The following is a 144,179-nucleotide window of genomic DNA, read 5'->3' on the forward strand; positions in this document are numbered from 1 at the left end:
TTCTCGATGTACTCCATCAATACTATCTGGTAAGGATCCCACACCGCGCAACAGTAATCTAACAGAGGACGCACAAGCGTAGTGCAGGCAGCCTCTTTAGTAGATCCGTTCCATTATATACACTCCTGGAAATTGAAATAAGAACACCGTGAATTCATTGTCCCAGGAAGGGGAAACTTTATTGACACATTCCTGGGGTCAGATACATCACATGATCACACTGACAGAACCACAGGCACATAGACACAGGCAACAGAGCATGCACAATGTCGGCACTAGTACAGTGTATATCCACCTTTCGCAGCAATGCAGGCTGCTATTCTCCCATGGAGACGATCGTAGAGATGCTGGATGTAGTCCTGTGGAACGGCTTGCCATGCCATTTCCACCTGGCGCCTCGGTTGGACCAGCGTTCGTGCTGGACGTGCAGACCGCGTGAGACGACGCTTCATCCAGTCCCAAACATGCTCAATGGGGGACAGATCCGGAGATCTTGCTGGCCAGGATAGTTGACTTACACCTTCTAGAGCACGTTGGGTGGCACGGGATACATGCGGACGTGCATTGTCCTGTTGGAACAGCAAGTTCCCTTGCCGATCTAGGAATGGAAGAACGATGGGTTCGATGACGGTTTGTATGTACCGTGCACTATTCAGTGTCCCCTCGACGATCACCAGTGGTGTACGGCCAGTGTAGGAGATTGCTTCTCACACCATGATGCCGGGTGTTGGCCCTGTGTGCCTCGGTCGTATGCAGTCCTGATTGTGGCGCTCACCTGAACGGCGTCAAACACGCATACGACCATTATTGGCACAAAGGCAGAAGCGACTCTCATCGCTGAAGACGACACGTCTCCATTCGTCCCTCCATTCACGCCTGTCGCGACACCACTGGAGGCGGGCTGCACGATGTTGGGGCGTGAGCGGAAGACGGCCTAACGGTGTGCGGGACCGTAGCCCAGCTTCATGGAGACGGTTGCGAATGGTCCTCGCCGATACCCCAGGAGCAACAGTGTCCCTAATTTGCTGGGAAGTGGCGGTGCGGTCCGCTACGGCCCTGCGTAGGATCCTACGGTCTTGGCGTGCATCCGTGCGTCGCTGCGGTCCGGTCCCAGGTCGACGGGCACGTGCACCTTCCGCCGACCACTGGCGACAACATCGATGTACTGTGGAGACCTCACGCCCCACGTGTTGAGCAATTCGGCGGTACGTCCACCCGGCCTCCCGCATGCCCACTATACGCCCTCGCTCAAAGTCCGTCAACTGCACATACGGTTCACGTCCACGCTGTCGCGGCATGCTACCAGTGTTAAAGACTGCGATGGAGCTCCGTATGCCACGGCAAACTGGCTGACACTGACGGCGGCGGTGCACAAATGCTGCGCAGCTAGCGCCATTCGACGGCCAACACCGCGGTTCCTGGTGTGTCCGCTGTGCCGTGCGTGTGATCATTGCTTGTACAGCCCTCTCGCAGTGTCCGGAGCAAGTATGGTGGGTCTGACACACCGGTGTCAATGTGTTCTTTTTTCCATTTCCAGGAGTGTATATTGGACGGGGCAGTGATTGTTCCTAGAATACTGAATTACGTGAACAGACCTGTTTGAAAGATAAAAGCGTGTATTGTCGAACGATCTGTGTTGTGTGATTACAGGTATAAACTGTAGCCGTCACGCCATCATATGAGGGCGTGCTGCAAAGTAATGTCTCTGACTTTCAATACGAAAACTCCTAAAACTTTTTAAGTGAAACGAACATTCTACGCCCTTATTCTCCATGTCTACATATTTATTTCACAACATAGGCGCCCTGGCGACGAACGCATTGCTTTCAACCAGAATCCGGGCTGCTGATGCCGTCACTGCAGAAGGACGGACTCTGTTGACGGAGCCACAACCTCCTCTCTGCTCGCACAGCTTCATCACTGTCAAAGTCAAGTTTTCGGAGGTGTTCTCTAGTTTTCGTAGGTCATCCACTCCGAGCACTGTCACACGTGTCGAGGTTAGCACCACAGTTTTCATTACGACCACGAACAACCCCTGCATCGCACATCACTATTGTTGATACAACCATCACCGTACACAGATCACAGATTTACTTCTTCTATGGATTACAGTTCGAAGTGCTTTTTGTGTTAGAAACTTGATTATAGCGTTTTTCACGCATCGACATAATTCCGTTACACACCGACACGTTACTCCTTTGTTTCGAAGCGCTTTACCGGCGCAGAGTTCCAAATTGCGTCAGCGATGCGGGAAAACAAACACACACACACACACACACACACACACACACACACACACACACACACACACACACACACACAGAGAGAGAGAGAGAGAGAGAGAGAGAGAGAGAGAGAGAGAGAGAGAGAGAGAGAGAGATTTTTCCAATGATGTGACTCCTTCCACCTATTCATATAGAGAAATGTAAAACATTGCTTGGTAATAGATAAAACATAAATAATAGAAACAAAACAAAAATCTCTTAACAGCAACTGCTCTGAGAACAATACAAAGTTGGATAAAGAAATCCAGTTTACGTAGGCTCGTGAGTGGCGGCAGTGTGGAACACCGGCGTATTACGTACAATCCAGTGAGACACGTAGGAGGTGATCTTAAGTTTTCTTCAAGAATTTAGTTAGGGAACAAAATATCGACACGTTTAACAGTTTTTCAAAAAAAAAAATAATTCCATGAGATTAACGTCGATATAACTTCACCGGGGACCATATTAAAACATCCCGGCAGATTAAAGCTGTGTACCAGACCGAGGCTCGAACTCGGGGTCTTTACCTTTTATGGGCAAGTGCTCTACCAACTGAGCTACCCAAGAACGACTCACGTGGAGCTTGGAAGTACGAAACGATTACTGGGGGAAGTAAGGTTGTGAGGACGGGTCGTGAGTCGTGCTTGGGTAGTTCAGTTGGTAGAACGTCTGCCCGTAAAAGGTAAAGACCCCGAGTTCGAGCCTCGGTCTGGTACACAGTTTTGATCTGCCAGGAAATTTCATATCAGCGCACACCTTGCTGCAGAGTGAAAATTTCATTCTAGAACCACATTGTTTGTCGATCGTTGGGCGGAAAATTTGCAATACCGGGACGAGGTCCGCTCCACGCGGGACCGTTAGGAGCAGGTATGCCGTTAACATGCGGAGAGGTCGGCATTCCGAGAAACGATTCGCAACGGTGCGGCCTGCGACTCCCATTGCGAACTGAACAATTGCCGCTTCCGGAGGTGACCTGTTTGTGCCGACTGGCAGCGATACCTTTTTTAAGTGGAGCAGCCAGTGAGTGGAGCTCTCTGGGGGTGGTCCACCCGGCGGGGGCGGGGGCGGGCGCTGCCGTGTCGCCACTTTGTCCCGCGAGCAGACCGCCCTTCCCGACAGGTGGCGTTCCTACCGCCGCACCTCGGCCTACCCCCTGGGGCTGGGGGGTGGCCGAGGGGAAGCGGGCCCGCCAACGTGGGCTGCGACGCCCCTTCTACACCATCGACTTGCTCGTCTCAATCAGGTACTCGAGGCAAGTGTGTCTGCTGCAGCGCCCCTGCCGTTTTATTCCCCTTGCTGAGTCTTGTCTGTTTTCAGTGGTAATTTTTGTTCACACGTCAGAGCCAAAATTGACGGTGTTGTGAGAGATGTCTGTGGTGCAGTTTCGCATCTGAATGGTGAAAGTGAGGTTAATGAGGGACTACTACTTTTACAGAAGAATCGAAATCATTAACAAAATGTGGGAACGAACAATGACAGTAGAGCTTATTTATCACCAAAGCAGAATTCAAAATGGAAGTTCTTGGCAAAGGTCGTGTGGTAAATTTTCTACACTCCTGAGAACTGAAAGTACAGGAAAAGTGTCCTCCAAATATTTCTGAACATATACATTTATCTGCTCGAGATGATACATACTTGCAAACACGTCAGATCATAAGTAGAACGCAGTCAATAGCGCCCTTTCGCTCTATCCTCTCTATCTTGTTTTCTTGTCAAGTGTCAAATAACGAAAATTATTTTCCTCGTCCAATAATTCTGACTTTTTCACTGATGAAATAATTTTCAGTAAAAAGTATTTATTTACGTTCTTATTTATGAGTAGTGTAGGTTTTTTCCTCTGTAAAACGTAAGTACCTTTTGCTTTCTCATATTTCGTCTCTCTTGTAGGAGAAAACTACTAGGTAGGAAAAAATATCTGCACCTTGGGTAACTTCACAGTGTGCCAAGAAAACAAAACGAACAACATAAGAAAGACTAAGACGAGACGATTGAGAGTGAGCTCGATCAGAACACTCAACAGACGCCGCCGTAGCACCTTCTCTGAGCATGAGCAGCGCGCAACACACTCGCAAATTTACAACTCCGCACTCAGCACAATCTATCACTGACGTCATACACATACTCGCGTCGCGGTTGGTTGCTGATTCACACGAGGGCATCAAAGGCTCACGCACTTAGAGCAGTCGATTTCGACCAGAAAGTCTCTCGAGTTAAACGGGACTAATAGACGTGACTGCTCTTTGCACTCCATACCAGTCACGTGTTTTATCTTGTACGTTGTTCATTTTGTTAAGCAATGTGACACTGGTACAACCAGCGAGCAAATACGTATAGTCTATCATAATTAATATCGAAAGCTGCCACTCGCGAAAATACAAGATAATAGAAGCGCGAACTTTGCAGTAAACGTGGGTCCGCATGTGAGCCGTTTGCGAAATTATTGCGAATGTTTGGCTACTAGCTGTCGCTGTCGCGAGTGTCAAGTATTGTCGCAGGTAGCTCAGATATTTCTGAAATGTGAATATTTCGATTAAGTTCTCGTCTAATAGGGCTCGAGTTTCACCCACGGTCCACCTTAACAAGAGCTACAATACTGCTTCAGCACGTAGCACGTAAAGGGGCCCCGTAGACAGCCAATGATATTCTGCGGTATTATTGACGTTCTCTCTAGACTACTCAATAATATTATCAATTATTTTGCAATAATACTGTGGTTCGAAATGTTGGACGATAAAGACATCGGTGCTCTGATAGTTATTGTACTTTGTTACAAGCAGAGCACTCGCTCGCCCTGGAGGGGGGTGAAGGGGTGGGATTTGTTCCTGGTCGGCTGCTTGCGTTAACGTTTCCTTTAAGGTGTGTGTCTGTTATTATTTTCGACAAGATTCCAGCTGTCCTGCGCGCTACACCGGACTGCGGTAGTAACTCAGCAAAAGATTTCAAGCTATTGCAATTTCTAAGAGAAGAAAATCAGAACGCGAAATGGTTGCAAAAATTGTTGGAGAGAGAAATGGAAATGTACTATACATTTCAAGTTCTGTGAGGTAAGTGGATCATAGGCACTTTTCCATGAAGGTGTCGACCATCTGTCTCACAGGGGGATAAATGTATCAACAGTTATGACTATTACTTTTGAAATAATAAACAATTTTTTCCCATCTCTGTCATATTTATTTGACTACGCCTTATAAGTTGAAAGGGTTACCTGCCAAAATATAGGACGATGCTTCGAACCCGCCTCTGGCCATCCTGGTTTAGGTTTTCCGTGATTTCCCTAAATCGCTCCAGGCAACTTTCGGGATGGTTGTTTTGAAAGGGCACGGCCGACTTCGTTTCCCATCCTTCTCTGAACCGATGGGACCGATGATTTCGCTGTTTGGTACCCTCCCTCAAATCAGCCAGCCAGCCTGCGAGCCAGCCAAAATATACGAGAAGTAACGAAAAATGTTGCACAATGTAAAAAAGTTTTCCATTCTCAAAACTTGTGATAGCAAACGGGTAAGTAAGAAGCGAAGTTGGTGGCTTGCGCGTCCCGCAGAGTGTGGTAGCAGCCTGAACTACTGTTTACACTTGTTCCCACTAGAGTTCAGCAGAGTGCAGAGGCAAGCGACCAGGCGTCCACTGTAGTGTGGACAGGGGTTCAGTCTAGGGCGCTCTCCTCCACTGCATTTAATCGCCAACAGCCACGTGGCCTCGACTTTCGAGTAAAAGCCTATTCCACACACATTACGACCTTCAAAACCCATAAATTTCCTCCTAAATTTTGTTAGAATATTATTTATCCAGCTTCCATAAGACTTTACCTTACGGCTTGGAATACAGTAAACAACTGCCTCAGTTCATTTACTATCTGTTCCATTAGCCACATGTCCCTCCCATTGCGTTCCTTCGCCGCACATATAATTGCTGTTCTCCTGTGCATTTATCTATTTTCTTGTCTCTTCCGGTAACTTCAAACATGTATCTCCGTGAAGCTCATTGAAAGCCCCCTTAGCTGTCGAGTGAATGATGTTTATCATCCGTCATTGCTATTAAGACATAACTGGTTGGACCCACTAATAGCAGACGTTCGCAGAAAACCCATAGGAAAAATTCCATACACGTACATACGATATTTAAAGAGAACAATCGTAGCAAAAACAGCAGTCGGTCGTGATTTATTCTACTGAAATGCCTCCCTCCCTCCCTCGAGGTGGTTTTAAAGCTCGACAGCCACAACTGTATGCAGGAATTTAGACAACGTTAAATTGTAAATCACGTTCAGATCCTAGTTGTTTTACTGCTACAAACATATCCTGTTGACGTAACATACGCACGAGAAATTTTGGAACAGGATTCTTACTACTACGTAACACCTAAATAATAATGAACCACACCGTATTTATTCGTATTTACTTTTACTTTGATAGCAGATTCATCCAACTGCACCAGGTTTTTTGGTTTTTACCGGCGCTACAGCAGAGATCTGCATATGACTTGCGATGCAAATTCCTGTGTATTCTGTTACATGACTAAAAGGCTGCTGACTCTTGAAAACTACTTTCGGAAAAGTAAATATTTCAAGCTGATTACTGTTTATGCTAGAATTACTTTATGAAGTCACATAATGTTAATTATTATGCTATACATTTCAGAATTACTTTCCCTACTTCGGGAGTTTCCATATAAGTATAAATCCACAGCGACCTGTAATTAACATTCGTAGTTAGTGACTAAAAGTAAGATAATAATACTGAATAGGAAACACTTCCTAAGGCTCTGCAAATCTATATTTGCTCACGAACCGGCTTTTGGCTTCTAATGTCATTGACGAATGTCACCTGACCAAGGATCAAAAAGCCGGTTCGTGAGCAAATACATATAAATTTGCAGAACATTATGAAGTATTTCCTATTTGTTATTGTATTCTACCAAGTATCTACGGAAAATTCATTTAATTTTAATAAAATTGATTTGTCTGCCATACGCCCTTACCACTTCTGAGTGGCTAAACTCATTTAGATAGCGTGCATTCATATTTTACAGTCCCTATCTTGATATTACATGTAAAATAGGCCACAAGAAAATCTCACGTGGCTTTACAAAAGGCAAGGTGCAAAATTTGTAGGAAGCACACATCTGAACCTTTATTAATCATGGCTAGACCGTGATTAACTTGCCAGCTACTGACAGCGTACGCAGATGTGTATGAAATGTTTCCTTACGTTCAACGGCACTGAGTAAACAGATTCCTAACACAGAACAACTGGGGTACGTTAAGTGTTCTTTTTTTTTTTTTTTTGCCGCTTTGTTTCACAAACGCCAAGCGTGTCACACTCGATGAAATCAGAGATGATATTTTTTATAATGAAAAGCGTGCCCCCTGATGGTGATCATGATAACCTACAAATTATTTACTTCCGTCTGTTTAAAAAATTGTCCATTGTTATTCCAGGAGCCGGCCGGTGTGGCCGAGCGGTTCTAGGCGCTTCAGTCTGGATCCGCGCGACCGCTACGGTCGCAGGTTCGAATCCTGCCTCGGGCATGGATGTGTGTGACGTCCTTGGGTTAGTTAGGTTTAAGTAGTTCTAAGTTCCAGGGGACTGATGACCTCAGCAGTTAAGTCCCATAGTGCTCAGAGCCATTTGAACCATTTTTGTTATTCCAGAAAAATACTCGAAAGCAACACATTTGACCTTATTTTCTGGTGATGAGAGTCTTCGGCAAACATTTTGGGATAAACTGAAATGTGAACATACTGTAGTAAATGTGTTATAATCCAGGTTAAATTAAGTCATTATCAGAATTTCAGGTAGAAAGACAGTACATAACACTGCACGTGATTAAAAATATCCGTCCGTAATTGTAGGAGAGATTATTTCTTACACACAGTACTTTAAATTAAACACACTTCTTGCGTTTTGACATAATTGTCTGTGATTTTTAAATTGAAAAAGTTAATTTGCTTACTAAGAAACACACTTGTCTGTTAGCGTCACGCCCGCATCTCGTGGTCGTGCGGTAGCGTTCTCGCTTCCCACGCCCGGGTTCCCGGGTTCGATTCCCGGCGGGGTCAGGGATTTTCTCTGCCTCGTGATGGCTGGGTGTTGTGTGCTGTCCTTAGGTTAGTTAGGTTTAAGTAGTTCTAAGTTCTAGGGGACTGATGACCATAGATGTTAAGTCCCATGGTGCTCAGAGCCATTTGAACCATTTGTTAGCGTCACGGAAAAGCACGGTGGAAAGCATCATAAATTCTGTTAGATTACGCTGAAAACGTGCAAAACAGTTCTTTAGTATTGGAATTTTAGTATGGCGTTTTTTTTTACTGTTTGTGCGCTGTTGTTAAAATTCCAAATGAAAAATTTCCGTCTTCAAAACACCATATAAAAATATTTTGGAACATATCCTTTATCCTATATTGCTGTTTCTCTTAAATATTACTTAATTCGTCATCGTAATGGAGATTTTATATCATGGATCAGAGCAATATAGCCAACGGATTTCTATACTAAAAGTGTATGCAGTTTTGAAACTCCTATTTAACGATATAAAATTCGTTAACATCTCGTTTGAAATTCTGGATGTCATACCGCCTTTTCCTGGTAACGTGAAGCACCGTTTCGCCCCTAGAAGATCGAACAAACTGCATTTTCTTGAAAAATCTTTGACGCACTGGTTATCAAGTTGCGTAGCTTCAGCCAGTGTAACCAGCGCTTGAATCAAGCAGCCGGTGTTTCTGCATTCAAACAGGTGACTAGTTGGCCACGTGAGGCTACACAGACCCGTGGCTGTTCTCCTTGTAAGATGCAGGCAGGCACTGCTGTGACTTGGCGTTCACCGCGCGGTACCTGTCATGTCATCCGCTGAACCTCATAAATGGTAAACCACCGCCGAAAGTGAAACAGTCGGCGAGAGCATTTTCATGAGTATTTAGAAAGGACGTGAAACGTGGAATTGTAGGGGAAACTCGCACTTAGTTAGAATTAAGGCATATTTTGAAAAATGCCACTGATTTGTAACGGAAAACGAAAAGTAATGGTTCATTAAAATAGTAGTGTGTATGTAACAATCATAAACAGACACAAATGATTATCACTTTACCTGTGACGAGAAAGAAATAGAGATGTAGCAAAAAAGTCACAGTACTACACGCGATAAAGCCAGACGTCAGGACAGTTCTGCATACGTTTATATTTTGAGAGATCCTCTATTCCGTCGAAGCGTATTATACTCGATTGTGAGGGAGTACACTCTAGCTCCATTACTTTTGCGAGTTCTAGGAAGGAAATGTCATCATCTGTGTGTCTCCACGTGTCTTCAGATATTACCTTTTCTGGTAAATGGCAGAACAATTCTTTCATAGATCTTCCCGTCTATTAAGAGTAACGTTTCCCCTCATGAAATCGTCAACTGTACTTACTCATAAAATCGTCGAGCGGCTATTGCAGCTTGCATGAAATGAAATGTTTCCCCGTTCAGAATATGACCTACACTGGGACAGAGTCCACAAAAAGTTTAAATTAGTTCTCTGTAATTAGGATACATGAACAAATATCGCTTTGATTTTTGCTCATTTAGTCCATAATTAATTTCTTCGTGTTTAGAACCACGGTTCGAAAATAACTCGTGTAACAGATGGCCGACACATGACGTCGCAGTCTGACAATAGTCATACCGGTAGGAGACATTTAGAACTGTTACAGTTTAATCGGATTGGAGAACAGCTTTTGAAATCCGTCTCAGAGCAGTCTGGAATATCTCGACATTTAACGATTGAACACAACGTGAATCTGCATTGCTTCATCGAGATAATGACACGTGATCACGAGAAAGTGCTTAGGCACGGCGCTCATTAACGATTTCCTCTTCAGCTGATACAAGATAGTAGTATCTACAACAACTGTTAAGGATAATTTCTTTCATCTTACATCTTAGTAAGAGTTGGTAGAATGGTCAGATAGTTGGAGGGGCGGAGATAACAGTACGTAATTTTTAATGAAACTCCCGATTCCCACAGCAAATCCGTTATCTTATTGTTGGGTCAAGCGTCTCTAAGCCTTCCGCTCTCGAGATCAAGTTCATCATAAGTATCCCCTAATCTCGGTACCCGGTCTGGGATTCAACCCATGCTTAATAGCAATGGAACTTACCTATGATGTTTCGACATCTATCCGCTCATAAACATAAAACAGACTAGCGAAGCCGGTCTAATGTAAACATATTATCAACCTGATGCAACCAAAAGTATTTTTTAAAAAGTTATTAGAAATGGAATTTCTCCCAGAAAAATGATAGGCTCTGAATGTGCCAATAGTACTGTCCTGAGCGAAAGCATGATTGCTATATTCAGTTAAAATGGTGATTGTACCTTATAGAATGGTTTGCTTTTCCAGATTTCACTTCTCCACGAATTGCATACTGGAAGATAGTAAGTGGAAAGTATGTATATAAGATCTTTGAAGTAAGCAATCGCGGCAAATGTGAAGTGTGTTATATAAATACAGTTTATAGCTTACCGTTCTGTAGAGGCGGTCATTTGATGGGCACATAAACTTCAGACACGATTACGACAGGTAGCAAAAAAAATGGTTCAAATGGCTCTGAGCACTATGCGACTTAACTTCTGAGGTCATCAGTCGCCTATAACTTAGAACTAATTAAACCTAACTAACCTAAGGACATCACACACATCCATGCCCGAGGCAGGATTCGAACCTGCGACCGTAGCGGTCGCTCGGTTCCAGGCTGTAGCGCCTAGAACCGCACGGCCACTCCGGCCGGCGATACGTAGCCTGTGACCATGAACATCTGATGGTTAGGAAATATTTGTATTTTCACCTGTGAACTAAACTCCACACATAAGAAATGGAACCAAGTGAATAATATGAATTTTCGAGCGATTTGCGAAAGTAATTTTATTTTCCTGTTATACTCCCAAAAGAGTGGAAACGTTTGCCGGAAAACACAGAAAACTTAACATCTATTGTACGTTAATTTTTAAATAAATCAGGCTGATAAAGTGCGATTCTTCGAAACACAGAGTAGGTGTAGGTTCGTAAAGTACTTAAGTGTGTGTGTGTGTGTGTGTGTGTGTGTGTGTGTGTGTGTGTGTGTGTGTGTGTGTGTGTGTGAAGTCATACAGCGAAATTCTTTAAATATCTAGTAGTACGCATAGAGAGCGATTTAAAGTGGAGCAATCAATTGCAAGCCGGCCGGGGTGGCTGTGCGGTTCTAGGCGCTCCAGTCCGGAGCCGCGCTGCTGCTACGGTCGCAGTTTCGAATCCTGCCTCGGTCATGGATGTGTGTGATGTCCTTAGGTTAGTTAGGTTTAAGTAGTTCTAAGTTCTAGGGGACTGATTACCTCAGAAGTTGAGTCCCGTAGTGCTCAGAGCCATTTGAACCAATTAATTGCAAGACAGTCTGATGCGAGACTGAGATTCATTAGAAGAAACCTTGGAAAGTACAGTCCACCCACGGAGGATGTATATTAGGAAACCGTCGTTCAGCCACATTCTCGAATGTGGAAGAAACAGATTTACAAGTTCGTTCAACAAATGCGGCAGTGTCACACAGATGTTCGTGCAACTCACTGGCAGACGTCACAAGAGTGGCTTTCGGGAAAACCGGCTTTTCCTTAATTTTTTTCTCATTGGAAGGTATTTCTAATCTTGCCTCATTGAACTCCGTGCTGTTAGCCGGCTCCTCCCGTGGGCTGAGGAACCGCGCGCGCACTCGGTGCTGGCAGAAGGCGCAGTCGGCACGTGGCCGTGTCTTTCCCTAGCTGCACTGCCCGGCGCATTCACGCGAGGAAGGAACTGGAAAGTAAAAATGATTCCATTCCATTGTGGCACGGTGCTACAGTAAACAGTTTCGAAATATTTCAGAATAAAGGAACGAACTTACGTAATATCGGAGACGCGTTTCACCCTGTTGGGGCACCATCAGATTTTGTAAAAGTAGCTGGATGTGTACTGACCCGTCCTAAATCCGTATGAAATGGAAAATGGGCGCAGCTGTTGTGTCCACTTGATATGGCTTTATGACGGATGAGTTACACATCCAGCTGTTGTTGTTGTGGTCTTCAGTCCTGAGACTGGTTTGATGCAGCTCTCCATGCTACTCTGTCCTGTGCAAGCTTCTTCATCTCCCAGTAACTACTGCAACCTACATCCTTCTGAATCTGCTTGGTGTATTCATCTCTTGGTCTCCCCCTACGATTTTTACCCTCCACGCTGCCCTCCAATACTAAATTGGTGATCCCTTGATGCCTCAGAACATGTCCTACCAACCGATCCCTTCTTCTGGTCAAGTTGTGCCACAAACTTCTCTTCTCCCCAATCCTATTCAATACTTCCTCATTAGTTATGTGATCTACCCATCTAATCTTCAGCATTCTTCTGTAGCACCACATTTGGAAAGCTTCTATTCTCTTCTTGTCTAAACTATTTACCGTCCATGTTTCGCTTCCATACATGGCTACACTCCATACAAATACTTTCAGAAATGACTTCCTGACACTTAAATCTATACTCGATGTTAACAAATTTCTCATCTTCAGAAACGCTTTCCTTGCCATTGCCAGTCTACATTTTATATGCTCTCTACTTCGACCATCATCAGTTATTTTGCTCCCCAAATAGCAAAACTCCTTTACTACTTTAAGTGTCTCATTTCCTAATCTAATTCCCTGAGCATCACCCGACTTAATTCCACTACATTCCATTACCCTCGTTTTGCTTTTGTTGATGTTCATCTTATATCCTCCCTTCAAGATACCATCCATTCCGTTCAACTGCTCTTCCAGTCCTTTGCTGTCTCTGACAGAATTACAATGTCATCGGTGAACCTCAAAGTTTTTATTTCTTCTCCATGGATTTTAATACCTACCCCGAATTTTTCTTTTGTTTTCCTTTACTGCTTGCTCAATATACAGATTGAATAACGTGGGGGATAGGCTACAACCCTGTCTTACTCCCTTCCCCACTCCTGCTTCCCTTTCATGTCTCTCGACTCTTATAACTGCCATCTGGTTTCTGTACAAATTGTAAATAGCCTTTCGCTCCCTGTATTTTACCCCTGCCACCTTCAGAATTTGAAAGAGAGTATTCCAGTCAACATTGTGAAAAGCTTTCTCTAAGTCTACAAATGCTAGAAACGTAGTAATCCGTAGGGTCAGTATTGCCTCACGTGTTCCAGTATTTCTACGGGATCCAAACTGATCTTGCCCGAGGTCGGCTTCTACCAGTTTTTCCATTCGTCTGTAAAGAATTCGCGTTAGTATTTTGCAGCTGTGGCTTATTAAACTGATAGTTCGGTAATTTTCACATCTGTCAACACCTGCTTTCTTTGGGATTGGAATTATTATATTCTTCTTGAAGTCTGAGGGTATTTCACCTGTCTCATACATCTTGCTCACCAGATGGTAGAGTTTTGTCAGGACTGGCTCTCCCAAGGCCGTCAGTAGTTCCAATGGAATGTTGTCTACTCCGGGGGCCTTGTTTCGACCCAGGGCTTTCAGTGCTCTGTCAAACTCTTCACGCAGTATCTTATCTCCCATTTCATCTTCATCTACATTCTCTTCCATTTCCATAATATTGTCCTCAAGTACATCCAGCTACTTTTACAAAATCTGATGGTGCCCCAGCAGGGTGAATCGCGTCACTGATATTACGTAAGTTCGCAACCGAGACTGCTTTTACTCTGAAAGAACTGAAAAGTATCCTATGATGAACATAGTTGGCTTCTCAGAAAGTCAGCCGAGACATTTGGAAATTCGTGCTCGTAAAAATACACGCGCTTTCAGTAGAATATTATTTGCAGTGTGACGTCGCGAGGCTGACGGATGCCTTGTGGATCCGCTCCTGTACACAGAAGACTGTATTTGCTAGTTGTGATACGTGACACAAGAGTAGAACTGGCAATAACAACAATGGAGTCGTTTATTCTGGAACAGGACGTCATTCATCTACAGACGGGCGTCCAGCGGCGCTGACAAAGACACGTTACAGCGGCCGGTGCCCACGCTGTGGACGGGCAGCTACCTGGCGACAAGTGTAGCCCTGTTTCCCGCGCCCGAGCCACAATAGGTCGAGTGCTCCGCGGCCGGCGGCAGAGCGTGTGACTGCGAAGGGGTGCGCCGGACGCCTCGGCGCGCACAATGCGCCCTCCTAAATCACGGAGAGGGAGGGAGGGTGCAAGGGCCTGTTCTGGCCACCCCACCCCTTGCGGGTTCCTCCTGCGGCGTGCTTCCTGTCCACCGCTGGGATCCTCTGCAGTCTGCACCCGCGGCCACCACGTTCTGCTCACACTGCCTGCCGTCCACGCGCTATTCGTCTGTTTCTCTGGGTACCAGACCGACGCCCGCGGCACAAAAGTAGTTTGCACCGCGTCGTACACTGTGCACAGTCTACTCAATGTGGGTGCTGCAGTAATTGGTTCGAGATATCGAATGGAGATTTTCGGAACGAATTACTAGGTTGGTGTGTAAGGTCGTAGCGATTTTTCGTAACAGGTAAATACAGAAAGTGGTGTATCTACTGCTTTATCTGGTCTACGAAAACTATGTTACAAACTTGTAGCTTTGGAAATAAATTGTCAGTCTGAATTCTCTGAAGTACAATTTCTTCCAGAAAGGAACATTCTATGATTTTTTTCGATAGAGGGTGGAGAATGTTGAAATGTGAGGGTGTAAATGAGAAAAATGAGTGGAATTGCTACCTCAAGGCGCGTCAGAGCGCCGATTAAACCCCTCGGCAGCAATAACTGCGAGAAGTACGCTGCACCTGCTTCCTCCGACTAGTGCGTGGAGAGCGTCATTTTTTTTACGGGTGCAGACTGCCTTGACATTTCGTTAGCTCTAAGCGTATTGTTTACTTTTGTGATAACACTCGGTACTACTGACAATTTTGGATAGGAACGATCGATGTTCTGCGCGAGGCAACCAATGACGAACAAGCAAAGGTGTACGTAAGGCCACCCGTTGATGATCTTTTCATCATCGTCCTCCTCCTCCTCCTCCTCCTCCTCCTCCTCCTCCTCCTCATTGTTTTTCGTCTTCATCCTCGGAACTACTACTTAGAAAATCTTTGCTGAGCTTTACCAAGTAAACTTAAATACCTGACGATGATCAAATGGTCCATCACATCTCCTAACGTCCATTGACCTGGATCATTTTACCTCAAAACTACCCTCCCCGAGACTGTGCTTCCCCCCAATGCAATTTCGCTGTAGACGAATCAGTAGTTTACAATTGCTGCCTTCATCTCTTCATCAATCTGCAGCTATATCTTGGCGGAAATTTTAGACTTTCTATCTTGTATTTTCTATTATCCACAACATTCATCGCCCACGAATATACAAAGTACGATAGCTCAAGCACGGTACCACAAGCTCAACTGAGAAAAGAGAATTGTAAGTTTCATTCTTCACTCTTATTCTGTGTGGCAATGTGACATAGCAAAATTAACACACAAATCGTCTGTCGAAATGAATGAATGAATTATATTACATCAGTTTGTGTGAGCACGACACTCCAGAGGTAATGATAATACAGAAAAAAGAGTCAATTATTTTTTCAACAGTGTCTTAGCGATAACCTACGCTTAAGACTGCCATACTGTACGTAGAAAATTTGTAGCTTGCTGCAGGCAGTAACTGCAAGTCCTTGCTACGAAAATTTATTATAATTATATGTCATCATAAAATCAAATAAATAATTTTTTTGCTCTCTCCTGAGAGAACTGTACAGGAAAATGCAAATATCACTGTAAACTCCTATCAAACTCCATACAGTTGTTACAAAAATAGCTCAGCAAATACTCTCGTGTTGCTTGCGATCATAAACATTCAGTTAAGATGTGTAAGTCTGCACAAGGCAGAGCACTTGAGCAAGACGTAACAATGGTGATTAGTTACATTAAACAAGAAGGATTGATACTGAGAAACATAAGAGTATTCGGGCTTATTTTTTTAGTGTTTGTGGTACGTGCTACCTATGTGGAAGTTACCTGTCGCTTTCAAAAATGAAAGTAAGACTCACTGCAATAGACGATGCAACAAGATTTTCTGCCTAACATTTGCCACAGTCGTTCGAAATGAATAAACGACCGCGTCCTATGACTGGCTAAGATTTAAAACAAAAATATCTTCTCCTCGGTCATTTCCCCACTGCTTTCAGTTAACGTTTCCTGTTCCAAAAAAAAAAAAAAAATAATGAATCGTACTTCTGGCATTTGCTCCAACTAATCTACATTGCAGCTATCATAAAAGTACTAATAAATCTAATAAATCTCTACTCTGAAAAAAATGTAGTATTGTGCCAGCAGAGAAACGCATTATTGTATCTCTGAACAGGAATTATTAACAGAAACAAAACACTTCACTCCTCTTGCCAATTGATATCAAATACGTCTGTTTCACAGCGACACCAAATGGGAACTGGAGCAAACCAGACGCGGTTTTCGCTACGATCACAACTATAACAACGTACAGTTGTCTTCGCGTCCGATTTTGCCCAGTCATGCTGGAATGAAACAAGTAAAAAAAAAAAAAAGTGCTAAATGCTTGCAGAGGATAAGGCGGCTTGCATGCAGTACGTCCTAGAAGCCCAGTCGACTTAGGAAAATTAGCCGAAAAAATTGTTGTAGTGGCAAATTTTTGTGCAGTGGTACGACGAAGTGCCATTAACATATTAAAAACCCCACCCGTGGGGTATGAGCAAGGGGGTGGGGGAGGAAGGGTGGACGGACGGCGTTTCAAGATCACTTTCTACCTTTTTCCTGACTTTCTCGAAAACCGGGGCTTCTAACGAAAGTGCTTTCCAGTACAAAATCAAACTACATTAAATTTCCTGCAAAACATGTCCTATTCATTTTTCTCTGGGACTGACAGTTTCCTCGTTACAGAGAATAGAAAAATCTCAGATTGTTAAAATTAGTGTTTTAATGGTATAAGATTAACATTTGTTGTCAAATGCTTTGGTTTAAGAACAAACATTACATGTGCCTACCATGTCAAAGTGCAGTAGAGGCTTATTAAGGCGTAAATTGTGTTGTGGGGATGTAACGGGATGGAGAGGGGTTGCAGGGCAGAAGCGCGAGGGAAGGTGGGCCCCCGCGTTGCGGTCGTGCCCTCCTCTAGGCCGGCAGCAGGCGACCCCGCCTTCTGCAGGCTGTTCCACAAGGTTACACCGACCCGTGGCGCCCCTGCGTGAGTCACTGGCGACGCCGCGTCTCGATGTGCCCCGGGGAGAGGGGGAGAGGGAGGAATTATTTTCCACAAAGTGCGATCATATTAAATGGGAAACAGATATGAGTTACTGATAATACTAAAGCGAGAAGCGCATATGGATCGGATCTACGTAACTCTTTCTACACTGTTCTGCACTGGTAGAGAGGTAAGCGATTCTTAACTCTCCTGTACGGCAGCTGTAGCGTCATCCATGGAAAGGCAAGTTCTCCCACAACGACATTGTCGATTGTATACTGACAGCTTGTTACCCCTGGGACAGGCTCTTCAGTATGGTAGACTGTTGATAGCTTCACCTGTTGGGATTTTTTTTTTTTTTTACATAAGAAGTTATTGTCTGTTCTACAAGATTATGGAATAGGAGGCAAACTTTTGCAAGCAATTAAAGGTCTTTACATGGATAGTCAGGCAGCAGTTAGAGTTGACGGTAAATTGAGTTCATGGTTCAGAGTAGTTTCAGGGGTAAGACAAGGCTGCAACCAGTCTCCACTGTTGTTCATATTATTTATGGATCATATGTTGAAAACAATAGTCTGGCTGGGTGAGATTAAGATATGTGAACACAAAATAAGCAGTCTTGCATATGCGGATGACTTAGTTGTGATGGCAGATTCGATTGAAAGTTTGCAAAGTAATATTTCAGAGCTAGATCAGAAATGTAAGGACTATGGTATGAAGATTAGCATCTCCAAAACGAAAGTAATGTCAGTGGGAAAGAAATATAAACGGATTGAGTGCCAAATAGGAGGAACAAAGTTAGAACAGGTGGACGGTTTCAAGTACTTAGGATGCATATTCTCACAGGATGGCAACATAGTGAAAGAACTGGAAGCGAGGTGTAGCAAAGCTAATGCAGTGAGCGCTCAGCTACAATCTACTCTCTTCTGCAACAAGGAAGTTAGGACCAAGACTAAGTTATCTGTGCACCGTTCAATCTTTCGACCAACTTTGTCGTATGGGAGCTACAATCTACTCTCTTCTGCAACAAGGAAGTTAGGACCAAGACTAAGTTATCTGTGCACCGTTCAATCTTTCGACCAACTTTGTCGTATGGGTGGATTCAGGTTACCTTATCGACAAGGTTGAGGTTACGGATATGAAAGTAGCTAGGATGATTGCAGGTACTAGTAGATGGGAACAATGGGAGGAGGGTGTCCACAATGAGGAAATAAAAGAAAAACTGGGAATGAACTCTATAGATGTAGCAGTCAGGGCGAACAGGCTTAGATGGTGGGGTCATGTTACACGCATGGGAGAAGCAAGGTTACCCAAGAAACTCATGGATTCACCAGTAGAGGGTAGGAGGAGTCGGGGCAGACCGAGCAGAAGGTACCTGGATTCGGTTAAGAATGATTTTGAAGTAATAGGTTTAACATCAGAAGAGGCACTAATGTTAGCACTGAATAGGGGATCATGGAGGAACTGTATAAGGGGGGCTATGCTCCAGACTGAACGCTGAAAGGCATAATCATAGATGATGATGATGATGATGATGATGATGATGATGATGATGATGATGATGATAAGAACAGTAAGTATTCACTTCATAATCTGAAAATAACTCCACTATATAAGCTAGATCTCAGTGAAGTTTTTTGTCTACTCACAAAAGAGACGATTCTATGTTTACGGACTGAAGCGACAAGTGAACATCTGTACCGGGGCCGGAAATCGAAGCCGTGTCTCCTGCTTACTAGGCAGGTGCGTCAGCCAGTGAGCCGCCTGGGCACACATAAGAGAAGTGAACAGAAAATGCTGGAGAAGTGTACTCGGTCAATGCACTAAACAGCGAGCCTAAAGTGGCCTTCTCCAGAACAACTGCTTCTAGCAGTGTAGAACAGTGTACACAGCTTTACGTAAATTCTCTCCATATGCGTTTCTGTCATTAGTAATTCACATCTACAGAATCCTCGCAGTGTTAACGCACTTTGTAGAAAACAAATATCCCCCCTTACGACGATTGCTTGTGCCTCGGTTCACAGACGTGTGAAGGAGGGAAGTGATAATTATAGAACATTTGAAATAAAATCGTCATAATTTCTGAACTATTTGCGTTTGGAGGTTCCAACTAGAGATGGGGGATCCGCTCTTGAACTAATTCATAGAGTTGAATCTTTCAAAGGAGTGAACAATCAGTGATTCAGAAAAAAAGAACGCTAGCTCCAAACGTTTCCCACGGCAGAGAGAGAGAGAGAGAGAGAGAGAGAGAGAGAGAGAGAGAGAGACAGACGGAGCATATCAGCAGCGCCTCTGCTGGTCAGAGCACAGTGCACGCCACACAACACAGCCAGCGCTGGCCTCTGCCCTGCTTCTACCTTGGCTGCTGCATTGTGCAGTGCTCCATTGGATTTTGTGTTTCACATATGCCGTGCCGTCTCTGTGCGTCGTTTGCCGCGTGCAGTGTCGCACTCTGTCGGCGATCGTTTCAGTCGCACGTCCTGCCCTCTGGGCAGCTGATGCGACAACAGGACAGAGAGCCACCTAGCGGATAACATAGGAACTACTTGCAACAACCTGCTCGCAAGGGAACGGACGATTTGTCTCGGAGCGGGTGAGTTCACCGCTCCCCCCCACCCTCGGAACTCGCCCGCTCAACGCTCACCCCACCGTCTCGACTCTAGCCAGAGTGTTGAGCAAAGCGACTCGGGTGTCACTCTGGTCGCTGCGGTCTCAGCTCACGCAGTAATACAACTCGCGACTCGACCTACTCGACTCAGCGCCTCTGCATCGGAGTTCGTCCCTACTGGATATTGTTCTTCGTAGTAATACCGCTATGTATATTACATTATTATGTTATGTATACATCAATTGTTTTTATTTTATTTTTATTTGTTTAAACTGATCAGATTAGGTTCCTGATGACTCCTCCTACTATAGGATTTTTATTATGGACACTCGAATTTACGCTTTAATTACGAGCGAACCGATAAATGTATCACAAAATGTGATACACCAATATTTTCCTTGTTTTATTCTGCGTAAGGCTATATGCAGCACTTCCGTTTTACAGTCAAATTTATATTTTGCGATTTTAGGCGTCTTCGGAAGGAAACGTTCACTTTAAAAATATATGGCTTGCGATGTATTTGTATGAGGTTAATGAAATTTTAATACATTATAGCCAAATATATTGTTAATGTAAATCTCAAGTTACGAAATTTTCCGATCACCCAAAAAACCACGATAGTGCAAAATAAATCAATAATCAAAAACTTTGTCATATCGTGGAAATTTCAATAAACAATACAAAATTCTTACTCATTATCTGTGTTCAAGATCAAAATACAGGTATAGTACTGGAATAAACCAAGTTTAAAGGGCAATGTGCCTTCCATTTATTTTCTACTGTAAATGAGTGGTGAGTCATGAAAAAGAGCTAATTCATTTCAGGGAGTGAACAGTTCTGATCCAATCTCTGAAAAGAACAGTTTTGCCCATCTCTAGTTCCAACTGCACGGTTGGCCACAGGGCATGATGGGAATTAGTATGGTTTGGTTTAGCGACGAAGCCCACTTTCATTTGGATGGGTTTGTGAATAATCCAAATTGGCGCATTTGGAGGACTGAGAATCCGTATTTCGCGGTCGAGAAGTCTCTTCACCCTCAACGGGTGACCGTGTAGTGTGCGCAGTGTCCAGTCGCGGAACAATATGTGCGATATTCCTTGATGGCACGTGACTACCGAGCGACACGTGAAGGCTTTGGAAGATGATTTCATCCCCATTACGCAAATTGATCCTGATTTCGACAAGACGTGGTTCATGCAAGACGGAGCTCGGCCCCATCGAAGCAGGAGAGTGTCTGATGTCCTGGAGGAGCACGTTCTGGCTCTGGGGTATCCAGACGACACTGGCATGGCCCTCGACTGGCCGCCACATTCTCCGGATCTGAACTCATGCGACTCCTTTTTGTGAGGCTACATTGAAGACAAGGTGCACAGCAATATCCCCAGAATCATTGCTGAGCTGAAAACAGCCATTCAGGACGTCATCGACAGCATCGACGTTCCAACACTTCAGCGGATCTTGCCGAATTTCGCTATTTGTCTCCGCCACATCATCGCCAATGATGGCAGGCATATGGGTAATGCCATAGTCTAAATCCGAATATCTGTACTGACGTTTACATGTTGAATAAAGTTTGCACACACCGTAGTTTGTAACTAATTTACGTTTTTTTCATATATTCAATAACTGTCACCCTATACCTTCCATCGCATTTCTGCCCTCCTCCCACTTACACCATAGAACACAATTTGCCCCTTAACATGGTTCTACAGCTCTTAAACGCCGTACAAGCAAATAACATTATTTCTCAACTCTCTTTATTTAGCAACAGACATCAATTTCTGATCATTCCAATGCTAGATTTAATGATCTACGTCTTTTCCATTGTAAGGTGGCTATAATTTCGCACCTTACGAGCACACATCTACGTACTTTGCCGTGATTTACAACCGGAATTAGGTATCATTTGATAGGTTGTACATCGTGTATGAATATTTAAAGGAGACTAATATTGTCACGTACACCTTGTAAACAGTTGTTAACGGTTATTGCATGAAAGGCGATGGATTGTCTTTATTATCAAAACGGCATAATGAAAGATTGCCTATACTTGCAGAGGTTGGAACGCCAGTGGAAACGAAACGTCAGGTGTAACTCAGGCCCTGGGTGGAAAAGCCCGTATGGCGCATAGGTGTGTTGGTCCTCCTTAACACAGGAAGTAGCCCAAGACGGACAGTCGGGGCACCTGTGCGCTGAAGCACAATACAGCGGCGGCTGGCCGGTTATGTAGCGAGGCAGGAAGCGTAACTCGATAACACTTCAGAAAGTCTGAAAATCTTGGACGTAGCAGAGAGGAACAAGAAAGCTGGGTTATTTCAGAGTATTTTTACTCTGAGAAGCGTACCATTGTATTAATTCCTACTTAACGGGGATAGGTATTTCCTAGCAAACTTTCCTCGCTGGACGACAAAATAAAATATGGTTGGTCGGCGTTCGGAAGAATCTGTAGAGAGGGAGAATATGATTCGCCTTACGAGGGAGGGTAGCCGAGCTTTGCTGGGAAGCCAGCGGTGGGGACAAACAGGTCTTCCGTTTTGAGCGCCCGTGTTTGACGGTCGCTCGGTATCAGCTTTTGTTGGTACAGATGGACTTGCTGTCTTTCCTCTCAGGAGATTTTATAGTTAAAACGGTTAAGCACTGTAATTTTGCGAACTTATACGATTCTGGACTTCGCCTCCGGGTAGGGAGTCATCGTTGAGTAACCAATGTTCAGTGATTGAGAGTAATAGTTCAGTCTATACTCACGTTGAGACGTTATCTGAATTCCATCCTTGTGGCTGGGTGTTTGCGTTTCTTGTCTGTACAACACGGAGAGGAGAAGATAGTATTGGATTACTCTAGTCAGAGGACCACCTTCTGCCGCCCTAGTGTTTGAATGAGTTTTTTTACTTTGTGGCTGGAGTTGTTCCATCATCGCTGATGTGTATGAGAACCATCACTCCGACGCACCGGAAACACTACATACGCCGATAATGCCAACTGCTTCGGCTAAAGCTAAACATCTGTGATCACGTAAGTTTTATTTCCACTGATGTCGCACACCATTGTAGATCATCTTTGAAAGTTGTGTTTCTAGTGTTTGGTACGTAGACGATGTCAGTCATCTCGCGTTATTTATATTAGTTCTCGTAGCTATAAAAAAGGGCAGATTTGGGCAATTGATAAGTAATATTAGTTAGGAAATTCAGTTGTATCTCTTTATGACCATTGGACATTGATATATAAACAGTTGTAATATATGGGGTTTTTAATCTACAATAAATGTATAAGCAGAAAGACCATTTATCATTTTGTAGTTACAAGTTCCCTTAATCATTCATTTATGTTTATATTGTAATTTATATGTTAAAGAGCAAGAAGGATGAAATAATATCACCATTAAGAGATCCTAAGATCTGCTTCAGGCGGTAGTCAGACAGGGCCAAACCTTCATTTTCGTGTTCAGTATTTTCCGTTGCGCACATTCATTTTTACACCCGCCTGGAGTAGCATCTTGGATCATTAGCTGCAATGCGGAAATTATCAGTCCTACATAAAAAATGAATACGTCCTTTCTTATAGGGAATTTAATGCACTGAGAAACATTTTCACTAGAAATAGAGGTTTTCGAATAATTCAAGAGGAATATGAGAACATGTCTTTTGAACGTAACCCTATCCACTCGCTCACACACCACAGGTGCGGATTTTCCGTATGGTGTTCATGTCTCTCGCACTCCTACCACGGTACAAAAATTTTCGACTGCACGAATTTTTCCCCTGTTCGACCCCTCTTCGTGTTCGCTGACTGGGCTATAACTCGTTAAGCTATATTTGTGTCGCAAAGTACACGAAACTGCGTCTTGTCGGCAATCTTGCTCTTCAGTCCTTCTCTCTTTTTTGTTGCAACAAGGTTCACTGCGGCTGGGATCGATAGTCACACTTTACTTTTGGTGATCACTTCACACGGATCGTTTCAAATCAACCGCTTTTGCAAATGAAATTTTGGTCATTAGTATCATGAAAAATTTGAGTATTGTGTCTCGCTCTGAACATGGAGGAGATAAGTGAGGTAATACTCTTCTAGAGTAGTCGAAGGGCACGTACACGGTTCCATTAAAAACACTCACTTCAGTAATTCGAAGAAAAAAAATTATGTACATATATTTTTAAAACCTTTCTGAGGTTGCATTTATCGCGAATCTCTCGCCCTTTGCAAAACCCCAAATGACGAACAGAGCGCAGGTGATTCTTTTAAACGAGAGGGTTAAAAGAACACTCAAGATTACACAAAAATATCTTTAACTACGGTTTGCTGCAGAATTCTTGAGCATATTCTAAGTTCAAATATAATAAGTTTCCTTGAGACAGAAATAAGATGCTGAAAATTTGAAGCAAAATCACGCCAATGGCGGATCGGTGCCATGGCGACACGTTGCGTCTCTCCCACAAAAGACTTAAAAGTGAAACTGATAACACAACCGTAGTTAACATAAATATGTGTACTGGGATTGCAATAAAGTACTCGAACACATTTTGATTGAGAATTAGCTTAATATATTAAAAATTATTCAGAGCTACAGAGCACGTTGCTTACATAGCATATCACGAAGGGAAAACGCGGAAACGGAGACACAGGCATCTCCTAGCTGCCGTCAAAAAAAAAAAAAAAAACTGAAGGCCGCGCCCTCGCTCATTTGTACAGATAATGTAAATGTTAACATATGGACTCTTTGGTCCAGAATTGTTACACGAAACTTTACACACAAAAAATAATTTTTAGAAATGAGTATTAAAAGTTCATTTCTTGTGCTGTGGAATTATCGTCTGCATCAGTATGTTGAAGAATTAAAGGATAATTTTAGCTAGATAGACGCTTCCTGTTCTCATAACCATGTGGGAAAGCAGTAGTGAATGAACGGCGATCTCAGGTTGCACATCATATGGAAGGCAAGAAACACATAGCTGCAGTTTGGCGCCTGGTGAGGAAAAAACCTCTAATTAGCGGTCTCGTTCCAGGTTCTTCTACACGGCCTAATACATTTCAAGTTTAGTGTAAAGATTTGCTTAGGGAATTTGTGTCAGCCGACATACCTTCTTAAAAAGTAAATAATCCAGTGTTAACAAAGTTTATCTCCAAATATTGAAATGTTGACACTTAAAGAGTAAACATTGATGAAAAATACATCTTCCAAACTGTTACCAACAAACTCTACAACAAATTCGTTCTGTGTGTGCAAACGAGAAAAACTGGGCTACGTTAGATGAAACTTGGGACTTCACTGGCAGGAACGCTGAGAATGTAATTTCTGGGGTCTTAAAGAGACTGTGGAGTGATTTCGAAGAAATGTTCTCTGCTAACAAATCAAAAAATGACTACGGCGAACTATGTGACGATTGTAAGCATATTTAATGAATCAGTGCAAACTTTGTGGCCATGTGGTGTGAAATTTGAAAAAGTTTTACTGTTGATTACGGGTGCTGTAGCACGTACAGGTATGGAGAAGGCAACGACAGGTCTTGTTTTTTGTTACCCTCAAGTAATTCATGTTACATGCATTGCGCACGATTAACACAGACTATGTGAGCAAATTACAGCAGTATATACTAACGTAGACAAACTGATTTATAAGGGGGAAAGTGTTCATTAAGTCGCCGAGGAAAATTCACAGATTGGTAGCTAGAAACCCCCACGTACCACTGCCACCCACTCTAGAAGTAGCGTGTTCGTTAGATTGATTCAACATATAAAGCTGGAGTATTTTATCCATATTCAGCAATTGCAGTCATGTAAAACGAAATAATAAACAACCAGTTGCATAAAACAAATTTAATTTCTTTGTCGGTTTCGGGCACTTAGTGGCCTTCTTCAGAAGGTTACCCTTGTCGCATTGTTTGCGAGTGTCAGTAATAAAGTGCACACAGCAGAATGCCATGGTCTTAAAACATATGCAGGAGCAATAACTAATACAATAGTGAATCCATTTATATGGTAAGAGCTCTTAGATGCCTATATGTAGTTGAGTTTTACGCAGACACTGAACTATACGTGGGTATCTTAGTTTTAATGGATTCAGTTTTGCATATATTTTTTTGGACCATGACATTTTGCTGCATGCACTTCATTATTGACACTCGCTAATAATGCGATAGCTATAACCTTCTGAAGATGGTCGCAAAGTGCCCGAAACCCGTAAAAACAATAAAATTTCTTTTACATAACTTGTTGCTGATTATTTCATTATATATAAAGCTACCTTATTTCAAAAATCAAAAAAGGACTTCCAGAAATCCTTTAAATTCCTCACCGTACTCCTATTCACTGTTAATCAGGCAGAACTCTGCGATACAAGAGTCATAACGAAACCTCCTTCGTATTGTCTAAAGGATAATCTTAAATCGCGGTATAAGTCAGTGTTCCAGAAACTAGTCAAACAATATTGCCACCATTTACTTGAAAACTAAGCTAATGTTCTCTACTTTAGAAGCGCTTATTTCGCTGATGCGAGAGTAAGCGTAGCCTCACGATCTCTTAAGCCAGTGTTCCACTCGTTACCATCTCATAAAACGGTAATCGTAGATCCTTTACGCTAAGCACCGGCAGCTGCTAAGAAATGCCACCACCCACGATATGTATCACGTGGCAGAAGGGCCACTCGGATAAATATCGTTCGTGGGCGGCGGGTGACCTGCCCAGGCAGTCGTTAAGTCAGCCCGCGAGAGCGGAATGACAGATTGTGTTCACAAGCGATCCTGCCGCCGATACATGAATCTTCTTCAAATACGCTCCTAACTTGATTTGAATACTATCTTGCCACGGATCTGCAGACTTTGTCCTTACAAGAACTTCGCTCGAAAGTATATTATTTTCACTTCATCCTCGTCTTTGCCTTCGTCAGAAAGGGGAGCTTAAAAATCTACGCAAGCTTCTTTAAAAATCTATTAAGAAAGGCTTCAAATGTTTCTCTGCACGTGAGATATGTGTGCAGAAATTATATTTAATATCAAGTGTTATGTTTTTTACGCAATCAAGACAGGTAGAGGTAGATTTTGGTATCATTCGCCACAGATACCATACACAAACAATGAAAGTCTGCAATTGGAGCGGTTCGTTGATGACAAGAGTGGCGTCGTCCGCAGCTCGGTGTCGAGGCTACACAGACAAACGGAGAGCGTCAACGGAGACAATGAAATTGGAAACTACCACGTTGCAAAATAGCTGCTACCGGAGAGAAATGTTTCAAATTATATAAAACTGTCGATTTTTCTTGATATGCGTACTTGCTTTTTAATCAGCTTTTCTGTCAAGAAGAAATGTTATTTACTGCATTTTTCTATGAGCTGATTACATCAGCAGCGTCCATCAAGAATGATCTTCAGGCAATCTATTCAGTGTCACCCATCAATGTACAGTATTTTAGTATAGTTAAGATTACACAAATGAAAAAATGGTCGTTAAATTCAGATTTGATAACTCCAAAGAAACAATGTTACACCACTTGCAAACGTGTAGGGAAATACGCGGTTCTGCTATCTTTCGCGTATTAGCGAGATAACTAGATATGATAAATAATACAGCACGTCGGAACTATATAAATGGAAGGAATGGTCATGAATAATACAGATTAGCCAAAAGCTAATGGTTTCGTTTTTAATGTCTAATCCTTTTCTGCTGCTAAAAGTATGTTTATTTCTACAATTTATCTAGCCCACACCTTTCGGTAAATAGATCCAGTTGTAAGTTATCACTTTATAGCACTTTAACCGTGATGTTAGGTAGTGGTGCGTGAACAGATGTATCGTGTTGGTGATTTATCCTTAGTGAGAAAACACTATTTATTATTACTTGATGTCCCATGAGACCGCGTAAACGTGAAATAATTGCTCTTGCTGAATTTATATAATGATATTCCTTGCAACGCGCCGAGTGTAACAGAAATTAAATACACAAAAAACGTAACTATTAGCACGAAATGTGTTTTTGTTAAAATGAGTCGGTATTTTCAGCTGCGCGTTTATAAAGAATAATTAAAATTTGTGACGGATGTTTCTGAATCTAAAAATTGTTTCGTTCAGTGTTCACAGTTGAACTAGGTGCCTATCATACAAAAAAATGTTCATATAGATTTATTGTTGTCATGGTGATAATTTATACTATGTCAACGTAATATTTTTCCCCCTCATTTCTCCAAGTCATCCGAAGATTTGAAGTAAAACACAAAAAATGTTTTTAAGCAATGATATAGTTTTCGTTCACAGCATACAACTGAAAAGGAATGAAAGTGACGCAACAAAGACTGCAATGGTAAATGAGACACCCACGGGTTGCAATGAGTGGAATGTGGTACAATTTTCAAAATGGTTCGTAATCTACGAAATCTCTCTAAAATTTTGACGGAGCTTTCCCTGTTGTCAGCATTGCAAGAGAGTGGATAACTCTACGTGAGTCTTTGTTCCGTGAGTCGTTTCATACGTATGTTGTAAACAAAAACTATGCCGTCATTTTCAAACGTTTTGTGGATCGGACTGTAAATTAATAATCGTATGATAGGAAAAGCGGGAACGGGAGGGGAAGGAGAAGTAGGATAATCTTGACGGAGTTTAAATTAATCGCGATGATTTGAAATTTGTCACGAGTGAGTCCTCGGAAGGTTCTGAGGAGGAACTCCGCCAAACGGGCCGCGCTCGCAGGAGAGGCGGCGGGTGACTCACTCGTCTGCGGTGGTGCAGGCTCGGCTGCTGGGCCTGCGTCTCCGCGCCGCCGGCGGCCCACGGCGGCGCGCCTTCCGGTGTGGGAACCGCCGGCAGCTGTCTGGCGCTCGCCCGATGGGCCTTGACCTTGAGACGGCAAGCCGGCTCGTCTAGGAGGCGCAACGCGGCGCGTCTAGGCCGGGTCGGGTCGCCTCGGCTGTGCGGAGCGGGGCTGGCGTGTGAGCGGGTCCTTGTGTTCTCGCTCTCGCTCTGGAGTTCTGCTGGATACCTCGCGAGAAACGTAACCTTTCAGTATTCCACTACGAACTAAGGAGCTCCAGCCGCATGTGAGCGCAGAGGGCCATTGCTTTGTGCCACACTATTACGATTGTTTCGAAGCGCTTGGCTTACAGTAGAAACAACAGAGTGAATGTATACGAGCTACACGAAAGGGATAGAGATTGATGTGTCACAGTAGTGTGTATTTGGGTGCACATTCACCTCAGTTCGTTGCCCCGCCACGAAAAACATTTCTGCGTATCGCTTTCCGTTTGATTTATATTTCGTCTGCCATAAAAAGTGTGACGTCAACATAGATTATTGTTAGTTTCGTTTTCTTTTAGGGCGCAAAAACAACCAGGGTCATACGCGCCCGTGTCAGAACTATAGAACACGAAGACAGAGGGGATTTAAAAACGATTTCAAGTTAATCCCAATCGACGGAAGACAAGACGGCTAAAACTAAGGACGTGGAGAAAGGTCCATAAAATACACCATAGAGAAACAGAGATCCCGAACTAAAAATTAAATGGCCTTTGCCATACAGCCACGAGGGATAAAAAGTGAGATGCTGTCGACAGCCCGCGCTACTTTCGCTAAAACGGCCGATAACTCAGACGACAGACACAAACGAGAACTTAAGTGGGTAAAAAAAAAAAAACATCCCGTCAGGAAATGGCGGACAGTCAAAGGTTGAGCGCAATGACCAGAAAGTGTGCGGGAGTACCGCTTAACAAATGGCGATGGCTAAGGAGACAGTGACGGATACGCATCCTAAATTAATGATCTCGCGGCGAGAGAACCGAGAGGATGTCGTCAGAAGGCTGCATTGGCTAGGTCGTATAGCAAGAATGGCAGAGAAAAGGCTAGCTAAAGTAGCATTCGGTTCAAATGGTTCAAATGACTCTGAGCACTATGGGACTTAACATCTGTGGTCATCAGTCCCCTAGAACTTAGAACTACTTAAACCTAACTAACGTAAGGACATCACACACATTCGAACCTGCGACCGTAGCAGTCGCGAGTAGCATTCGGAAGGACGAGAGATGGAACAGATGGAAGAGCAAGGTTGGAATTGCGTGGTCAGATAAAATCCGGGAGCACGTAGCTAGGATGAGTACCACCACCGAATGGACAAACCGAAAGAACTGTAGAGGCTACAAGAGCAGGCGTATGATCGATGAGGCCTTTGCCACACGTGAAGCAAAATAAGTTCGTACTAAGATGATGATGATGATGATGATGATGATGATGATGATGATGATGATGATGATGATGATGATGATGAAATGATAAGGACAACACAATCACACAGTCCTGAACCCGGGACGCCACGATCCAGAGGCAGCAACGCTAGCCACTAGTGTACGAGCTGGGGACTAGCTCGTACTATACTTGCTGCCCGGACTTTAGCACTCGACATTACCAGCACACAAATAGGAAAACACCGTATTTTTGGCATATGTAACCTAGCAAAATACTGCATTTTATTAGTAGACGGGTAGCCACTGATGGCAGTTCTGCCGAAATATTTTTTGCCGAAGCAAATAAGTCTGCTAAACATCGTCGAAACGGTAAAGTGTACATGTTACTCTAAGCTACATACTCGGAGACTGTTTTTACAGTCGGTTGTACGTTTTAGACACCTGCAGAACGAGGCACTGTATTCGGACGGGGGACACTGGTGTCACCGTGAAAGTGGCAGGAAATTTGGCCGGGAATTTGCATGCAACAGTGCAGATGTTTGCTATCGCGCGCCGATCTGTGCCCGGGGCCCGTCGTTTGCAAGATACAGGCAGCTGCGTGCGGGCGGGACGCGGCTGATTTGCGTGGCCGCGCGGCGCTTAGCAATTTCGATGCGGCGCGGCGGCCGCGTGCGTCACGCGCCATCCCTCACTGCCTCACTCCGTGCAGCAGGTCCCCGCCGCTACGGCCGGCCGTCTGCGCGCCGTCTCGCCCGCCAGCCACGTGCGGCGAGCACGTGGTGTCTGCGATGCCTGCGAGGTCGCCCCTCGCCGCCTCACACCAGCCCTTAAGGGCTCACTTTTGTCGAGACACGACTGCTCGCTACTACATTCAGCTCTTTAAGAGGAAACACTGACAAAAGGCGTTTCTGCTGTCAAGCTTAGTAAATAAAGCGTAATGCCGGACTACGGAATATTGGCCGCGACAGCGTAACGAAATCTAGTGGCTTTCTCGGTTTGTTACATCCCGTGAAAAAGCTCAGCCGTTAAACATTAGGGAGCTCCGTTGGAAGAATGTACCAGTCGCTTTAGAGTTTCGTGGATGAGTAGAACTGGTACCAGTAGTGTTGTGGCGATTCGTGAATGAATCGTTCATTTGAACGACTCTAAATAAAGAATCGTAAGAATCGAATCGTGATACGGATGAATCGTCGTTCAAAAGAATCGTAAGAACGATTGCGTGTTTCCAAGTCGTGACGATTCCAAGTTCCAACGATTCATCAATTTCATCGATTCTTAGTACGCTATGCTTCGAAGGCAACTTACGAGCCGGCCGGAGTGGCCGTGCGGTTCTAGGCGCTACAGTCTGGAGCCGAGCGACCGCTACGGTCGCAGGTTCGAATCCTGCCTCGGGCATGGATGTGTGTGATGTCCTTAGGTTAGGTAGGTTTAATTAGTTCTAAGTTCTAGGCGACTGATGACCTCAGAAGTTAAGTCGCATAGTGCTCAGAGCCATTTGAGCAACTTACGAATCATGCCGAGTCGTGCCGAATGATTACGACCGCCAGATGGAAGTCAAGTGGAGGATGTGTGTGAATAAAGGAAGCAATTTTGCACCACCTTTCACGCAAATCGACTCCTCTTTCCTGGGATACTGAAATAAAACAATAGATGGAATCAAATCGAACGTGACCTTTCATCAATTAAAGCATTACACGTATAAATCGAGAATCACACTTGTAACGTTATATGCATGTTTACTCATAAATAAACTATTTCTGATATATCTTATCATGACACAGTTCGATTCTAACCCCATTTACAATTTCAGACATGTCCTGCCATCTGTGAATAAGATGTAGAACTTTTTGCATTCCGCAAGAACCGTGCCATCGCAGACTAGATTGAATCGTGAACGAATCGTAGGAATCGATTCGCAATGTGAGATTGAATCGTAGGAATCGAATCGGGAAAAAGAATCGTGTTGCCCAACTCTAGGTACCAGGCGGCCGTGTGCTGCCCCTACCCTCCCCTACTCACCCCCCTCCACCGCACCCCACTGCTGACGTAAGTAATGGCAGCGAATTAGCGTGTACTGTGTGTGCCTACCGGTCGTATGTAAGCAGCACGGTAAGACGGCGGGACCGGGAGACGTCACGTAATGCGGACAGAAGCTGTCGCTCTCGGACGTGCCCCCCGCAACACCGGCGTCAAGTCAGGCTGCCCTGTCCCCTGGGGTGTCCACGCGGACTGTCCGTCCTGTCTGCGAGGGTCGCTGCACGAGTCGCAACCGTGCAACGCGCCGGAAGAGCGGCGGTCCTAAAAAGACGTGCCTCTTCAGGCACGGAACGTGTAAAGAAAGATTAAGTATGTTTTCAGCAAAACGTTGTTACGAAACGTTACTGGTTACAGCGTCTGAATATTGCAAGGTCACTGGCCAAGTAGACATGAGGCAATACCAGCAAACTCAGAATCCTAGAGGAAACGGACACAGCTTTCCTCTCCTCTCCCCAGACAGTAAACAGATTTATAATCAGACTGAATGAATGATACGAGAATGGCCGCTGAGTAGGGTCGCAGCGCGCGACGACAGCGGCTTCAGAGTGAGAACAGCGAGCTTAGCTGTGCAACAGGGTACAGTTATTATTAGCGGGTCGCCTAACCGTGGAAAAGTTGTAGGACCATTTAAAGGATTTTCTAATCGAAATCAAGTCTAACAGATTTATATTTCTTCTTATTATCGGACACAATACACGAGTAGTTAACAAAGTTTTTTTTGGAAATCTCAGCAGTTGAGTTCACGAAAAATGACGCTACCACTTTAGAAGTACCAAATTATGTGGAAGACTGTATGGAAGAAACTCAAAAAGTTATAGTTATTTGGGTGGCTCGCGAATTCTACGTGAGTGACACAATATCACAAATTACACTCCTGGAAATGGAAAAAAGAACACATTGACACCGGTGTGTCAGACCCACCATACTTGCTCCGGACACTGCAAGAGGACTGTACAAGCAATCACACGCACGGCACAGCGGACACACCAGGAACCGCGGTGTTGGCCGTCGAATGGCGCTAGCTGCGCAGCATTTGTGCACCGCCGCCGTCAGTGTCGGCCAGTTTGCCGTGGCATACGGAGCTCCATCGCAGTCTTTAACACTGGTAGCATGCCGCGACAGCGTGGACGTGAACCGTATGTGCAGTTGACGGACTTTGAGCGAGGGCGTATAGTGGGCATGCGGGAGGCCGGGTGGACGTACCGCCGAATTGCTCAACACGTGGGGCGTGAGGTCTCCACAGTACATCGATGTTGTCGCCAGTGGTCGGCGGAAGGTGCACGTGCCCGTCGACCTGGGACCGAACCGCAGCGACGCACGGATGCACGCCAAGACCGTAGGATCCTACGCAGTGCCGTAGTGGACCGCACCGCCACTTCCCAGCAAATTAGGGACACTGTTGCCCCTGGGGTATCGGCGAGGACCATTCGCAACCGTCTCCATGAAGCTGGGCTACGGTCCCGCACACCGTTAGGCCGTCTTCCGCTCACGCCCCAACATCGTGCAGCCCGCCTCCAGTGGTGTCGCGACAGGCGTGAATGGAGGGACGAATGGAGACGTGTCGTCGTCAGCGATGAGAGTCGCTTCTGCCTTGGTGCCAATGATGGTCGTATGCGTGTTTGGCGCCGTGCAGGTGAGCGCCACAATCAGGACTGCATACGACCGAGGCACACAGGGCCAACACCCGGCATCATGGTGTGGGGAGCGATCTCCTACACTGGCCGTACACCACTGGTGATCGTCGAGGGGACACTGAATAGTGCACGGTACATCCAAACCGTCATCGAACCCATCGTGCTCTAGAAGGTGTAAGTCAACTACCCTGGCCAGCAAGATCTCCGGATCTGTCCCACATTGAGCATGTTTGGGACTGGATGAAGCGTCGTCTCACGCGGTCTGCACGTCCAGCACGAACGATGGTCCAACTGAGGCGCCAGGTGGAAATGGCATGGCAAGCCGTTCCACAGGACTACATCCAGCATCTCTACGATCGTCTCCATGGGAGAATAGCAGCCTGCATTGCTGCGAAAGGTGGATATACACTGTACTAGTGCCGACATTGTGCATGCTCTGTTGCCTGTGTCTATGTGCCTGTGGTTCTGTCAGTGTGATCATGTGATGTATCTGACCCCAGGAATGTGTCAATAAAGTTTCCCCTTCCTGGGACAATGAATTCACGGTGTTCTTATTTCAATTTCCAGGAGTGTATAATCAAATGGGTAACTCAAGTTGTGTGCCAGAACAATTGAGTAGCCAGATGCTCAGACTACTGATAGCACTACTGCAGTTTGCGAAACTTAGATTTCCCCAAAATAAGCAAACCGTGTGCCCGTCACCACCGGAAGGCGACTGGTTGACAAACTGCGCGCATGAAAATTCTCCCTTCTCAGCTCTTTAGTTCGAAAAAACTCCACGCAGAGGAGACGAATCAGTAAGGTGAGTGGGTGAGCAGTGTGTGGAGTGGGACCGACCGTGCCCCTCCCGCTGGCAGGCGGCGCCGCACTTTCTCGGCCACTGGGGCGTCGCCCTCAGTAACTCTGTGGCGGCGGACCCTCGGCAAGACCAGGCGCTGGAAGGCCGGCGAACACTGCCCACCTGCCTGGGCAGGCTCGCCTCTCCTGACGAGACTCAGTGGAGGCCACCTGCTGACAACGGAACCACACTGGCAGAGCTCCTTCCCAGCGTCAAAAACACACGTCCTCCTCCCAAGCCCACGTGTCCATTACTGGCAATCAAACAATAGCACGTAACGATACGTGACAGTAACGTCAAAAGATTTCGTGTGCAAAGATGGAATTCGAATTTTTGAAAATTTGACAGGGGAGGGGGAGCTCCAGTCTGTGGCGATTACTCTGCACGACGCCTTGCACGCGTGTCGGAACTGCCGGTTACGCAGCACGCGCAGCGGCCAGCGGCTCCAGCAACAAGTCTACTGTAGATCGTGCTTGTCTCGGTCCAGGAACCGCCTTCATTCCACTACTAAAATACAAAGATTCTGTCTTCCAGTGTTGTTACTTTTCACCCAACCTTCAGAACATACGTACAACAGGTCAAATTTTCGAGCGCGGTTCTTCACAGAAAATCCCTCAACAATCGAACTGCGGCTCTTCGCTCGAAATGCCTTTCCTTCCGGCCATCTCTGACGTCTGGGAGGCTCCTGGCAGTTTCCCCACCTTCGGAGAGTCGGAGGATACGTGGCGAAGCTCGGTTCCAACACCTTCCGAGCCGAAGGGGAGAGTCCAACCTGTCCGTTACCCGTGCTGGGAATTCTCATCTACAAGAAGCGAAACTAAGAGGTTCGTCCAACGTATCCTATTTCTGCACAGGTCAGGCATTGTCTGTCATATCTTCACTGGCATTAGTCGGTCGACAAAGGGAGGAAAGTTGGCGCCAATATCCTGGACTGAATTCGAAACCTGTGTGCAGTGCCGCATAAAGTGAGGACACGTGATACTGTTGAAGTTGATCCTTTAGCCGGCCTGCCTTGGTGGTACTCCAGAGGAGTACCATCATCATCATCATCATCATCATCATCATCATCATCATCATCATCATCCAACAAAAAAATGACACACCACAACACGCTCGAGCGCGGGCGCGCGCGCGCGCACGCACACACACACACACACACACACACACACACACACACACACACACACACACACACACACACACACACGTATTAGTCACCTAGTCTCAACACATACAAAATTCTCTCACTTCGCCAAGGAGAGGTGGAACACTGCTCGAATGAAAGAGAAACCTCCCCAGTTTGCCTGCTGAACATGCCTTGGGGTCTCTCAGCCGGTCGTGCCGTACGATAACCAATCAAGCGTCATAGTAAAGTGTTAACATACACGTGTGTTCTACTACACATCATTCTGACTTCACTGAGAAAAATACCAGAGCACATTTCGAGGTCGTCATTTTAATCCTGCAGCACGTTAGTGGTGTTGCTCAGTATCATGCCACTTATGAGTCATTTACCGTATTGATGTTCTGCTGCACGATAGGGAAAGCTATCAGTTCCGGTGTTGGAACGAATGTAGGCATTCCTTCGACGATTTGTTTAATTGCATAACAGCTACATCGTCTAACCTTTACGAAATACGCAACAGATTTACGGTGGGGGCAGGCCGGAAATGACACGGACGATATCGTGGAGAGCGCAAGGGGCTCAGGTCCTGTATCCGCGGATTAGATAAGAGGCGCTGGGCGTGTGCGCAGTTTCCCCATCGATTAGGTCGGCTCGCGTGATTTAGTGGTGCAAGCGCGGCAGTGGGGCCGTCGCGGCTGCAGCGGCGCGTTAAAAAGCCAGGGCTCACTCCAGACCCGGCGGCATTCGACTCGACGGTTCCGCGGCGGACGCAACACCGCACGGCAACTCAACTCAACTCGACACAACACACCAGCGCGCCGCTACGCAGACACGCAGATGGCTCAGCCTTACCTGCTGGCCCTGTCAGAGGCGCTGTTGGCAGCCTCAGGTACAGTACAGTTAGGGTTGCCAACTTTTTACAGATAAAATAAACGATCGAGAAGAAAGCTTACAAAATAAAAAATTCAAATAGTGTCTTCTACAAAGAAATACATTTAAAATGTGCATACATGTTTTATTTTACATAATTGCTTGTATGTACTGTCAGACTGCTTCTTTTTGCGAAGATTCATTCGAATTTACATACGTAAAGAATTCTCTGCAGTTAAAATACACTGCTACTTGCTGTTCTGCTTTTATAAGCTCGATAGTACATTTTTGTCCACTTATCGTTCATTAGGGAACAAATTCTTTCTGCCTCAGCATTTGAACAAGGATTGCTTAATGGAACCCCAACTACTTTCAGCAAACAGGGAACCTGAACATTTTTGGCTCTCAAGGTATAAAAAACATTAACCCACCTTCTTTTTGCACTGCCTTCCATAGATACGCTTTGCTTCAAAATATTCTTTACATTACAAAATTCTTCATATAAAGTCATCTAAATCATCTATCTGCACTGACTCCATTATTCCTTGAAGATGCTTAAATTTTAGATACCTCTTTGTTTAAGTTGTGAGCTAAGACTCAACTGACATTGGCAGTTGACCTTCAGATTTGAAATTCTTGCCCAAATATGTTTTCAATGACACGTGAAATTGCGTAAGATTATCTTCAATGAGTTTTCTAGTTATGGAACAAGTTACATTACTTAAAACTTTGTATGTGCTACTACCAAAATATGTCACTCATTCTTTGCACAGTGTTACTGATCAAAGTCTTGACTGCCTCAAAAGTTTCCATTACAGAAACATCGGAGCGTGCTGTTAAAAAAAGTTACATACATCTCGAAAGTTAAATCTTTGTCAATGTCATTAGAATCGTTTAAAAATGTCTTTAGAGCTTTGGGACAATCATCAGTACTTTCCATATAACTTTTAATGGCTTCCCAATTTGTAACGATTCTATCAACTGCTTGTGTTAAAGAAAACCATCTACTAGGTACACGTCAGCGAATTTCACTCCATTCTGGATCTACAAAATAAAAAAGGATTTTAGAACTTCCCTTCGCTTTGCGGAAATGGAGACGCGACCATTTAATTTTAGGACAAAATTTTAAAGATCAACATCTACGGTATCACAAGCATGTTTCATCGCATTGTGCAAAATGATTTGCCATGAATATTTGTTTATCATCATTTAACAGTTGAAATACTGAAAATTAACGTTGGCATTATCAGCACAAAAAGCATTACAATTGTTTATATCAGGTTTGTGGGACTCCAAGGAACGTTTTAACAAATTGTGAATAGACATTGCTGTTTCACTGTTCTCTTCTATAAAATCGAGAAGTTTATTTTGAATTCCAATTTCGGGATCTAAATATCTCAAAACAATTTGAAACATCTTCCTGTCTGCTCTACTTATTGGGACAGTTTAAAATTGTGACAAAATCTAAAACAGTTTTTGGACTCAACAGTTATTGCACTATTGCTTCAGCTTTAGTGCGCCCACAATACTTTTTTTCCCTCCTTGTTTGTATCGCCTAATGATATTAAAGATATTTATTACTACATTAAATTTATATTTACTTAATTTTAAATTGCACCAAACAAAGTATTGCAATGGTACTACAAAATTGACGTATAGCTTATCAACAGTTATTGAATGCAGAGAGCAGTCGGTATTGCCTCCATGTGCCACACTAAATTCCCGTTTACAGATACGACAGAAGGCTTTGAAACAATTAGCTTTCACAGGACGAATCCAGGAATACGTTTCTTCCCGACATGAACGTTAAACACACATGTTTTTGGTTCTCTTCCATGTGGGTGATTTCACACTATCTTCGTCGCTACTCATATCAAGAAAACAGAAACTCCGAATTAGACTACGACGACGTCACGTCCTCTACTAAATTGTTTTGACCTTCCACGAAAGCAGCTACTGTATGTGCACAACTGAAGTAACCTGTTAAATACTTGGTGCCTTGGAGGCACTGAAATTGGTATGACTATTAGTACTGACAAGTTATATAAGAAAGAAAGCTTTCGAACAGTACGTGTCGGTTATCAAAATAAATGCGAAATTAGAAGTAGATACAAGTGGCGAAGTTGACGACAGTGCAGATAACAACGCAGTCGACACCGCCTAATAGTTCACTGCGCAGTTGCCAACGAACATATGTAAATCGCTGCGACACGAAGTCCGCCGACAGCCACCGAGAGCCACCGATCAGAAACTAAGGTGTCCGCGTGCCAAGTTACAGTTCGCAAAAGTGTACGGCCACACGAGCGTTTCTTCCACGCGCGTTTGTACGGGAAGTCATGCCGCCAATATAGGTCACTGTTTTAGTACTGCGTCGATGCCAGCTGCGGCAACTCCTACTGCGCACAATCACTGTCAACTGTGAGTGTTTCAGGCTAAATACGTCCATTATTTGAACTATTATTACCTACGTTGTATAAAATATATACAGAAGTAACTTTACAGAATTGGAAGAAAAAATGTCACGCTATGGGAATACCAATAAATGATAGAACAATATACTCGTTACAATTTGCGGATGATCAACTGATTATAGCCCAAGACTATGAGGACATAGAGTATATGACCAGAAAATTGATTCAAGAATATAAAAAAAATCAGGTCTAAATGTAAACATGAATAAAACAAAGTACATGGTATTGGTGGAGTGAATGGAGACTTAATATTAGAAGAAGGGATGGGAACAATAACAGCTACTGAGGAATATAAATATTTAGGTGTGAAAATTACAAATGATGGGAAACAGGACAAAGAAATTAGATCGAGAAAAAATTCTGGAAAGACGACAATCTCTTTATTAAATGGAATTCTCTGGGACAAACACATAACAACTGATAACAAAATAAGGATTTTTAAAACAATAGTTAGGAGCATTATTACATATGGTTCAGAAATGTGGACAATAAAATGGCAACTGAAATCAAAATTATTAGCCACAGAAATGGATTTCTGGAGACGTTCAGCAAGAATATCAAGACGAGAAAGAATAAGAAATGAAGTAATCAGAGACAAGATGAAATGTAAAAATTCAATTATTGATTTCATGGAGCACAAACAACTTAAATGGTATGGACACATCAGACGAATGGAACAGGAAAGGCTACCAAAATGCATAATCGACTGGGTACCAATTGGAAGAAGAAAAAGGGGACGACCACCTGATACATGGAAGCAGGGAGTTCAGTCAGCAATGAGGAAGAACAACATTCCTGAAGATTTATGGACAAATAGAGAAGAGTGGAGAACAATAACTAGTGACTTACTGTAATCTAGAATAGGTGCTGGAAAAATGTACTCACATTGTAAATCCAGAATAATAATAATAATAATAATAATAATAATAATAATAATAATAATAATAATAATAATAATAATAATAATAATAATAATAATAATAATAATTACAAAAGATAGAAAAGTACGGGATAAATTCGAAATAATACGGGACACGGGATCTGACAAAGTAGACAAAACACGGGATTTTCCGGGAAATAAGAGATAGTTGGCAGACCTGAGTACAGTACAGTGCTGCGGCAGGCAGCCGGTCGGTGACTGCCTCAGGAGTTACAGTTTCGTGCGTCTGGGAAAATGGGGGAATTCAAAAACTCTGCTCCAAATCTGCCTCAGGCCACAGAGGAGATTCTGAAGACATTGCAATTCAAATGCCGCTTCTTGGCGTTGACTGCAAGGAAGATACAGATCCGATGCAGACTCCCCTCATTTTAAAACTTGAACACTAATGTAACGTAAAACAGATCCTGTATTTGTGCCTGATGTACTACTCGTAGGAACCTGGAAAGCCGGCCGCGGTGGTCTAGCGGTTCTAGGCGCGCAGTCCGGAACCGCGCGGCTGCTACGGTCGCAGGTTCGAATCCTGCCTCGGGCATGGATGTGTGTGATTTCCTCAGGTTAGTTAGGTTTAAGTAGTTCTAAGTTCTAGGGGACTGATGACCACAGATGTTAAGTCGCATAGTGCTCAGAGCCATTTGAACCATTTGAACCTGGAAAAACAATCGCGTTTTGTGATAAATGAGATTCGGCGAACTGTGCCTGCAAAAGGGAAAACACGAAATTACCTAACAGGTGATATTTCATAGCGAATTGGATCCAGAAGAAATGTTTTTTGAGAGATAGTTTGAAATAGCTTTTTTCTGGATATAAATATCGAAAATGAACTAGTTTCCGGTTACTGGTATTGTACATCATCTGGTGAAGCTGAATTTTGAAAGGTGATGTGCGCAAGAGCGTGTTTACAGAATAGGGAGTACGTGAGCGCAACGCCGTTTCACTGCGGCCGACACTTCGATGCCATGCCATTTGCGGCCGGGTGATTGGTCTGTCTAAAATAGGCAAGCGTAATGCAACGTGGGACGTAGCATCTTAGAGTAAAGGATCTAGCACGTTTGTTTGTTAGCTAAAGTGAAAAGTTAGTATAATGCGGACACTTTAGACGTGGCGCATGTTTTGAACTGCGGTTGCGTCGAACACCGCTACGAGATGCGAGCCTCAGGTGCTACGGTAACAGTCAGTACTCTGCCGAAATCAACATGCAGCTGCTGGGTCGCCGTTCCCGAACGTTTAGTGTTGCGCTTCGCTCGTTGTTTTCTAATTTCTACATGAGTGAAGTCACTAATGATGGTCCATACGTATTTCGACCCTCACGACGCCAGAAGGGATCGGCGATCGAATAGTTTTTTTTTTTTCTACTTCTATGCTATATGCCTTGTCGGCTTATCTTTAGTTTTGGCAAGTATGGGTCCCTCGGCTATGAATGCCCACATGACGTGGAAATTAATATTCTGCAAATATTGTAATCATCGAATCGGGCGGGAAAAGAAAAATGTCGAGAAAGATCTTAAATGAGAGACGAATTCAGTTCACCGGCAGGAAAATGCTGTTTCTTATCGACAGGACTGACATTTATTGAAAGCTTAAATACAGCCCCACGAAGAAAACAAAGGCTAAAAAAATTGTTAAAGTTTTTGCAAAAGCAAACCTTCCAGTTGAAAAGTTTCCGAATCAGCACTTCTTTTGACAGTCAATTTCAAAGAACAAAGGCTTTGTCTTCACTCGTGTAGTGTGAAAACCATTATAAATTTGTGCATCTTATCATTCATAAAAAATGAAGCGAATTTCGAGAAAATCAGAAGCGAATTTCGCCAAAAACAGATGCAGTTATCCAGCGCTCGTGTGCGGTCTGGCCCTGCCGTGCTCCCCGAATTCGAAACTCGATGGCAGCACGCTGTGTCTCACGCACCGAAATGGTTAAGTCGCACACCGTTACGTAACACGCTACGATTCGGCCTCTAGCGGCATAGGGCTACAGATATGTAGGCGTGAAGGAGGAGTGTTAATAACGTTTGTTTTCTTTAAAAAGCTTTGAGTTTTCTGACGAAAATTTGGGAGGCATTAATTTTCATCACGCCCCAGTATTGTACTTCCATACTGTACTTAAGAGATGAACATAAATAAAAGTGAATTGTTATATATGAGCAATCTACCAGTGAACGTAAATGTCGTTAAGCTTGTTACCCATCTCACTTGAACAATGAATTTATGGCATGCGAAGTCGTTGGAGTAGGCGTGACATTACTACAGTTTTCTTCTTTCGTCGTAGTTGGTACGAGCAGTTGGTGCTGTTGGAGCCGATACAGTGGAGCTAGTGTGCGACACAGAGGGTAAATTATCATTCTTTTTCTCTGCGCTTGTCGTCATTCTCTGGTTCTAAAAAGTCGTGCGTGTATATAGAAATGGTCACTACTTCCTTTTACATTGCCACTTTTTCAGTGAGGAACTGGCAATATTGAATAACAAAATAGTTCGGACGAAACAACAAGTTCACTGTTACCAGTCACTGTTTGTTTCCACGACGCGTTTCAAAAGTTTAAACCTCCAGCATCAGGTGGATCTACATTTGTTACTATGGTGTGTGTTGTGATTTTTCGAGGAACATGTGACCCTGTCTAGTGGAGAAAACAAAACACTATTTCAGAACATGGTTTTGGGTTTTTTTGACAAAAAACTAGATTCATACACAAGGGTGAAAATAATGTAGCTAAAATAGAATACCTCCAGTGGTCACAGGTTACTTTCACTGTCGTAACGGATCACACACGTACTATCATATTTTGTAAACAAACATTGGGTCTGGAAACCATTAGGTGCAGGTATCATATAGTAAAAGAGAAACATTAATCACATCATAACAGTATTATTATGGAATAAGTTTTAAAGGATTTTGGACATCTTTGGTTTGAGATGTTGAATACATGCGTTGGAATAAATATTTCAGAGGTTATATAGATCCCATCCGGTCAGCTTTCATCATCATCATCATTTAAGACTGATTATGCCTTTCAGCGTTCAGTCTGGAGCATAGCCCCCCTTATACAGTTCCTCCATGATCCCCTATTCAGTGCTAACACTGGTGCCTCTTCTGATGTTAAACCTATTACTTCAAAATCATTCTTAACCGAATCCAGGTACCTTCTGCTCGGTCTGCCCCGACTCCTCCTACCCTCTACTGCTGAACCCGTAAGTCTCTTGGGTAACCTTGCTTCTCCCATGCGTGTAACATGACCCCACCATCTAGGCCCGTTCGCCCTGACTGCTACATCTATAGAGTTCATTCCCAGTTTTTCTTTGATTTTCTCATTGTGGACACCCTCCTGCCATTGTTCCCATCTACTAGTACCTGCAATCATCCTAGCTACTTTCATATCTGTAACCTCAACCTTGTTGATAAGGTAACCTGAATCCACCCAGCTTTCGCTCCCATACAACAAAGTTGGTCGAAAGATTGAACGGTGCACAGATAACTTAGTCTTGGTACTAACTTCCTTGTTGCAGAAGAGAGTAGATTGTAGCTGAGCGCTCACTGTATTAGCTTTGCTACAGCTCGCTTCCAGTTCTTTCATTATGTTGCCATCCTGTGAGAATATGCATCCTAAGTACCTGAAACCGTCCACCTGTTCTAACTTTGTTCCTCCTATTTGGCACTCAATCCGTTTATATTTCTTTCCCACTGTCATTACTTTCGTTTTGGAGATGCTAATCTTCATACCATAGTCCTTACACTTCTGATCTAGCTCTGAAATATTACTTTGCAAACTTTCAATCGAATCTGCCATCACAACTAAGTCATCCGCATATGCAAGACTGCTTATTTTGTGTTCACATATCTTGGTCTCACCCAGCCAGCTGTTTTCAACATATGATCCATAAATAATATGAACAACAGTGGAGACTGGTTGCAGCCTTGTCTTACCCCTGAAACTACTCTGAACCATGAACTCAATTTACCGTCAACTCTAACTGCTGCCTGACTACCCATGTAAAGACCTTTAATTGCTTGCAAAAGTTTGCCTCCTATTCCATAATCTTGTAGAACAGACAATAACTTCCTCCTAGGAACCCGGTCATATGCCTTTTCTAGATCTATAAAGCATAGATACAATTCCCTGTTCCACTCATAACACTTCTCCATTAATTGCCTTAAGCTAAAGATCTGGTCCTGACAACCTCTAAGAGGCCTAAACCCACACTGATTTTCATCCAATTGGTCCTCAACTAATACTCGCACTTTCCTTTCAACAATACCTGAGAAGATTTTACCCACAACGCTGATTAAAGAGATACCTCTGTAGTTGTTACAATCTTTTCTGTTTCCATGTTTAAAGATTGGTGTGATTACTGCTTTTGTCCAGTCTGATGGAACCTGTCCCAACTCCCAGGCCATTTCAATTATCCTGTGTAGCCATTTAAGACCTGAAATTCCACTGTATATGATGAGTTCCGACTTAATTTCATCCGCCCCAGCCGCTTTATTGCACTGCAATCTATTGACCATTTTTTCTACTTCCTCAAATGTGATCCTATTTCCATCATCATTCCTATCCCATTCTACCTCGAAATCTGAAACATTACTGATCGCATTTTCACCTACATTGAGCAACTCTTCAAAATATTCCCTCCATCTGCCCAAGGCATCCACAGGATTCACCAGCAGTTTTCCTGACCTGTCCAAAATACTTGTCATTTCCTTCTTACCTCCCTTTCGAAGACTGCTAATTACACTCCAGAATGGTTTTCCAGCAGCTTGACCCATAGTCTCCAACCTGTTTCCAAAGTCTTCCCACGATTTCTTCTTGGATGCTGCAATTATCTGTTTGGCTTTGTTTCTTTCTTCAACATAACTTTCTCTGTCTACCTGGGTTCTGGTATGTAGCCATTTTTGATACGCCTTCTTTTTCCTTTTACAGGCTGCCTTGACTGTATCATTCCACCAAGCTGTTTGCTTCATCCTACTTTTACACACTACTGTTCCAAGACATTCTTTAGCCACTTCTAGTGCTGTGTCCCTGTACCTTGTCCATTCCTTTTCCAATGACTAATTGACTACTTTCAACTAACTGGTACCTTTCTGAGATCGCTGTTATGTACTTGTGCCTGATTTCCTTATACTGAAGTTTCTCCACTCTTATCCTCCTACATATGGACCTGACCTCCTGCACTTTCGGCCTCACAATCCCAATTTCACTGCAGATTAAATAATGATCAGTGTCATCAAAGAATCCCCTGAATACACGTGTGTCCCTCACAGCCTTCCTGAATTCCTGATCTGTTATTATATAGTCAATGGCAGATCTGGTTCCCCTGCCTTCCCAAGTATACTGGTGAATGTTCTTATGTTTAAAAAAGGAGTTTGTGATTACTAAGCCCATACTGGCACAGAAATCCAAGAGTTATTTCCCGTTCCTGTTGGCCTCCATATCCTCTCCAAATTTACCCATAACCTTTACATACCCTTCTGTTCGATTTCCAATCCTGGCGTTAAAATCACCCATGAGCAGAACACTGACCTTGTCCTTTACTCTAACAACTACATCACTGAGTGCCTCATAAAAACTATCCATCTTATCTTGATCTGTCCCTTCACAATTGTTACCTGATTATATAACGAGTATAAAATTTAAGCTATAAAAGCTGACAGATCCAATCAGAGCAAAATGCCTCGGACCTGTCAGCTTTGATAGCTTAAATTTTATACTCGTTATATAATCAGGTAACAAACTGCAAACGTTAAGCACAGTAATTATGTTGGCTACATTGGTACAATTCGCGTAAATAACAATTTTGGTAAGGATTCGCAGATAGGGATGAAAGGCTTGAGCCAGACGGGGAGGAAGGGGAGAGAGTGGAAGGAGTGATTGGATTAGAGCAAACTTTCCAAAGCAGCGGATTCTAATATTACATCTTTTACATATAACTAACTGAAGTTTGGCGTAATACATTGGTTAATGTTTTAAAATATACAGATAGATGTACAATTTGTGCCATCAGTTGATGTACATATAGTTTCAAGTTGATTGGGGTTACAAACTGTTGGTGTGATGGATCTACCTGTCTGGCCTATGTAGAAGCAGGCCGGTCCTAGCATTCATCTGCAGAGCGCAGATTCATTGTGGAGGTGATCGGCACTGAGACGCCAGCTTCCTCTTGATGCCGGGCAAGCACGTGACAATAGCGCAGCCGATACGTCCTGCGGTCAGCTTTGTCTCAAGAGCTCTGCTGCAAGAGATGTCGTCTCTTTACCATAAATAAGTAAACGGATTTATCAACCGAAGTGTCACATTCGGCGGGACCCCAGATACTGGAAAAAACTAAGAACAGGGGTGAAAGATAGTATTTCTTCAGTGGAATAAAGCCTAAAAATGTAGACAGTGTGACCTGAACCGTTCTGTTGTGTGTTATGTGTTGTGTGTTGCAGATTTTGTTACAAGGTTAATCATCATGTTGACATAACTTTTTGTTCGATACATATTTTTTAAATTTAACTTCAAAAGTCAATTTTCCTTTATGAGGTATCCTTTTCCTGGCATAATAACCGCTGCTGCACTTTGTATTTCTACTTGGTACCAATAGCTGCTATTAATACTCAGCGTTTCTACGTTGAAACGATCAGGTGGCCAGGACCAATGCTGTGACTTGAGTTCCATGTTGCCAGTATGTCAGCAAGACGAGCAGCCTCACGTAAGTTAGCTTCCCTGAGCAAATAACGCTTAGTACAAATCCCGCACACCACCACCATCTCTTCGGTTATCGTTGATGTGCTACGGCTCAAATAAAACGAATAACAGATCCGCATAGTGTTTCTACAATCACTTAAGCAGTGGATACTACTTCGTTTAAAGTAGGTCAAACTTTTCTCGAGTTTTAAGTTCTCTTTCGTCTTTTGAGAGTTTTGCCTTCTAAAATAAATGGTGGTGCAGCTTGCATTATGATCTTTCAGCCCAATAAAAATGTTATCTGCATGTAGAGTGACAATCGAAAAATTGATGTTCCATGAAGTTCTGTTTGCCTTTACTTTGATCTTAGACGCAAACTGATACGGATTCTCGTGCGTGTGATCAGTGAACCGACTCAGGCGTTCTGCAAACATTTGGAGTCGTCTACGTCGTTGACTGGCAAATTTAGCTCTTCCGATACGCTTTGATAACACAACCGTGACTCGATTTTAGCGCACTCCCAGTTTATCTACAGACGCCAATACTTATCGATTTCTTGTCACGGAGTTTCACCGTGACATAGTTTCCCAACGTCGAGTGGTCAAACATCGATAAGGAGTGCTGTCATGCCTCCTCGGCTTTCATATGTACTTTTCCTCTCTCGGCAAGTGACGTCACTATGAGGCCTTTTATCTCAACACCCTCTGTGACTCTGTTCTTGCTAACCAAAACGCCGAGCAACTTTAACAATAATCCAGAAAGAGATTTTCTTTCGCGTGTTACTGCTTTCTTCAAGCGAGATCAGAAATTACTTTTCTAAAAATTACCTGAAAATTGAGAATAGTTTTAGAAAAGGACAGTATCTAAAAGAAACGTATGAAATGCACAGTTAATGAAATATCAGCAAATGTACTCGCAAATTTAAGCGGTTTCCGAAAGATATTGCAAGCTAATTGGAGAAATCAAGTAACTGAAACAGTGATACTTACCTTCTACATCTACATCCATACTCCGCAAGCCACCTGACGGTGTGTGGCGGAGGGTACCTTGAGTACCTCTATCGGTTCTCCCTTCACACGGAGACAGCTGCTCATGAGCATAAATCTACCGCAACTGTACTTCCTACCTATAAAAATTAACGCTCCAGTAATAAAAGTACGTCAGAACTTACGAAAAATTAGAATTCCAGACATTAGCCATATTGTCACACATATCACAAACTTACAGCTTTGGATGTCCAGAAAAGTCAAGTCATGGACTACATACGCTCTGTCCTGTAGGAACGTTTTCAACGTGTTCACCGCCTAATATATTAAAATTCAATACTGTCACTAAGAAAATGACTGATCATTTATGCATCGTAGTAACTCACTTGATTTTTAACGAAATGGAAGAAAAATTGCGAAATATATGAGAAGAGATAAGGCTTTCTTAGTGATGCTTGTGCAGACACGATGTCTAATCGTCTCTTCATACCTCTCACATTTCACAACGAGGAGGGAAACTGATTTTATGGAAAATCCGTGTACTTTCAAAAGCGAGAGAAATAGTTTTAGGTTCCTTGACTGTGGTATCACTTTATCGCAGTACCAGTGCGAGTAGAAAAGGGAATAACGCACACGTATAGTTTGTCACTGCTGACGTTTCATCACATCGTTCAAGGAAACGTCTTTAATGTCTGACAGTCCGCGTAAAGTTGTCTGGCTCTAACAGTTTACTCATTTCTTCTTTTTTTTTGAAAAGAGGAAGACTCTTCTTAATGTGGCAGATTGGATTGTTATTTCTTATGGCCTTTTACATTAGTAAGGGAAAAAATAGCGATACAGAATGCGTTCTCAACTTTACCTCTCGACCACCATTGCCTGTTGACAATACATGTGTATAACTTTGTTTTCGTAACTTTCGCGTCACCACGTATGACCTTCCGTTAGATGGAAGTATTTCTAGTCTTTGTAACTTGAAGATCCATAAACAGCACAATTATTGACATGAAGCATTTTTAGTTGGCTTTGTAGCGCAGACACAAAATTTAAATCTACTCCGGTTAACGTAACTACTATGGTTCTTATCAACTCAGCAGCAGATAAACCCTCAATACAATTATATTTCAAAGGCAGATAAAGTAGTGTTGCAAGGTTATACATCGATACTGCGTAAAACTGATAGCTTATCACGTTGCGATATAGATTCCATTCAGGCTGAGTCACCAGGTGTGGCAAAGATAATCAATCTGCACGTAGTGTCTAATGTAGGGTGGCCCCAACTAGAGTAAGACAATCACATAGTCGTTTGTAATGTAATTTGACACTCTAACGTCTTGCCACCATTACTGAAGGAAGTTGAACGCAGTGGGAGGTATTTCAGATGATTGGTGCCACACATTAATATACTCTGCTAGAAGCTGTAAGAGCATTACGTTGTCACAAGTTCGCAGACACCTCTTCCTCTTTGTTTCAGTTGTCAGCAGTGGACCTATTGTGGGAAGGGTCTCTTTCTCATGCTGTTAGCATATACTTAGAGACTTCCCACTAAACTGTTACATTAATATCTGATTTTCCTAATTTTCCTGTGACATGATGAATAACAAAATACAGTATTTTCTGTGCGCTACCAACCGTGTAATTCATCCCGAAGATATTCAATTGAGCAAGATTGAGATACTAGAAACCCCGGACTAGAAAATTCACCAGATTTTTCTCACTCCTCGAATATTTGAATAGGAAAATTAGCATACAAATACAGAAAGGACAAATTCCAAACTGCTGCCACATTGTGAAAAGCAAACTATTATCTAATTCGTTCATGTGCAGAAATGTATTCATTTTGGTAACCATTGCAATGTGATTTAACCGAGAAATCAGGATGACTAGTTTCAGACCATCACACTCCTGATAAACGATAGGTGTAAAATATAGACGACGAACAGAATAAAAACACATGAAACTACCCATATCTTGCTGTATAACTAAGATTCGCCACATACCAATTCTTTTGCCAGTGGAACGTATTGTTACGTCAACGATGAGTCGTGGGGAGAAGGGAGGAGGTTGCTTATCCACACGTCCCTCAACGTACGCTTAAACATGACATGCTTTCATTGTTATTGTCTCACATAGGAAGACTGTCATTACAGAATATCGAGTGTACAACGGACTAAATTTGGTGGCTGAGTATACATATACAACTCTTGGATGTGATTCATGTACGGAAACTTTTTATAAAATAATAGGACTGCAAACAGTGGTCCACACGGACACCCACAAACCGTTCTCTATGTCGAATGGCGGATTGTAGCGAGGGAAATGAATTAATGTCTTCGGGCGTTCGCCTTACTTAAAGAGTTGACATGTTTCGGAAATCGAGATGGCGGATGACTCGTGGGATTGAGTGACACTGTTATAGCGTTTGGTTCCCTGCTGACCTGTCGCTGGCAGAGAGCGGGGTGCAGTATTGAGAGAACACCACCTGGTCACTGGTGATCAGTTTATCTAGGTAATGATGGACTACGATCTCGAACCAAATCATTGGAGTTGCTAACGGAAATGTGTGACCCCTTGTAACACGTGGGCACAGAAGTATGGGCACAGAAGTATTGTTAAGCACCTGCTGTGTTGAGTAATTTGAGCGCTGGTGAGTGCATCTTGCCCATTATGATCTCTTGCCAATGCACTACGAGTCGTGCATAAGTCGCCATCACCACGTTTTCCTTAACTGTCGGTACGCGTGACAAACTGACAGCCTTCTACACTGTGTTACAGCTAACCGTTCTCCACGAGTAACCGCTTATAAAAAGTTCGGGAGTGCCGCGTTCCGGTCAACGTGTAACCCCCCCCCCCCCCCTCACTTAACGACCTTAATGACAGTGAAAAATTTAACCGCGTGTACCTAATGGAAATTTGGGAAAAGCAATCGTCACCGAAGTTAATCTGTCGGTAAAGAGGGAGGAAAGGGTTACATCTAAATGAAAGGAAAAATGCTAATGAAAAGGGGTAAAGTTAATAAAGAAAGTAAATGTGCGGCCGTTAGGTTATCAATTAAATAGCGGTAATTAGATATTTGAGATTTGGGGGAAATTACGGTCGCCAGTCCTAAGGACAATTACTATAGTAACTGAAAAAGAAAGGTTATTACACATATAATTAGCACTAGAAGCGTGGCAACTGAAGGTTGACACGGGCAGTGTGAAAACTGAAAGTTTGTCAGAAGTAATAAATTTCGCTACACTCTGACTTAATTTAGCAAAAGAATTAATAAAACCGGAAAATGGAAATTTAATTTAGTGACTGAAGTTAATAGTGAGCTTTCTTTCTGAAGCACATCGAAATTCAGTAAAATACGGATAGTCTTGGACTACCTCAACAATCATTTCAAAAGCTACTTGAATCTACGCAATTTAGAAATAATAGATTTAACTTTGAACTTGAAATAAATGATTCTGAACAATTAACAATAGTAAAATTTAGTACGTACCAAGCTGAGCTGCAGTCACAGGTAAGCTAAAATATGGTAACAAAACTCGCACTCTTAATTTGTGCTTGCGTAATCTAATATTGTAGCCAGCTATGAATACTTTAACTAAACTTTGAAATTAAAGCAGTGAAATCGAATTTGAATTTCAACGACACTCGGGTTCATTCCGGAAAAGGAAGGGACCCTGTTTGGTAATGCAATTGGGACAATTGAGCAACAAACGTTCATGCTAAGTTGCTGTAATTTTGTTATGCAACAATTTTAAAAGTTTGAAAAGCTGAGGTCTGCCATACAGTTCTAAAACTTTACGTGCTTCCAGTCTTCCTTGTTGGTTGATTGAAGGTTTGAAGCCGTCGATCGAGGAGGTGGCGACAGTCACTCATTGTCGGCCGTCGCTGTTGCAGAAGCTGGATGTTGGCGCGCCTTCTTCTCGACACGGTCACCAGACGAAACGGGCTCTTGATGTGCGCCAGCTAATGCTTCCAGTCCACGACACTATGTCAGAAACTATCATCGCAAGTCGAGCGCAATTACATGCTGCCAAACCCCGAAAGCGCGGCAACTCGCGGGAGCTTCACACAGCACACCTGCTGCACTCGCTACTCCAGCCAGACTCTCTCTGCCCGCGCTCCACGCGACCGAGTTAACACTACCAAAGATCCTACACACTTTGATTCTTCACACGACCTATCGATGTAATCGTTCGATAGCAGTTTTCCGTAGGCAAGACCCAGCGTAAAAATACAAATAATATTTACGAAACAAACCAATTATACATCGACATAAATGCATATATATATATATATATATATATATATATATATATATATATATATATATACATACACAAATAGTAAAACAATATGTAAAGACACAGAAATGTCATATATTCAGGTAACAAAAATAAGGAAAACAAATTTATAGTACAATAGATGGAAATAGGATGATATGCATTTCCGGCGTTACAAACGGCATGGAATACAGTCCCCAGTATGATTGGCGCTGTATCACCTTTGTTCATTGGAGCAGCAGACAGTCGCTGGACGCGAATGATCAAAATCATAATCTGACTGTGATGCTGCACAGTGAAACACATCTGCCTCCTATAACTTACGTGTTTTAAAGAGACATAATACCTTTTTATCTGTAGCGGAACTGTCGTGAATAAATGTCACGAAGATGGTGAATGTCTGAAAAGTTCACTAGAGCATTCTTCATGAAAGATGAACGGCCCGTCGCAGAGATGTAACGTTGACCGAAAATTTCTGAGGTGAAAAACTGTGCATTTACAGAAGCCAAAGCATTTTTCCAGTCGGGTTCAGGAACTACGCAGAAATTCTGTTTGACAGAACGGCAACGAGCTGAGGATACTGTCCATCATTGGAGAAATAATTGCAGCACGTAACCCATTTACAAATACTTTTTACAGTAAGGTCACTCTTAATCATATTTTTATGTTCTAATGTAGATGAATAACGCAGAAATACGTCTTGTAACCGGCGTCTTCACTGGCGTCGCTGTTAACTTCAGTACCAGAATTTGTTCCAGCACTGTCAGCATGCGATGCGTTCGAACCACGACCGTTCTGAAAGCTGCTCTACATGATACACTCTTCACACAGCGGGTGGCAGTTGGAAATTCGCATCGTGACTGTGCCGAATTCCGCAGTTTGTTCGATAATTTTCTTTCGTCGTTAGGACTCATTGGTGAAGACTAAATTTTTTCTTAGGTGGTAAATTCCTGTGGGACCAAACGGCTGACGTCATCGGTCCCTAGGCTTACAGACTACTTAATCTAACTTAAACTAACTTACCATAAGGACTACACACACACACACCCATGCCCGAGGGAGGACTCGAACCTCCGACGGGGGCAGTAGCGCGAACTCTCTAGTTGTGTAAATAGGGGGGGGGGGGGGAGGGGGGAGCACTGTAATAGTCGACTTTTCCGAACACTAACGATATTTTTGCTGCATTTCTAAAAACCAAACTTTGAAAATTCTATGGGGCGAAAATCTACCGGCATTTGTAGGACCACGCAGTTAAGCCGCACCCTAATTTTTCGTGGCCGAATATTAGGGAGAAAATTCGGTTCATATGCGGGCCAGTACGGTAATAGTAACGTATTTATAGCAGCTGAAGAGTGGACCATAGTGACGGTACGCAGACGTTACAGTCGCGAACCGGCGAAATGCGTGCCTTTGCCGTCGCTTATGGAATAGTGGCGAAGTACAGTTATGTGTGTGGCGGGCTGCCGTCTTGAATATGTATGTGGGGATGCTGGGTATGTGTCGGAGCCGGGGACGGCCGAATAAATGAGGTGCGAGCCGAGCCGAGCCGGCGGCGGCGGCTGTTGGTTCAGTGACCAGGCGGCGCGGTCGTTGACGACGGCCGCCGCCGCCGGCAGATGCAAACATCTCCCGCACCGAATTTCCGATGCAGTCGGGCCCTCGGGCAACTTTCACTTGTCTAGCCGGACGCTATCCTCCCCGCATGCAAAGGATACTGCGCGAATGCTTAGTGGTTTCCCGCCTCGAGTAAATCCTCCATTAGGCCATAAGAGAGCTCAGTCTTATGAAACCTTAGAATGGCGCCGTCAACTACACTTAACATCTCCCAGCTTCAAGACTGGCAATGACCGAGTCAGACAGGCCAACTGAAAAGTTACGTTTGTGAACCCGTTAAAATTCTGTAGAACTCTTCAAGCTTCCGGACTGGTGGGTTGGACTATTCGCGCCTTTTAATTAGTTTGTCCTCCTGTTTCCCTCGTCACTTGAATCTGCAGTGGTTACGTTATTTCCTCCGACAACTTTATTGTCGTCACCATCCCGTCGGGATTTAGTAATGACCGGCGCTGTGCCACTTGCTTGCAGAAGGCGTATCTCCGAAAACTCGATACACCCCAGAATGCCTTCCCGCGCAGTTATGGTTGGTTTTGTCTTTCCCCTCTATCTTTTCCATCCGAGACGAACATCCATTGTTCCTTTTCAAATTTATTAATACGACACTCCTACGTCGTAGGGGCCGATAACCAATACTTCGTTTCCATAGACGCATCAATACAATCCAACTGCAGTTTCCTCGCACTATATCCGATAAACTTCTTTATTTTATCAGTTTTTTTTAAGGATCTTACAGAAAGAAATCATTAGATGGTAACTGCATAAGTCTGAGAGAACTAACTTAAATGTAACTAGCATTTAGTGAGTTTTTCGTAACTGATGCCACAACTTCATTATAATGACACTCATTGGCGAATTAAATGATTAGCATTCCTTCATTTTCAGTGATTAAAGATGGCATCACCGTATCTTCAAGCACTTAGTTGTCGTTATTCGTGTACGAACTGTGTCCGACGTTCCGCGAAAAAGTGCTGTTGCAATTAGTCGATAAGGGACACGTATTGCTGAGTGTTACAACTGACCACTTAATTCCTTTGATAAGGAATCTTGTAGTTTTCCTCGATCACTCGAGATGTGTGTTTCAACAAATTTTCCGCATCTGTACGCCACAGTTAAATCTGTAACTGCTACGAACCACGCTTAATATCGACCAAGGAGAGTAGGTGGGCGAATACTTTTTGCAGTGTATACAAGTCAACAAAAGAATGTCATAAACTGATTCGAAAATATTTGCTCTAAAGAGCCTGTTTTTTAATTTTTTTATACGGTTTACATTTTTGCCTGCATCTGTCTTCCAGAAATGCGATAAGCTTTGCTCTCATACAGCTTGCAGGGTTTCAAAAATAAAAATAAAATGCGAGGTGTCACAGCCCTCAACTATGTACCCACAGACTCACAGTCGAAATGTTAAGAGTTTTGGCTGGTTTCGTTGTCTAGGGGATGGGATGCGTAGTTGCCGCATTACAAGCTAAACACCGCTGAGTAGACAGTATACGATATGAATATACACATGAAACGAATGGACGAAAGTTCCTATCACTCGGCAATTGCGAATTTTGAATGTGACGTAGACATTTATAAATGAAAGATTGCAATTAAATAAAATCTGCTGGTACCATTTTTAATTACTTTAAATAATGAGTACAATAGCAGAAGTACCTTTAAGAATGCCCTTTACTACTGCAAAACACTTATTGGCGTCGATAGTCCAGCAATTAAATAAAATATAAGTTGAATAACAGGGAAATAATACACTCCTGGAAATTGAAATAAGAACACCGTGAATTCATTGTCCCAGGAAGGAGAAACTTTATTGACACATTCCTGGGGTCGGATACATCACATGATCACACTGACAGAACCACAGGCACATAGACACAGGCAACAGAGCATGCACAATGTCGGCACTAGTACAGTGTATATCCACCTTTCGCAGCAATGCAGGCTGCTATTCTCCCATGGAGACGATCGTAGAGATGCTGGATGTAGTCCTGTGGAACGGCTTGCCATGCCATTTCCACCTGGCGCCTCAGTTGGACCAGCGTTCGTGCTGGACGTGCAGACCGCGTGAGACGACGCTTCATCCAGTCCCAAACATGCTCAATGGGGGACAGATCCGGAGATCTTGCTGGCCAGGGTAGTTGACTTACACCTTCTAGAGCACGTTGGGTGGCACGGGATACATGCGGACGTGCATTGTCCTGTTGGAACAGCAAGTTCCCTTGCCGGTCTAGGAATGGTAGAACGATGGGTTCGATGACGGTTTGGATGTACCGTGCACTATTCAGTGTCCCCTCGACGATCACCAGTGGTGTACGGCCAGTGTAGGAGATCGCTCCCCACACCATGATGCCGGGTGTTGGCCCTGTGTGCCTCGGTCGTATGCAGTCCTGATTGTGGCGCTCACCTGCACGGCGCCAAACACGCATACGACCATCATTGGCACCAAGGCAGAAGCGACTCTCATCGCTGAAGACGACACGTCTCCATTCGTCCCTCCATTCACGCCTGTCGCGACACCACTGGAGGCGGGCTGCACGATGTTGGGGCGTGAGCGGAAGACGGCCTAACGGTGTGCGGGACCGTAGCCCAGCTTCATGGAGACGGTTGCGAATGGTCCTCGCCGATACCCCAGGAGCAACAGTGTCCCTAATTTGCTGGGAAGTGGCGGTGCGGTCCCCTACGGCACTGCGTAGGATCCTACGGTCTTGGCGTGCATCCGTGCGTCGCTGCGGTCCGGTCCCAGGTCGACGGGCACGTGCACCTTCCGCCGACCACTGGCGACAACATCGATGTACTGTGGCGACCTCACGCCCCACGTGTTGAGCAATTCGGCGGTACGTCCACCCGGCCTCCCGCATGCCCACTATACGCCCTCGCTCAAAGTCCGTCAACTGCACATACGGTTCACGTCCACGCTGTCGCGGCATGCTACCAGTGTTAAAGACTGCGATGGAGCTCCGTATGCCACGGCAAACTGGCTGACACTGACGGCGGCGGTGCACAAATGCTGCGCAGCTAGCGCCATTCGACGGCCAACACCGCGGTTCCTGGTGTGTCCGCTGTGCCGTGCGTGTGATCATTGCTTGTACAGCCCTCTCGCAGTGTCCGGAGCAAGTATGGTGGGTCTGACACACCGGTGTCACTGTGTTCTTTTTTCCATTTCCAGGAGTGTAGATTCCTACTTCACGTAATTAGTTATGAACAACATAGCTCGCGAGATATTCACTTCTAAACGCATACTACGTGTTCACTGCACGGAAATCTCACAAATGCACAAGTCGGCGTTCCCATGTATTTGTGTCTCCCGCGACCACGCGCAAACTGGTCCACCCTCCAAGTCTCCCCCAAGACTGCCCGTCGCTGCTTCTCGTCCAGCACCCTCGAGTCTTCCGTGACGCGATATTCCTCCCCCACTTCCATGTAGTCTCCCCATTGACGAGCGCTGTGATTGGCTAGAGCACTCCCGGCATGTGTTCAAGCCGAGGAACACTCACAAACACATTGAAACACCTACGAAATACTGGATTTACATTTAAATAACATGAAATTAAATAAATATTCCTACGGCTGGACCGTAAACACACTCTAACACACATTATTAAATACATAAACAAATCGAATAAACGTACATCAAAGGAATAGAAACTAAAAGTAGGCCAGTAGCCTAATGTGTCTGTACTTTCTAAAGTGCAGCAAATATTTGACGAATTTCTTCACGAATAGCATATATCGGATATAAACAAAGACCATAGACGAATAAATTTATTTCTGAGCATGCTTCTACCGTTTTTTTTGGTGTAACTGTGGAGTACTTATGGCCGATACGATTAAAAGTAATCGGCCACTTTGACCTCCAATAACTCGTGTACTATTAAAGTTACATGTCTGTAATTCATACCAATTTAGTTTCACATTAATAGCTTTCTACAGACACGTAGATCGACAAAATCGGATGAACCGTTTAGATTTTGGAAATTCGTTGCTGGGTGTTACTTCACAATTTACTGTCAGATACTAAACTTTAAACTAATAAAGATATTGAACATCTGATTATACCATCAGAATCGTGCAAATAATGGTAATGTACGTGTTTCTTTTTAAGGTATAATGATTCTTCTGGCTATTATCAGTTTCTACGTGGACTGTGAAATGTCTGCCATTACGGTTTCACAAAGTCCGCCACCTGTGGCACTGCCGGCACACACCTCCCCTTCATCGGCACAAAGCGCAGTCCTCGACACTGTGTCAACATGGAGTTCCCAGACAGTCCTCCAGCCCCGGCTGACGTTCGGCACCACGAGGCCACGTCAACTTTCAGGGCGCCACAACTCTCGCCTTTTACCTCACAAGGTTCCTCGTTGTGAGACAGTTATATTCCTCTACATGTGTGTTAAACGGTAATCTCTTAAGTCTATAGAAAAACATTGAGGAACTCTTCAACAGTGACGTAATATGAACAAGGTGACGGGACATAGTAACTGTAATGAGAAAACCTTCATCTGTGCTTGCAAATAAAGATACCAATTGTTCTTGCCCTCTGTCTTGCAGCTTCGATTAATTACAACGCTATTAACTCTCCCACAATAAACTACCTCATTCTGTAGGAAATGGATGGAAATTTTCAGAGAAGTTCTATAATGATTCATTAAGAATTCACGTAGCTAGTTGGAACTGAAACACTCGCAGCTTGATGAGCACATCATGTGATTCACAGGTCAAAGCAGATGTTGCATAAGGGATAACGGGCAGTCTGACGATATCAGTTAATAGTCTTCTTTTCATTTGCAATTTAAAAAAAGTGAAATGTCCACAATATCTTCACAGGACCATCTCCTTGAGTCCTCACCAGCATTTCTCGTCAGAAAGCGATGAAGTACACCATCTGCGACCAACAAAAAATAAAATATTGCCGGTTGTTCAAATAATTTCATTTGTTGTTCCAAATAATTTGTTACTAAATATTTTCAAGCTACTTTTTTCGTAGTGATATCATTTTTTCTAATTATCTAGAAGGAAGGAAGGAAGGAAGATGAGGGTTCAACGCGCTGACAGAGTTCACTGTTGAAGCTCCAGCTGGGGAAGCAAGTGCGTCACGGCGTGATCAGCGGGATGGGCTCGCACCAGCATTCTCCTCGGCGGGTTTCAGGCAACCGCAGAAAACGTGGGTCTGGGGGGCGGAGCTGGGATGTGAACCACCACCCTCCCAAAATCGCCAGGTCCGAGTGTAGTTAGTCGAGGTTGCTGCCACTGTCTGCTCAAAATTTCATTTGCTGAACGTTCACTTTCATCTGAAACTGTTTCTACGGAATTTTCATTTCGCTCAGTGTTCAGTGTGAAGGCTCGTATATGTAGCTCTCCACGCTGACCCATCCTGTGCAGGACTCTTCACAACTACTGCAACCTACGGTCATTTCAACCTGCATTGAAGCCTGGATCCTCCTGTACAATTTTTGCCCCCTCCCCCCAACTCCACCCCGTCTCAACTGCCTCTCTGCCTCTCTCTCTCTCTCTCTCTCTCTCTCTCTCTCTCTCTCTCTCTCTCTCTCTCTCTCTCACTCACACACACACACACACACACACACACACACACACACACTCACTCTCCACTACCAGACTGAAAGCTGCGTGATGCAAGCTGCGCCTCAACTTCCTTGTCTCCCCACAATCTGAAAGACACACATTCTCTTGTCTGAACTGTTTATCGTCCACGATGTACTGCCATACCAGGGTGCACCACAGATAAATATCGTCAGAAAAGTCTTCGTAACATTAAAATTTATATTCAGTGTTACCAAATTTCTTTCGTACATTTTCTAGCTATTGCTTGTCTGGATTTTATGTTCTCTCTTTCGATCGTCACTCATTTTGCTGCCCAAACAGCAAAACCCATCAACCACTTAAAGTATCTTATTCCCTGATCAAATTCCCTCAGCATCGTCTGAAGTAATTCGGCAACATTTAAATACTCTTGCTTTATTCTTGTCGACGTTTGTCTTACTATCACTTTCAAAGGATCAATTCAGTTCAGCTGCTCTTCAAAGTCCTTTGCTGTCTAACGGAATTAGAATGTCATCGGCGAACTTGAAAGGTTTTATACTTCTCCCTCAACTTAAATCTCTTTCATAAGTTTCTTCTCTATTTAATTTACTGCTTGCTCAAAGTACAGACTGAACAACACCGCTGCCTGTTCAGTGTACACATTGAATAATGCGATAGCTACAACATTCTGAAGAAGGGCACTAAGTGCCCGAAACCGGTAAATAAATTAAATTTCTTTTCTGCAACTGGTTGCTTAATATTTCATTGAACATTAAATAACGTTTGGGATGTAACTGTCTCTCACACCCTTCTCAGTCACTGCTACCCTTTTCTTGTTATTCAAATCTTAAACCTGGAGTCTAGTTTATGTAAAATCTGTTAATAACATTTCGCTTTTTCTCTAATCTACCTTCAGATTTTTAAAGAGGGTATTTTTGTTAGCTTGCTTCCTTCTCTCTGTCTGTTCTGTACAAATATTGCAACGGATTTTAAACTTACTTCGCGATGAGCCAGAGACTCGAAAATTTAAGCATAGCTCACAGCTGGATGAGACTGCAATATAAACTCAGTTTCTTGAGTCGTGTGTGGCTTCTACATCTATATGATTACTTTTCGATTCACATTTGACTGCCTGGCAGAGGGTTGATCGATCCACCGTCAAGCTAGCTCTCTCAAATTCAAATGGCTCTAAACACTATGGGACTTAACATCTGATGTCATCAGTCCCCTAGAACTTAGAACTACTTAAACCTAACTAACCTAAGGACATCACACACATCTATGCCCCAGGCAGGATTCGAACCTGCGACCGCAGCAGCAGCGCGGTGCCGGACTGAAGCACCTAGAACCGCTCCGCCACGGCGGCCGGCCAAGCTAGTTCTCTACCTTTCCACTCTGGAACAGCGTGCGGTAAAAACGACCACTTAAACCCGTCCGTGCGAGCTCTGATTTCTCTTACTTTATAATGATGGTCATTTCTCCCTATGTAGGTGGGCGCCAACGAAATATTTTCAGACTCTGAGGAGAAAGTTGGTGACTGAAATTTCGTGAGAAGATCCTACCGAAACGAGAAACGCCTTTGGTTTAAATCTTTTCACTCCAACTCCCGTACCATGTCGTTGGCACTTTGTCCTTTATTTCGCGATAATACAAAGCGAGCTGCCCTTCTTTGAACTTGTTAGACGTCCTTCGTCAGTCACCTCTGAGGCGGATCTCATACCGCACAGCAGAGGGCGTGTGAGCAGTCTATTCAGTAGATGAGCCGCATTTTGTGAGTGTCTCTGGCAGTACTCCGTGTCCCGCCGCCATTTGCCAGCTTTTCCTGCTCCAGTCGAACTGTTCGCGGGAAGAACGATTGGTGGTAAGCCTGCGTGTCAGCTCCAAACTCTCTAATTTTTACCTCCACGGTCTTTTCGTCATTCAGGTGAAGAGAAATTGAAATAAACCTGAAGTTCAGTACATGTCTCTCCAGTAATCGAGTCAAAATACACTACTGGCCATTAAAATTGCTACACCAAGAAGAAATGCCGATGATCAACGGGTAGACATTGGACAAATATATTATTTCTAGAACTGACATGTGATTACATTTTCACGCAATTTGAGTGCATAGATGCTGAGAAATCAGTACCGATAACAACCACCTCTGGCCGTAATAACGGCCTTGATACGCCTAGGCATTGGGTCAAACAGAGCTTGGATGGCGTGTACAGGTACAGCTGCCCATGCAGCTTCAACACGATACCACAGTTCATCAAGAGTAGTGACTGGCGTATTGTGACGAGCCAGTTGCTCTGCCACCATTGACCAGACGTTTTCAATTGGTGAGAGATCTGGAGAATGTGCTGGCCAGGGCAGCAGTCGAACATTTTCTGTATCCAGACAGACCCGTACAGGACCTGCAACATGCGGTCGTGCATTATCCTGCTGAAATGTAGGGTTTCGCAGGGATCGAATGAAGGGTAGAGCCACGGGTCGTAACACATCTGAAATGTAACGTCCACTGTTCAAAGTGCCGTTAATGCGAAGAAGAGGTGACAGACGTGTAACCAATGGCACCCCATACCATCACGCCGGGTGATACGCCAGCATGGCGATGACGAATACACGCTTCCAATGTGCGTTCACCACGATGTCGCCAAACACGGATGCGACCATCATGATGCTGTAAACAGAACCTGGATTCATCCGAAAAAATGACGTTTTGCCATTCGTACACCCAGGTTCGTCGTAGAGTACACCATCGCAGGCGCTCCTGTCTGTGATGCAGCGTCAAGGGTAACCGCAGCCATGGTCTCGGAGCTGATAGTTCATACTGCTGCAAACGTCGTTGAACTGTTGGTGCAGATGGTTGTTATCTTCCAAACTTCCCATATGTTGACTCAGGGATCGAGACGTGGCTGCACGATACGTTACAGCCATGCGGATAAGTCTGTCATCTCGACTGCTAGTGATATGAGGCCGTTGGGATCCAGCACGGCGTTCTGTATTACCCTCCTGAGCTCACCGATTCCATATTCTGCTAACAGTCATTGGATCTCAACCAGGGCGAGCAGCAATGTCGCGATACGATAAACCGCAATCGCGATAGGCTACAATCCGACCTTTATCAAAGTCCGAAACGTGTGCTGTTTGTGTATGAGAAATCGGTTGGAAACTTTCCTCGTGTCAGCATGTTGTAGGTGTCACCACCGGCGCCAACGTTGTGTGAATGTTCTGAAAAGCTAATCATTTGCATATCACAGCATCTTCTTCCTGTCGGTTAAATTTCGCGTCTGTAGCACGTCATCTTCGTGGTGTAGCAATTTTAATGGCCAGTAGTGTATTTCATATCCACTGAAAAATTTCACGCACGCAAGACTAAAAAGCAGAAAATAATCATTTAAATAAAATGAATTTTTAATATACTACGTTTTTAAATCGGACTAAACATAAAAACGTTTCTGCTAGCTCCATATACACTCCTGGAAATGGAAAAAAGAACACATTGACACCGGTGTGTCAGACCCACCATACTTGCTCCGGACACTGCGAGAGGCTGTACAAGCAATGATCACACGCACGGCACAGCGGACACACCAGGAACCGCGGTGTTGGCCGTCGAATGGCGCTAGCTGCGCAGCATTTGTGCACCGCCGCCGTCAGTGTCAGCCAGTTTGCCGTGGCATACGGAGCTCCATCGCAGTCTTTAACACTGGTAGCATGCCGCGACAGCGTGGACGTGAACCGTATGTGCAGTTGACGGACTTTGAGCGAGGGCGTATAGTGGGCATGCGGGAGGCCGGGTGGACGTACCGCCGAATTGCTCAACACGTGGGGCGTGAGGTCTCAACAGTACATCGATGTTGTCGCCAGTGGTCGGCGGAAGGTGCACGTGCCCGTCGACCTGGGACCGGACCGCAGCGACGCACGGATGCACGCCAAGACCGTAGGATCCTACGCAGTGCCGTAGGGGACCGCACCGCCACTTCCCAGCAAATTAGGGACACTGTTGCTCCTGGGGTATCGGCGAGGACCATTCGCAACCGTCTCCATGAAGCTGGGCTACGGTCCCGCACACCGTTAGGCCGTTTTCCGCTCACGCCCCAACATCGTGCAGCCCGCCTCCAGTGGTGTCGCGACAGGCGTGAATGGAGGGACGAATGGAGACGTGTCGTCTTCAGCGATGAGAGTCGCTTCTGCCTTGGTGCCAATGATGGTCGTATGCGTGTTTGGCGCCGTGCAGGTGAGCGCCACAATCAGGACTGCATACGACCGAGGCACACAGGGCCAACACCCGGCATCATGGTGTGGGGAGCGATCTCGTACACTGGCCGTACACCACTGGTGATCGTCGAGGGGACACTGAATAGTGCACGGTACATCCAAACCGTCATCGAACCCATCGTTCTACCATTCCTAGACCGGCAAGGGAACTTGCTGTTCCAACAGGACAATGCACGTCCGCATGTATCCCGTGCCACCCAACGTGCTCTAGAAGGTGTAAGTCAACTACCCTGGCCAGCAAGATCTCCGGATCTGTCCCCCATTGAGCATGTGTGGGACTGGATGAAGCGTCGTCTCACGCGGTCTGCACGTCCAGCACGAACGCTGGTCCAACTGAGGCGCCAGGTGGAAATGGCATGGCAAGCCGTTCCACAGGACTTCATCCAGCATCTCTAAGATCGTCTCCATGGGAGAATAGCAGCCTGCATTGCTGCGAAAGGTGGATATACACTGTACTAGTGCCGACATTGTGCATGCTCTGTTGCCTGTGTCTATGTGCCTGTGGTTCTGTCAGTGTGATCATGTGATGTATCTGACCCCAGGAATGTGTCAATAAAGTTTTCCCTTCCTGGGACAATGAATTCACGGTGTTCTTATTTCAATTTCCAGGAGTGTAGATACCCAGTCCCTTACAGGAAGCCCTGAAAATTAGTGATATTGGATCTCTGATAGTTGTGAAAATATCTTGCAGATTTCGAAAGAAAAACGAGGAGTGGATGCAGTACATACTTGATCCATGAGTTCCTATTATCGATTGCAAGCGCCCCACGTATTTCGTTTGAAATGTTACAAGATTTTCGTAGCTCTTATAACAGATAGTAAACAGCGGTGTCTCAGCAGAAACCGTAGCAACTTTTTGACGATATGTAGACTTTCGTGGTGATATAGCCGGACTTGTTTGTTTTACGGAGGCAAGAAAGGAAGATTTTCTTGATGTAAAAAATGAGAGTGACACAACATTCCTAATCTAATACCCCTCACCATCATCTGATTTAATGCCACTGCATTCCATTATCCTCGTTTTGCTTTTGTCGACGTTCATCTTAAGACACCGTCCATTCGACTCAAGTGCTCTTCCGGGTCCTTGGCTGTCTCTGACAGAATTACAATGTGGTTTCAAAACAGTTCGCGGAGCGGCCTCGACTGGGAGCCGTAGGCTGGCTCAGCGACCCGGCGCGGCGGTCAGTCTGCGCTGATTAGCGTTGGTAATGGGCGGGCCTGCAGCGCGGGCGGCCGCTATATAAGAGGCGGCGGCGGCCCCGCAGCGCAGGCGCGGCCCCAGGCGGTCAGCTAGGCTGGTCTCCAGTTCGTCACTGCGGGGCTGCACGCGCCTGCCAAGTGCTTGCTGCGTACTCCTTAACCGAGCGACGTGACGTAGTGGTAAGACACTGGACTCGCATTCGGGAGGACGACGGTTCAATCCCGCGTCCGGCCATCCTGATTTAGGTTTTCCGTGATTTCCCTAAATCGCTCCAGGCAAATGCCGGGATGGTTCCTTTGAAAGGGCACGGCCGACTTCCTTCCCCATCCTTCCCTAATCCGATGAGACCGATGACCTCGCTGTCGGGTCTCCTCCCCCAAAACAACCCAACCCTTAAGGTGTTCGTACCTCGAAACAGGCGTCAACAGACAGGTCAGCTGGCGCGGCCTCCACGGACGTGTCGCTTCACAAAGCTGTGTCCAGATCTGTCGTTCTAGCTAATGTGGCACACACATTCACGCGGCTTTGCATAAGTCGGCATTAAAAATTCACGCTTCGGATTTCGACTCTGGTCTGTCTCGCTCGTCAGATTATCTTCCCAAGTACGATTCATTTTTTGGTTCACCGTACCACGGATACAACGGTGTAAGCAGAGCAGAGCCCGTGTTTCCCCTCAACACTCCAATAGTTTGTTGCTTTCAGTTGCCTTTCATAGCAACAAATTCCACTATGTTTTTACAAATATCTGTTAAATATTCGTTTGATAGAACAGCAGCAGCCTACTTCAGCAACAGTAAGGTAGTGTCGGGCCTCGCAGGCTGCGGCCGTTTGTACGCAGGACCCGGCAGCGTCCCTGTTCCGGCAGTTGTCCTGCCTGATGGTGCAGCCAGTTTCTGAGAGTGCAGGATTCGCTAACGCACGGCCAGTGTAGACGGAGCGCCAGCCTTAGTTCACGGACAGGAGGAACAGAATCGATTCCTGGTCAATGGAAGGCACTGTCTTCGGATTCTGTCAGAATTTTAGGGAAACAACTTTTAAAACAGATTGCCAAGCGTGTTAATATCTCCGGCACGACGCTCCGCCCAATGGCAACCATGATTTTTACTTTTAACACCAAACCTTTGGTACCGGTGTTCAGCAATGTTTTCCTGCCGTTGGACTTGCTGTGAGAATTAAGTTCGTTCCCTATAGCCTATATTACGGCAGAAACGCAGTGGTCTAACAGTACGGTACCTTAGGTTCCAAGAAGGTTCGGCTAGTAAGGACGACGACAACACCAATATCTGCTTAACCCTCTGGTCCATGTTGTTGCCAAACCCAACATTTACGAATAATGTTAAGCAAATTACTCGTATATGAAAGATGTTGGAGTCTGACAAAACTAACTCCTCTCTCTCTTTCTCTTTCTCTCTTTCTCTCTCTCTCTCTCTCTCTCTCTCTCTCTCTCTCTCTCTCTCTCTCTCTCTCTCTCTGTGTGTGTGTGTGTGTGTGTGTGTGTGTGTGTGTGTGTGTGTGTGTGTGTGTGTCCGCCCATACTGTGTTTGGCGCCATTATGGTGGCAGAAGCAGTTCAAAGTGGCTGAAGGTATACTGTACGACGTAACACACCCCCGAAAGCAGCTGGAGGACGCAAGTACTTCTAACACTTAACCACATCTGCTTAGATTTTTACACTACGTAAAATGAGAATGATAGCACGGATTGTTTCCATCTCTGTGTCACTGAACGATTGTTGTGGTCTTCAGTCCTGAGACTGGTTTGATGCAGCTCTCCATGCTACTCTATCCTGTGCAAGCTTCTTCATCTCCCAGTATCTACTGCGACCGACATCCTTCTGAATCTGCTTAGTATATTCATCTCTTGGTCGCCCTCTACGATTTTTACCCTCCACGCTGCCCTCCAATACTAAATTGGTGATCCCTTGATGCCTCAGAACATGTCCTACCAACCGATCCCTTCTTCTAGTCAAGTTGTGCCACAAGCCTCTCTTCTCCCCAATCCTATTCAATACCTCCTCATTAGTTACGTGATCTACCCACCTTATCTTCAGCATTCTTCTGTAGCACCACATTTCGAAAGCTTCTATTCTCTTCTTGTCCAAACTATTTATTGTCCATGTTTCACTTCCATACGTGGCTACACTCCATACAAATACTTTCAGAAACGACTTCCTGACGCTTAAATCAATACTCGATGTTAACAAATTTCTCTTCTTCAGAAACGCTTTCCTTGCCATTGCCAGTCTACATTTTATATCCTCTCTACTTCGACCATCATCAGTTATTTTGCTCCCCAAATAGCAAAACTCCTTTACTACTTTAAGTGTCTCATTTCCTAATCTAATACCCTCAACATCACCCGACTTAATTCGACTGCATTCCATTATCCTTGTTTTGCTTTTGTTGATGTTCATCTTATATCCTCCTTTCAAAACACTGTCCATTCTATTCAACTGCTCTTCCAAGTCCTTTGCTGTCTCTGACAGAATTACAATGTCATCGGCGAACCTCAAAGTTTTTATTTCTTCTCCCTGGATTTTAATATCTACTCCGAATTTTTCTTTTGTTTCCTTCACTGTTTGCTCAATATACAGATTGAATAACATCGGGGAGAGGCTACAACCCTGTCTCACTCCCTTGCCAACCACTGCTTCCCTTTCATGCCCCTCTACTCTTACAACTGCCATTTGGTTTCTGTACAAATTGTAAATAGCCTTTCGCTCCCTGTATGTTACCCCTGCCACCTTCAGAATTTGAAAGAGAGTATTCCAGTCAACATTGTCAAAAGCTTTCTCTAAGTCTACAAATTCTAGAAACGTAGGTTTACCTTTCCTTAATCTAGCTTCTAAGATAAGTCGTAGGGCCAGTATTGCCTCACGTGTTCCAATATTTTTACGGAATCCAAACTGATCCTCCCCGAGGTCGGCTTCTACTACTTTTTCCGTTCGTCTGTACAGAATTCGCATTAGTATTTTTGCAGCAGTGACTTATTAAACTGACAGTTCGGTAATTTTCACATCTGTCAACACCTGCTTTTATATTTTCTCCATTCATCAATTAAATTCAATATTTCTTCTGTTACCCAAGGATTTCTACTAGCTCTCGTCTTTTTACCTACTTGATCCTCTGCTGCTTCACTACTTCATCCCTCAGAGCTAACCATTCTTCTTCTACTGTATTTCTTCTCCTCTTCTTGTCAATCGTTCCCTAATACTCTCCCTGAAACTCTCTACAACCTTTGGTTCTGTCAGTTTCTCCACCTGCCATCTCCTTAAATTCCCACCTTTTTGCAATTTCTTCAGTTTTAATCTACAGTTCATAACCAATAGACTGTGGTCAGTCCACATCTGCCCCTGGAAATGACCTACAATTTACAACCTGGTTCCTGAATCTCTGTCTTACCATTATATAATCTATCTAATATCTTTTAGTATCTCCAGGATTCTTCCATGTATACAACCTTCTTTTATAATTTTTGAACGAAGTGTTAGCTATGATTAAGTTATGCTCTGTGCAAAATTCTAACAGACGGCTTCCTCTTTCATTTGTTACCCCCAATCCATATTCACCTACTATGTTTCCTTCTCTCCCTTTTCCTACTGTCGAATTCCAGTCACCCATGACTATTAAGTTTTCGTCTCCCTTCACTACCTGAATAATTTCTTTAATCTCATCATCATTTCTTCAATTTCTTTGTCATCTGCAGAGCTAGTTGGTATATAAACTTGTACTACTGTAGTAGGCATGGGCTTCGTGTCTATCTTGGCCACTATAATACGTTCACTATGCTGTTTGTAGTAGCTTACCCGCACTGCTATTTTTTTATTCATTACTAAACCTACTCCTGCATTACCCCTATTTGATTTTGTATTTATAACCCTGTATTCACCTGACCAAAAGTCTTGTTTCTCCTGCCACCGAACGTCACTAATTCCCACTATATCTAACTTTAACCTATCCATTTCCCTTTTTAAATTTTCTAACCTACCTGGCCGATTAAGGGATCTGACATTCCTCGCTCCGATCCGTAGAATGCCAGTTTTCTTTCTCCTGATAACGGCGTCCTCTTGAGTAGTCCCCGACCGGAGATCAGAATGGGGGACTATTTTACCTCCGGACTATTTTACCTCCGGACTATTTTACCTCCGGACTATTCTACCTCCGGACTATTCTACCTCCGGACTATTCTACCTCCGGACTATTTTACCTCCGGACTATTTTACCTCCGGACTATTTTACCTCCGGACTATTTTACCTCCGGACTATTTTACCTCCGGACTATTTTACCTCCGGACTATTTTACCTCCGGACTATTTTACCTCCGGACTATTTTACCTCCGGACTATTTTACCTCCGGACTATTTTACCTCCGGACTATTTTACCTCCGGACTATTTTACCTCCGGACTATTTTACCTCCGGACTATTTTACCTCCGGACTATTTTACCTCCGGACTATTTTACCTCCGGACTATTTTACCTCCGGACTATTTTACCTCCGGACTATTTTACCTCCGGACTATTTTACCTCCGGACTATTTTACCTCCGGACTATTTTACCTCCGGACTATTTTACCTCCGGACTATTTTACCTCCGGACTATTTTACCTCCGGACTATTTTACCTCCGGACTATTTTACCTCCGGACTATTTTACCTCCGGACTATTTTACCTCCGGACTATTTTACCTCCGGACTATTTTACCTCCGGACTATTTTACCTCCGGACTATTTTACCTCCGGACTATTTTACCTCCGGACTATTTTACCTCCGGACTATTTTACCTCCGGACTATTTTACCTCCGGACTATTTTACCTCCGGACTATTTTACCTCCGGACTATTTTACCTCCGGACTATTTTACCTCCGGACTATTTTACCTCCGGACTATTTTACCTCCGGACTATTTTACCTCCGGACTATTTTACCTCCGGACTATTTTACCTCCGGACTATTTTACCTCCGGACTATTTTACCTCCGGACTATTTTACCTCCGGACTATTTTACCTCCGGAGTATTTTACCTCCGGAGTATTTTACCTCCGGAGTATTTTACCTCCGGAGTATTTTACCTCCGGAGTATTTTACCTCCGGAGTATTTTATCCAAGAGAACGCCATCATCATTTAACCATACAGTAAAGCTGCATGCCCTCGGGAAAAATTACGGCTGTAGTTTCCCCTTGCTTTCAGCAGTTCGCAGTACCACAACAGCAAGGCCGTTTTGGTTAGTGTTACAAGGCCAGATCAGTCAATCACCCAGACTGTTGCCCCTGCAACTGCTGAAAAGACTGCTGCCCCTCTTCAGGAACCGCACATTTGTCCGGCCTCTCAACAGATACCCCTCCGTTGTGGTTGCACCTATGGTACGGTTATCTGTATCGTTGAGGCACGCAAGCCTCCCCACCAACGGCAAGGTCCACGGTTCAAGGGGGGGGGGGGGAGGACTGAACGATTAGTAATTAATATTTTCCGTTTGTCATCGTATGGCAACAAAGCTGCTCATGTTCCTAGCTAGGTGCATGTGGCAAAGGCTGGGACGTGTTTTGTCTTATTTTTTTCTTATTTTTTTCCTTGAGCATATCTGCTTTTAATTCTGACCATTGCTTTGTCGCAGCATTCAAAATTTCATTCTGAAGAAGACATGCTTAGAACTTTTGCAAGCGGTTGTCTGTGTAATTCCTATGTTGAAACTATTAAAAGTTTGCTGATGAACAGTCACGTTTAAAACTGCGACAAACCTAAAACACTGAATGAATCAAAATTTCTATGTTAAAGTTGTTGTTACGTAGTATTTTGTCTGTCAACTGTACCCTCAGCTATTTCTTTCACTGAAAGTAGTTTCTCAAAAGATAAGAATAATAATAGTAATAATGGTGTAATAGGGCGTTAAATGTGGTCTTCAAATTTCAGTTTTAACGCAGCTCCAGTTTTGGGAAGAAAAGAATGTGCAAATCTTCTCGAAGCTTCAGTCTGGAAGCGCCGTTGTTCTACTCCTGTGGGCTACACAGTGTCTGGCCGCCCAGCCCTGTCTGTGAGGCCCTTCCGGGACTGTCGCTTGCTTAGGCGCAGACCGGGGAGCCGTGTCTGGAGTGGCTCTGTCGCTCTGTAGCGGCCCGGGCACTCTACTTGCAGTCGGCCCGACAGATTCGTATTATGTAACGTGCTCGAACCTCTACTTCGATTTTAGTTGTATTTTAACACTAACTTTTAAATTTGCGTACATTATCAGTTTGAAATACTCTGTGCATGAGTATGTATATCTAAATGTAAGAGGCGAACTGTGTCATTTATTTCAGTGAGAAATTTCACATTTTGAGGATAATTATTTTTAAATGTTGGAAGGATATTCGTCACATTAAGAAATTCTTCAGTTGCCAACATCAGAGCTTTTGATATATGGATAAAAATCGGTTTGTAATGAGGAACCTCATAATATTTTATGAACGAAGACTCGTTAAAGGGTAATTCGACTGGTCGTGGTAATCATTATTCTTAATCTAAATCGCGACATCCAGCCTGCCCCTCGACAAGCGACTCTGAAGTGGCCTTGCTTGGACTGACTGACTGTTGGCAGAGAGCATTAAGTACATAAAATTTTTGCTCGTTGGAGCAGACGCTGAGCTCTTCTGGCACTGTTGCATTGACCATATTAACGCTCTACTGGTTGTTTTATAGCGCTCTAAATAAGCGAAACCGTTGTGTAACAGTTTGACACTTATAAATGGTTATGTTGATAATTATAGATATTGGTGCCCTGGCCCCAAACAAAATAAATGAAAGAGGCTTTTTTACTTCAGTACTTCTCGACGTTGTATGACGTCACAGCAGTGAAACTTCTGAATTTGTTCTGTACCTTTATCGTCCAGTATGTGAAATATTCATCAGGTTCTCAGCATCGAAGTTGCCAAGATGCAGAGCTACGTATTAGCTGCTGGTATAATTTTAACGTTAAAAGACGGCACGGTAGTGGCGTGGCGCTCGGCTGGACGGGGCTAGCAGCGGCTCGCCGGGGGATTTAAAGGGCCGCGCGGGCGCCCTCCGCGGCGGTTGACGCCCCCGTAAAAGAATGCAGCGGGCCCGCCGTTAGGCGGATACTACAGGTCTTGCGCTACTACGGCGTACCGCTGCAGCGGTGCACGGGCGCCGAAACGAGCGCTGAATAAGCTTCATTGGCGACCCAAATTGCGTCCGGTCGCTGCCTCTAAATCCAGAGGCTGTGCGCACACCACCTCGCAGCCTTCACCGCCATCGACCTTGAGGCTGGTTCGTCTGCTAACGTAAGACTCCTGCCCTAAATGCCTATCTCCTTCTACATTTAATTTTACATCTCACGCGACGCTTCACATATTTACTGAAGACAGAAAACGAATGCATCTCCTACAAAACATATTAAATTTTGAAATGGGGGAAACTTCTGATTACCGTATCAGTACTTAAAAGTAGGCATCACATTTACCCCCACTACGCCGAGAGTAAACCTCGCGAAACTTTTTTGCGAACAACTTTGTGTTTCGGGCAAGGCGTTAGATTTCCAAAGTTGTTCTCCATTTCCTATCACGGACCTGTCAAACTTGGGACCTTCTAACAACTAAGAGAACCGTGCAGCGCAGGTTGCTCGATTAGAGTTCCCGCACTGAGATCCGTTTCACTTTTTAGTCAGACGAATTTCGTGCAGCGCTTTGAATATAACTTACGGTTTAGAATATTAATAAAGTAACACATTGGCAATTCCGCTCCCGAAAATCCGTGAAATGATTTGTTCCGCAGCTAATCGCAAAACAAAAATTTTAAGTTAACGTTGCAAGGATTTGCACCCACTTTCAACATATTCAACTCCATCAGTTACGTACTCGTAGGTCGTGTCCTGAGGCAGAGCAGACGCTCAGTAACGATAACCGTGATGTAGTCTTTTAAGAAACGTTCTCCTTTTTTTCTGAGTATCTATTGAGAAAACTCGTTAACAAATGTCTTTGATCTGCTGTGACATTGATTTAACAACGTTTTTCTATAGTAGAGCCTTATTTTAAAGTACGGTATCTTCGAAGCAAGAACGAGCGAGAGGTCGTGTTGTGTATCGTGGAGTGGGGAGTAGCGGGAAGGCGTGTGCAGTAAAATCTTGTCCCGGCGTCGATGGAAGGCTTAGGATACTGCAGCGGGAGAGCGACTTTCTACTCGTGCAGGCGAACCATTCCTAAGTTGACTGAGCAAACGATTTTATTCTGAACACCTCGCTATCAACTAGCAATTTAATACATTTCTTTTGTTCCCAGTTTGCCGTCTGTTACAAAGAAATGCCGCAGAAGGATAACAAATGTCCTAGCGAAAACTTTTCATAGCTTCTTAACTTGACTGACAATCGTCAGATACCACATTGCTTACTAGGATAATCTATCTATCTGACGGCGTCGCTCCCGATAGAAACTCGGAGCACGAGCACGAAAATCTTATCAAACTTCATAACGGATAACGTTACAAGAAACATGGGGACTGAGTCTAAATGAACAATCACTCGGAGAAGTCACATTCAGGACGTGAGCGATTTAAAGTAGGACGACCACATAAAAGTAGCTGCGGATAAGCCGTATGGCAGACTGATACTCATTGAAAGAATCCTCAGGGGGTGTAGTCCTATTACAAAGCAAGCAGCTTAACAAAAAGAAAACCTCGTTCGACCTACTAATGAATACTGCTCGTCAGTCTGGGACCTGTACCAGGTAAGACTGACAAGACTGCACGTTTCGTCACAGGACGCTGAAGTGAAGATCGTCAGATTTCAGTTGGAGGCTTTAAAGAGAGGTGCTGTGCATCGCGGTTTGAGCTGTTGTGAAAATTCTGAGAGCGTATCTTCCTGCTGGGTTCAAGCAGTGTCCTCCTGCTGCCTGCTACATTGGAGGTGGAGTCTGAAACTAGAGATGGGCAAAACTGTTCTTTTCAGAGATTGGATCAGAACTGTTCACTCCCTGAAATGAGTTAGCTCTTTTTCATGACTCACCACTCATTTACAATAGAAAATAAATGGAAGGCACATTGCCCTTTAAACTTGGTTTATTCCAGTACTATACCTGTATTTTGATCTTATTTGATCTTATTTTGAAGTAACACAGATAATGAGTAAGAATTTTGTATTGTTTATTGAAATTTCCACGATATGACAAAGTTTTTGATTATTGATTTATTTTGCACTATCGTGGTCTTCTGGGTGATCGGAATATATTGTAACTTGAGATTTACATTAACAATATATTTGGCTATAATGTATTAAAATTTCATTAACCTCATACAAATACATCGCAAGCCATATATTTTTAAAGTGAACGTTTCCTTCCGAAGACGCCTAAAATCGCAAAATCCGTACCAGAATAAGAAAAAAATATATAAATTTGACTGTAAAACGAATGTGCTGCATATAGCCTTACGCAGAATAAAACAAGGAAAATATTGGTGTATCACATTTTGCGATACGTTTATCGGTTCGCTCGTCATTAAAGCGTAAATTCGAGTGTCCATAATAAAAATCCTATAGTAAGAGGAGTCATCAGGAACCTAATCTAATCAGTTTAAACAAATAAAAATAAAATAAAAACAATTGATGTATACATAACATAATAATGTAATATACATAGCAGTATTACTACGAAGAACAATATCCAGTAGGGACGAACTCCGATGCAGAGGCGCTGAGTCGAGCAGGTCGAGCCGCGAGCTGTATTACTGCATGAGCTGAGACCGCAGAGACCAGAGTGACACCTGAGTCGCTTTGCTCAACGCTCTGGCTAGAGTCGAGCCGGTGGGGTGAGCATTGAGCGGGCGAGTTCCGAGGGTGGGGGGAGCGGTGAACTCACCCGCTCCGAGACAAATCGTCCGTTCCCTTGCGAGCAGGTTGTTGCAAGTAGTTCCTATGTTATCCGCTAGGTGGCTCTCTGTCCTGTTGCTCGCATCAACTGCCCAGAGGGCAGGACGTGCGACTGAAACGATCGCCGAGAGAGTGCGACGCGAAGTTAAGCTGCGCCAGACACTGCAAGCGGCAGACGACGCACAGAGACGGCACGGCGTATGTGAAACACAAAATCCAATGGGGCACTGCACAATGCAGGCAGCCAAGGTAGAAGCAGGGCAGAGGCCGGCGCTGGCTGTGTTGTGTGGCGTGCACTGTGCTCTGACCAGCAGAGGCGCTGCTGATATGCTCCGTCTCTCTCTCTCTCTCTCTCTCTCTCTCTCTCTCTCCCTCTCCCTCTCTCTGCTGTGGGAAAGGTTTGGAGCTACCGTTCTTTTTTTTCTGAATCACTGATTGTTCACTCCTTTGAAAGATTGAACTCTATGAATTAGTTCAAGAGCGGATCCCCCATCTCTATCTGAAACACTGGAGCTCGCACCGATTCTGCCGAGAGCCGTTGTTGTCGCGCAACTTTCGCAGCTGGAGGGTGACGGGTGGGGTTGGGGGGGGGGGGGGGGAACTGACTGGCAGTGGTACACGCAGTTCCATCCGTCACACAGCGCAAGCTGGCGGGCGGCGGAATACACATGTAGATGCAGGTGTCACGGTCGCCGTCTAACAAATTCGCAAATGCTTAGTATTTAAAAGCGCGCGCCTCGACGCAGTTTGCAACGGAACGGTGTTGTGTGTGTTTGCAGGGAAGATGCGCGTCGATCTGGGAGTGTGTTCGGCCCTGGAGGCCGTTCGGCTGGTGGCGTGCGCCTGTGCAGAGGCGGCTCCGCTGGTGATGGCCTGCGTGAAGCCGCTGTGCGCCCTGGTCGGCCTGTGGTTCTTCGTGCGCTACCTCGTCCTCAACATCGACTGGACCAAGGTAGGTCTGCTTCTGTACGCGTAGTGTGACTCGTCGTATTTGTCCTGCATCTACTCGGCTTCGTGTTTTTGGACGTCTAGATCAGCGCTCTAGTTCAGCAATTAGCGCAGAAAAAAATCTTGGGATTAGGAAATTATTTTATAGTTTCATACTGATTGATTGGCCTGTACACGCGGCTGACAGTTAGGACCTAGATCAGAATATATACAGGGTGGTCAGAAACAACTTGGAAAGCCTGTAAGGGTATTACAGTGTAAGTTGTGCTGAGAAATAATTGCTAAGAAAAAAATATTAGGTACGTCGCGTCGTCTCCGTGATAATTAGCATTGAAGTCAGCCAATCAGGACGTAGTGTGTTCCTAACTTCAATGGTAAATACCTCGGAAACGGCGCAACGTATCCAAGTTTTTTCCTTAACATTTCTTTCGCAGCACACGCTACCCTGCAACGCCCTTACGAGCTTTTCAGAATGCTTCTGAGCATCCTGTGTGCATTGCAAGTAAACAGGAGACACGTGCACGCGTATACAATTCGCCTCGGCATCAATCTAACGTAGTGAGAGACAAGTGTTCTTAACACTGTCACACTTTTAAACGTTGTTTCATTGCAAGCATATCAAGCGAGTAAACTCAGATAGTAGTCGTGGTCAGATGCACTAAAATTATTTCACCCTCGTTGTAAAAACGAACAATGGAAGTGAAATCGATGTAAAATGAGGAAAAACTGAAGAACTGCTGCGGCCTAATGAAAACTTTAGATAAGATTCCCGGTCACTTTGTGGCATGGGACGATAAGTGAAGGGTGTCGGGACGTTGTAGCAGGATGCAGCTGCTGCCACCTCGACAGTTCACCAGTCAAGTTTGTGTAAACATAAAAAATTGAGAGATGCGTAGGAACGAGGACTTAAAATCCCAACTGACCAGTCGGTCTAAAATACTTATTCTCAGCGCATTACCCTTTTACACACCGTTCCATTAGTATTACAACCGTATTTGGACAAATACTTGTAAGTAACGGTTTGTACGGATACGAAGTGAAGTGGAATGTGATCACATAGCCTCATTCGTAGGTAAATCAGGTGGGAGATCCCGGCCATTGGTAGAGTACTGGAAAGATGCAGTCACTGTAGAAAAGAGATTGGTTACAAAGGTCTCGAGTGACGTCATCTAAATTGGCCTTAAAGCCCGTGATCCGTACCCAATACGAGTAAAAGGAGATAGTGATCGTCTACGAAGAAGCGCAGGTCGTAAGGTGGTAGGTGCTGAACTGGTTGACGCTCCAAGACAGAGACGCCAGCTGTCCCGCAGGGCGCAGTAGAGGTGCGTCTTGCGGCTGCAACCTGCCCCACACGGAACTGGAGGCACCCACTGTGGACGCAGGCGACTGGGCTTAAGGGGGGGGGGGGGTAGGACTTGGAGCAAGAGAGGCACCACAGGACATTTCAATTTGCACTGTCTATACTTTTACAAATAAATAAATAAAACTTTGTCAGCATGAGCAGGAAGGATTCAGAATTTACACTCATAGCAGTGGAAGTTCTAAAACATAACGAAGTAATTTTTTTTACGTGTGAATATTCATCATTTTTTTCAGTTACTAATGGCAGCATTTGTTGCTTCATAGGTAAGAGAGATTCTTCGATAAATTTTGCACAGCATACAAACCATACTTAAAGGTGTATAAAACTTTAGAATTTTCCAAATCTATTAAAAACTGTGGTAAAAATGGAGCTAATTAACTATAAAATTTGGGTGTTTTTTGTAAACATGAAGTTTAAAATATAACAGTTCATTCGTTGTTTGATAAATTAAATAAATTAGTTTCATAGACCTGTGAGTATGGTATGTATGCTGTGAAAAATTCATCGAAGAATCTCTCTAACTTATGAAGAAAAGTGTACCTACAGCAACAAATGCAGTCATTAGTAAGTGAAAAAATGATGAAATTTCGCACGTAAAAAATTTATTTTGTTATGTTTTCGAACTTCGACTGCAATGAGTGTGAATCCTGCTGAATCCTTCCTGGTGATGCTGACAAAGTTTTATGAATTTATTTGTAAAGGTATAGACACGGGAAATTAAAATGTCCTGAGATGCCTCTCCTGCTCGAGGTCGGCCCGTTGGACGTCCTACCCCCCCTTAAGGTGCACAGGTGTAAGCAAAGTCAGAAGAAGCAGCTGCAAGTCCCCGCAGGGAGTGGTAAGATGCCCCGATACACTGTACGACCCTTGGCAGAGCAGCGCGGCTTTAGCAGAGGTGTGTGCGCCGCAGGACCTGTGCGACGTGGGCTACCAGTACGCGTGCGAGGGCGCGCGGGGGCGGCGGCGGGGGCGGCGCGACGCCGTGCGGGACGTGCGGAGGCAGCGCAAGCTGGGCCGGCTGCCGCCCGTCTACCCCAACGGCTGGTTCGCCGTCCTCGAGGGCGACCGCCTACGCCCCGGCCAGGTGCAGCACGTCTCCGCGCTGGGTGAGTACGCGAGGCCGAGCACGGGGCCGAGCAACAAACAACAAAGCTCTAAAAAATTTTCAAAACTCACAATACTTGTTAATTACGTGAAATTTCGTGTCCCATACACACATAAAGTCCCAAATTACCTACTATAATCAATACAGGACGAAGCAATGAATTAAAATTTCTAACGAGGCCTGGAGCAGGTGACCTGGGTTCGAATCTCGGCGTTGATAAAAATTTTAATTCATTTCTCGGTACTGTATTTATTAACACGGCACTTGCGTGCTTTCTTCTTTATCGGAAGCCTTACTCTCGGTACCGTATTACCTACGGCCGATCGCTACGTATAGCCACCTGTCGTCCAAGTAAAACTAGTGTTGCAGTCTCAGTGCAAATGGGTGCAGCGGGCTCTCTTTGCAGCCGTGACCGCGACAATGCTGCTTCGGTACACCGCCGACCAATGTGACAGCCAGCCGAGAGTCTTAGACGGCGCGCACGTTGATGCATTGAGGCGAGGAAGCTGGTCACCGGGTGACGTCACGCGCCGAATTGACGTACACCAGAGCGCTACCATTCAAAGTCTATCGTGAGGCACAAACCACTGAAAATCTGACTACTAGCGGTTTCCCGAGCTCAACACCACCTGCTGACTGTAGCTACTTGCAAATTACGGCACGGACAATGTCCCACAACTCTGCTCTACTTTTTGGAGGCAAGCGGGACGGCCACGTCGACTCAGACCGTATAGAATCGCCCTCAAATGAGTAACTTTGGTACCTAGCTGCCCAGTAAAAACTCGCAAGGTTGTGGCACACAAAATTACCTGGGCGTATAACGGAGCTTCGGACGATGGCGTTCGGTACTTGGGGAGTACGAGGTTTGCCTGACGGACGGTGATCGTCGTTAAAGAATGTGTCGGCGGTCGGTAAGCGCAGCGCGTCTCCCGCGTTCACAAGGGGTGTTTTTGTACTCGCGACAAATACGGTCTCCGTACATCTTTCGTCGCTACCGATCGTATTTTGTGCGACATCGGAACAGGCCGCTCCCATCTTTAATCCAGTCTCACAGCCAGCTTTTCGGCTGTGGGTCCGTCTCTGCAGAGCCGTCGTCCTCCTCCAAGTTGGCACCAACCGGATGAGTGTCAGTCGTCGGTTGCCGCCGGCTCGCCATCTGCGACCAGTCGGTACTCGCAGAGCCCTCCCTCCCTCCCACGCCGCACAGCCTCGAACAGCAACAGCAGAACCTCGGCCACTTTGTCAACAAACACCGAGTAGAATTCAGGCAGTTTACTTGCCCAGGCTACAGCTACACGGTACAGGACGTCACCTAGTACTAAGACTTTGATTTTAGATCTGTGTAAACCCGTGTAATCTCCAACAAAATGTCTTTATGTTGCTTACTACTTTTGTATAGCACAGTAAAGGTATCTTCCTTTACTTTCATAAGGCTTATTCTTTCATTCACTGCTCAACTTGAATCTAACGTAAGCCCACAGATGTCAGTAAATGCGGCCGTCGTCCATAAACTTTTTCTTGGACATTTCATTTGTTGCTGTTTACTTTGATTACTGATTGTCATCACGCATACAGCCTCCAACATGCCGTTACCACTGTCTAGCAAACACGCCGGTGTTTGTTCACAAATAAATAACGTGACTCACGAAGGCTTTGGAACTGCAGCTGTTGTCCGTCTGGCAATATTTTTATGACTGGCTGAGTTATGAGCGCGCACACACGGCAAATTCGTGAGATGCTAAGGCCAACATATTAGTTACCATGCTTATAACTAAACACACCACACATCTGAGCAGTGATGCTGCAGTAAGAATCACCGTAACCATCGTGCATTTGTCTCCTCCTCGCTATCATTCTCTCTCTCCCTCCCTCCCTCCCCCTCCTCCTCCCCTCCCACCTCTCCCCACCTCCCGCCCCCACACACACCACCTCCCTCTGTCACCCTAAATAACTGCCAGACAAGTTACAAGCACGTTCTGCAAAAAAAAAAAAGTCGCACGTTGCTTATGTACGCCATCTGTACGACTTTCACGAAAACAAACTGATAAATTATATAAAATGTAATATTCAGTCAAATTGTCGCACACACTTTTTAAAAAAAACATCAACCAGGTTTCGATAGTTCTAAGACTATCTTCATCAGAATGGTAACAGTTACATGAAATCACATAACAACTTTAAAAATCCAGCAACAGTGCTCTCCTCAAATGACATGTTTCTGTTCCATTCTTCAAAATTATCAGTGTCTAAAGCAGAAATGCAACGATGTGCTAGCAGACGGCGTTTCCCGATGTAAGCCAGAAATCAAGCGAAAATCACCGTTAAGTACAAATCGACATATTCTTAACGAACTGTTTTTCTACCGAAAAGCAAATCAAAATGTAAATAATTTAATTACAGACCACTGATTATGCTTTACCTCGATAAATCGAAACGCGTCTGGGGAAAAAATAACGCCTATTTGTAGTTGCAATGACAGAACAAAAATACCCTCAAGAATTGAAAAGCAACTACGGATACAATGGCCACTAAATCAAGAATACTCTTAGAACTATCGAAACCTGGTTACCGTGTTTTTTAAAAAAGTTGTGTGGAACCGTTTGCCTGACTATTACATTTTATATAACTGCATAACGGTTGCTGAGCTCACAGCCACAAAATGTTTAAAATATCAAACTGATGAATTACGACTGCTAATTTAATAAATCTTCTTCATGGTAATTTAACACCATTGTTGCTAGCCACGGGAGGCAACAGACAAATGACTCTCACGCTGAGAAAAATTCTTCGGAACGACAAGGACAGGCCACTCTTACGCGGGGTGATGCAGTGGCCCCTATCTAAGAGTTTTATGCAACCTGCATTGCCTTCAGATCCCCCACACAAGATTTACACATTTCCTCGCTCGCTGCGCGCAAATTATTGCTCCTACAGACCCCAATTTCATGGGTACTTAATGGAATAGGTCAAATGCCAAGGACTTCTCTAGTAACCAACGTAATATTTCACTGTCAAATCCGTGCCGAGTGGTCACCACAGGCTGGGAATTACCTCGGAAACGTCTCGCCTGTGGGCCCATGTTTACTGTTATGTTTTTGCTTCTATGATCGTATGCTTCCACCCGAGCCAGGTTTCACTCTTAATTACATGGTGTACATAAAGTGCGGGAAAACTTCCAATTATTTATTGCACAAGAACTAAACATTGTAAAGAAGTCATACATATTGCATTTTGAAGAGAAATTCTGGAAGTTTTTTTACAAACACTCGATATGCGAAGCATGAGTGACCCGGCAGACGTCAGTACGATAATCGAATTCTTGTCACACCCGTCCCAGCATGGCATCGTCGACTGTGGCAGTCGCTTCCCGTATTCTCTCCCGGAGCTCTGCTACATCACGTCGTAGAGGCGGTTCGTACACCAGATCTTTAATGTGTCCCAACAGGAAAAAGTCACACGGAGTGAGATCTGGTGATTGGGGAGGCCATTTCATGGAACAACTGTCCGCTTCTGTAGCACGGCCGATCCATCGCCATGTTTGTGACTAGCGCTGACTATCAGCAAATTACCAAACTACCCTGTGGCGGTATACATGAAGAAAAAAAAAAACTTCACGGTTTCCCTTCAAAATGACATATGTATTACATCTGTACAATGTTTGGTTCTTGTGCAAGAAATAATTGAAAGTGTTCCCGGACTTTATGTACAACCTGTGTTACAGAACTGGTATATCAAATCCAGACTGCTACTGAAATAATATAAACTCATTTTGTAGTTAATAATTTTGTAGTTAATAATTTTGTAGTTAATAATTTTGTAGTTAATAATTTTGTAGTTAATAATTTTGTAGTTAATAATTTTGTAGTTAATAATTTTGTAGTTAATAATTTTGTAGTTAATAATTTTGTAGTTAATAATTTTGTAGTTAATAATTTTGTAGTTAATAATTTTGTAGTTAATAATTTTGTAGTTAATAATTTTGTAGTTAATAATTCTAGGTAAGCTGCAAATGGTTTAATTAGTCCTTGTCCTCCTTTACTTCAAGGTTGTTTCGGCTATAGCACCATTCTCAAGTAAACCTGTAGGTTTTACATTTGGTGAATATACTTAAGTTTATAAAAGTTGTACGTGTATTGAATACATATTTGCATCTAGTTCGAATAGATGTCCTTATTGTATCAGTGAGTAAATTGTCGACTGTCTATTTTCTGCTAGACTGCTATATTCGAGAAGTTTTGATTGTATGGAATATTTTCGCGAAGTACTTTTGACAGAAAAAGAGAACAAATAAAAATCACAGTAAACAGAAAACCAAAGACAGTTGTAGGTATAAACGATAATAAAATTGTAATAGCAATGAAATGTAACTAACATTACTGACCAGCAAAGTCTGCACTGTGAAAGTAAGGTATCGACGAGAATAAACTGTCACTGCAACTGTCAAAAGTATTTCACGGAAACGTTCCATAAAAAAGTTATACGATTATAGCGATGTAGCAACAATTAGACACTCGACAGTCAACTGACTGACTGCGATATGGGTATCTATTCCAACTAGATGTAAGTATGTATGCAAACTGAATTTTCTATACAACTCTTATAAACGGAAGTAAACTCACCGAGCGTAAATTCTACAGGTTTTCTTGAGAATGGCTGTAGAGCCGAGACAAGCTTGTAGTGGAGGAGGAGGATTACTGATTAAACCGTCTGCAGATTACTTGGAATTATTCAGTACAGAGTGTCATATTATGACGTAATCTATGCCGCTGTCCCAGCTGGAAAGAAAAAAATTTCAGTAGTAACAGTACAGCAGTACTGCAAGACGGAAGCCGGCCGAGATGGCCGAGCGGTTCTAGCCGTTACATTCTGGAACCGCGCGACCGCTACGGTCGCAGGTTCGAATCCTGCCTCGGGCATGGATGTGTGTGATGTCCTTAGGTCAGTTAGGTTTAAGTAGTTCTAAGTTCTAGGGGACTAATGACCTCAGAAGTCCCATACCGCTCAGAACCTTTTTTTTTTTGCAAGACGAAAGAGAACGAAAGCAGAGTAGATATACAATCCCACGCACCGCAGGGTCAGTGCTGTAGTATTTTTTTGAAAAAAGTCTCACTTGCATATTATTATGGTACGAATTGCAGTAATTTACGGATTTGTTTTTTAGACTATTGTGAAATATAAACGATAGTCCTAGAAACGCTATTGAAACCTTGGACATAATAGAAATTAAACAGAACTGATTTGTTTGTTTGTTTTTTGTTACATATATTAGCTGTGTTGCAACCCGGCATTCCCATCCGCTTCCAGTTAGGTCACTCGGATATCACATTTTCTGACAGCAACTGTGTCACATAACGTACAGAAGGCGATCAGTGTTTTTCTGATATGGCGTGTGAAGTAAACGTCCTACTTAACCATATTTGCCAATAGATATGCTCAGTTTTATTCGTACTAACAACACTGCTTCAGAGATCCTGGCATTCGCTCGTTGTCTTGTTCTTGTAAGCTATACACGTCCAGTCGTGCGCCGGCAACGGCAGTTTGACATAACCGAATTGTGCATGCGAACTCATTTGGCCTCATCGCTTTGACACGTTGTTTATGACACACGGCCGCAACTTGGCGCACCAGTACTCGGTACTTTCGATAGAGCATCTCGTACGCGGGATACGGGAGGATTATCGAACAATCTTTTCCGACACAATCCATTTCGTCAGTTTCCACTTTGCGAACCGCGGCTGCAGTAGCTGGTAGCCTTAGGAGCCGGCACGAGCTGTGCAGTCTGCTGAGCGGAGGCGTCGGTCTCTGTTGTCGCAGGGGAGAACCTGGCGGTGTTCCGCGCGGCGGACGGCGGCGGCGGCGTGCACGTGCTCGACGCCTACTGCCCGCACCTGGGCGCCAACATGGCCGTGGGCGGCGCGGTGCGCGGCGCCTGCCTCGAGTGCCCCTTCCACGGCTGGCGCTTCCGCGGCGACGACGGCCGCTGCGCCTCCATCCCCTACACCGACAAGGGTAAGCCGCCAGAGGCAGTGCCACGCTGAAACGTCCCCTTTGAACAATTTATACAAGACTATGCTTAACCTGACACACAATATTATTTAGCGCAACGCAATCTGAGTATCAAAGATCCCTGCAAAAGAATGGCCCTGAGTAACATTAAACTATACCTTTCACAAATAACTTACCTCACAAAAATCTTCATTACTCGAACTACTGCAATACAGCGAGCGCCACTATTGCCAGCTAAATAAAAGATTCAAACTACTGAAGGCACTAACTACTGATAGGGATAGTTAGCAAATGAAAGATTTTAATAGAGAACAATGTATTTACCTTAATATTCATAATTGACATCCAGTATTACAAATTATCAAAACTCCGCCATCTCCTTCCACACATCCACCACTGCTGGCGGCTCATCTCTAACTGCGCAACGCTACGCGCTGTTCACATCCAGCTGCCGCTGCCCAACACTACAATGGCAGACAACAATGCAAACTAGACACATACTGCACACAGCACAGCCAGTGATTTTCATACAGAGCGCTACGTGGCATTACCAATATAAAAATCTAAACAGCCTACTTACAACGCGCTTTCACGTCAGACGAACAAAGTTCACTTCTTGGTCCCAGCAGTGATAGCAACTCCTATAGTAGACATGAAAAAAAAACCACACTTACACACACATTAAGTGATGACTAGCATTTAACCTAAGGAAGACGTAGTACACTTGACTTCCTATTAATAACAAGCAGCCTACTAAGAATTGAAGAAAAACTTACAGGGTGACAATTACTGAACTATATGAAATAAAATCGTCATAACTTCTGAATGCTTTGCGTTAGGGCATTCAAACTGCACGGTTGGCCGCGGGGGATGATGGGGATTAGCGTGCGCGTGCTTTGGTTTACCGCACTTTCATTAGGATGAGTTCGTCAGTAAGCAAAATTGGCGCTGTTTAGGGACTGATAATGCGCATTTCGCAATTGAGAAGACTCTCTGCGATTCGAGAAGTCTCTCAGTCAACGGGTGACTGTGTGGTGTGCAATGTCCAGTCAAAGAATAATGGGTGGGATATTCCTACCGAATGATACGTGTAGGTTCTGGAAGACGATTTCGTCCTCAATATCCAAAGTGACCCTCATTTCGACAAGATGTGGTTCGTGCGAGACGGAGCTCGACCCCGTCAAAGCAGGAGAGTGACGTCCTGCAGGAGCACTTTGAGGACCGCGTTCTGGCTCTGGAGCACCCAGAGGCCACTGGGAAGGACTTCCGTTGACCGCCATATTCTCCGGATCTGAACACGTGCGACTCCTTTTTGTGGGGCTATATTAAAGACAAGATGTACAGCAATAACCCCCAAAATCATTACTTAGCTGAAAGCAGCCACTCAGGAGGTCATCGACAGCATCGATGTTCAGACACTTCACCGGGTCATGCCGAATTTCGCTATTCGTCTGTGCCACATCATTGCCAATGTACACACATATATCGAACATGCCGTAACCTAAATCCATTATCTGTAGTGACGTTGAATAAAGGGTGTGCACGCCGTAGTTTGTATCAGATTCACGTCTTTTTTCGTATAGTCCAGTAACTGTCACCCTGTAACTGATACCTTACTTCGATACAACTGCAGCCTAAAAAAACCGTGTCGTTACCCTGCTTAGCAGTTTCACCTTCGAGGAACATCTTGTCACGACTTCGGTTAATACAGGCTCAGAGCCAACTACCTTACACTAACTCCGTCGTACCACTTCAAGAGAGACAACAAATACTCTGTAATAGCTTTATTTCCTTTTATTTGTTTATACATCAAGATAGGGTTACCAGGCCTTCTCTTACATCTAAACCCCATTCTAAATATTTAACATTGTGTCCATTAACACACGTGTTATTAGAAATTTATATTTAACGTGGGATGTAACAATTCAAAATAAGTATCACGTAAATAGCAGAAAATTACGGGAGCTTTAGAAGAAAAACAAACTATTTTTATGTTCGTTCACGAAAAGAACACTCGGATAGATTTAAACTGCGGATACTGGCAGCAGGAGATGCAGAAGGCTGGGACGGGGAAGGTGACAGAAACACTAGTAATGAACAGCAGATAGGGAAATGACTCAGGAACTAAAAGAGAAAGAAGTACAACTGCCAGAATGAGGGGACATCTGCTTTGCTGTTAGGCAGAGACAGACTGGTCTTACATGTAAATTTTTAGGGGAAAGTTAAGAGGATGACGAAAGCAAGTGGGTCAGCTGCTTCTTGAATGCACTGGCGCTTTGAATTGTGCGCAGAGTGGAGAGGCTGACAGCAGCAGACAGACAATGAGTTCGCGAATGTTTTTATTTTAAGAATTGGGGGGGGGGGGGGGCTCTTGCCTAAAGAGCGTCGAAATACGCAGCGCCTGTACAACTGTAAAGCAGACATACGCGAAGAGTTAAGACCCAGTCGATCTGTACAGTGCAGAACTTCAGAGGCAGCAGCAGCATTTGTTTTGGCTGCCAGGTCCCAATCCAACTTAGAAGGCAAGAACCTTCCGTAGATAAATTTCAGAAAATAACAGCAATTTATTGACATCGAATACATGAGGATACAGGTACAGTGACTGTTCAGAGACTTCAGTGCCGAAGAGCGCCAACCAGGACTGCAGAGGATCTTAGGGTGTGTGGTCTGAGAATACGACAAAAATTGGAAGACTTACGGAAGAATACTCTCCCGCCGAGCATCTCTTCGAAAATAAAAATGAAGCCTACACTTGATAATTCATTTTTCTTCGAAAAATGCCAATGGTAGCCAACACGATGCGTAATAAACGTGGGAAATCTGCGAATATGCCACACTAGTGGGGCAAATGGCCTTCATCGAAATGTAGTTACGATTTTTGTCAACTATACAAAAACTACATCGTACAAAACTGCTCAGTTACATGTTATCCACAACACTCAATTGATTTCTTCACATTGCATCTAATGCCGTCAATTGAACTAACAACTTTGTTCATTAATAAACACACACGTGATTATTATGATACTTCTTAGTTAATGTACAGAAGTAATATGCACTGATTTATTGCCGTCTTTGCATTGTTATGCAAATCGACGTTGCAAGTCGTACACTAGGTTGATTAAAAAAGCAAGTACAAAAATCTGAAACAGCTGTTTCCCCATAATCACTGCAGTTCTGATATTAGCGTTACACCTGATTAAATACATATTATTATGTAATATGCACAGTGAACGAACAGGATCGTCGCCAATATCAACGCTACATGAGGTCCAATTACCTTTCTTTACTTAACTGTCACAAACCGGTGTTAATAACTGTCTTAGACTATGGGAATGTAATAACGAACTGTTTTGTTTCAAGAATATTCTTATTTAAGATTACTTTCTAGAAAGTAATTTCAGCTTTTTCCTTGTAGGGAAAATAATTTCTTCGAAAAAGGAAGTGATAAGTCATTTACGCAAGTTTCGATGTGAAACCAGGTGAAATCGTTTACAAAATTTTAATGAACTACATTTAGTTCATTAAAATTTTGTAAACGATTTCCTCCCCCATGAACCATGGACCTTGCCGTTGGTGGGGAGGCTTGCGTGCCCGACTCAGGTGGCCGTACCGTAGGTGCAACCACAACGGAGGGGTATCTGTTGAGACGCCAGACAAACGTGTGTTTCCTGAAGAGGGGCAGCAGCCTTTTCAGTAGTAGCAGGGGCAACAGTCTGGATGACTGACTGATCTGGCCTTGTAACAATAACCAAAACGGACTTGCTGTTGTGGTAGTGCGAACGGCTGAAAGCAAGAGGAAACTACAGCCGTAATTTTTCCCGAAGACACGCAGCTTTACTGTATGGTTGAATGATGATAGCATCCTCTTGGGTAAAATATTCCGGAGGTAAAATAGTCCCCCATTCGGATCTCCGGGCGGGGACTACTCAAGCGGACGTCGTTATCAGGAGAAAGAAAACTGGCGTTCTACGGATCGGAGCGTGGAATGTCAGATCCCTTAATCGGGCAGGTAGGTTAGAAAATTTAAAAAGGGAAATGGATAGGCTAAAGTTAGATATAGTGGGAATTAGTGAAGTTCGGTGGCAGGAGGAACAAGACTGTTGGTCAAGTGAATACAGGGTTATAAATACAAAATCAAATAGGGGTAATGCAGGAGTAGGTTTAATAATGAATAAAAAAAATAGGAGTGCGGGTAAGCTACTACAAACAGCATAGTGAACGTATTGTAGTGGCCAAGATAGATACGAAGCCCATGCCTACCACAGTAGTACAAGTTTATATGCCAACTGGCTCTGCAGATGATGAAGAAATTGAAGAAATGTATGATGAGATAAAAGAAATTATTCAGATAGTGAAGGGAGACGAAAATGTAATAGTCATGAGTGACTGGAACTTGAGAGTAGGAAAAGGGAGAGAGGGAAACATAGTGGGTGAATATGGATTGGGGGAGAGAAATGAAAGAGGAAGCCGGCTGGTAGAATTTTGCACAGAGTTAACTTAATCATAACTAACACTTGGTTCAAGAATCATAAAAGAAGGTTGTATACATGGAAGAATCCTGGAGATACTAGAAGGCATCAGATATATTATATAATGGTAAGGCAGAGATTTAGGAACCAAGTTTTAAGTTGTAAGACATTTCCAGGGGCACATGTGGACTCTGACCACAATCTATTGGTTATGAACTGTAGATTAAAACTGAAGAAACTGCAAAAAGGTGGGAATTTAAGGAGATGGGACCTGGATAAACTGACTAAACCAGAGGTTGTACAGAGTTACATGGAGAGCATAAGGGAACAATTGACAGGAATGGGAAAAAGAAATACAGTAGAAGAAGAATGGGTAGCTCTGAGGGATGAAGTAGTGAAGGCAGCAGAGGATCAAGTAGGTAAAAAGACGAGGGCTAGTAGAAATCCTTGGGTAACAGAAGAAATATTGAATTTAATTGATGAAAGGAGAAAATATAAAAACGCAGTAAATGAAGCAGGCAAAAAGGAATATAAACGTCTCAAAAATGAGATCGAGAGGAAGTGCAAAATGGATAAGCAGGGATGGCTAGAGGACAAATGTAAGGATGTAGAGGCTTATCTCACTAGGGGTAAGATAGATACTGGCTACAGGAAAATTAAAGAGACCTTTGGAAAAAAGAGAACCACTTGTATGAATATCAAGAGCTCAGAGGGAAACCCAGTTCTAAGCAAAGAAGGGAAAGCAGAAAGGTGGAAGGAGTATATAGAGGGTCTATACAAGGGCGATGTACTTGAGGACAATATTATGGAAATGGAAGAGGATGTAGACGAAGATGAAATGGGAGATACGATACTGCGTGAAGAGTTTGACAGAGCACTGAAAGACCTGAGTAGAAACAAGGCCCCCGGAGTAGACAACATTCCATTGGAACTACTGACGGCCTTGGGAGAGCCAGTACTGACAAAACTCTATCATCTGGTGAGCAAGATGTATGAGACAGGTAAAATACCCTCAGACTTCAAGAAGAATATAATAATTCCAATCCCAAAGAAAGCAGGTGTTGACAGTTGTGAAAATTACCGAACTATCAGTTTAATAAGTCACAGCTGCAAAATACTAACGCGAATTCTTTACAGACGAATGGAAAAACTGGTAGAAGCCGACCTCGGGGAAGATCAGTTTGGATTCCATAGAAATGTTGGAACACGTGAGGCAATACTGACCCTACGACTTCTCTTAGAAAATAGATTAGGGAAAGGCAAAGCTACGTTTCTAGCATTTGAAGACTTAGAGAAAGCTTTTGACAGTGTTGACTGGAATACTCTCTTTCAAATTCTGAAGGTGGCAGGGGTAACATACAGGGAGCGAAAGGCTATTTACAATTTGTACAGAAACCAGATGGCAGTTATAAGAGTCGAGGGGCATGAAAGGGAAGCTGTGGTTGGGAAGGGAGTGAGACAGGGTTGTAGCGTCTCCCCGGTGTTATTCAATCTGTATATTGAGCAAGCAGTAAAGGAAACAAAAGAAAAATTCGGAGTAGGTATTAAAATCCATGGAGAAGAAATAAAACCTTTGAGGTTCGCCGATGACATTGTAATTCTGTCAGAGACAGCAAAGGACTTGGAAGAGCAGTTGAACGGAATGGACAGTGTCTTGAAAGGAGGATATAAGATGAACATCAACGAAAGCAAAACGAGGATAATGGAATGTAGTGGAATTAAGTCGGGTGATGCTGAGGAATTAGATTAGGAAATGAGACACTGAAAGTAGTAAAGGAGTTTTGCTATTTGGGGAGCAAAATAACTGATGATGGTCGAAGTACAGAGGATATAAAATGTAGACTGGCAATGTCAAGGAAAGCGTTTCTGAAGAAGAGAAATTTGTTAACATCGAGTATTGATTTAAGCGTCAGGAAGTCGTTTCTGAAAGTATTTGTATGGAGTGTAGCCATGTATGGAAGTGAAACATGGACGATAAATAGTTTGGACAAGAAGAGAATAGAAGCTTTCGAAATGTGGTGCTACAGAAGAATGCTGAAGATTAGATGGGTAGAACACACAACTAATGAGGAGGTATTGAATAGGATTGGGGAGAAGAGAAGTTTGTGGCACAACTTGACAAGAAGAAGGGACCGGTTGGTAGGACATGTTCTGAGGCATCAAGGGATCACAAATTTAGCATTGGAGGGCAGCGTGGAGGGTAAAAATCGTAGAGGGCGACCAAGAGATGAATACACTAAGCAGATTCAGAAGGATGTAGGTTGCAGTAAGTACTGGGAGATGAAGAAGCTTGCACAGGATAGAGTAGCATGGAGGGCTGCATCAAACCAGTCTCAGGACTGAAGACAACAACAACAACAACAAATGGCTGCAAGTTGATTTCCAAAGATTATTAAACGATAAAGCTTCTAATAGTTTTCAGTCAGACTGACAACCGGAGATTGTAGCGTGTCTCCTCAAACAGGAGCAAAGAGTTATGTAGTAAAATAAACGAAAGGTTAAAAGAGCGAATAGTTGTGTAACCTCGGTAAAGATTACGTAATACGTTTGAGACAGGTAAAAAATGATTATTAAGATGAAAGGTTTAGAATTTTGTGGAGCCTTCGCCATTTTCCTACCATATCTAAAGTGCATAAATTAATGCCATTTTTAAGGACGCTTTGAGACCCACCCCATCTCAGATACTTCACTAAACAATTTACGCGGTAGGAAGGAACGAGATTAACACGATGTGTCCTCCAATGCATTGCGCTGCCCTGCGGCGTGTGAAGGTGAACTGACGGGCGCAAATCGGTGTTAGCCTAGTGTGTTAATCCCACGTAACTGATGACCGTGCACGTGGTTCGTCACCTGCGGCCAGCAGATACTGGCGTCTGCTCGCATTGTCCCTGGCTGCAAACCGTGGAGCGTGTAGCGCAACGGGCGAGGCACAGGCGTCTGGCTGTACACTAGGGTGGCTGCATCCACGTCCGGTTTTCTGCGCCCTCGTTGTCTACGCTGGCTGGTGTTCGCTCTTTAACCAGCAGACTGAAGAACCGATTAGCTGCCCCCGGGAGATGGCGCGCTAAAGCGAGCCATGTCGCCTTGCTAACGGACTGGATTCAGCCAGGTTTTTAGTGTCCACGACTTTCCTTTAGATATGCTACTTCCGACTGAAGTCCGTCACTGATGACTGACTCACGTAGAGCTACGAAACTGCGGAGACGCTGTTTGCTACATTTCACGCGCTTTTCCAAACAGGAGGAGCTGCTTTGTGTTGGGTTAAGGTCGGTTTATTTAGCACGCCAGTCCACGTGCGACAGGATGCCGAAATGTTCGTCAAACCTCGAACGTACGTGTGCAGCCCCGCGAATAGGACTGTTGCATCTTAGAAGATAGTCGTCATGGAGACGCCAAAAAATGGCCAATACTTGCTTACCCAGAATGTTGAAGTAAACATCCTGGTTCACGGTCATGCCAACCTGAATGAGTGGGTCTAATTATTAGTACGAAAAACACGCCTAAGACATCGCAGAAGCATCACGGACCTCATTTACATCGCGCACTTTTTTTTTAGAGTTGAACGCCTCGTGCGTGCAGTCGAAGCCTCACATCACCTGGAACAAAGGGCAAGATTTTGACTCTACGTCTCTGCCCGACTACTGCCCTGTGGCGCGTCGGCCACTGAAGGCGCGTGGCTTCGTGAGCTGCGACTCCAGGTGTACACTCTCTCAGCGATATCCGCTGGCAAACCTCATTCACTGGCAGCTGGTCCCTGGTCCCTGCCAGCCGGGATCTTTTTACGGCCACTGCTGATACGACTTTTTACTTGGCTGCGAGTGGTACCACATTCCTCGTGGACAAGTCGTATACAGGACAACAGGTGGGGCAGCGCCGTTCGCGGTGTGATCTCGGCTACGCACAGTCGAGGCGGCCGCTCCCTGTCACCGTCGCGCCTGCGCCGCGCTAGCTCCACGGAGCCAGCTGGCGCACACGTTGCGGCGGCGCGGTTCCTTCCGTCCCTTTTACGACAAACCTGCACCTACCTGTGAACATTCCCTCAGCAGATCATCAGTAGGGAAGCCGAGTGAAACCTACTGTACTTCGACGTGAACCAGGCTGCAATTAAAGTCACTAATCTACGTTTCGGGAGAAAGTTTTCACACGAAATGAAAGGTTGGAAATTTTGTCCTCGGTTAATATATTCTGAAACTTAGGTGAACAAGTTTCACTGCCAAGCCCGTGCCAGTCTTAACACAGTCACTCACAATCCCTTTCACTCACGTTAGCAAGTTTTGATGTTGCATTTCCCGAAAACGTAATAGCTACAAAAATACTGATTGTTTTTGATTGGGAATGCTCGCCAAATATTAAGTGTATCGGTACCAAATGCAGTCACAGTTTTTAGCCACCGACCTGGTCAATACGCCACCCGGAATTTGTCTTTTCTCGTCACAAAATTCACTTAGAAATTCCGAAATTTCTACGCACCCATCGGCATGATTATGCCGTCACTTTACCACACTTTTGATGTATGAAACACTGCTAGATCCGGCAACTTATCGTTTCCATCGGAACTACTAGTACATACGTCCGATCTGTTTCATTGCTAGGCTTCGACTCTTCTCTAGAATACTGTCTTCTCTCTCTCTCTCTCTCTTTTTTTTTTTTTGTGTGTGTCGTCAGTCTACTGACTGGTTTGATGCGCCCCGCCACGAATTCCTTTCCTGTGCTAACCTCTTCATCTCAGAGTAGCACTTGCAACCTACGTCCTCAATTATTTGCTTGACGTATTCCAATCTCTGTCTTCCTCTACAGTTTTTGCCCTCTACAGCTCCCTCGAGTACCATGGAAGTCCTTTCCTCATGTCTTAGCAGATGTCCTATCATCCTGTCCCCTCTCCTTATCAGTGTTTTCCACATATTCCTTTCCTCTCCGATTCTGCGTAGAACCTCCTCATTCCTTACCTTATCAGTCCACCTAATTTTCAACATTCGTCTATAGCACCACATCTCAAATGCTTCGATTCTCTTCTGTTCCGGTTTTCCCACAGTCCATGTTTCACTACCATACAATGCTGTACTCCAGACGTACATCCTCAGAAATTTCTTCCTCAAATTAAGGCCGGTATTTGATATTAGTAGACTTCTCTTGGCCAGAAATGCCTTTTTTGCCATAGCGAGTCTGCTTTTGATGTCCTCCTTGCTCCGTCCGTCATTGGTTATTTTACTGCCTAGGTAGCAGAATTCCTTAACTTCATTAACTCGTGACCATCAATCCTGATGTTAAGTTTCTCGCTGTTCTCATTTCTACTACTTCTCATTACCTTCGTCTTTCTCCGATTTACTCTCAAACCATACTGTGTACTCATTAGACTGTTCATTTCGTTCAGCAGATCATTTAATTCTTCTTCACTTTCACTCAGGATAGCAATGTCATCAGCGAATCGTATCATTGATATCCTTTCACCTTGTATTTTAATTCCACTCCTGAACCTTTCTTTTATTTCCATCATTGCTTCCTCGATGTACAGATTGAAGAGTAGGGGCGAAAGGCTATAGCCTTGTCTTGCACCCTTCTTAATACGAGCACCTCCTTCTTGATCGTCCACTCCTATTATTCCCTCTTGGTTGCTGTACATATTGTATATGACCCGTCTCTCCCTATAGCTTACCCCTACTTTTTTCAGAACCTCGAACAGCTTGCACCATTTTATATTGTCGAACGCTTTTTCCAGGTCGACAAATCCTATGAAAGTGTCTTGATTTTTCTTTAGCCTTGCTTCCATTATTAGCCGTAACGTCAGAATTGCCTCTCTCGACCGTTTACTTTTCCTAAAGCCAAACTGATCGTTACCTAGCGCATTCTCAATTTTCTTTTCCATTCTTCTGTATATTATTCTTGTAAGCAGCTTCGATGCATGAGCTGTTAAGCTGATTGTGCGATAATTCTCACACTTGTCATCTCTTGCCGTCTTCGGAATTGTGTGGATGATGCTTTTCCGAAAGTCAGATGGTATATCGCCAGACTCATATATTCTACACACGAACGTGAATAGTCGTTTTGTTGCCACTACCCCAATGTTTTTAGAAATCATTCTCTACCAACAGAGAAAGGCGCGCGAAGAATATTGCTTTACCATTGGTCAGTTTACTCAACAGCTAATACCAAAACAACATTCTCCCTCGTCAATCCGCGCTTTTCATCAATAACCAATCGCAAAATAGTAAACCTAACGACTGCACTTTTTACCGACGTAATTATCTAATATGCTGAAGTTTTGTTTATGCATAAAGTTATTTACTATTGTTATTTATGCCTGAATTAACTTTCCCTTTACCATTAACTTACTTTACAAATCTATTCCACAAAAATCCCCTTTGTCCATATCCGTACTTCTTCGAAATGTTCCCACTCTAAATCCTACTACACAACTCGTTAAACAATAATCTTGATATTAACCTTAAACCACACTCACGCATTATTCATACTGCTAAAACACATTTATAGCTTTTACATACACAAAAACACATAACAACACTTTATGAAAATACTAGAACAGTTTATGAAAAACGTTCTATTACTTTAGTGCACTCTAGTGCGCACAATCGAAACTAAATCAGTCCCCTATCCAATATTGTCCTCCATCGGCTGATACACAAACTACGTGCGCGTCCAGTCTCGCGTCACCATCTGCCACTCTCCAGCTCTGAGACACATCTCAGCCGCCTCCAAGGCAGGATCGTTATACGGCGCTACGCCTCACACTCATCTGCCCGGTGCTGCGAATTATGTCACCGCTGGAATGTTACATAACAGCCTGCTGCCAGTTCTACACCGTAGTGATGTTTCAAGACGGTGATATGTGTTTTGCCTCGTGACTTGGTTTCCTCGTTGCCTCCTTCCTTCCACTCTGACTCGTGCCTGAGTGCCTGGGCGCGTGCAGTTCCAGAGATCGCCAAGGTGCGGCGCTGGGAGAGCTGCGAGGTGAACGGGCTGGTGTTCGTGTGGTACCACGCGGAGGGCGAGCCGCCCAGCTGGCGGCCCGAGCAGCTGCCGCAGCTGGCGGACGGCAGCTGGCGCTACCGCGGCCGCTCCGAGTTCCTCATCAACGCCCACATCGAGGTGAGTGCCTCCACTGTAGCCTCGGCTCTCTCGTGTACAGTCGCTGTTACGCTCGCTTCCATAGAGCGACGTTAAATCACCAAGTTGCAAGAAGTTAAGCTCTGGTAATAACGACGAAGTGTTGTTGCAAACCATAAATGAACATCTCGTAAGCTAGCATCCTAAAAAATTTGAATGTTTTTCTTCGTTACTAGAATCGAACTGCACATCTCCAAACTCTGGAGGGTGCGTTTCAAGAAAGGTGCGGTTTTGTGCAGTTCGCTAGCCCCGGGCCCGTATATCAAACCTCACTAATCTTTCAAGGAAACATCTCTGTTGGTCATATCGTGTTACAACCGGAACCACTTTTATACTAAATCTCGTGCATCCGCGAACTTGTGATAGATAAAAAAGATTAAACTGTGAAATATTTCGAATCTTTATAACGCAGCTACACATTCTGCTGGTTCACCTTTAGTTTTACTGTTTACCTCGATCTGTAAGTCACACAGTACGGTCGCAGGTTCGAATCCTGCCTCGGGCATGGATGTATGTTATGTCCTTAGATTAGTTAGGTTTAAGTAGTTCTAAGTTCTAGGGGACTGATGACCTCAGATGTTAAGTCCCATAGTGCTCAGAGCCATCTCAACCATTTTGTAAGGCACACAAATGTCAGAAAATAGTGACAGCTCTAAGTTTGAAATTGCAGTCAGCAGATTTCAGTGAAGTTATCAGGTTGTGAAACCGTAAGTTCATAGGGAAGAAGTAAATAATGATCAAATATTTACTTTCACTTCATTGGTGTTGTCGTTCAGTAGTTGATTGATACCTTCACCTTAAGTATAAAAGTTCCCTTCCTCCCTTTTCTCGCCCAGTTTTTTAATCAGTAACTGGGTTTCAGCTTCTTATCTTAGAGAGTTGTAATTGCCGCAAGTAAAGCACTGATGGCTTTCAACGTTTGACACATGAATGACAAGTCTCCTTCGACCAGGACAAATAAAAAAAAATATTGCTTTCGAGTAATATTTGGATTTACTTGTATGCAAGCATCAGCTTTCATTTTACACAGAGGCCTGAACGAATTGCTGGCGTAAGAAATATGGGGTCCAAAGAGATTTTACATACTTGGGTTTCGCAAATGGCGCAGCAAACTACAGATCGTAGATAACATACAGACGTGATTAATTAAACCGAAATCCTATTCTCACAAGGGTGTGCTGAAGGGTAATGCCTCCGAATTTTTTATGCGAAAGTCCTCAAAGCTATTTAAGGAAAACAAACGTTCTTAACCTTCTGCATCTTTATACATCATCTCTACATATTTCTCAACATATTCACCCTTTCGACGAACACATTTCTCCCAACGAGAGGCCAGTTTGTTGATACCGTCATTGTAGAATATTTGACTTCGTTGACTCAGCCAGAAGCTCACGTCTACTTAGACCGCTTTCTCAGAGTCAAAGTGAAGTCCTCGGAATTGTTCTGACTTTTGCGAGTAGATGAAAACCGTATGAGGCCAAGTCGGGACTGATCTGTGAGAATGATCTGTGACTGCGAACCCGAGGTGCCGGATAGTTGCAGATGCCACGGCGTTCGTGTGTGGTCTGGCCCTGTCGTGCTGGAGGAGTCGGTGCTCCACGTCTGGACGAACTCTTCGAAACAGAGACCGGACTGCAGCGCGCTGTTTCTCACGCTGCGACATACGAGGCGCCACACACCGCCGTATTACACGCTCTGTTGCCCGCACCTCGTGGTCGTGCGGTAGCGTTCTCGCTTCCCACGCCCGGGTTCCCGGGTTCGATTCCCGGCGGGGTCAGGGATTTTCTCTGCCTCGTGATGGCTGGGTGTTGTGTGCTGTCCTTAGGTTAGTTAGGTTTAAGTAGTTCTAAGTTCTAGGGGACTGATGACCATAGATGTTAAGTCCCATAGTGCTGAGAGCCATTTGAACCATACACACTCTGCACTTTGGAGCCCTCTAGCGGCAGAGGGCAGCAAATACTTGGACGTGAAGACTGAAGACGTAAAATGTTAATAACGTTTGTGCTATTTAAAAATCTTTAAGAGTTTCACATAAAAAACAGGCATTACTTCTACGCTCGCACTTCTAAACACAGTACATGTGAAATCCTGTTGGTCTCTGCGCCTAGCGCGCGCGATACCCGCAGAGCACGCATGCTCTCACCGGAGCCTCGCCTCACGTTATACGAGCGAAGCATACGTGTGTAGCTTATGCTGAGCAACAGTTTACCGGCCTGTTAAAGCGTGACCGTCCTTCACCTTTGCGGTCTTGTCTGTCGCCCTCTAGTAAACACCTCCATGGATTACTGTTGTAACGACGGTTCTCAGTGAAATGTCCCCTTAGAAAAATTATACATGACTTTGATTAACTGACACACAATATTTTTAGCGCAACGCAATCTGACTTTCGATAATCCCAACAAAAGAATGGCCCTGACTAACATTAACCTATACGTTTCACAAATCACTTACTTCACAAAAATCTTCGTTACTCGAACTACTGCAATACAGCGAGCGCCACTACTGCCAGCTAAATAAAAGATTCAAACTACGGAAGGCACTAACTACTGATAGGCATAGTTAGCAAATGAAAGATTTTAATAGAGAACAAACAATGTATTTACCTCAATAGTCATAATATATATAGCAGTTCATGACATCCATTCTTACAAATTTCAAAACTCCGCCATTTCTCTCCCCACATCCACCACTGCTGGCGGCTCACCTCCAACTGCGCAACGCTACGCGCTGTTAACATCCAGCTGCCCAACACTACAATGGCCGACAACAATGCAAACTAGCCACAGACTGCACACAGCACAGCCAGTGATTTTCATACAGAGCGCTACGTGGCGTTACCAATATAAAAACCTAAACAGCCTACTTACATCAGAATTTTGTGACTAAGGTTCTCCGTTACACGCAACCTCTTTCTTGTAGCACCCAACACATTCAAAAGGGATTGTCTTTCAGATGGAATGTTTGATGCTAACATACGTGTTTAAACATGGAAGTGCTTCCGTCGTCGTACAAGGGTAAACACTGGCATGAATCTGCTCGCTTACTATAAATTGTGTATTTTAACAATTGTCGTGTGTCAGAGGAGTGCAACATTTATAGACATGCCAACTTCCATCACGTGCATTTTAGCTGTAAGTATTTTTACTTGTAACAAACCCGTTTCTGAAGTGCAATATATCCTCGACTAAAATGTTAACATGGTAGGAGTAATGAATGCGTAATGGAACATGACGTGCAACCAAAACAGTTTTTAAATATCTGAATCGTTACCTATAGAAAGAAGTCAATAAGAAACGGTTTTGAACGCGATCTCGGCTATAAAATTTTTTTTAAAGTACATACACATTGCTCCTTTTCATTTCTGATTATGAGGAACTTCAGTCTTCTTTCAATATAGCTGTCAACTGATTCAGTACCAGGAATGCAATCTCCATGGGATAAAATCTCTCTCAGAGCCTACAACAATGTAGAAACATTCTTCAGTCACTTCCAGAATTTTTTGAGTTGGCTATAAAAATATACATCGCAAGGCAGAGACAATATAGTTAAGATTCCTTATACCTCGTCACCAAAGTACCACTTTTACTATCAGTTCTGTTAGTGTCAGAAACCAGTTTGTTATGTATTTCTGTAACGCATTGCGGTAAACTCAATTAACGCACGAAGAAGCGCGCAACTCTTCCTCATTCTTTCTCTTCTTTGGCGTTAATTCAACGTTCTAATGGTCTCAGAGTGTAAAGTGGTCGATGGCAGGACGACAGATGTTAATCTCCATTGAAGAAAAAAAAAATCGGAATACCAGCCATTTCATCATCTTCAGTTTTGGTGCTGTCATGATCGATGAGGATTTGGACACTACTTTCTTTTTTATTTCAAAGTTGAATACATTATTGTTGACAGTATTACGAATGACACCATGATGTTAAGCTTTTCACCTCAGTTTAGATCTTCTACTGTCACTGAAGCCGGCCGCGGTGGTCTAGCGGTTCTAGGCGCTAAGTCCGGAGCCGCGCGACTGCTACGGTCGCAGGTTCGAATCCTGCCTCGGGCATGGATGTGTGTGATGTCCTTAGGTTAGTTAGGTTTAAGTAGTTCTACGTTCTAGGGGACTGATGACCATAGATGTTAAGTCCCATAGTGCTCAGAGCCATTTTTCTGTCACTGAAGCCGCTGATCACTGGAGTAAATAAAAATATTTATGCGCTCTTGGCTTTACAGAGTTTTTACCAAATAAAACAGATCGAGCATTCCGATTTCTCAACATTAAGGAAATTCGGTCGTAGTCGTCTTCACAGTACAGGTCGCAGTTCAGCACCCCTCGCTTCCTGCCGCTACCTTACACAACGCTTTCGGTGACGCGCTATGCTATGCTGTGCAGGAGATCCCGGAGAACGGCGGCGACATCGCGCACCTGAACGCCATCCACGGCCCGTCGCTGCTGGCGGGCTCCGACCTGCGCACGTACGAGCGCCTCTGGCTGTCGTTCGCGCGCCACGTGTGGGCCGCCGACTGGGCGCCCAACACGCAGCCCGGCCGCACCCACACCGCCACCATGAACGTCCGCCACGAGCTGCGCCTCTTCGGCAAGATCCCCGTCGTCTCCATGAAGGTGCAGGCCAACCAGGTAAACCACTCGCTTGTGTCAGCCTCCGTCTCGCGTAGAGCTGCGGTGCTGCCACTTTGGTTCTCCAGACCGTACCTTAATAGTGATGGCTCGGTAAACGAGTGTGTACGTAACGGATTAAACTTCAATTACTCTGTCTCCTATCGTTTCTTTCACCTCTGGCAATGATTTCTTAATGCGAAATATATCGGGAAGCTGCATTGTGTGCCGCAGGCTTGGTTAAAGTGTAGGTGTCAACGTTGTCCCACTTAACATGTTGAGTAAGCAATTCAGAGTTCGGAGCAAGTACAGAGCCTATGACCTTCAATAAGGCCAGGTCCAGTTGAGCACTGAACGTGCTCAAATTAACCTTCGCGTTGAGGACAGGCAGCTTTCGAAGAAGAAAACAATTATTTTCAGAGTAGTTTAACAGTAGAGGAAGGTACCCGAAAGTGGACCCCCATTTTATTTTTATTTTTTTAAATATATAATATCTGAAATTTACGCTTTATGAACATTTCATATATACTTCATTTAGTTGTCAGCTTGTTTAAGTGACATTTTTAACAGTTTGAAATAATTTTCTTACTCTAAAAAAATAAAAAACACCCTTACATTTTCTCTTTTTGGAGAATTGGTGCCTAATTCGGACCCTCCTTTTAAAATATTTTAAATATCAATGTAAATGAATCACAGAGATGTCACAGTGAAATAAAACACAATTAAGGTTAGAAGTATTGCTTTAATGAAACCAAGTGCGTATTTTTAAGTAGAAAAAATTGCAAAATGAAACAAAAATCGAACAATTTATGAGTACATTGCCTTCAGCGGCAGAAGTCACAAATGTAATTGTCTTTTTCAGCCCCTGCACACTCTGTATGTGCCCACGAGCTACACATCGGGCACATGCCCCACAACGTTCCTTTTGTGTCCTCTGAAAACTTCCCGGAACAGAAGATGCACTCAGCGTCTTGGGAAGGCGTAACTCCTGGAATGACTTCTAATTCAGACGTTCCAGTAGAGACGCTGCCATGTTGATCTTCATTGCTGTATATATCGTCTTCTTTCTTGAAATGAAGTCCTATTTTTACTGGTGCTTTTCCATTTCCTGAAGACCTGACTGATACGGAACCGTGACAGCGACCACGTCTGCGCTTTTGTCCTTGACCACGTCTCTGTTGCTTTGTATATTCTAATTCTTCTTTACCTTTCTGAGTTTCAACCAGTTGTGTTTAGTAGGGAGAGTAAATGATCACAGTAGAACTACAACCTCTTCCTCCCCTAGTAGAAGTCCGCTTTTTTATATGCGGTACCGGAAATATGTCGAACGGACTTTTTTTGGTAGAGGAGCTAAATTCTGGTGATGCACCACATGATGGTGGCGTCAGCCCCTGATCTGCCAAAGATGTTGATGCCTTGTTTGAACTGAATGGCTCTGAGCTGCTGAAGATGGCGATGGATTGTTTAGATCGAATAGCTCCGTCTGGTTCGCCCAACAAGTTGATGGATTGTCTGATATCAACGGTTCTCTCTTAGCGCTTTCATAAAAAGACGTTGTTTCCTTTTTGTTTGCTTCGTCAATGTATTCTGCATCTGAGAAAAGCGTCTTGTTGAAGGGGTATATCCCTGTAACTTTAAAACCGTTGATAGCAATTTGAGCTGTTTGACATTCGACGTAAACTCTGCCAAATAGCCTCATGATGTCATAAACACACAGAGCCCGTTGATTTTGTCTCGGCCACTGCCCGACTTCTTCGCTGTAGTAGACTTTCAAAGGACTCATAAACGTCCTATCAAACGGCTGCAATTTATGCGAGCTATGAGGAGGCAATGACGCTATGGTAACACGGTTTCCTCTCTCCAGATCAGTTAAGTCTGTGTCCTGTGTATGGCTAAAGCGCCCATCCAAGATCAGTAGCGCAGGCTTTTCCTTTGTAGGATTGGTGTTTCCAATGAAGTGTTGGAACCACTGAGCGAATAGATTGGTTGGGATCCAACCAGAAGGATGCAGTGAAAATATTGTGCCTGGAAGTGCCCCTTTCTTCAATTGGTCACTCATATTTTTACGCGGAAAAATTACCAGAGGAGGTACAAATGAACCAGCAGCATTCATACAGTAGACTATAGTTATAAGAGCTCTTCTTCCTCTGATGTTAAAGCAGCTATTTGTTTTTTTTTCCTTCAGGCCGATTAGTTTCGCAACTTTGGATTGTACGACAGGCATTCCGCTTTCGTCCACATTATAGATTTTGTCTGGGGTGAACTTTCCTTTATCGTAAACTTTCTCTAGAAATTTGAAGAACTTCAGTGCATTTTCTTTGGTGAAACCCGAGGCCCTGCTGTAAGATGTACCAGTAGGTTTCCTTTCTGACAATTTAGCATGATGACTTTTTAAAAAAAGTCCAGCCCACTTTCTTCCAGCAATGTCATTATCGAAAGAATGTTCAAGGCCATTGTTTTCTGCCAACTGAACAGCCATTCTCCTCAGGTCACTACGAGTAATCCGGAAAAACGAAGCCTCCATTGGAAGACAATAATTGACAAGCTCACCTTCAAGGATACTGCCTAAAACTGTACGTCTGCCCCTATCAACATTCGCTGCTTCCTCTGGAGCGCCGTATTTCTTGTTAGATCATCTCATGAGCGTAGTTTTCGGGACATTATACTGCTTACTTGCTTTTTCCAGCCCATCTTTTTACTTATAATAGCACCTATAGCCTCTTTCATTTTGGTTGGACTCCACACCTTCTGCTTCGTTTTCACTATTTTATTCCCCTGGATTCTGGAACAGAAATCAAAAAGAATACGGTTAAAAAATAAGGGGTCCGATTTGAGAACCAGAAGGGGGTCCGATCTGAGGCACCCATGCTATCAGACTTTTAATTAAAACAACTTTTTAGATAAATGTCAAAACAACATAACTTAGATATAAACATGATCCCCAATCCTTCCCATTAGAGAATGTGTGTAGATGTTATCAATCACCTTCCAGTATCCTAACGAAAAGTAGCAATAAGTAGTACTGTCCCAAAAATTTGATTTCACGAGAAACACGTGTTGTCATCTGAGTAAGCGGCAGCTTGTGCAGATGACGCTAGCGCTCCACTACACAGTGGCACAAGCCTGAACTAATGTTTGGAGGGACATCCACCAGAGTTTCACAATGCAGAGTCTGGAGCCCCAGCGGTCCGCTTTGGGGCCGGGGGCCGGATTTAGATACTTTCCTCAATTGAAAGTTCACTTCGAAATGCGACTGTGACTCCGTCTGAACAGACCTCGGAAGGCCCAGCTGTACCGATCGAACGCCTTACCATTGTCAGCCGACGGCCCTGACTGGATGCGGATATGTAGGGCCACGCGGTAGGCACACAGGTCTCCCGGCCGTTGCCCGTTTTCGTGGCCGGGGTCCCCACTTCGCAGCCATGTAACTCCTCAGCTGTCCTCACAGCTGCATCCCGACTGCCAACGGCGCTCGGCAGACTCGGACGGCCACCCATGTAAACGCCAGCTCTGGCCGACAGCGCTTAACTTCGGTCATCTGACGGGAACCGGTGTTACCACTGCGGCGAGGCCGGCTTTGAAATGCACCAGTTTCGTTATGATTTTAGTTTATAACGGAGAACCAGAAATTGAATTAGCCTGATGATGTACGCAAAAGTGACGACTCTATCCCACAACCCTAACAGGAGAACCAGAAATCTCTGCATAATTGCTCTTTTTGCCAGTCGAGGTTAGTTTTTTGGATTAAAGATGTCATATAAGAGAACCAGAGGACGACTGCCGTGAGCGATCACACACTGTGGCACAATTTCAGAAAAATATGTGAACACTAGCCCAGTTCTTCGTGATGATGAATTGATAAGCAGCCAGCACACAGGGGAAATGACAACGCTGTCCACTGAGAATATTAACAAAATCATGACGTCCATCCAAAACTGCAATTCGAATTGCAGACGAGTTCACCTAGATAAAAACGCAATAATATGCCTATGAATAGATACATATAACACAATAATACTAAACTCCATACCTGAGAACAGTCTCTAACCACCTTCCCCTCACTACCTCCCTCCCTAACCGTTTAAGGAAATTGGGCGTTGTCCTGCATGTAACGGACGAGTTAAAATCGTGTATCTTTATTAACCAAGTAGTCGCTCTCATTTATCTATAAATTAAGGTCACGTTTTATCAATTTAGTTGAAACCATATGCAGCAAATGGAAAATTCTCTAATAAACTGTTACTGATTCTTAAATAATGTAAACCAGGAGAACTATTTTGGTTGTTTTCGTTTGCGCACAGTACTAATCAGCTAGTCATCGAAGTGCTTTACAGTGTGACTACACCGTGATCTAGCTCTAAAACAGGCAATCGCTGTCCGAAGACTCCTCATACTGCAAATTCACCTTAACACTTTGCTTCGTACCTGCTTCGATCTTCTCCAGTATCCACGCTGCGGACAGTGCACTACCTGCATATCTAGCAAAAGCCAAGAACTGCCACTTACCATTAAATGTTACACCTAAATTTATGTGTAGCTAGCAGATTAAGTGAGGGCTTTGATTTGAAAACTTTAAGTGGCTCAAAATATCTTCAATGAAGCTACCTTCAATTCTGAAAGTGACTTCTAAAAATGTACAGGCTAGCATAAACTCTGAATGCCGTAGTTAAAATTTACTGGCCCTTGAGACATGGGAAGATTGTGTCATTATACTCCAGCTGAACTTTAAACGTTTATCAAGCAAAAAGATTGTATGTACTTAAGACCACTTTTCAGTACACATTTAACAAATTACTGTAACTCTATATGTATTGGAAAACTAAATGGTGAAGCTACAGATAGTTCAGCTGCGGAGATTGTTTCATTATTACTATTACTTGACCTGTGTAGGCAAAAAACGCTCACACTTTGGCTTTAGCACAGCAATTTTCACTGATTGCAATGTGTGAGATTTATTACTGTTTACTGTCATAAGATAATTCTGTTAACTTCGGTGGCAGTTTGTGAGTAGTTTCTTAAACACTAAAAAACTTAACTAGCAATGCAATTTCCGTTTGCTTTTATACTGTGGAATAATTTTGCTCTCATTATTATTGAATGTTCTTAACTACTATGTTAGGTTTAAATCAGCAATAACGTTTCCTAACAAATACTGCAGTAAATTTTTCTTACATTAATGGCTAACTCAATGTTAACCTAATGAAAGCAAAAGATTTTATACTGACTTAATTGATGAAATAGAAGGTATACAACTTCGCTTCCGCCTTTTGCCGATAGGTGACGACAACGGTAATTAGCGGTCGAAAGAAACAGATCGCAGACGTCAGGCAGTTAGCTTGGACCTCGGTGAACATAACCTCATTCAAATATTAGTCGATTTGTGTCTGGATAATAAAGTTATTCTTGATTGAAAATGTCAGTTTACGAGCCTAATTCTCGTCATTTGCGAGAGGTATCACTGTTTTGTTTCAGTATGTAGAAAACAGCGGCAGAGTCTCATCGAATGCTCTCAAGTACGTACGGTAAGGACGCTGTTAGTGAAAGAACGTGTCGTAAGTGGTTTCAACGCTTCAAGAACGGTGATTTTAACGTCGTAGACCGGCATAGTGGCGGAAGAGAGAATGTTTTCTAAGATGCAGAACTGGAGATATTTCTGAGTGAAGATTAGCGTCAAACTCTAGAATAATTGTCACGATTAATGGGAGTAACACAGCAAGCCATTTAGAAACGTCTCAAGGCTATGGGTATGATTCAGAAAGAAGGAACTTGGGTCCCGTGTGAGCTGAAACCGAGAGACGTTGAACGGCGTTTCTGTGTTTGTGAACAGTTTCTTCAGAGGCAAAAACGAAAGGGATTTCTGCATCTCATTGTGACCGGGGACGAAGAATAGGTTCATTACGATAACCCTAAACACAAAAAATTATGGGGATATCCCGGCCATGGTTCCACGTCGACGGCCAAACCGAATATTCACGGCTCCAAGATCATGCTCTGCATTTGGTGGGACCAGCTCGGCGTCGTGTACTATGAGGTGTTAAAACCGAGGGAAACAATCACAGGTGCTCGTTATCGAACGCAATTAATGCGTTTGAGCAGAGCATTAAAAGAGAAAGGGCCGCAATACAGCGAGAGGCACGATAGTGCTTTTGCAGCACGACAACGCCCGACCCCACGTTGCAAAAGAGGTCAAAACGTACTTGTAAACGTTAAAATGGTCAAGTCCTACCCCACACGCCGTATTCTCCAGACGTTCATCCCTCTATCACCTGTTTAGATCAATGGCCTGGCTGACCAACATTTCCGATCTCATGAAGACACGAACTGGATCGATTCGTGGATCGCTTCAAAAGATGAACAATTTAAAACCACTGACAAGAAGAAGAGATAGAATGATCGGACATGTGGACATGTGTTAAGAGAGCAAGGAATAACTTCCATGGTACTAGATGAAGCTGTAGAGGATAGTAACTGTAGAGAAAGATAGAGACTGGAATGCACTCAACAAATAAGACTGCAAGTGCTGCTCAGAGATGGAAAGGTCAGCGCAGAAGAGGAATTCTTGGTGGGCCGCATCGAACCAGTCAGAAGACCTGAAGACGCAGAAGAGAACAGAGTTATCAGGATTCAGAGGTCACTTTTCAGAAACAAACAGATTCTAACTTTGATTCATTTATTACTGCAAACAAATAAATATTATGTGTAACCAATTTATTTACAGTTTATAAAAAAACTATGATTAGCTCTTGCCTTATTAACTACGTGCTCGACGACATTAGGGCTCTAATAGTGGTTATTTTTTGTGTGTGACTTTTGATCACGAACAAAAAGCTCATCCCTCTGATCTACACTCCTGGAAATGGAAAAAAGAACACATTGACACCGGTGTGTCAGACCCACCATACTTGCTCCGGACACTGCGAGAGGGCTGGACAAGCAATGATCACACGCACGGCACAGCGGACACACCAGGAACCGCGGTGTTGGCCGTCGAATGGCGCTAGCTGCGCAGCATTTGTGCACCGCCGCCGTCAGTGTCAGCCAGTTTGCCGTGGCATACGGAGCTCCATCGCAGTCTTTAACACTGGTAGCATGCCGCGACAGCGTGGACGTGAACCGTATGTGCAGTTGACGGACTTTGAGCGAGGGCGTATAGTGGGCATGCGGGAGGCCGGGTGGACGTACCGCCGAATTGCTCAACACGTGGGGCGTGAGGTCTCCACAGTACATCGATGTTGTCGCCAGTGGTCGGCGGAAGGTGCACGTGCCCGTCGACCTGGGACCGGACCGCAGCGACGCACGGATGCACGCCAAGACCGTAGGATCCTACGCAGTGCCGTAGGGGACCGCACCGCCACTTCCCAGCAAATTAGGGACACAGTTGCTCCTGGGGTATCGGCGAGGACCATTCGCAACCGTCTCCATGAAGCTGGGCTACGGTCCCGCACACCGTTAGGCCGTCTTCCGCTCACGCCCCAACATCGTGCAGCCCGCCTCCAGTGGTGTCGCGACAGGCGTGAATGGAGGGACGAATGGAGACGTGTCGTCTTCAGCGATGAGAGTCGCTTCTGCCTTGGTGCCAATGATGGTCGTATGCGTGTTTGGCGCCGTGCAGGTGAGCGCCACAATCAGGACTGCATACGACCGAGGCACACAGGGCCAACACCCGGCATCATGGTGTGGGGAGCGATCTCCTACACTGGCCGTACACCACTGGTGATCGTCGAGGGGACACTGAATAGTGCACGGTACATCCAAACCGTCATCGAACCCATCGTTCTACCATTCCTAGACCGGCAAGGGAACTTGCTGTTCCAACAGGACAATGCACGTCCGCATGTATCCCGTGCCACCCAACGTGCTCTAGAAGGTGTAAGTCAACTACCCTGGCCAGCAAGATCTCCGGATCTGTCCCCCATTGAGCATGTTTGGGACTGGATGAAGCGTCGTCTGACGCGGTCTGCACGTCCAGCACGAACGCTGGTCCAACTGAGGCGCCAGGTGGAAATGGCATGGCAAGCCGTTCCACAGGACTACATCCAGCATCTCTACGATCGTCTCCATGGGAGAATAGCAGCCTGCATTGCTGCGAAAGGTGGATATACACTGTACTAGTGCCGACATTGTGCATGCTCTGTTGCCTGTGTCTATGTGCCTGTGGTTCTGTCAGTGTGATCATGTGATGTATCTGACCCCAGGAATGTGTCAATAAAGTTTCCCCTTCCTGGGACAATGAATTCACGGTGTTCTTATTTCAATTTCCAGGAGTGTATTTATTAGAGGCTGGCAAATAGTATGTAGAGTAGAACAATCTTCTTGATTACTCTGCCCTAATTTTCTTCTCGCCTCACAACTCGGACAAGCCAAGCACTTAAGGTGACACACATTACTACACTTTGACACTTAAGCTACACCTTATCCACAAAATAACTTCACTTTTCACTGCACAGAGCACCTTCAATATAATGCAACTGCTAACTGATCACAGTTATGAATTTAAAATGGGACGACTCGCTCGAGATGTTAACCTCTGTACGCCATAATGCGGTTTTGCCTTTGTTCCTTTCTGCACACTGACGGTCGCGCGCTAACTTCTGGCGCGTTCTCCGTCCACCGGTACTTTACCTTCACGGAAACGATAGCATCAGTATCGATCGGTGAAATTTTCCACGAGTTTCTACAAAATTACTTTTTTTGACATATCATTCGACAAGTTCAGTTAGCAAAAATATCAAGCAAACGTTTGCAAAATTAATTAGAAAAATTCGTACGAAAATGTAAATGAGATAAATTAAAATTTATCAAAATTTTTTTTCAAGATGTTTTATGGCTTTTGATGGCAGATTTTGATATCTATTACAAACTGAATTTATCTCCAAAACCGACGAAAAATAGAGCTAATCAAATGTCTAGAACTTAGATACTCTGGGGGAAGAAATTTATCGTTTAGGTAAGTGCTGTGCAACGTTACTGTCGATAAACGCCGATGTCAGCAAAATTTAGCAGAGTCTTTCCACTGTGACAACCACTGCGGTTAGTTGTCGGAACAGGGCAGCTTGGTGTGCCGCTGACTCTCAGATACTCTGGCTGTGGAGGCGGCGTGCCACCGGGCCAGCCGCACATCTAGCGGCTTGAAAGGCCAACAAAAATTATCAGTATTGCCTATAAGTATTCACTGGAATTTAAAAACTTAAGATGCTGCCATAATCTGCTAATTAAGAGGTTTAATCTTAAGTTTAACAAACTATGACAAGGGTCACAGAAACTGTGTATACGTCTTGAGTCTTCAGGATTTACTGCGCGCAGATTACCCACGTTATGTTCATTCAGCCGCTACTTAGGAGTAAGAGCACTTAGCGACTTCCAAAAGACTAAAACATAATTCTAAGCCTTTACGAAACTTTTCCTAGTTGACACCATCCACAAAGTAACGATGGGAGAAAAAAATTGGTCGATTACTACAGTTTCGCTGTACTTGCATTAAAACTTCATCATCAGGCACGAGTTTCTGATTTTTTTTTCAGGCAGTATCCACGTACACCACTGAATGTACCCGCAAAGTTACGTAGTTGCACGACACGTAGTTGAGGAGGTACGGCGTCGTAAACATTTAGGTGCGTGAAAAACTAGCTTTTCCGTTAAACGGGACGCGATTTACCCAAACTATACTCTCAAAGTGTTTAAACATAATTTCAAACCTTCACAAACTTTTTCGCAATAACATGTTTAATGTCAAATAATTAACGCATGTGATCAGCCGTCTGAGGTTGCTTTAGACATGCTAAATTCCTTAAAGAATCGGGGATTTACTGGTGTACCTTGATCAGCTCTATTATCATTCTCGACGCTCCTTTCCTGCCACAACTGCTGTAGCTCCCACTTACCTACTCCGTGTTTCGTGATTACTTTATCCGCGAGAAAGGTACTTACTTGTTTGTGGTCATTCGTTTCTCCAGAGTGCGCCGCTTGTCCTTGTGGAGTAGATCATCGTCTTAGCCGTATCCTCCCGAATGTTATCTCGTCACGTATTCTCTGTCTGTCTCGCTATAAGACGAGTCCAGTGCAGCTTTGTCTTCTTCAGCACTTCCACAATGTTACTGTGTTTGTACAGCTCTCGTAGTTCATTTTTTCTTACACTCCATTCCATGTTATTTTCATAAATTACATGCTCAAAATTTTTTCCCAGTATTTCCCTTACAAATATTAAGCTTTTTTCTTTCTAAATATCAATGCTTCGTGTCTACATGATGTTATCAGTACAATAGTTGACTCACACAAGCTAATTTTGAAGTTAGTGCTAAGTGATCTTCTCCTTAAGATACTGATATAACTAAAAAGTGCTTTATTCGCTGCTGCTAGACGGGCATCTATTTATATATCCGTTCTCATATTGTTCTATAAACACTCCCTGAGTACGAGAAGTGGTCAACTGTCTGAAAACTGAAACCCGCTCACAGAGAAAGACTTCATCAATCCAATGAAGCGCATATCAGGTTAATTCACATACATTATTGAATAAACGCAATATTCTAACCAGTTCTCAGTAATAAAACGTGCATTTCTTGACTACGAGAATATAATTGTATGTATTGACAGTACGTAAAAAGATAAATGTCTCGCATCAAATGTTGTACTCCCATTCGTGACATAATAAATATGGCTTCCACCGTTTCATTTTGAAATTGGTATATTACATTTCTTCACATTACCCAACGTACGCTTCTACACGAAGACGCATGCAACTGTAATAGTACGGGACATTGAATTAATAAAATTCTGATCAACACCACAGCTCAGAAAAAGCCATAAGTAATTCCCGTATCAACGGATATCCACCAAGCGAGACTGAATTTTTACTATTCAGTATTGTAATTTATTCCGAAGACAACCGTTGTTACATTGGGACGTAGGCCACCTGCAACTGAGAGGCATTACAACTGAAGCGGATCTCTTCAAATTAATTAATCGTAATTTTTAATAAACCGTGAGCTGCTCCTAGAACACCCGACGCTACGAATGAAGTGACGCTGTGTATTTACAGCAAAACCTATTGCTAGGCTAAATGACGGCCTGAAATGTACACAGCACTAAACAGAATAATTTCAGGTCCTCTGCATATTGAATGAAATTACTTTAGAATCAACGACAAAGGTTTGATCTAAATGATGGCACCTATTCCATTACAATGTTTTGACTTCACTGTACATAAGTTAAGACTCAAAGTATTAGGCGTGTACAGAGAAATTAAGTCGATAAAATTGCTGTGTGAGAATTAAAAGCCAATACCGCTGCAGAAAACGTTACGCAATTATCTTCGTTGGCCCTTACGGCCGCTTCTATTGTTACTTCGTATCTATGGCGCGAGTAGCAGCGCCAGTGTTAGAATAGACACTGATACGAAAAATTTCAGTTCTGGTCCAAATATTCATTCGTTGTAGTTGAAAACAGGAAAGGAAACTGTCAGCATATATTTACATTTCGCAAAATAGAATTAACTTGGCGCCGGCCGAAGTGGCCCAGCGGTTCTAGGCGCTTCAGTCTGGAACCGCGCGACCGCTACGGTCGCAGGTTCGAATCCTGCCTCGGGCATGGATGTGTGTGATGTCCTTAGGTTAGTTAGGTTTATGTAGTTCTAAGTTCTAGGGGACTGACGACCTCAGATGTTAAGTCCCATAGTGCTCAGAGCCATTCGAACCAATTAACTCGGCACTTTTTGTGTTTCAGATCGGACCTGGCTATGTTGTGATGAACATGGAGACGTCAATGGGTTCGATGGTAATTCTGCAGTGTGTTACACCGCTTGAACCGCTGCTTCAGAAGGTCATTCACCGCATATTCTGTCCTCCTCACATGTTTATCTATGCCAACATTGCTCTAATTGGAGAAGCCATAATGGTAAGTTCATGCTAGCTTTTGTCTTCCGTAAGTATACAGAGATAATCCCGCTCAAGGTTGCGAGTTTTATTCAAAGCAACAGGATAGAATTTAGTGTCCGAAATCAATAAATTTTGAAAATATTTCTATCTGAAGTAAGGGTAAATTACCGTGTTACCTAACCGATTTACGGATATTGCACTCGGACGCTTCCAAAGAGATTAACCTTGTTATAAAAAAAAAAAGAAAAAAAAGCATGTAATTCAAGCTGTAAATTTTAAAGTACTCATGTACCAGCTGCATTTCCACTCTATTAACTGGAGTGGCAATACTGATAACATTATTTATCGAGCACTCAGTAAGTGTAGTTTTCCGAAGGCACCAAAAGTGTTAGGGTTGTAGCACACTCTGGTCACTGCAACTTTGTTCTCCAAGAAACAGCAAAGGGAAAGACCTAAGCAAGCTACGCTCACTACTCCACGGTTTTTCATTTTTATTTTTTATGTTTTATTTTTTGATATAAGCATTGAACTTCAGGCGAACATGTCGGAGGTGAGGACGGGACGATTCTTCTAACTTCACCGCACCAATTAACAGTAAATCGCAACAAATTACTTCAGAAATGCAATTTCATTATGCGAAACACGTCTGATACTGAAATTATGTTTCACATGCATACAAATGTATCTGAAAGTACAACTTTTTTGGCAATATAACAAACTATTCATGTGAGATCCATATCGGCTGAAACAGTAAAGTTTGGGAAGGCCCTCCGTATTTAATTGTGTTACACGTACAGAGTTAAGCAAATAGGTTACAGGAATTACTGCAATCAATCGCCGTTTTTCCTTCAATTTTTATTTATTCATGACCAGTTCGCCAGGCGATGCAGTAATTCCTGAAACCTTTAACAAGACAGTAGCAGTGTTCCAAATCCAGAATGGATAAAAGTTTTATTTTGTTCGGCAAATAGTAATCGGCACGAAAACGTGGAACTGTTCATGCAAAGGTCAGAAACCAGTACGCCAAATATTGGTGATCTGGAGGTATCGGACGATTCAATTTTTGCTTTACTGTTTCATAACGGTATCTGTGTATGTAATCATTTAAAATTTCGAAGTAAGTTCAGTTTTTCCTAGCACAACACAGCTGTGTATCGCCAGCGAATACAGTCTGGGTCAGCAAAGCAAAATCTTCCGCCGCAATATCTTCCTGAAATACCGAGTGAGTTCGCGCAATACCTAAGACAATGGACTTGCATTGGGAAGAAATGTGCGTTCAAAATGCCTGTTCAACGGTCCCGATTTAGGTTTCTCATATTTACTTGAATCACTTCACTTAGGACACAGCAGAGTCCCTCATCATTATACAGCTAATAATCTCGATGGCGGTTGGACTTTTATGTTGCATCTTATTCGCTCTTTCCTTTCGAGCTTTAAGATCTTAATAATGAAAGTACAATGAGGCCATATTAATTCCTGCTATGCCTGTGGTTGAATACGTCATTCCAATCTACTGTTTCATAGATGTTATACTAGAGCGGCATAGGATACAGTTAAGACTTTCCTCAACATTATCATGAAGCAGAATGTATTCTTGTAATGATTGCAATACTGCACTTAATTAATGCAAGTATACTGTTCTTTTACAGTTTGAGCGTGATATCATGGTATGGAACCACAAGAAATATGAAGATAAGCCACTACTGGTGAAAGAAGATCGCGCAATTTCGAAACACAGGCGCTGGTACAGCCAGTTCTATTCTGAAAACAGCCCACAATTTTCGTTTGTAAGAGAAAACATGGAATGGTGAAAACGTCCCGAAAACAGCTTGGGATACAGCGATTACATTACAGCAATACGTAATGCTCATAAAGATAATCACAGCTAATATCTTAGTTCTGTACATTTCATCAAATTATTATGTTTTGTCAACGCTCTAGTTGTTCACGTGAAAGGATGCAATTAAGGAAGTAGATTTACGATTTGCTATCGTAATGACGAGTAAAGGCTGGAGAGACATCAGAGTTAGTTTTGTGGTTCCATCGTCTCTACGATCACTGCGACGCTGACGCGTAGTAAAGTGAAGTGGAAACAAAAAGACTGAGAACAGTGATCTGAACGTGTGTGACTGAAACTTGAAAAGAACACAGGTGTTTCACTATCATATTTTGGGAAATGGTTTTAGGAGGCAAGTTGGTCTACTCTTTAGACTAGTTCCCACTTCGAACAACGAGTTACTGAATGTAGGAGTGAATGTACAACTGTGTGCACTGGAATATAGAGAGTTTAGTTTTATGCAATTGCTAGACAAAACAATCGGAATCACTGAAAATTTTTGTGTGACATTATGTACAAAACAAAAATTCTGTTCTCAATTACGCGCGCGCTTGTGTGTGTGTGTGTGTGTGTGTGTGTGTGTGTGTGTGTGTGTGTGTGTGTGTGTGCATTTTAGCTGCATAAGCTGTCTGTGTTAATTTTAACTAGATTGAAAATGAGTTAACAATCCAGAGACATATTAGGTGCTAAGCAGATGTATCTGGATCATTTATAAATTGCTCATTTCTTATTTAGGTAATAATTATAATAATCCTTCACTAGGGAATTGGTGGATTATTAATGTACATCTTAACTGGTTCTGGTGAAGACTCGAGTGAAAATAAATTTCCTCACGTCTGTCCTCTACAATTAGCTTTCGATCGTTACAAATTTTAGATACAGATAAACGTGTCTATTGCATTACAGTAATAGCATCCAGTGAATATGTATGCACTTAGCTCACTAGTAATGTATACAGTATATTTTATACTTCAGAATATAAATATTTGTAGCCTTTAAGAGATCTCAAGTGGGTTTCGTATATTCACTACTAGTTTCCACAAAATGAAGCTTCTTGTTAAAGCTTTTCCAGATCTAAACATTTACAATGTTATAATTTAACAGTATTCTTAAGATTTGACGTATTATCTTACATGTTCCTCTCGTGTAAAATGACGATGTAAAATTGACAAAACTATGACTTGTACAAGGGCCTTTTGCTGAAATGAGCAAGAATGGCAGCATAATTGCTGATTTTAAAACAATGCAGTCCAACTTTTATGGAGATGTTTATATGTAAATAAAGATTATGAGAAAATTCATGCCGATGTTACCCTACGTCACCTTCCTCTTGAAAAATCAATAAAATTAACATTACATTAAGAATACATTGTTCTAAGAAAGGATTTTGGAATTAATTGGAGCCATCTTCGTGGGTCATTTAACGATGGGAACAGCACACTGTGAAAATACTGAATGCAGACCCAGAATAATATTACATTAGAAGTAATAATACTTTCGCAAAATAACAAGAGGATATTTATTGTGTTTTATAAGTACATAACGCTTTTGCACGCACATATGAAGATAACAGGTCATGGCTAATTGTATTTTTTCAGAAATAAAGCAGTCTTACAGTTCAATACACTTGCAAAATACGACAGCACCTGTTCTGCAGGCGGACGAAGCAGCCCAGTACTCTAAACACGAAGGAAAAGTTCACTAATTAGCATTCGACGTTTTGCTAGTCACTGAAATGTCTTAGCAGGCAAAACATCGTCAAATTCGTGTTCTCATAATCTGTTGAACCTTGGTTCGTATCTCTGTCCTATTCTACTGAATCAAAGTTTTTGCGATACTCCATGCACCATGGAGTGATCTTCCCGTTTTTTTTTTTTTTTTTTTTTTTTTTTTTTTTTTTTTTTTTTTTTTGTACACTGGTTTGGTAGATTACTTCTGTTCATTTTGTCTGATATTGTGTCAGATGATATATCAAAATATCATCCGCAAAGACTGCTGCAGGCAGCCACTGCCGTCGGCTGTTGTGCCTGCTGAATCGAAAGCTTCGGAAGTCACAGCAAAAATCGACAGAATGGTCCAGACTGTCAACCAAGGATTGAAGCGAATCAGAGCTAATGATTAAGGTATAACTTCGCGAGGCTCGACGTGGGTAAGAGAGAGCCAGGCGTAGAAATGTGTTCACGCCTCTCCTGAATTTCACCTTCTCCCCTTAATGTTCCGAATGGCTAACGATATGGAGTAGGCTCCCAGCACACAGCAACTGCTTACATACTACTAACTGTCCAAATCTCTTACGGTTCTGGCATAATGTGCATTTGTAAGACGTAAGCACAGCCGTTCAAAAAAAAAGTTCAAATGGCTCTGAGCACTATGGGACTTAACATCTGAGGTCATCAGTCCCCTATAACTTAGAACTACTTAAACCTAACCAACCTAAGGACATCACAAACATCCATGCCCTAGGCAGGATTCGAACCTGCGACAGTAGGAGTCGCGCGGTTCCGGACTGAAGCGCCTAGAACCGCTCGTCCACCACGGCCGGCTAAGCAGCCGTTCACATTTCCGTTGTTTGAGCGGCTGTCTCACGAAAATTTGAAATACATTGCAATTGTGTCCAGTCCTGAAATGAACTAGATTGTATGCCTACGGAATGTTTTTGACTCCTGCCGTCTTTGTAGCTATCCACAACGAATAGACTGTCGTTCCCCCAGAAACATTTCGTCAACCGTCGCCGGAGTTTATGACCATGACGGCAACAAGAAAGTAAGACAATTCTGGAAAACTACATAAAAAGAGAAGCGAACAGAAGCAAGATAAGATATCGATCTTCAGATAATGTTCAGACGCTTCAGTCTCTGTGAGTGAATGATCATCCCTAAAGACATCAGTCACCTCGGATTACACGCACGGGTATACTGTTACACATTATACGCGATACGTTTTGCAGCGAGATGGGGTACAAGCAGGCCGAGCAGAGCCCCCCTCGTGGCGACCCGACACGGTCGGTGTAGTCGGTGCAGACAGAGCTGCCACACAAGGTGGGTGCCAGCAGCCTAGAGTGACCAAATTATTTTCGGTGAAAAGCGGGACACATTCACCCGGCTGCCAATGGACACCTCATTCCTCATGTGCCCAGGTTCCTTAATTTTAAATATTAATGTTTTGTTGATACATTTTGTTAACCCGATTATTATAATAAGAGGATACAAAAGATTGATATAATCTAGATTGTCTGTATAATTAATGACATTTAATAAACGTATACAGTAATAAAGAAATGTGTTACGATTTTACAAAATTTTACAGCCATTCAACTTTTAATCAATTAATATTAACATGAGCTTTAATATCACTGAGCACTTGTAGATGGAATTGACAGTCCTTGGAGAAAAGGGTATTTCTCACTGCCTCCAGCCTTCTTGAGCATGTCTTTGTTCTTTGAGACACAGTGATAAAACTCGGCACAATCCATTTTGTAGTTGTACAGGTTCAAATGGCTCTGAGCACTATGGGACTCAACTGCTGTGGTCATAAGTCCCCTAGAACTTAGAACTACTTAAACCTAACTAACCTAAGGACAGCACACAACACCCAGCCATCACGAGGCAGAGAAAATCCCCGACCCCGCCGGGAATCGAACCCGGGAACCCGGGCGTGGGAAGCGAGAACGCTACCGCACGACCACGAGATGCGGGAGTAGTTGTACAGGATCTGCAGGATTGCTTCAAGAGAGTCCACCTCCATTCTGTTTCTTGCATCAGTCCACTGGATATTCATGAACGAAAATATTCTTTCCACATTGGCATTATGGGCTGGGATTGCAAATAAATACCTTGCAATTATTACCGACTCAGAGTAATGCTGAAGATAGTCACAGCTTTTAAAAAAACTGACCCACTTCTCATGACATTCCAATGGTGTTCTTTTTTGTCATCATTCCACTTGTGAAGACTTTCTTCAACAAAATTTGTCAGTATGCCGAACTGATCAAAGAGAATGGAATCATCGATTTAAGTCTCTTTACTCTTCAAATAAGAAACTGTCTCTTCAACACTTTCCCAGTTTGGCACTCTCTTCAGTAACATCCAATCAAACACCGCCGATGAGGGTAAATATGAGGCGCTCCACTTGATGTGATATTCTACACAAGTGTCATAAAACTTGTTAACTTCTTCTCTAAAACTCCTTTCCGCTGCTTCTGATACTTCAGCTCTTTTCAGGACAGATTTAACATTAAAAGAAATGAACTGCTGTTCTCTCCTCTTAGTAACAGTTTCCAGAGTATTTTTCAAAACATCATTTACCTCAATTACACTTTTCGTGCTTCCCTCAATTTCCTTTATCCCATGCTGCAAAGTGCTAAGCTAACTGTGAATGAACCATAAGTAGGCTTCACTTGAAGGGTTACTGAAAAACTGAACCAATATTTTGGGGGCTTTGTCTTCATTTAGGAAAAAAATCTTTTAACGGTTCAAACAGGCGGTTACTCTTTCAACTGCTGGAAACAGTGATAACCAGCGAGTTTTAGAGTGACACATTACATTCATATATTCAGTTCCCACATAATCACAGAACTCCTTAAGCCTCTCTGTTCTAACAGTATATATGTAAAAGTGTGAGTATACCTTCATGACGATAGTTTCAACATCACAGCTTAAACTGTCAGCAGATGTCTGCACGCTATTGTGTAAAACATGTGCAGGACATCCTATGCCTTCAATGTTTTCATGCAATGTTGCCTTTAATTTGGTAAATTTGCCTTGTCTTTTTAAACCACCATAATTTGTGTTGGTGTTGTCTCCACAAAATGCCACACATTTATTTTTCTCAACATCAAACATTTCGATAGTATTCATACAAAATCTTGAAATTTCGTCACATGTTTCATTAGGTAGGGAACTCACCTTCAAAAGTGTGGTATGAATTCCCTGATTAATATCGACAAACTGAACAACAAAAGGAAATATTTTAGTGGCCTTATGATTGCTGGCATCAGTGGATATGACGTAGAAAGAAGACTTTTTGATGTATTCAAGGCTTTCCTTTACACTCTGGGGAGCAATAACTCCTTTCACTAAGGCTGACACTTTAGTTCTTGCTGAACTAAACTTTTTTGCAATGGAAGAATCATCAGCCATAATGCTGTTAAGCTTATTAGTACAATCACTAGATCTATAAGTTTGGTGATGTTTTACCGTGTGGTAGGCTAGTGTAAGCTCGGCTGCTCGAACTTTCGTCTCTTCACTTGACTGATGTTTCACAAAATAATTTTGTAGAGTTTTACTGCAGCTCGGTGCACTGTATCTGTTAATGTGTTCCTTTGACCTGATGTGATCAACTATGTCGGAACGTCCACCATGACTTATACTAATAAAACAGTTACATACGGAACACTCTGCTTCGTAATCAAAACGACCTTTCTTAATGAAATTCCAGTCCTTGGAATAACAGTCTCTGAACTTGCAGCCCATTTCGGCATTGCGTTTCACAGTACTTCAGCAATAATACCACTAATATGAGAAAAAACTATTGCAGTTTGCCTGACAAAACATCAACTACTACACTGTTCTGACAATGAGTGTGTGAGTAAGTGGCGCGACAATCGGACCGTTTCATAGATCTGTTACAATAATACAACTTACTACTTGTTGACCAAAGTACCGCTCAAAGTAAATTATTGCCTGAGTGTATCAATACTGATACTTTGATTACTAGTATGGGACAATGGAGGTTTTACACAAATAAGCTAAAATATATTAATTTCTTATGTTTTATTTCCTTTAATATAGCGAAATCCCAAAAATTTGAGAAAGTTTCGCGAAATGTATTTAAAAACTGAATTCCGGGACTTTTGAGCGTCCCGGAACAAATTTTCGGGACACCGGAACACAGGGATGAAAACAGAGACAATCCCGGTTTTCCGGGACGTTTGGTCACCCAACAGTAGCCTCATCGACGTCAAAGGGAGCCATACCGGCATGTGAGCCAGTTCGAACGGGGGTGAATGGTCGGTCTCCGGGAAACGGGCTTGTCATACCGTGACATTTCGGCTCGCACAGGGCATGCTGCTACGACAGCGATGCGTGTGTGGAAGCAGAGGATAGAGGAAGGTCGTACGCAGCGACGAGCAGGAACTGGACCACGGAACGTGACCACAGCACGGGATGACCGTCATCTTGTCCGCATAGCCATTACGGACCGTACAGCGCCATCCACAGTGTTGGCTCGTCGCTGGAGCACTGCAACAGGTGTGAACTTTGTCTGCATCGACGGTTCGTCGCCGTCTGCTGCAGGTTGGACTGGTTGCACGCATGCCGTTACGTCGGCTTCCGTTGTCCAGAAGCCACAAACTCTTCCGACTACAATGGGCACACCGTCACTGGAGTGCTGAGTGGCAACATGTAATCTTTTCGGGTGAGTGCCGCTTCAACGTATCCTACAGTGATGGCCGCATACGTGTCCGGCTGGACCGTGGTGGGCGCAACCTGGAGGGCTGCATTGTGGAGCGGCATAGCAGGCAAACACCAGGCGTGATGGTTTGGGGCGCCACTGGTTACAACAACCGATCTCGCCTCGTTCGTATTGCGGTCACTTTGGACAGCAGCCGGCACCTAACGGAGGTTGTGGAGCCTGGGGTACTCCCCCTGCTTCAGGCATCTCCAGAGGCCACATTTCAAGAGGACAATGCTCGGCCACATATTGCGATGAATGTACAAGCCTTCTTCGAAGATTTACGGGCACCATTGCTTCCCTGGCCTGCACGTTCGCCAGACATGTCGCCCATCGAGCGTGTCTGGGACGTGGTTGGTCGGAACCTGGTGCGTCACGGTCGTTCAGCAACTGATATCACGGATTTGTAGGCTCGGATACAAACTGCGTGGGGGGAAACGCCTCAGCAACGTATTCAGAACCTTACTGATTCAATGCCACGGCGTATAGCAGCTGTAATTGCAGCGCATGTTGGCCACACAACATACTGAATCTCAAAGGACATGTACAGGTGTGAAAAGGTAATCATTTGTTACTTGTCATGTACCTAACCTGTGGTATTAAATTAATTGAATTCATGCGTTTCATTCTTGGTGTTGCAATTTCCACAAACGGGAGTGTACATATGTGGCTTGATGCGACATATTAACCGATAAATATTGTCGCAGAAACCGTGGTGTAGTGGTTGTGATACTAGACTGTTGCCTCGAGGGTCGTGAGTTCAAAACTCACCTCAACTGTAAAATTTTAATTTCTATATTCGGTTCGAGTAAATTCTAGAAGTATCCACAAATGTCAAGAATCATTGTAGTGGAATGTAAGAGCAGCATACCAGTGGAGAATAACCTGATCATCCCAGCCTCTGTTGTCTCGTTTACGAACGGATTCGACGAATTGTGGATAGTTAATTGTCGCCGAGAACTGAAGATCCTTCCAAGACACATGTGCATAGCAAACGCTGAGCCGTTAATTGCAGAACAGCTGAGCGTCATAGAAACCTCCCATGCCAAGTCTGTAGGCGAAATTAGCGATACCACTACAAGATCTTCTAGCTCGACTATCACCAGATCTCACTAAGGAACAACAGAAGAAGCTACTTGCCGTTCTTCAAGAGTTCTCTGAATGCTTCAATCCAAAGGTGAAGAGAAAATTAGACAAATCGACGGTGAAGAACCGGATTAGCACTCGAGACTATCAACCAATAAGCCAGAGTGCATACCATGTGTCAGCAATGGAACGTCGAGTAATTCGTGACGAGGTAGATAAAATGATGAAGAATGACATCATTCAGCCTTCGGAGAGCCCATGGTCGTCACCAGTGATCCTCGTCAGGAAGAAAAATGGCAGCTGGCGCTTTTGTGTTGATCACAGGAAGCTTAATAAGATAACTAAAAAGGACGTTTACCCTCTTACACGAATTGACGATACACTAGATTGTCTGCAGGGGACTAAGTTTTTCTCAACCAAGGACATGTATTCGGGATACTGGCAAATCGAAGTAGATGAGGCTGATCGTGTGAAAACTGCATTCATCACCCACTGAGGGCCTGTATGAGTTTAAGGTAATGCCGTTTGGTTTGTGTAGTGCACCAGCAACTTTTGAACGGATGATGGATAATCTTCTATGTCACCTGAAGTGGACGATGTGTCTTTGTTATTTAGATGACATTATAGTGTTCTCAGAGACATTTGAGGAACACACAAAAAGACTGAGGACAGTTCTTAAGAGTCTCCAACAAGGCGGACTGAAACTTAATCCAAGAAAGTGCCTCTTTGGAGCAAAAGAAATCAAAATACTTGGGCACCTTGTATCAAACGAAGGTGTGCGGCCAGACCCAGAAAAGGTGAGATCTATAACGGAATTTCCTATTCCTAAAAGCATTGCAGATGCGAGAAGCTTCCTCGGATTATGTTCTTATTACCATCGCTTTATCAAAGACAAGCCACTCCAAGAGTTGTTAAAAGCTGATGCTAAATTTACCTGGGGTGGTGCGCAACAAGATTATTTCGATGTGCTGGGAAAACCTCTGGCGACTGACCCTGTACTTGGTCTGAGTGATGAGAGAGCACCTACAGAACTACACACAGATGCCAGTGGGTATGCAATTGGTGCTGTTCTGGTGCAGATTTCGGATGGAAAAGAGGTTATAGCCTATGCGTCTAGGACACTTACAACAGCTGAGAGAAACTACTCAACTACAGAAAGAGAATGTCTTGCTATGATCTGGGCCATGTGCAAATTTCGACATTATCTCTATGGAAGGCCATTCACAGTTGTCACAGACCATCATTCACTTTGTTGGTTGACAGGTCTTAAGGACCCAGCAGGACGACTCGCCAGGTGGGCACTACGTCTTCAAGAGATTGACATTACCATAGTGTACAAAAGAAAACACCAAGATGCCGACTGTCTGTCAACGAATCTGTGCAAGACCATCAAGACTTTGATGAAGATAGTGACTGTCTCGCTGCACTCCAGGATGTCTCCGCTGAGCAGAATTGGACGCCAAGATATCTCAAATTATGCTTGCCTTAAATCGGTAAGACGATGTGGAAGGGGAATTTTAGGTAGTTAATGGATTACTTTGCAAGAAAAACTTTGATCCGTTTGGAAAGAGGTTGCTACCAGTGATTCCTAAACACATGCGCTTAGATGTTGTACAGAAATTCCATGACACACCTGAGGCCGGAAATTTAGGATTTATTAAAACATACGATAGGATCCGCAAGAGATTTTTCTGGCCAGGTTTATTTAGGAGTGTCCGTCTCTATGTGTCGCACTGTCGAGAGTGCCAGAGGAGAAAGGCAGTTCCTCAGAAACCACCTGGACGACTCATACCAATTCTACCAGCAGAGACGCTTTTCAAGCGTGCTGGAATTGACCTCCTCGGACGATTTCCAACGTCTGCTAGTCGCAATAGATGGATTATTTCCAGAATGAGATTTTCACTCTGCAGCGGAGTGTGCGCTGATATGAAACTTCCTGGGAGATTAAAACTGTGTGCCGGACCGAGACTCGAACTCGGGACCTTTGCCTTTCGCTGGCAAGTGCTCTACCAACTGAGCTACCCAGGCACGACTCACGCCCCGTCCTCACAGCTTTACTTCTGCCAGTATCTCGCCTCCTACCTTCCAAACTGCAAGTAGAGCACTTGCCCGCGAAAGGCAAAGGTCCGGAATTCGAGTCTCGGTCCGGCACACAGTTTTAATCTGCCAGGAAGTTTCATATGGATTATTGTTTGCACTCATTATCTGACATGCTATGCCATTACAAAAGCTGTGAAAACAGCCGAAGCATTCGAGGTAGCTAAATTCATTGTGAAAGACATTGTATTAAAACACGGTGCCCCAAGGTCGTTAATTACGGATCGAGGGAAAGTTTTTCAATCGAATCTTGTGACAGAGATAAACGGTCGGTGCAACATTACTAATCACGTGACAACTGCCTAAATAGAGATGGGGCCCCTCCACGCCCGCACCAACGTGGTGACCAAACCAAAAGTTCTACTGTCACCTCCGTAAACATGTTAGTTATCTAGTAGGTGGATCACAGGATGCTGGGCTGTGATGTTGTCCGTGCGTCTGGGTAAGGCTACGCATTAACACGGTCCATCAGGTGATAGATAGTGGACGAAACGCGAGTGAGGGTAGCGATTTGAAGAGCAGAGGGAAAAAAGTGCCATGGCTCGTGCCGTGGGGAAAAAACCTCTGCGACAGTGGGATGGGTAGTAAGAGCAGTAGTGGCTTACTAGCTGCGATAGTTCATGCAAGGTTGGATTTGTTAGTATAGGTATCATGCATCATTACCGTGACAGGCGATGGCGATGTGTCCCAGTTGCTGCGGCTGCTACTTTCCTGGAACAATCAAGATCGTTATACAGTAGTGGGAGATCGGCCATAGATCATCTCACTGTGTGGGGGATGTGTGGAGCTTGTTTGCATGCAGTGTACGGTACGGCTTCCCTGTATGGTGCCAGTTATTCGGCAGTGTATTTCAGCTGGATATCCAGTAAATGCGTCTGATTAACAGGGGCTCGCCTGTGCCGTTATGTTTGCGTAAGCTTGGCCATAGATGTTATGTCCTTGCAAGTATGTCTTTTGGTCTTTTATGTTTCCATCTATGGTTGTGGTCGTAGTTCCCCAGATTCAGAATAAACGGGTTCTGCGAATGTCTGGAGTTTCTGTACAGTCTTGTGGTGAGTTTGTGGATTACCTCCGTGAGAGTCTCAAGTCGGTATTCCCGGTGAAGGTCCGCGATGCGTGTGTATCGTGGAGCATTGCTTATGATTTTGAGTACCTTGTTTTGTATGAGCTGCAGACGGCGCAGGCGTGTAGGCGCAGCGTATCCCCAGACGGGAGCTGCGTACGTCATCAGGGGTCGGATAAGTGTCATGTACATGGACCTCGACACCCTTCTGTTCAGTGTGCTACGCCTGTTGAGCATAGGATAACCGTCCGCAAACAAACGGACTTACTGAACGCCTTAAGACCTTGGCCGACATGCTATCAGTGTTCGTCAATGTTGAGCAGAGCAACTGGGATGAGGTGCTACCTTTCGTGACGGTTTGCCTACAACACCGCCAAACAAGACACCACAGCATGTATGCCATTTTTCCTGGTGCATTGGCGTGAGGCGTCTAGGACGGTGGACATTGTGTTTCCGTTACATCCTGATGATGTGGACGACGAATACAACGGTCAGATGTTAACCAGAGCTGAGGAAGCTCGGCAGTTAGCTGTACTCCGCACGCTGCAGGTGCAAGGAAACGATCGCCGAAGGTATGACGCGAGCCACCGCCCTGTTGTTTGCCAAACTGGTGACCTCATCTGGATCTTCACTCCTGTTCGGAAGGTTGGTCTCTCTGAGAAGCTCCTCAGGCGCTACTTTGGTCCTGATAAGGTTGTAAGACAGTTGTCTGATGTTACTTACGAAGTGGAAGATTTCGACCCCGACGCAAGGCGACGAAAGACCAGAGATACGGTGCACATGCTTCGAATGAAGAAGCCCTATAAGGATCCTGCAACCAAGGGTGAATTCGAAGCTCCAGCGACAGGCAACAAGCGGAAAGGTGACGAAGAGCGTAGCGGTAAAAGAAGTTCCAATAAGATCACCGCCAGGGCGAAAATCAGTCATCGGGAGTCGGAGTATTCAGGACCGATGACTCGTTCCCGGACTAGCACGACGTAACACCGAGACACCGTTCTCTTAAGGAGGAAGCAATGTCGCAGAAACCGTGGTGTAATGGTTACGATACTAGATTGTTGCATGGTGGGTCGCGAGTTCAAAACTAATCTGAACTGTAAAATTTGAATTTCTATATTCGGTTCGAGTACATTCTATAAGTATCCACAAATGTCAAGAATCGTTGTACTGGAATGTTCTGTAACTGTATATGTACGGTATGTGTTCCGGCCGGAGGCAGTTCGCTTTGCACTCTTGTATGTGCAAGTGCTGAATAAACTTTCGTTAAGTGAATTTAGTGTTGGTCATTCTTCTAAGTACAACTTCTTCTACGTGGCATTATAAACATTACTAACACTTTGGTGTAAATCTGCATCACCCCAAAGGCTAAATTCTCCTATCAGTCCTTTGCTAGCCACGCAAAGTTGGATGGAGGGTCTATTAACACAGACAATGGATGTTGCCAATATAATCTTGTGGCATAAAACAACAGCAGCAGACTTAGGTCTCACCGACAGACAGCAGCAGTGGTCGCCTAGTCCCGTTTATTTTCCGACACGCAGCGCGGCTGGCACGCCACAGCTTGTCGCCTGACGCCGCGCCGGCACACGCTCCACAGTGTGTGTTGCAGTACTGTGCAGTAGCCTGCATTTCTCGTCTGAGCAGACGCCGGTGTTCAGGCAAACAGTATCGTGTTCAGTGTTTGTAACTTTGTTTTTTCAACTTTACACACTATCCAAAGACATACTTTGCTAAACAGAGTGGAGTATGTGTCCAACTGCATCAACGTGTTGAAGCAAGTATGCGTCACTACCATTTAGATGCAGGTGTAAGCCGGAAGCTGATAACAAGGAAATTTAAAATGAGAATTGTGCAACAAATGACATCCTTTTGCTCTAACCTGAGGTACACTAACTCGTTCACATGTTACAGAAATAGTTAAGATGAACACACAACTGCACAGGTTGCTTCTTTCACCGGATACCATTCACCAGAAAGGATGACAGACAGCATTTACGATTCTTTTTTCAGTTTCGCCATAAATTAAAATCATTTCAGGTCGACATTCAACAGAATACTCTATTCAGTTCAATAACTACGCTAACAGTACCTGCCCCAATTAACTCAGATAACAAGGAACAACAAAGAAGTATAATCAAGTCCGATGGTATGGTGATGTTTTATCCCATTGACTACCAATTTTATTTCAAAATCAGTAATGTATTTGTTACTTCTGTCACAGACGGCCCCTGCCTGGCATACTACACTCAAGACACCCCTGTGTACCATATAACACACACAAGCACTTGCAGGCGCAACCAAGAGGAAATTCTTCAAAAGAAACAGAACTTGCTAGAGACTAATGCGAACCTTTTTCTGCAGAGGTCGCCTCACAGACACAGGGAAAGCTGGAGTACTCCGCCGGCCTCCACCAGCTTTATAAGGCCAGCACAGCAGCAGTACAGCCAGTTCCTCGCCGAGCTAGGACCAGCTCCGATGGACCTCACCGACACTCTTGAGTGGTTGTCTACAAGTTATTTGTTTTTGTGTGTATATAGTGATTGTTCGAGAAGTTTAGTTCAGTTTCAATAAACGACATTATACTGAGTGTTCTACAATACTGTATATTCTCCAGTGGCGACGAGTATAGTGGAACGAACCGACCAACATCATGGTTACGACAGCAGCACCTACGGAATGGCAACAATTCTTTCTAGGACTTCCGCACCAGTTTTTGGACACCCAGACACAACTGATCGCCGAAATCCGAAGCCTCTACCATCCCACGACGCCACCGCTGTTCCAAGCATTCGACGATGAAGTTGAAGAATGGGAAACATACGAACGACGTATCCGGCAACGCTTCATGATTCATCAAGTCACCCAAGAAGACAGGCAGTGCACTTTTTTCTTGTCATGGAACCAATCGCCGATATCGTGTACTCACAGCCCACGTCGAGTTCTACCAATGCCGGAAGAAACCCGAGCAGACCTATCGTCAGTGGGCCGCTGAGCTGCCAGGTCTTAGCAGGAAACGTAAGTTTCACACACATCTTTCCAAGGAATCGTACGCTGATGACATGGTGCGTCAACACTTGATACAGGCAGCCCCAGACGCCGCTTTCCGCCACGACGCCCAGAAATTAGAAGACCCGTCCCTCGAGCAGGTCATCGAACTAGCCTATAAGTTCGAAATTTCTACAGCCACCAATCGTCGACTGGAATCCTGGGCAGATGTAGCGGCAATCCGTGACGACGCCACGACGGACACTGAAGACATCGCAGCAATCCAGGGCTCAATGCCGCGCTCCTACCGCCACCGCGGTCGGAGACCGCCTCCACAGCAAGACGCCGAGTCGCACCATCCTGGCCGGAGCGTGGAGCCACTGCAGCAACAGCACAACCGGCAACGTCGTCGTGGGGATCGTCTCCGCCTGCCCTGCTGCCCACCTGCTATTCAACACATGACAGAGAAGATCGCCCAGACCGCTGGGCGCGATGCACGCACTGCGGCACAGAAGGCCATTTAGTGTGATGATGATGATGTTTGGTTTGGGGGGCGCTCAACTGCGTGGTTATCAGCGCCCGTACAATTACCCAATCTTTGCTCAGTCCAAATTCGCCACTTTCCTGGATGATGATGAAAATGATGAGGACAACACAAACACCCAGTCATCTCGAGGCAGGTGAAAATCCCTGACCCCGCCGGGAATCGAACCCGGGACCCCGTGCTCGGGAAGCGAGAACGCTACCGCGAGACCACGAGCGGCGGACTAAAGGCCATTTAGGGTCTGTTTGTCGCGCAAAAAACCATCACATTCAGCAACCGCCAGCCCAGGCCATATCCAGACGGCTTGAACAATCACTATATACACAAAAAAACAAATAACTTATAGACGACCATTCATCAAGAGCGTCGGTGAGGTCCGTCGGAGCTGATCCTAGCTCGGGCAGGAGCTGGCTGTACAGCTGCAGCGCTGGCCTTATAAAGCCGGCGGAGTACTCCAACTTTCCCTGTATCTGTGAGGCGACCTCTGCAGAAAAAGGTTCGCATTAGTCTCTAGCAAGTTCTGTTTGTTTTGAAGAATTGTTTTCCTCTTGGTTGCGCCTGAAAGTGCTTGTGTATGTTATGTGGTACACAGGGGTGTCTTGAGTGTAGTCTGCCTGGCAGGGGCCGTCTGTGGCAGACGTAACAGTATTGTTATTTTAATTAATGTCAGAACTAACAGTATGAAAAGCATATTTCCCGCCATTTCGTTTTCAAAGGGGGATGGGGTGGGGTGTTGGGGGAAGGACATAAACAATTATTCATACGTACCTCTATTCATACGTACCTCCAGGCTTTCAGAAGACGACTCCGTTATACGTACAAGACATGCTGAAAACACACATCGATGGTCAGAGCATCCCTGCACCTTTGTAACTCACATTGTAGGTGCTCAATATGGACTTGGTTTGTGATGTGGCAGGCGCCAATTCGTGGGTGCAAGTCGCTGACGCTGTGTGTGCAGGAAGGCGCGATGGCGGCCTGCTTCGTGAGTCTGCTGATTGGGTTGCCGATCTGCGGTGCGAACTAATTCGATGTGACGATACGGAGACGGCAGTTAACAGTGAAACTTGAGGATAACACAACCTACAACTTCAGGCTGTAACTATCTGCTAACTATTAACAGGCTTCTTTTTACCAATGAGACATTGACACATAGCAATAGCATGCAACAGATTCCAATTGGTTCTCTGATAACCAGTCGTGGAACACATTGTCTCGATGGTAGTCAAACACTTGAAACACAGGATGAACATGAACGCAGAACAATGTTCCTTACCTGTAGGAAATTACAGGCAAAGAGACTATATTGAAAGTCCATCTGACACACGATATTGGCCCACAAGAGGTAATCAACACAAACTCTGTTCCATTCTAGTATTTACATAAACGTAACCCCTACCACCTGTCTACGGATGTATAGCCGATATAACCTTCGATGTAAACTCTGTGTGCATTCAGGCAGCAGCATCCGGCTGCCACAAACGCAGCGACAGAGAAGTAACCGATTTTGTGATTTTTTACGAGTTCCTAACTAGGAGCGAATTTTATATCTGTGTGCTTTAATAGTTTAATTTCTTGAGTTTCTGCGAGTTAATTTAGTATCTAACAGCCACAGTTCTCCCGTTTTCCTTTGCGTCGGAAAGTAAACCGATTTTGTGACATACACTCCTGGAAACTGAAATAAGAACACCGTGAATTCATTGTCCCAGGAAGGGAAAACTTTATTGACACATTCCTGGGGTCAGATACATCACATGATCACACTGACAGAACCACAGGCACATAGACACAGGCAACAGAGCATGCACAATGTCGGCACTAGTACAGTGTATATCCACCTTTCGCAGCAATGCAGGCTGCTATTCTCCCATGGAGACGATCGTAGAGATGCTGGATGTAGTCCTGTGGAACGGCTTGCCATGCCATTTCCACCTGGCACCTCAGTTGGACCAGCGTTCGTGCTGGACGTGCAGACCGCGTGAGACGACGCTTCATCCAGTCCCAAACATGCTCAATGGGGGACAGATCCGGAGATCTTGCTGGCCAGGGTAGTTGACTTACACCTTCTAGAGCACGTTGGGTGGCACGGGATACATGCGGACGTGCATTGTCCTGTTGGAACAGCAAGTTCCCTTGCCGGTCTAGGAATGGTAGAACGATGGGTTCGATGACGGTTTGGATGTACCGTGCACTATTCAGTGTCCCCTCGACGATCACCAGTGGTGTACGGCCAGTGTAGGAGATCGCTCCCCACACCATGATGCCGGGTGTTGGCCCTGTGTGCCTCGGTCGTATGCAGTCCTGATTGTGGCGCTCACCTGCACGGCGCCAAACACGCATACGACCATCATTGGCACCAAGGCAGAAGCGACTCTCATCGCTGAAGACGACACGTCTCCATTCGTCCCTCCATTCACGCCTGTCGCGACACCACTGGAGGCGGGCTGCACGATGTTGGCGCGTGAGCGGAAGACGGCCTAACGGTGTGCGGGACCGTAGCCCAGCTTCATGGAGACGGTTGCGAATGGTCCTCGCCGATACCCCAGGAGCAACAGTGTCCCTAATTTGCTGGGAAGTGGCGGTGCGGTCTCCTACGGCACTGCGTAGGATCCTACGGTCTTGGCGTGCATCCGTGCGTCGCTGCGGTCCGGTCCCAGGTCGACGAGCACGTGCACCTTCCGCCGACCACTGGCGACAACATCGATGTACTGTGGAGACCTCATGCCCCACGTGTTGAGCAATTCGGCGGTACGTCCACCCGGCCTCCCGCATGCCCCCTATACGCCCTCGCTCAAAGTCCGTCAACTGCACATACGGTTCACGTCCACGCTGTCGCGGCATGCTACCAGTGTTAAAGACTGCGATGGAGCTCCGTAAGCCACGGCAAACTGGCTGACACTGACGGCGGCGGTGCACAAATGCTGCGCAGCTAGCGCCATTCGACGGCCAACACCGCGGTTCCTGGTGTGTCCGCTGTGCCGTGCGTGTGATCATTGCTTGTACAGCCCTCTCGCAGTGTCCGGAGCAAGTATGGTGGGTCTGACACACCGGTGTCAATATGTTCTTTTTTCCATTTCCAGGAGTGTATTACAAGTTGTCATGTTGATTAATAGGGTTTCTGCCGGTTATTCGCGTCTTTCCTGCACAATATTTCAACCGCGTGACTCGCACTCTTCTTCAGGTGCTGCCTGATACTGATTCCAGTCTGGGACGAGTCCGGTATTTGTGCCTACGTTGTGCTAGGCGTTCCCTCTGCGGTCCGCGCCGCGTCTGCAGCTCTGTCCGTCGTGTGCGCCGACCTATGGCAACGGCTGTGGAGTTTCCTTCTAGCCGCGGCTGTTCCGAGCACTGTGCGCGTACTTTGTGGTCATTATCCGTTGTCAGTATAGCTGAATTAAGTTCTGAATGGCGTCCAAGCTGTGCTAGACGTTTTATCTTCAGAATGTCGTCATTTGAGTCCTTCTGTGAATGTGAATTAGGACGTTCTGTTACCGTGCTGTGCCGTGTTATGCGTTTCGTCCGAAGTTCTTCGCTCCCCCCCCCCCTCCCCCCAGGAGCGGCTGCAGCGTTATTTTCAGGCTGATTGTGATCAAATCGTCGCTCCAGACTCGGAAGAGCGTCCTCAGATACTTTGTCTGTTGTCTGAGGTGCCATTTCACGTACGTCCTTAGTTACATGTACTAGGTTGTCGTCTCTAATTCCATCCTTATACTTGCGTCCCTTGGGGTCTGGATGCTATCTACGTTGCATCTTCAAAAGATCGAGTTCTGGGTTCCAGGTCGAGCTCAGCTGGAAACCGGTGTCACGGTTAATGAGATTCTCCGTAACCTTAATCTCAATTTATTCTTTGATGACACTGTCCCAATATCTCGATGTTTGTGTTAAAATCTTGGCATCATTATACTTCATAGAATGATTGAGTTCTAAACGAGGTTGGGCAATCGCTGACTTGGTATCCTGTCTCAGTCTTGTGTGCCTATGGTGCTCTTTGCACCTGATCTCAACGGTCCTGGTCGTCTGGCCGATGTATGCCATACCACATTCACATGGTACGTGGCAAACGCCCGGTTTCTGTAGACACAGGTCATCCTTCGCACTGCCTAGCAGAGCCTTAATCTTGGTGGGTGGATGGAACACGCTTTTAATGTTATGTTTGCGGAGAATTCATTCTGCTGATTTTGGCAGATATCGGCCCAACATATGGAAAATGTGCAACCTTTTGCGTTTCTTCCTCTATCTCTTCAGCGACCTCTCGTGGGGAAACAGGACGCAGCGCCTTTTGAAGATCTCGAGAAGGTGGTCTATCTCCGTCACCAAATTATCCGGATCTGATTGAGTTTGTGCCCGGTGAACCAGTGTTCTGGGTACACCGTTTTTCTGTGCCGGGTGGTGGCAACTGCTGGACTGCAGGTACAAGTCGGTGTGAGTGGGTTTGCGGTATAAACCCTGACTGAAGGTGTCATCTCCCTGCCTCCTAACTAGTACATCTAGGAAATAGAGTAGCCCTTCCTTCTCCAGTTCCATGGTGAATTTAATGTTAGGGTGGCGTGAGTTTAGGTGGTCAAAGAAAACATCGAGCTTTTCCCTCCCGTGGGGCCGTATGACAAAGGTGTCATTAACGTATTTAAAAAAGCATTTCGGTTAGTCTGGGGCCGACGTAAGTGCGTCTTCTTCAAATCTTTCCATAACCAGCGGTGAGAGCGGGCTGCCCATTCCTACACCCTCCGTTTGCTCGTAGAATTGACCCCCATACAAGAAGTACGTCGACGTCAATATGTGTCTGAGTAAGTCCAGGAGCGCACCGTCGAACTTTTCTCCGATGAGCTCAAGTGGATCACTCAGTGGTATGCGAGTGAACAGGGAGACCACGTCGACACTGACCATGATGTCCGAGTCCGAGATCTGTAGCTGCCTGACGTGTCGTAGGAAATCCTCTGAGTTAAGAATGTGACGGGTACACTTCCCCACATATGGCGAGAACATCTCCTTAAGGTGTTGAGCAGTGAGGTAGGTGGCTGCGCCAATATTGATATTGCTGACTATTAGACGTAGAGGAACCCCTTCCTTGTGCGCCTTAGGCAAGCCATATAACATGGGTGGCACTGGTGCTTTAGCCCTTAGCTGCTTAATGGTCTTTTCTGGAAGGCCGGTTTCCTTTAGAAGAGCCCTGGTCTTCTCCTCCACCTTGTCTGTGGGATCCCTTTCTATTCGTTTGTATGCCGTGTCGTCTAGCAGTTGTCGCGCCTTGCTATCTACATCTACATCTACATTTATACTCCGCAAGCCACCCAAGGGTGTGTGGCGGAGGGCACTTTACGTGCCACTGTCATTACCTCCCTTTCCTGTTCCAGTCGCGTATGGTTCGCGGGAAGAACGACTGTCTGAAAGCCTCTGTGCGCGCTCTAATCTCTCTAATTTTACATTCGTGATCTCCTCGGGAGGTATAAGTAGGGGGAAGCAATATATTCGATACCTCAATCCAGAAACGCACCCTCTCGAAACCTGGCGAGCAAGCTACACCGCGATGCAGAGCGCCTCTCTTGCAGAGTCTGCCACTTGAGTTTGTTAAACATCTCCGTAACGCTATCACGGTTACCAAATAACCCTGTGACGAAACGCGCCGCTCTTCTTTGGATCTTCTCTATCTCCTCCGTCAACCCGATCTGGTACGGATCCCACACTGATGAGCGATACTCAAGTATAGGTCGAACGAGTGTTTTGTAAGCCACCTCCTTTGTTGATGGACTACATTTTCTAAGGACTCTCCCAATGAATCTCAACCTGGTACCCGCCTTACCAACAATTAATTTTATATGATCATTCCACTTCAAATCGTTCCGCACGCATACTCCCAGATATTTTACAGAAGTAACTGCTACCAGTGTTTGTTCCGCTATCATATAATCATACAATAAAGGATCCTTCTTTCTATGTATTCTCAATACATTCAATCATAACCTGCCTTCTGTAGGACGACGGCCGCATTCCCCTTATCTGCTGGTAACACCACAATGTTGTCATCTTCCCGAAGTCGTGTGAGGGTCGACCTCTCGTCACCGGAGACGTCTGATTTGGGCACCCTGGTTTTAGTGAGAGCCCTACACGTCTCTCGTCGGACTTCTTCAGCCTCACTGGCAGGAAGTTTCAGGGCCACCTGCTCCACTGCACTGACGAAGGCCGCAACAGGAATATTTCTGGGGATAACTGCAAAATTGAGACCCTTGTTCAATACTTTCGAGGTGGTCGTGTCCAGTTCCTTCTCACTTAGGTTGACGACACTACGAGCGTCCTCGTTCAGCTGCGCTTTGTTGTTAAGACGTTCAAACTTGGCTAGTCGACAGGACGCCAATTTCTTCCTCGCGCACTCAGCTAGGGACCAGGAGGTGCCATCTACTCGGTCCCAGTCTTGTCTGGTTAGAGAATTTGTTATAAAAACGTGTAGAGCCAGTAGCTCTCTGGACGTCACGTACCCTCTCCCTGATCAATGCTAAACCCGCTCGATGTTTGATTCTGCTGGCCGCTCTCGAATTGACGTGATGTTTGATTCTAGCGAATACTGGAACCACGTCCTCTACTGAGCATCGCACGAGTTCCTAACCAGGGGCGAATTATTTAGTTTCACTTCAGTGCTTTGGTAGTTACGTTTTGGAATCTCCGCTTATTAATCTACTAAAGAAAGTTCCTGCGTTTTTGTAAGGGTCTACAGTAGAGTTCCGCAGCACGTGCCGGTGGTCCATTTATCTGGGTAGTTTAGTTTTCCACGGTCTTTAGTATGGACAGGGGCATTGATTGTCGTGTGCGGATGCGAGCCGAGTTGGTGACACTTCGCTCTCAGCTGCAAGCTGTGATGGCTTCGGTTACACAACTTGAGGCTGCAGTGGATGGGCACCACTGTGGTGGGCCGGCCGTGGGGATCCACCAGACGTCCAGCACGTCCGAGTCCTCCGGTCGGTCCTCACCGTTGGCCAACCCAGTTACTGCTCGCACTGAGGCTGACCCCTCACCTGTGGTCGAGTGGGAGGTCGCCCCGGGGCGTAGCAGGAGGCGAAAGACTTCCCAGGGCGCCTCAAGTAAGGTCTGCCCAGTTAGTCTGACAAACAGGTTCCAGGCGCTGTCTGTGGCTGACACTGTCGCTCACCCAGATGCCGCCACCTGTCCTGTTTCAGAGAAAAACCTCTTAGCCTACAAGATCTGGACAATCACAGAGGGTGTGGTATTTGATAGTTGGCAGCTCCAACGTTAGGCCCCTTAGAGACATGGCTGCCAAGAAGGGGAAGAAAACCAATGTGCACTCCGTGTGCATACCGGGTGGAGTCATTCCAGACGTGGAACGGGCCCTCACGGATGCGATGAAGAGCACAGGGTGCAGCCAACTGCAGGTGGTTGCTCACGTTGGTACCAATGATTTGTGTCACTTTGGATCAGAAGAAATTCTCTCTGGTTTCGAGCGGCTAACAGAGATGGTAAACAGAGATGAAAGCAGAGCTGACCATATGCAGCGTAGTCGACAGGATCGATTGTGGACCTCTGGTACAAAGCCGAGTGGAGAGTCTGAAACCGAGGCTCAGACGGTTCTGCGCCCTTGTAGGCTGCAGGTTCCTCGACTTGTGCCAAAGGGTGGTTGGGTTTCATGTTCCGCTGAATAGGTAGGGAATCCACTAGACGCAGGAGGCGGCTATATGGGTAGCAGGGGCTGTGTGGCATGGACTGGGCGGTTTTTTAGGTTAGAGGGTCTCGGGAAAACAGAAAAAGGGCTTCAGTCACAAAGGGTGCAGGCCGAACACAGGAAGAACGTAGATACAGGAACCAATGGCATAACGATTCTAAATTGTCGTAGCTGTGTTGGGAAAGTCCCAGAGATGCAAGCTCTAGTAGAAAGCACTGATGGTCAAATCGTCATACGCACTGAAATCTGGCTAAAGCCGGGGATAAGCTCAGCCGAAATTTTTACGAAGACCCTAAAGATATTCCGAAAGGATAGCCTAACACGGTTGGTGGTGGCGTGTTTGTTGCTGTTAGAAGTAGTTTATCTTGTCGCGAAACTGAAGTAGATAGTTCCTGTGAGTTAGTATGGGCAGAGGTCATTGTTGGCAACCGGAATAAAATAATAATTGGATCCTTTTACCGATCTCCTAATTCAGGTGGTACAATTGCTGAAAGGTTCAAAGAAAACTTGAATTTGATTTCAAACACGTACCAGTCTCATGCGATTATAATTGGGGGTGACTTCAATTTACGCTCGATATGTTGCCGAAAATACACGTTTATTTCCGTAGGACCACATAAAGCGTCATCCGAAAATGTGCCAAACGCATTCTCTGAAAATTATTTCGAGCAGTTATGAATTTTCAGAGTCCACGCGAATAGTAAACGGTTGTGAAAACTCACTTGACGTATTAGCAAGACATAATCCTGAGTTAATAAAGAGGATCATAACGGATACAGGGATTAGTGAACATAGGGTCGTGGTAGCGAGACTGAATATTGTAACCCCCAAATCCTCCAAGAATAAACGAAAAATATACCTATTAAAAAAGCAGATAAAAATTCGCTTGACGCCTTCCTTAGTGACAATCTCCACTCATTCCAAATTAACAATATTATTGTAGAACAGATGTGTCTTGAATTCAAAGAAATAGTATCGGCGGCAGTTAAGCGATTTATACCAAATAAATTAACAGACGACGGAGCTGATCCTCCTTGGTACACAAAACGGGTCAGACCACTGTTGCAGAAACAACGAAAAAAAACATGCCAAATTTAAATAGACGCAAAATCCCCAAGACTGGCGATCTCTTAAAGAAACTCGAAATTTAGCACGGACTTAAACGCGAGATGCTTATAATAGTTTCCACAACGAAACATTGTCTCGAAACCTGGCAGAAAATCCAAAGACATTCTGGTCGTATGTGAAGTATGGTAGAGGCAAGACACAATCAATCCCTTCTCTGCGCGATAGCAATGGAGATACTATCGAAGTCAGTGCTCCCAAAGCAGAGTTACTAAATACAGCCTTCCGAAAGTCCTTCACCAAAGAAGACAAAGTAAATATTCCAGAATTCGAATCAAGAACTGCTGCCAACATGAGTAACGTAGAAGTAAATATCCTCGGAGTAGTGAAGCAACGTAAAGCACTTAATAAAAGCAAGTCTTCTGGTCCAGACTGTATACAAATTAGGTTCCTTTCAGAGTATGTTGATGCAATAGCTCCACACTTAAAAATCATATACAACCCTTCGCTCTACGAAAGATCCGTATCCAAAGACTGGGAAGTTGCACAGATCACACCAATATTCAAGAAAGGTAGTAGGAATAATCTACTAAATTACAGGCCTATATCATTACCGTCGATATGCAGCAGGATTTTTGACCTTATATTGTGTTCGAACATTATAACTCAGCTCGAAGGAAACGGTCCATTGACACACAGTCAACATGGATTTTGAAAACATCGTTCTTGTGAAACACAACTAGCTCTTTACCCGCGGGAAGCGTTGAGTGCTATTGACAAGGGATTTCAGACTGATTCCGTATTTCTGGATTAGCGGAAGGCTTTGGACACTGTATCACACAAGCGGCTTGTAGTAAAATTGCGTGCTTATGGAATATCGTCTCAGTTACGTGACTGGATGCGTGATTTCCTGTCAGAGAGGTCACAGTTCGTAGTAACAGACAGAAAGTCATCGAGTAAAACAGAAGTGTTTTCTGGCGTTCCCCAAGGTAGTGTTATAGGCCCTGTGCTTTTCTTTATCTATATAAACGATTTGGGAGACAATCTGAGCAGACGACGTTCTCGATTATCGACTAATAAAGTCATCAGAAGATCAAACAATTTGCAAAACGATTTAGAAAAGATATCTGTAAGTTGCGAAAATTGGCATTTGACCCTAAATAACGAAAAGTAAGAGATCATCCACATGAGTGCTAAAAGGAATCCGTTAAATTTCGGTTACACGATAAATCGGTCAAATCTAAAGGCCGTAAATGCAACTAAATACCTATGAATTACAATTACGAGCAACTTAAATTGGAAGGACCAAATAGAAAATGTTGTGGGGAAGCCTAACCAAAGACTGCGTTTTATTGGCGGGACATTTAGAAAATGTAACAGACGTACTAAGGAAGCTGCCTACTCTAAGCTCGTCCGTCCTCTTTTAGAATACTGCTGCGCGGTGTGGGATGCTTACCATGTAGGACTGACGGAGTACATTGGAAAAGTTCAAAGAAGGACAGCACGTTTTGTAAGCGTCACTGAAATGATACGGGATTTGGGGTTCACATCATTTAAACAAAGGCGTTTTTTGCTGTGGCGGAATCTTCTCAGGAAATTCCAATCACCAGCTTTCTCCTCCGCATGCGAAAATATTACGTCAACACCGACTTACATAGGCAGAAACGATCACCATCATCAAATAAGGGAAATCAGGTGTCGTACGGAAAGATATAGGTGTTCGTTCTTTCCGCGCGGTATGTGAGATTGGAATAATACACTCCTGGAAATGGAAAAAAGAACACATTGACACCGGTGTGTCAGACCCACCATACTTGCTCCGAACACTGCGAGAGGGCTGTACAAGCAATGATCACACGCACGGCACAGCGGACACACCAGGAACCGCGGTGTTGGCCGTCGAATGGCGCTAGCTGCGCAGCATTTGTGCACCGCCGCCGTCAGTGTCAGCCAGTTTGCCGTGGCATATGGAGCTCCATCGCAATCTTTAACACTGGTAGCATGCCGCGACAGCGTGGACGTGAATCGTATGTGCAGTTGACGGACTTTGAGCGAGGGCGTATAGTGGGCATGCGGGAGGCCGGGTGGACGTACCGCCGAATTGCTCAACACGTGGGGCGTGAGGTCTCCACAGTACATCGATGTTGTCGCCAGTGGTCGGCGGAAGGTGCACGTGCCCGTCGACCTGGGACCGGACCGCAGCGACGCACGGATGCACGCCAAGACCGTAGGATCCTACGCAGTGCCGTAGGGGACCGCACCGCCACTTCCCAGCAAATTAGGGACACTGTTGCTCCTGGGGTATCGGCGAGGACCATTCGCAACCGTCTCCATGAAGCTGGGCTACGGTCCCGCACACCGTTAGGCCGTCTTCCGCTCACGCCCCAACATCGTGCAGCCCGCCTCCAGCGGTGTCGCGACAGGCGTGAATGGAGGGACGAATGGAGACGTGTCGTCTTCAGCGATGAGAGTCGCTTCTGCCTTGGTGCCAATGATGGTCGTATGCGTGTTTGGCGCCGTGCAGGTGTGCGCCACAATCAGGACTGCATACGACCGAGGCACACAGGGCCAACACCCGGCATCATGGTGTGGGGAGCGATCTCCTACACTGGCCGTACACCACTGGTGATCGTCGAGGGGACACTGAATAGTGCACGGTACATCCAAACCGTCATCGAACCCATCGTTCTACCATTCCTAGACCGGCAAGGGAACTTGCTGTTCCAACAGGACAATGCACGTCCGCATGTATCCCGTGCTACCCAACGTGCTCTAGAAGTTGTAAGTCAACTACCCTGGCCGGCAAGATCTCCGGATCTGTCCCCCATTGAGCATGTTTGGGACTGGATGAAGCGTCGTCTCACGCGGTCTGCACGTCCAGCACGAACGCTGGTCCAACTGAGGCGCCAGGTGGAAATGGCATGGCAAGCCGTTCCACAGGACTACATCCAGCATCTCTACGATCGTCTCCATGGGAGAATAGCAGCCTGCATTGGTGCGAAAGGTGGATATACACTGTACTAGTGCCGACATTGTGCATGCTCTGTTGCCTGTGTCTATGTGCCTGTGGTTCTGTCAGTGTGATCATGTGATGTATCTGACCCCAGGAATGTGTAAATAAAGTTTCCCCTTCCTGGGACAATGAATTCACGGTATTCTTATTTCAATTTCCAGGAGTGTAGAAAATTGTGAAGGTTGTTCGATGAACCCTCTGCCAGGCACTTCAGTGTGATCTGCAGAGTATCCATGTAGATGTAGATGTAGATGTTCGTGCTTATAATGTCGATCTTGTGCGTTGACTGAAAAACGAAAAATAAAGTCCCAAAGTTGTTAACTCTCAATTGCATATTCATCTCTTATGATGAAATTTGTGGGCTCCCATGTCCTAAAATATTCCTCTGACAACAATGGCGTCCAGTAGAAAGTGGAGAACCCCACATTATAGGCTCCCATCATTCGGTGCGAATTTGTCCTTTACTCTTTTATAGCTAGTTGCATAGTTCTCGCATATTTCAATCTCTCTAGTGAGTGTGTGTGTGTGTCTACATATTTCGCTTCCTCATCCGTTTTCTTCTTCCACTCTTCGTCTCACTCCATCCATTCAGTTTGTCATTTATAATCACCGCAGATCAGTGTCCAGTACCGTGTGATGGCATTCTGCACCTGAAGCAACGTTTACCCTATTCGTTCAGCCATTTCGTTGGCGTGGACGCTCCAGTGGCGTTTTGTTCAGATTTCTTTGCGTAGATATTGCTAGCACTTGTCTCGCTTCAAAATTTCATACCGTACTGGCTATTGTGTACACTCTTATGATCAACAGGTTTGTTTGCGTGCCAATCCTCCGCAGCAAGCACAGAAATACTTGTTTTGTAAATGAAACCGCCTTTTCCTGCTGCCACTTAATTTATTTTTCCCAGCCGCGTTTCGCCTTTTTCTTACTCTAAGGCATCATCTGTGGGATCTATAACGATACAGTTTTGTTACTTTTAGATTATAAACCAGTTCACGTAGCCATTTTTATGTGAAAAAGTAATTAATTACGATTTGCTGTAGTCTACGTTCCTCTCATCTGGTCTGGATGTCGCACTGCCACTTTATTACCGACATATAAGCACAATTATGAGTTCCGTCCTTTTCCACACTGTTCACAGCAAATCGTAAGTAGTTACTTTTTTTACATAAAAAATCGCGACGTTGAGGAGTGGCGCCTTATGTCGCTCCAGCCTAGAGCCTGTCTATCGGGAGAATGACTCGTGCGTGCACAGTGACAGATGGTCTGAAGCGGGTTCAGTCGAGTACGTAGTTCTAATTTCCATCTGCTAGAGGACAGTAGTGCACAGAGACATTCAAGAAACAGGTCAAGAGAATGTTTCTGTGAATTGTTCTGTTTATTTCTTGCAGGATTTTTTGTTTATTTATGTGTGTACAGTTTTGTAGATGCTTTTAGTAGTGTGAATGATGCGTGAATGTGTGAATGCAGACGACGGGGAATTTTATATAATAATATGTTAAGTACGTTTATGGTAAAAGGAAAGTTAATTGAGTGCAAATGAAAATAGTTCATAACCTAAAGTATAAACAAAATATCAGACAGTTAAATATTTATTTCGGCAAAAGGTACAGTTCGAAAGGGTGTTATTTGTTTATTGGTTAGTCATGAAAAGCGCGGACTAACACGGGCTAATAATGTTTTTCTATTGGCCTTAAAGAAAACTGACCAATCACAACGGAGTATTCTTCGCGCGTGTTTTCTCTTGGAGATATAGGATGCTTGCACCAGTTTCAGTAGGTCGAGCCCCGCCTTTCAATGGTACGGTTGTGTGTAGTATGAGCTCCGAAAGAAGTTATAATTTGCCGGTTTTAGTTGTGTTACATGTTTCAAAAGTGTTTGAAAGTGAAGGCATAGTTAGTCCGGTGTGTTTTTCAGAAAGTACGGATTTTTTAAGTAATTTTACGTATGAGAAAAGGCAGTAATTCCGCGTGGCATATTGAGCAGATCGGTGACTAAAAACTTGAGTGCATTAGACACCGATAAACTTAATAGAATGGCGAGAATTTTCATTTAAGAACAATCTGTGCTTAGCAGCTGTTCAGATTTCGAGAAATACGTTACCATAAACTTGCTAACGTGAGTAAAAGGTTTGTGCATGACTGTGTTAAGATTAGCACGGGCTCGGCAGTGGACGTTTACATTATCAAGGTTCAGAATATACCGAAGTTTACAAAACAAGTAGCTCTTCTGATTGTTCAGGATCATGGTTCCTGCACTGCACTTACATAAGGCAATAATTTTGCAGTCAAAGAATTTTTATTGTGTTTCAGTGCTTATAAACTTGGCTATTAATTCTTTCGTCAACTGCAGTTTTTCGCATACTCAAACTCGTACTGCCTCGCCTGCTCCTGTAAGGAGCCTTGGCTTTCGCCGTATGGCCTAAGGCGGCCTTGGCTGCGCAGACAGCACTGACTTGCTTTTACCGGCGTCACTCACGTATTTGCAAGGGCCCACCTTTATGAGCGGTTTTGCTTTTATCTGGGGAGCGTGACCCTTTCAAAATTAAATCCTTTCGGAGGTGAGGGGAATAAGTACAGCCTCTTGGGCCATCCGATTCACATGAAAATGTGCACCGGATGGAACAAGTGGGACGAAACGAAAGTAGTTGCCCAATCTAAGGTGTGACGCGTTCTCTACCGAGGACTACTTGGCAGACGAGATGATGCGTAATGAATGGAGCCTCAGGGCTACTGGGCGACTTTTTTCAGTAGTTAGCTTTTCACCAGTGCAGGGCTCTGCTGGTGTGGACATGTATCCCCCACACCAGTCGGAGCAACACGGATAACACAATAGAAAAGATAATAAACTGAGGGTCTTACTGTTCAAGACAGCTGAAACAACCGTACACTGGGTTCTGAGCCGATGAAAGCTGTTTCTGCAACTGCATCGGGGGTGGGACCAGGTTTAGGAGTGTAAATAATAGATTTCAGCTATCAGTCGTCCTTTTGAAATATTATTGGCAGATCTAGATTTCAGCTAGAAACTAGCCATCCTCAATGCACTATCATTATTGATCAATGCATGTAATGCCTGTTGGTCGGGCTTCATTCATTCTCGTGCAATTCATGAAATTCTACTTGTATGATCACAAGACTGCACATAGATGCACTCGATTTCGAGGTGCAAAGTGTTTGTTATCTTAGTTTTCCTGACAGGTGGGCAAAGTTGATTTCCAAAGATTTTTTATTGTATTGAAATAATCTTTTGTCACTAAGTAACAAGGTAAGTGTTTTATTCGTATATAAACATCTACATCTACATTTATACTCCGCAAGCCACCCAACGGTGTTTGGCGGAGGGCACTTCATGTGCCACTGTCATTACCTCCCTTTCCTGTTCCAGTCGCGTATGGTTCGCGGGAAGAACGACTGTCTGAAAGCCTCTGTGCGCGTTCTAATCTCTCTAATTTTACATTCGTGATCTCCTCGGGAGGTATAAGTAGGGGGAAGCAATATATTCGGTACCTCATCCAGAAACGCACCCTCTCGAAACCTGGCGAGCAAGCTACACCGCGATGCAGAGCGCCTCTCTTGCAGAGTCTGCCACTTGAGTTTGTTAAACATCTCCGTAACGCTATCACGGTTACCAAATAACCCTGTGACGAAACGCGCCGCTCTTCTTTGGATCTTCTCTATCTCCTCCGTCAACCCGATCTGGTACGGATCCCACACTGATGAGCAATACTCAAGTATAGGTCGAACGAGTGTTTTGTAAGCCACCTCCTTTGTTGATGGACTACATTTTCTAAGGACTCTCCCAATGAATCTCAACCTGGTACCCGCCTTACCAACAATTAATTTTATATGATCATTCCACTTCAAATCGTTCCGCACGCATACTCCCAGATATTTTACAGAAGTAACTGCTACCAGTGTTTGTTCCGCTATCATATAATCATACAACAAACACTGAGACAGAAAATTCAATTTTTTGGCTAAAGAAATGCTATTATTCGCATAAGTGACAACCTTTATTATCGTTCACTATGCGTTATGAGGCTGAGCGACCAATACCGTGATGAGAGTGGCGTGCTGGCAGCAGTGTGGCCACAGGCCGGTGGAACCGCCCGTGTCTCGTGTCGCAACGACTCAATGAGGCGTCAGTTCTAACCGTGGTAGGGGCCAGCGTGTGCGAGCTTTTTTTCGGATTTATTTTATGGAGCTGCGAATTTCCAGAAAAAATTCTGTAACGAAATCGGAAGAAAATCTTTACACATCAAGTCCTCTTGGTAGCTCGACTCAAGCGTCTCTCAAGAAATTCGAATCGACCGTCAACGATACGAATTTCAATATTGTTTTTCACTTAAGACTCACATGCCAGGGTGATAAGTATGAAGGA

The 144,179-nt window shown here is 44.4% G+C and overlaps 1 protein-coding gene across 1 annotated transcript; it reads left to right on the top strand.

Annotated features, from left to right (window-relative positions):
• The first annotated feature begins 36,640 nt into the window (after positions 1–36,640).
• LOC126187900 (cholesterol 7-desaturase nvd) lies at positions 36,641–115,137 on the top strand. Its single transcript, XM_049929250.1, has 8 exons — positions 36,641–36,732; positions 75,287–75,459; positions 77,729–77,924; positions 83,738–83,932; positions 95,327–95,505; positions 99,902–100,147; positions 111,848–112,018; positions 113,649–115,137. The coding sequence occupies exons 1-8, from the start codon at positions 36,681–36,683 to the stop codon at positions 113,808–113,810; spliced, it is 1,374 nt and encodes a 457-aa protein (XP_049785207.1). The 5' UTR covers positions 36,641–36,680; the 3' UTR covers positions 113,811–115,137.
• Positions 115,138–144,179: the final 29,042 nt, after the last annotated feature.

Source organism: Schistocerca cancellata, chromosome 5 (assembly GCF_023864275.1).
Source record: "Schistocerca cancellata isolate TAMUIC-IGC-003103 chromosome 5, iqSchCanc2.1, whole genome shotgun sequence".
Taxonomy (NCBI): Eukaryota; Metazoa; Arthropoda; class Insecta; order Orthoptera; family Acrididae; genus Schistocerca; species Schistocerca cancellata.

Excerpts from the sequence above, each read along its gene's own strand:
- LOC126187900 (XM_049929250.1), top strand. The coding sequence starts at position 36,681 with ATGGCTCAGCCTTACCTGCTGGCCCTGTCAGAGGCGCTGTTGGCAGCC. Across the intron at positions 95,506-99,901 it reads TCATCAACGCCCACATCGAG|GAGATCCCGGAGAACGGCGG; the intron begins GTGAGTGCCTCC and ends TATGCTGTGCAG. Across the intron at positions 100,148-111,847 it reads TGAAGGTGCAGGCCAACCAG|ATCGGACCTGGCTATGTTGT; the intron begins GTAAACCACTCG and ends TTTGTGTTTCAG.